The sequence below is a fragment of the Aquarana catesbeiana genome, linkage group LG09 (genome assembly GCF_042186555.1).
Source record: "Aquarana catesbeiana isolate 2022-GZ linkage group LG09, ASM4218655v1, whole genome shotgun sequence".
NCBI lineage: Eukaryota > Metazoa > Chordata > Amphibia > Anura > Ranidae > Aquarana > Aquarana catesbeiana.
This window is the reverse complement of record NC_133332.1, coordinates 222,706,782-222,822,626: the sequence shown is the minus strand read 5'-3', so window position 1 is coordinate 222,822,626 and position 115,845 is coordinate 222,706,782. Positions and strand designations below refer to the sequence as shown.

General features: G+C 43.1%; 2 protein-coding genes across 3 annotated transcripts; both read left to right on the top strand.

The window, feature by feature from the left end:
• The first annotated feature begins 29,865 nt into the window (after positions 1–29,865).
• ARL13B (ARF like GTPase 13B) lies at positions 29,866–57,220 on the top strand. Of its 2 annotated transcripts, XM_073599801.1 has the most exons (12): positions 29,866–30,041; positions 31,078–31,199; positions 32,466–32,649; positions 38,306–38,376; positions 40,164–40,413; positions 41,624–41,729; positions 43,727–43,929; positions 46,256–46,367; positions 47,570–47,792; positions 49,117–49,233; positions 49,889–49,957; positions 55,190–57,220. In XM_073599801.1, exons 3-12 carry the CDS (start codon positions 32,588–32,590, stop codon positions 55,264–55,266), a joined length of 1,290 nt encoding a protein of 429 aa, XP_073455902.1. In that variant the 5' UTR covers positions 29,866–30,041; positions 31,078–31,199; positions 32,466–32,587; the 3' UTR covers positions 55,267–57,220. The 2 variants fall into 2 exon arrangements, with proteins under 2 accessions (XP_073455902.1, XP_073455903.1); XM_073599802.1 differs by lacking the exon at positions 31,078–31,199.
• A 1,465-nt stretch (positions 57,221–58,685) lies between these two features.
• Positions 58,686–90,242, top strand: FAM50A (family with sequence similarity 50 member A). The gene is made up of 13 exons (XM_073599803.1): positions 58,686–58,930; positions 62,916–63,000; positions 64,559–64,658; positions 64,748–64,905; positions 66,648–66,724; positions 73,560–73,626; positions 73,718–73,779; positions 75,260–75,336; positions 78,727–78,781; positions 81,612–81,660; positions 84,230–84,300; positions 84,662–84,772; positions 90,082–90,242. Exons 1-13 carry the CDS (start codon positions 58,820–58,822, stop codon positions 90,088–90,090), a joined length of 1,032 nt encoding a protein of 343 aa, XP_073455904.1. The 5' UTR covers positions 58,686–58,819; the 3' UTR covers positions 90,091–90,242.
• Positions 90,243–115,845: the final 25,603 nt, after the last annotated feature.

The window sequence follows — 115,845 nt, the reverse complement described above, 5'->3', positions numbered from 1 at the left end:
GCAGATCCCAATCAGGAACCTTTTCTATTGAATTCAGCACAGAGATCCAAAGTAATAAGGCCCTTGTTTGCAGGAGGTTCAGAGACAAAAGAGGATGAGGCATCCATGCATGGAGATTTATACAGGATTCAGCTGCTTGCTCCATATGGGATGTGCTTCATTACTGGTCAGTTAGGTCAACAGAGCCATAGGGAGAAAATAAAAAATATTTGTACCTGTAAAATCCTTTTTTGTGGAGTACAGTACTGGACGCGGGTCTTCAAATCATAACAGAGGGGTTATATGCCGCAACTTCAGATGATTAGATACTGGCAAAGCCCCTCAAAGCTTCAGACATTCCCTTATATAATCCCTTCCATCATGCAAGCCTCAGGTCTGTGGCAAGCAATGTTAGGACCATAGTCAAAGAGGTGCAAGTCCTGTGTCCTGTACTCCAAAAAAAAGATTTTAGAGGTACATAAAAAAAAATCTAATTTTCTTTAACCACTTCCATACCGCAAGCAGTCATATGACGTCCTGGGCTTTCAGTGGCGATATCTGAATGATACCTGCAGCTTCAGGCATCATTCAGATATCTTCTTTTACAGACGGCGATTCTCTACACCACAAGAACAATCATATTGGCTGTTCAGCCGCTGGATCATTCTTACAGGCGTGGGAGTAGACATCCCCCTCCCGCTGCCCTCTGGTTCTTCTCCCGGCTTGCTCATGCAACCAGCGAGCCGGAGAAGGAATCTGTCGCCAGAAGAAAGTCAATAGGTGGAGCTTGGAGCGTATTTACGTCACTTCTAGTTTTTGTCATCTCGGTCTGTGGAACACACGCTGTCCCAGATCTACGGCTGCAATACTGTTACTGTTTCATTAGCACTATAGATAGTGCATGTTTTCAAAGATATTACCGTATATACTCGAGTATAAGTCGAGGCCCTAATTTACCACAAATAAATGGGAAAAACTTATGACCCGAGTATAAGACGAGGGTGAGAAATGCACAGCTACTGTAAGTGGAAAAGAGGGTCAACAATGCCCATTTGCAGCCTCACTGTGCCCATTTGCAGCCATAGGTCCCCCGAACTTCAAACTCGGTAGTTAAGGGTTCCTAGATGCCCCCTAGCTGCAGCCAAAATTTGGGGTCTCTGAACCCAAAGGGTCCCAAAATGACATTGCTGCAGATGGACACAGTTGACCGAATTCGGGGCCCCGTATCTTGGGGCCACTTAGTGCTAAGAACCCCAAATTTGGTGTGCAAACCCAGTGGAACTAGCACCATAAAATATCCAAAGCTGGGGTTCCTAGCACTGGGTTTGCACACCAAATTTGGGGTTCCCAGCACTAAGTGGCCCTGAGATACGGGGCCCCAAAGTCGGTTCAGAAAATGTCAAGCACTTTTCTGCAGCAGAGAATGACATTTTCCGAACCGATTTTGGGGCCCCCTATCTCAGGGCCACTTGGTGGTAGGAACTTCATTTTTGGATATGTTGTGGTACCAGTTCCACTGGGTTTGCAAATTTGGGGTTCCTAGCACCAAGTGGCCCTGAGATACGGGGCCCCAAAGTCGGTTCGGAAAATGAAATTTTTTGCTGCAGAAAAGTGCTTGACTCGAGTATAAGTCGAGGGGGGCACTTTCAGCACAAAAAAATGTGCTGAAAAACTCGACTTATACTCGAGTATATACGGTACTTTGAATTGATTGAATAAAGCAAATTTTTACTGATTCACGCTAGAGCTGCGCGATTAATCGTTAGGAATTGTTATCGCAATTTTTTTCCCCCCTTGCGATCTTGACAAAGTATTTCCGGATTCTTTCTATGCAGAAAATTCTCTCTGTTCTGCTGCAGCCATCAAAAGAAAGGGAAAAAAAAAAACAGGCAGTCTGCCAAGAATTACAACATTCTTTAGCAGTGAAATTCTTTAACCACTTAAACACTAAACCTTTTTCTGACATTTGTTGGTTTCAAGTTAAAATCTTTTTTTTTTTTTTGCTAGAAAATTACTTAGAACCCACAAACATTATATATATATATTAGTAGGGACCCTAGAGCAGTGATAGTGAACCTTGGCACCCCAGATGTCTTGGAACTACATTTCCCATGATGCTCATGCACTCTGCAGTTTAGGCGAGCATCATGAGAAATGTAGTTCCAAAACATCTGGAGTGCCAAGGTTCCCCATCACTGCCCTAGAGAATAAAATGGTGGTTGTTGCAATATTTTATGTCACTGTATTTGCGCAGCAGTCGTTCAAATGCAATTTTTGGGAAAAAATTACACTTTAATGAATTAAAAAAAACTAACCAGTAAAGTTAGCCCAATTTTTTTTGTATAATGTGAAAGATTTTACGCCGTGAGAATCGTGATCTTTTTATTCTAAGCAAAAAAATTGTGATTCTCATTTTGGCCAGAATCGTGCAGCTCTAATTCATGAGAACTATGAGTATCAATCTTTCCAATCCATCCATATGTGAATGCACTGCATGATCCTACACCCAGAGAAAGAGGTTATTCTATTGGCACCAAGATCAGAGGCAACTCTGCTTAAATACAGTTTACCCCTGCAAGGGTACAGCTTTCCAGTGAGTGTGGAACTGAGAGGGGAGAACGAGTGGAACTGTGAATCATTTGCACCAGTACAATATATATACAATGCTGTGAAAAAGAATTTGCCCCCTTTATAATTTTTTTTGCATATGTGTCACACTTAACTGAGATTAAATAAATTTTATTATTACACAAAGATAACCCGAGTAAATACAAAATGCAGTTTTTGTTTTGTTTTTTAAGTCAAACATTTGAAGGTTCTTTATTGTTGCCAAACCAGACAAGTACACAGGAACAGGGTTGTTGCGTTTCACACAAATCATTCGTGCTTACTTATAACAAGTTAATTCCAGCAGCTATCACCCCTCCACTTTGCAGTGAAGAGCAGAGCGGCGGAGGCTGGGGGAAGGACTCTGTTCCCGATCTACCCCTTGCTGACCCCCAATTTAGGGGTTAATTATTTTCTGTTTCAGTCGTTTTTATTGTTTTTTTAAGAAAATGCAGATTAATTGAACACTGTGCAGAGCAGCAAACAATCCTTGCATGCTCTGAATCATACAAGAACTGGTACAAAACAAATGAGGGGAGGCGAGTATGGAATCGTCAGGGGAAGAGCTTGGTAAACCGGTTAGGTCTTTAGTAAGGCCTTAGTGAAACATGTAGGCATAACAGAAGTAGACAAGAAAAGTAATCTTTGGGTTATGAACATAGTGCATTACAGAGACATTATTATCCCTGAGAGGTGGCTGTCAGGATTATTGCCCTGTATATCAATATGAAGATCAATGAGGGTAGGAAGATCCTGAGATTGAGACCTTACTGAAACATAGTCACTGTGAGTAGGCCCTCAAAAACGATATAGAGGGTTCTAGTCCAGTGACTATTTTTCTCCAAATATCTTCCCCCTGTCTCCCCGATGGGGCTCCAAACCCTCAATTATAGCAGTAAAATTTGAGTAGGGAAGGAGGAGATAAAAAAGGAAGGGGGAAAAACAGATAGAACATGATTCCTAGATCAGTTAGAATCAGAGGAACAATAGAAATGGTAAAGAAAGAAATAGGGAACAAGTGAGTCCGTCCGGGGATGCTCCAGTCATTATCGGCCTCAGTGTCCTGGGACCTGCAAATAGTTTAGCCAAGGGGAAGAAACTTTTTCAAAGGTTGGTTGCTTATCTCGTAAGATGCTCACTATCTTTTCATTCAGCATGATCCACCTAAGTTTCCGTTTAATCAGGGCCATATCTATGACAGGGCTTTTCCATGCTGTGGCTATAGCGATTTGACGAAGGAAACATTTTCAACAGGCTATACTCGCTTCTTTAGGGATATTGACCATCGTGACCAAGAAAATAAGCGAGTGTACCCTTATCCAAAACCGGCGGACCTTAGGGCACGCCCACCACATATGATATGGTGTTTCAATTTGACCACAACCTCTGAAGCACCCGGCTGAGGCACCTGGATAAATTTTTGACAAACGCTCTGGAACCAGGTACCATCTGGCGTGGACTTTATAGCCCGCTTCTATCAAGGCTACATTTAGAATGCCTTTATGAATTTTCGTGCTGCATTTACCCCAGTCTTCCACCACCAGGGGTTATGGACAGATCCCTCTCCCAGGCCACCTGGTAGGGTAATCTATCATTATTGGCGATAAACAGTTTATATAATAGCAAGATGCTCCCCCGCAGAGCAGCATCCTGCATGCATCTGTTTTTGAACATAGTACGGGCAGCCACATCAGAGCTGTCTTTCTGTAGGGATTGGAGAAAGTGATAAATTTGTTGCAAGTGGAAGCTCTCAGTGGGGGGGGGCATCTCTAGGCTTCCCGTGAAATATGAGGAGGGACGTATGCCTCTATGGTCAAAATAGTCGCCTATACGGTACATTCCCCTATTCAGCCACCAGCCGTACCTGTCAGGTTGCAAACCCGGTGGAAACGGGGTTGCCAAAAAGGGGGGCTGCTGGGATATGTGAAGAGCGCAGAGGCCATCTCCTGCAGCTTGTATCCCACACCTGTAGTGAATGGGAGAGCGTTGGGCAAAGTATAGCCCTGCGATGTTTCGCGGGCACCCAAAGGACGGGATCCATTGCAAGTGGAAAACTTGCCTGTGTCTTTATGGCAACCCAATCTGGTTGGTAATGTTTGCTATGAAGTTGGCCTAATTGAGCGAGCTGTGCTGCCACATAGTATTTCCCAAAGTCTGGTACTCCCAGTCTGGCAGTATCTTTAGGAGCGTACATTGTGGCCCTTGCTATTCTGGGTCCTTTGTCGTATAGGGATTGGTAGATTGATGTTCATCTCTTCTGATTTGTCATGGTTAACTATGAGCCCAGAAACTCTCCCAAAGCGGCCCAGAAGGTAAAGTAAGTTTGGCAGAGTAGTGTGGGGTAAGGTGATAAACAACAACAAATTATCAGCGAATAGAGCACACTTATGGCTCCTCCCCCCACTCTCTTATCTCCAAAATGTCTGGGTTCTGCCGTATCGCTATTGAGAAAGTTTAGATGGCTATGACGAACAATATAGGAGATAGTGGGCATCCCTGTCGAGTCCCTGACGAGATGGGTATCGGATCCAATCTATGGCCCCTAAGAACTATCTGAGCTGTGGGTGAGCTATATAATGAGTGCAGTGAGGCCAAGAACTTGGGACCGAACTTCCACCTTGACAGCACCCGGAAAAGCAAAGGCCAAGAGAGGGAGTCGAAGGCTTTACGGATGTCAAGGGACAGCAGCATCCTGGACCTATTCACTCCACCATCCCAAGAGGAGTGTAGTATGGAAATCAGGTCCGCAGAGCAATCAACCTTCTTGGCAGCCTGTCTGTGTGGCAGAAAACCTACCTGGTCAGAGTTTATATAGCTAGCTAAAAATGACGACAGCCTATTCACCAAAATTTTTGTAAATATTTTCAAGTCAGTATTAATTAAGGTTATTGGGCGATAGTTAGTCACTTTGCTGTGGTCTTTGTGGGGCTTAGGAATGAGGGTAACGAATGCTCTATTAGAGTCCATGTCTATTGGGTCGCCCTTTTGGATGGCTTTAAAGAATAACGCTAAGGAAGGGGCCAAAAGGGGAGAAAATTTTTTATAGTGTAAGGTTGTGAACCCATCTGGTCCCGGCGCTTTGCCTAATGGGGCTTGTTTAATGGATGCCAATACCTCCGACCACTGTAATGTCCTTATCTAAAAGGTCTCTATGTTCATCTGTTAGGGTTGGGATAGGGAGTCGTCGACTAAGTCATCAAACTATGGTTGGCCAGTATCGTCCCGCTGTTGTATAAGGTCTTATAAAAGGTTTGGAATTCCTGTAAGACCAAATTGGGGATTTGGGTAAAGGTGCCATCAAGTTTCCTAATCTTGGGGAAGTGAGGGGAGGTGTCTAGGGGCTAGTTTTGTCGCCAAGAGTTTTCCCGGTTTATTCACTTTGGAGTAGAACCTGGCCTGTGTCCAGCGTAATTGTTTCTCTGCTTTAGTCGTAAGACAAACGTTTAATTCTAATCGGGCGGCCTCAATCCAACTTCGTAAGTCTAGTTGGGGGGTGCATTTATGTTCTTTAAGTATGGCTACTATGTTGTCCTCTTTTCACTTCAGCAAAGCACCATAGCATCTCTTGTATCTAGCGGCCGTCTGAATCAGAATACCCCTGATCATGGCCTTGTGAGCGGCCCAGGTGCACAATGGGGAGGCACAGTATGTGAGGGGTCATTTAGGGAAAAATACTCCTTCAGAGCCATTTCAATATCGAGACAAGTATCCGGATTGCTAAGGTGCGATTCATTCAAACGCCAGCTACGGGAGGTCATATTGCTTCGCAGTGAGGAGAGGAGGACCATTACTGGGAAGTGATCTGACCAGAAGGTCTCTAGGATCTTAGAAGACCTGCAGGAGGGCAGTGATGTGGCTCGCGCGAAGATGTGGTCTATCTGCGAATACGTCAAGTGCACGTGGGAATAAAAAGTGTGGTCACATGTTGTAGCGTTAAATTCCCTCCAAATGTTCACCAAGTCATTTTCGTGCAGTAGTTTCACAAATGTGGTGCTCATCTGCGAGGGCTTCAAAATTTGGGATCCTGGGGGGCGAGTCTTATCTAAAGAGGAGTCTAAGGGGATATTAGAGTCGCCCCCCCCCCCCATCAAAAGCATGCCTTCACAGAGGTGGGACAGTTGTTGGAAAAGGTTTTGAAAAAAAGGCAACTGATTCTTGTTTGGAGCATAGTAGGCAAGGAATGTTACTAGGGAGCCTTCCAGATCCCCTTTAACCAGGAGAAAACGGCCATCTGGGTCACTGATTATCTACGAGGGAGAGAAAGCTAAGCTTCTCGCAACACAGCTAGCCACTCCCATTTTTTGTTTGGTGCCTTTGCAAGGAAAAAGGTTGGGTAGTGCTTATGAATGTAATTGGGTTTATAGGAGGATGGAAAGTGGGTTTCCTGGAGAAACACTATCTCAGCGCCCACCGAGTGAAAGTAATTAAAGGCTTTACGCCATTTAACTGGGGAATTAGGGTCTTGAACATTGTGGGATAGGAGTTTGATGGGTCTCTGCGTTTGTGAGCTAGCCATGGTTCATGTTGAGGTGAAGAACTCTTACCTTTTCATCTATGACTGAGTCGAATGTTCGATCTTGTAGAGGCAGACCTTTGAGGATGCCCGGACAGAGCTCAGAAAGTGGGGTAAGAAAGCAGGAGAGAAAAAAGAGATTAGATACCCGGAGGAGGGCAAGGACCTGAGAGAAGGGCTAAGAGAAGAAATCTTTATTGCGTCTCATAGGTAACATTAGAAAATACATTACACATAAAGTGACGATTGACTTGTCTAAAATATCAAGTAGGCAACAAATGGTTGCAGGCCTCGGGTTGGGGCCTAGGATTTCCAAAACCACTGCCTCCCAAATTAATATACGGGGGGGTCGGAGTGGGGGTGAGGTACATGGCTCACTGACCCGATTCGAGCTGCGCATTGATCATATTATTTTGTTGAACAAATACTTGAGATGTGGAACAGTTCAAGATTGTGATCATAGAAAATAAAGACTGTGGGAGCTGCAGTAGATAGACTAGAGCCATCTAGTGACAGGCACACCAAATCGCAGCTTCCATTAAATTGAAACAACAGGCAAACAATTCCTGAACCAGTACCATAACGTACACTCCTATAGTAACTGTAAATGTGTTTAACAAGTCTGTTCGAGGAACCCAGGAACAAGGGTGACTAAGACCTCTCTGTAGAGGGGAATAAAAGGTACAATTTTTTATCAATTTTTATGGTGGTCTGGACTGATGACGTGTCCGGCTTCTGGTGGACTTGGTGGATTGCCACAATGGTGAAACTGGATGGTCTCCGTTGCTGCCACCCCTTCCAGGGGCAGAGGTTGTGTGGGAGCCTGGTGATGTTGGTGGTGAGGTGAATATAAAGCTCAGGCGTTTAAGCAATGCTTCTCCATCCGAGAAGGTGGAAAATGTGTATGACTTGCCCTTGTATGGAAATGTAAGGTGAAAGGGAAACGACCAGCGGTATCTGATGCCTTTTTGCTGTAATGGATAGAGCAATGGTTTGAAAGATCTGCGTTTTTGCACAGTAGCTGGGGAGATTTCTGCAAATATTTGCACTTCATGGCCGAGTAATTTGATAGATGGTGATTCATGAGCCTTTTGCATGACCTGCTCTTTTACCATGTAAAAGTGGGGTTTCACGATGATGTCCCTAGAGGGACCCTCGGGGCGTTGAGCTGTGAGGGTTCTATGAGCTCAGTCCAGTTCCAATTGTTGGGCAGGTATATCAGGGAGCAGTGAGGTCAGCAGCGCAGTGTTGGTCTCCTGGGCGTCAGTTATTAACTCTGGTAGTCCGCGAATACAGAAGTTGTATCTGCGAGACTTCGAAGTCATCAATTTTCATCAATGCCTCTTCCAGCTTTGCTTCCAGGTCGCAGATGCGATCCGTATTTTGATTTGATCTACCTACTGTCACATCAAGCTTGTTTTCAATAGCGTTAATTCTGGAGCCCAGATCTTGTAATCACTGCTTTAAATTGCCTGTAATTCTCTTGCTGGCTTTTTCCAGTCCCTGTTCTAATAAAGCTGAAAATCTAGCCAAGATAATGGGGTCACCCGAATAGGAAGGTTGGTGAGCTATGGACTGGGAATTTGGCAGATCAAGGGAGGCCTGCAGACTATTCTGACTAGAGATAATGTCTCCCATGGCCCGGTATAAAGAGGATCCTGAAGAAAATAGGGACTCACCACCTGAGAAGTCGCAGTCCTGCACAGTGAAGTCCTCCATATCAGCGGGTTGCTGGGATGACTGGTTCCTTTCTGGATTGCCTGCCTGAGTGATGGCTCCATGTGCAAGCGGTGCCACCATCTTGCAAGTACAGGCCTGCTGACTTTGTGAGACCCGCGGCTGTCCTGTCTTGATTTTTGGCTTCTTGCCCATTAAAGTGTGGCTGGGTGTAGGATGAAGGGCTCTGGGCACTATATGGGATGCTGGTGTCCTCAGAGTAGGAGGATGTTGCCGAATCTGAATCAAGCCTCCATCTTGTCAGGCCCGGCCCAGGCGGCTGAGAGCCAAAGTCCTGCGGCGGCTCCAGGTGAAGTTTCGGCTCCTTTAGGCAGTAGAGTGTGGCCAGGTAGTGGATGAAGGGCTCTAGGCACTTTGTGGGATGCTGGTGCCCTCAGAGAGGGAGGATGCCTCCGGATGGTGTCGGAGCTGTTTCAAGCAGCCCTCTTGCCAGATCTGGATGGCCGAGAAGCAGAGTCCTACGGAGACCTCAGGTGTAGCATCTGCTCCACTTTAGGCAGCGGAGAGTGGATGAAGGGCCCTGGGTGGGTTTCGGTGTTCCTGAGTCCTTGGCTCAGCAGGATGCAGCTTGATTAGATCGGGCCGCGGTGGAGCTGATTCAGGCCACGTCTGCCATGTACAGCTGCGTGCATGCGCCTTTTTAAAATGCAGTTTTTAAATTATAGTTTCATTTATTAAGGCAAAAAAGCTGTCCAAACCTGCCTGGCTTTATGTGAAAAAGTAGCTGCCCCCTAAACCTAATAACTGGTTGTGCCACCCAACAACTGCAATCAAGCGTTTGCGATAACTGCCATTGAGTCTTTCACATTGCTGTGGAGCAATTTTGGCCCACTTTTCTTTGCAGAATTGTTTTAATTCAGCCACATTGAAGGGTTTTCCAGCATGAACGGCCTGTGTAAGGTCATGATACAGCATCTCAATATGATTTAAGTCCGGGCTTTGACTAAGCCACTTCAAAACCTAAATTTTGCTTTGTTTGAACCATTTGGAGGTGGACTTGCTGTTGTGTTTCGGATCATTGTCCTGCTGTATAACCCAAGTGCACTTGAGCTTGAGGTCAGGAACTGATGGCCGGACATTCTCCTTTAGGATTTTCTGGTAGACCTCAGAATTCATGGTTCCATTAATTATGTTAAGTCGTCCAGGTCCTGAAGTTGCAAAGCAGCCCCAGACCATCACGCTACCACCACCATGTCTGACTGTTGGTATGACGTTCTCATTCTGAAATGCTGTATTAGTTTTATGCCAGATGTAACGGGACGCACACCTTCCAAAAAGTTACGTTTTTGTCTCATCAGTCCACAGAATATTTGCCTAAAAGTCTTGGGGATAATCAAGATGTTTTTTTGTAAATGTGAAATGAGCCTTTGTGTTCTTTTTGGTCAGCAGTTGCTTTGGCCTTGGAACTCTCCCATGGATGCCATTTTTGCCTAGTGTCTTTTGTATTGTTGAATCGTAAACACTGATCTTTCCTGAGGCAGGTGAGGCCGGCAGTTCTTTAGATGTCATTCTGAGTTCTTTTATGACCTGGATGAGTTGTCGTTGTGCTCTTGGAGTCATTTTGGTTGTCCAGCCATTCCTGGTAAGGATCACCACTGTTCCAAATTTTCTCCATTTGTAGATAATGGCTCTCGCCGTGGTTCGCTGGTGTCCCAAAACCTTAGAAATGGCTTTGTAATCCTTTCCAGACTGATACATGTCAATGACTTTGTTTCTTATCTGTTCTTGAATTTCTTTAGATCACGGCATGATGTGTTGCTCTTTGAGATCTTTTAGCGTGCTTCACTTTGTCAGACAGCTTCTCTTTACGTGATTTTTTTTATTCAACAGGTCTGGCAGTATTCAGGCCTGGGTGTGGCAAGTGAAATTTACCTCAGCTTTCCAAAAAATTGTGGTTAATCACAGTTCATTTATGATTCAGCATGGGAGGGGGCAATTACTTATTCACATAGGGCCCGGCAGGTTTGAACAGATTTTTTTCCCTTATTAAATGAAATAATAATAATTTAAAAACTGCATCTTGGATTTATTCAGGTTATCTTTGTGTAATATTAAAATTTGTTTGATGATCAGAATCATTTAAGTGTGAGAAACATGCAAAAAAAAAAAAAATCAGGAAGGGGGCAAATACTTTTTCACAGCACTGTATATATGTTTTACCTAGCACTGTATATATGTTTTACCTTATGAATTAATTGATGGTCACTTTTGTTTCTTTGAACTATCAAGCACATTGCACCCTTTATGAATCACACTGATGATTTTGCATGAATATTATAAGGAGTAGACATAAGAATCTTCATTTGAGTCACTACACACATTTTTTTCATTGCTGGCAGCGCCATTTACCCCCTCCCCTATCTTTTCATAACCATTACTTCACTTAGTGGAGCTTTTGGGGTGGGCCGCAGCCATTTTTTACCTTTATATACCACCTAAGCGTGGAATCAGCGTTTTTTATACTATCTATTACAAGGGATGTTTACATTCCTTGTAATAGGAATAAAAGTGATAAAAAAAAAGTTTTAAAAAGGGAAAGTGTAAAAATAAACAAAATTAAAATAAATAAAAAATAAAATAAATTAAAGCGCCCCCAAGTGCTCGCATGCAGAAGCGAACGCATATGTAGGTCGCACCCCCATATGCAAACGACATTCAAACCCCACGTGAGGTATCACCGCCAGCGTTAGAGCGAGAGCAATAATTCTAGCCCAAGACCTCCTCTGTAACTCTAAACATGTAACCTGTAAAAAAGTTTAAAGTGTCGCCTATGGAGATTTTTAAAGTAGAAGTATGGGTTTGGGTTTTTTCCCCCTATTATACTTACCTAGGTGGATGCAGCATTGGTCCGATGCTGCATCTGTCCCCCGGTGTCTCTGCACTGAGAACCAAGCCATCAAACACTGCCGATGGCTCGGTTCTCCCAGCTTCCCGAGCAGAGAGCTGCTGACTGTCAATCAGCAGCTCTGCTCTTCCACGCTCACTAGAGCGCTGAGCTGTGCAGGGGCGGGGAGTGACTGTTTCAGCCTCTCAGTGCATCCCCGAGAGGCTGAGACAGCCATCAGTCCAGGCACCTGGCGGATCCAGACTTCCAGTCCGGATGATGCGGTGCCTGGACTGATTCCAGTGATGTCAGCAGAGAGTGGACTTCAGACTGTTGAAAATGGGTCAAAGAAGTGCAAAACTAATTGCACTCCTGTGACCCATAGGAGAAGCCCGGCCAAATCAGCTCAGGCTGGACTTCTGCTTTAAGTACTGAAGTTTGGTGCCGTACCACGTGTGCGCAATTTTAAAGCGTGACATGTGAGGTATCTATTTACTCTGCGTAACATCATCTTTCACACAAAAAAATTGGCCTAACTTTACAGTTTTCTTTTATTCAGTAAAATGTTTTTTTTTGGGGGGGTTCCGAGTCATTTTCTAGCAAAAAGTTCTGATTTCTACATGTAGGAGAGGAGTGCTGGAATTCTTGCGGTGTGGAAGTGGTAATATACAGTACAGGACACAGGTCTTCGAATCATATCAAATGGGATGTCCATGAGCATAAAAACGAGGGTAACGTAACATGACAATTAACAACTTGATAACAGACTCCCAATTCAAAGGCCAAGACTGACCTTAAACAAATGGCCTGAAACTATTTGTGACCAAAACTGGTATCAGTAGAGGCCTGAACATCAATCCAGTAGAACTTGGTAAACATGTGAACTGAAGTCCAGGTAGCAGCCTTACAAACCCGTGCAACAGAAGCCTGATGCTGAAATGCCCAATATGTGCCAACCGATCTAGCAGAATGAGCCTCAACCAGAAAAAGAGGCTCCTTACTTTTCTTTAGGCATGAGAAATGAGCTGGCAATAGTAAACTGTGAGGCAGAAAGATCCTTCTAAAGGCCCATACACACAATCAGAAAATTGAAAGTTAAATTTCATCCGATGAATGATCTGCCGATTTTCTGTTCTTTAGTATGGTGCTTTTGACAGCCGATTACGAATTTTCAGACGGGAAAAACTGGATGTGAAGGCTCCAAAATTTTTGTCTGATGTGAACACAAAAATATGAATGCAATCTATACACTGGGGGGAGAACCTCTGGGGGAATCTAGGATGGAAAAGGACCTGGGGGTCCTAGTAGATGATAGGCTCAGCAATGGCATGCAATGCCAAGCTGCTGCTAACAAAGCAAACAGAATATTGGCATGCATTAAAAGGGGGATCAACGCCAAGATAAAACGATAATTCTCCCACCCTACAAGGCTCTGGTCCAGCCGCACCTGGAGTATGCTGTCCAGTTCTGGGCACCAGTCCTCAGGAAGGATGTACTGGAAATGGAGCGAGTACAAAGAAGGGCAACAAAGCTAATAAAGGGTCTGGAAAATCTTAGTTATGAGGAAAGGTTGTAAGCATTGAACTTATTCTCTCTGGAGAAGAGACGCTTGAGAGGGGATATGATTTCAATTTACAAATACTGTACTGGTGACCCCCACAATAGGGATAAAACTTTTTTGCAGAAGAGAGTTTAATAAGACTCGTGGCCACTCATTACAATTAGAAGAAAAGAGGTTTAACCTTAAACTACGTAGAGGGTTCTTTACTGTAAGAGCGGCAAGGATGTGGAATTCCCTTCCACAGGCATTGGTCTCAGCAGGGAGCATTGATAGCTTCAAGAAACTATTAGATAATCACCTGAATGACCACAGCATACAGGGATATACAATGTAATACTGACACATAATCACACACATAGGTTGGACTTGATGGACTTGTGTCTTTTTTCAACCTCACCTACTATGTAACTATGTAACTATGAACACAACGTCCGATTTTTGTTTAATTAGTACGGTTTTCGGCCGAAAAAAAATCGTAAGAGCAACACTACTCATGCTCAGAAACAAAAGAACACAAAACAATTCAACACCTTACGTCACTTCTGATGTTGAAATCTGTCATACGAAAATTTTCATATGGTGAGAAACCTCTTCACTTTCGATATGAGACTAGCCTGCAACAAAAAATTGACGAAGATTCGTCCAATAATCTGATCGTGTGTACAAGGCTTTAGAGCCCCTGGGCAAGATGGAAAGTGTGATGGACCGTCCAGCACACAGGTTGGGTGCCTCCGTCAAGATACAGCTTCCTCCAGTTTTGAACCAGGTATTATAGCTGAGTACCCAAGAACTAGACAACACTAGCTTAGGTGCAAACTGGAACTGGAACTCATTGTAAATTCACACAATATATACTATGCAAGATCAGGTAAGAGCATGAGCACATTATCCTACCTAGACAATTAGCACATCTAAGGAAAACAGCCAACATAAACATAACAAAAAGCCTTGATTGGTCAGGGGGTGCCCAGACAATCCTGCAACAAGCCCACAACCCTGGATACTGAAACTACATTACACATTATCATAAGCATAAACACATAAACATCCCACATTGGTTTGATAAGGTACAGTGGACACTATATTAATCACATATCCAAAGGATGAGCAGACAGACAAACAATAGGCGACTCAATTGCCACTGCGAATTCACACCTAGGAGGCACAAAATGGGGCAGAAGACACTTAACACATAACATCTTAACCACTTCAGATCTGGAAAGTTTTACCCCCTTCCTGACCATGCCATTTTTTGCGATACAGCGCTGTGTTGTTTAACTGATAATTGCGTGGTCGTACGACACTGTACCCAAATAAAATTGATGTCTTTTTTCCCCACAAATGGAGCTTTCTTTTGGTGGTATTTGATCACCTCTGCGGTTTTTATTTTTTGCACTATAAACAAAAAAAGACAGACAATTTTGAAATAAAAACAATATTTTTTACTTTCTGCTATAAAACATTCCCAATAATTTTTTGTTTTAAATCAAATTTCTTCATCAATTTAGGCCAATATGTATTCTGCTACGAAAAGGAGGGAAATGAGAGTGGGAAGATAGAACAGTTGCTGAGGCTGTCCAAAAATCTGAACGCAAACTCAATAAATTGTGATGGACTGTCTTGGTACTAATAACAAACAAAATGAATAATATAAAAAACTATTTATTACATAAAAATGACATACAAAATACATTAAAAAAACAATTTAGGAAAAGATTGTATTGCAAAGAGCAAATACTCAGGTTACTCCCAACATGTATCTGCTATTGAAGCAATTCTCAAAATTGATTTGGTTCTCTACTAGTTTTGCAGGCGACCGCTTCTTCAGGAGAACTAATCTATAAGATAAATAATGAAATAAGACAAAGATCAAATATAAAATACTCAAAGTTACAAACAATAAGGTTCAGCAGGTTATACAAGGTAATTGGAGAATAATCGTCAAATTGCTCACCAAGCTGTAGAGATGGCCTACATATGAAACCACTAGCCTGAACTAGAGGCTCCCCCCCCACGGCCGACAAGGGGGATGTGTGAGGGTATGAGTCTAAATGAAAAAACAGATAGTAATAATAATAATAATAATAATACACAAAAATAGTATAGGAGGTCACAATCCGCTCAGCACAAGGAAAAAGAGGGAATGAGAGATTGGGGGGGGGGGGGGTTAAAAGGGGTGAAGGGAATAAAAAGGAGGGAGAAGGGGATATGAGGAAGGGATGGAAGGGGGGGGGAAGGTATGAGGAAAAGGGAAGGGAGGAGAGGGACAAAGGGGGAGGGGAAGGGAGGAAACAGGGTACAAAAAGAGGGAAGGAAGGAAGGGGAAGGAAGATGGAGGGGATGTGGGAAGGGGGGAAGGGGAAAGGAGGGGGAGGAAAGAGAAAGTAGAAGGAATGAGTGGAAATGTGGTATGAATTAACAAAGGAGCAGTGGATAAAGAACTCACCTGTGGGTAAATATAGCCATATATGATGATTTTTATTAAGCCTCCAGGGGATGTAAGGGGACCATTCAGGTATTGGCACAGCTGGTTAAGCAGACAGCAATATTAAGCAAGCTAGCTCAAGGCTAAACGAGCTTAAAAGGTGCTAAAAAAAACTATCGGTAGTACAAGAATGTTCAATGAAATCCTGATATCTGGGCTCCTAGACATTATTCCAGATTTTGGATCAGCATTGGAAAGGGGACGGTCTGTAAAAATGGAGGAGTATATAAAAGTAAGTAAGTAGATGACCAACAAAGCTGATAAAGGACTAATACTATAGGAATGGGAGCAATGAACAGCAAGGGATTAACACAGAGTCTGCATACAAAGTTGCCAGATAACTTACCAAAATGAAGAGTACCGAACACATGTCCCCTGGAGAGGAATCCGCGATGCTCATTCATGGGCCGAGGCCCATTAAATGAGCTCCCCGACCCGGAGACGCACAGCGTACCGCCGAAGGGCGGTGTCTGATGTCACGGGATCAGACTTCCCACACTGCGCATGTGCGTCAATAGATACCACTGCGCAAGTGCGTACCATCCGAGCCAGTAGGCGGAGAGCCCAGAGTTTGGACGGAACAGGGGAGGGGCGGACTCAAATAAGTATACCCCTGCCTAGGGAAGTCACAGGTCCGCCAATAGGGGAAAAAAACATCTGAGTCAAGAGGAGACACCGAGGCCTTATAACTGGATGAGCAATTTGTGTACAAAACAGAGTATTAAAGGCAAAATCAGGACATTTAAACAAAATGAAGAAATAATCATAAAAATTTAAATAAAATATGTAAACAATGCAAATATCTTAGTTACAATGTCCAATGGGCCAGACAAAGACCAACAGACATGTAGGGCAATTTACAATATTCCAATTAGATCAATAATCGATTACATTCGATACCCAACCATTTAAATGTGTGTACCAACTGGTGGAAGAGGGAAGGCCTTAGAGAGAGAAAGGGGAGTGAGGGAAGGGGGGAGGAAGAGAAAAGGGGAACATATAACCCTCAAAAAAATACTAAATCACAAAAAGGGTTTATAAGTTTTTTTATCTTATAAACCCTTTTTGTGATTAAAGGGTGATTAAAGGATTAAAGGGTCACGTCCATTCCTGGTTAAGTTTCTCAACTTTCAGGATAGAGATCGCATTCTGAGTGAAGACAGGAAACATCCTACTCTCAAATATCAAAATACAGCTGTGCACTTTTATCCCGATTTTTCCACAGACCTACATAAAAAAAAAAGGAAAAAATTCCAAGATGTACGCAGACGTCTTCATGAAAAAGGTTTGCCATATGGTATGCTGTATCCAAGTCGCCTGAGGGTGGTTCACTCTGGTGGGGCTAAATTCTTCGAGTCTCCGGAAGATGCCAAGTCTTGGCTCTCCACACTGCAGTGATCCCTGCAATGTAGTCGCTTGAGGCAACCAAGTTGCAAAGTCATGGAGGTTGCCGATTTGTTTTGGTTTATCCATAATTTTTTTCTGCCTACGGTTCCTGATTATCAACCTGTTTCGCTCCCTGACTAGAATATCGGGCTTGAACCTTGTTATACAACCACATTGTGGGGCTTACATGTCTATCATGGGCTCATCACCCAGCCTTGATCCGGCATTGGCCTAGATGGAACAACATCCTCTTTATGTGCATCATCCAAAACTTCAATTTTCATCCACACTTTTTCCTCTGAAAGAGGAGCTAAGACCAGAACAAGCCCTTTTAGCTCTTTCTTCTTTCTTTTCCATGGTTTAGAGGAACCCCGTGAGTCTGTATTCGAGTGAAGGAACTGTGACTGTACCGATCAAAACACTTTATGCCAAAAAATATAGAAGTATAGGCTCAAAGTTTTTTTCTTATTTTAGGGATAAACTGACCAGCATCAGTTCCCCTAGCTGGTCAGTAGGGTATGGTTATCTTGTTGCTTATGTTTTCCTATTATCAATATGCTCAGGATATGATTCTGCATTTACTCATGTCTTTTTGGGATGCTCGGTATCTTTCACTGGTGTGTTACACCTTCCGGTTGTTGGAGTGTGTGGCACAGCTAGCCTGCTCTCCATCTCCCATCCTAGTCAAAGATCTAAATTCATGTGGATATGGAGCTCAAAATGATATCATGGAATGTGCGGGGGCTGAACATTAGATTCAAACAAGCCTTAATGTTCAAATCCCTTCAGGCCCATAAACCTCACATTCTTTTCATTCAAGAGACCCATTAAAATGCAGCAAATCATTGTCTCTACAGGGACACTGGGTTAAGCAATCTTTTCATGCCACCTACTCCAACTACGCCAGGGGAGTCTCTATTTTACTGCACAAATCCTTACAGTGTCAGGTTGAGCATGTAATAACTGACCCCAAGGGCCAATATGTCAACCTCATTTTGGTAATTGAAGCTTAATTTTGTGAATATGTATGTACCCCCCCCCCTTTCTTCACATCCCTACTATACCACATTTATGACAAAATGTTCTGCCTCCAGAGTCATCATAGAAGGGGATTTCAATGCCATATTAGATGGGGGGCTGCACACCTCCAATCCCACTAGGCCACCAGACTCTGACCTTGTAAAATGGGCCCAGGCCCTTCAGCTAACAGAGGTTTGGAGGTGGAAGAACCCTCATCTTAAGCGTTTTTCGGACCTCTCTGCTCGGGCTCCAGGATTGACCTTGCCTTTTGCTCGTCCACTACATTACCTCTCATTGTGGTGGCTTCATATCTGCCAGTGGGGATTTCTGACCATTCTCCGCTTGAGGTCGTCCTGCAGCTCGGGAGAGGTTGCTGGAGGCTAACCCCATGCTGGATTAACAATGAACAGGTTACAGAAAACATGGAGGGAAAGATTGTCCAATACTGGGAGTTTAATGAGAGTGGAACAGACCCACTGATTACCTGGGATGCCTTTAAAGCAAATATCCGGGGGAATATATAGTATATATATATATATATAGTCAGCCATCAAATCCGCCAGGGTGGAGTATGACCTGCAACTGGCAGGTTTGGAGAGGGGTGCTGCCGAAGTTTTTGCGGCTACCCCATCCTCTGGGACATATTCCACTCTGGAACAATCCCGGAGGTCGCTTTCTTTGCATATTACAAGTGCAACCACTGCGGAAACTAACCTGTTGAGGGCGAGGCTGTTTGAGTCTCGGGATAAAAACGGGAAACTTCTTGCCAATCTGGTGATGGAACCCAAATACCAAACTGTTGTTCCGCTCATCCATACTGCTGCGGGTAGAACCATAGCTGATCCACCTGCCATTTTAGATGAATTCAGAGAATATTATGCCTCGCTGTATCAGTCACCTGTCCCTCTTGTGTCTCTAGACATAGGCGACACCCTATGAAGATTGTCTCTGCCAGTTTTGGCAGAAGAGGATGTCAAATCCCTTGATGCACTGATTTCGGTGGAGGAAATTGAGAACGCAATTCGCACTCTCCCCGCTCAAAAAACTCCGGGCCCGTATGGCCTTCCAGGAGACTGGTACAAAATGTATATAGCCGACTTAGCTCCAAGACTCCAACGATTGTATGGCACTTGCCTGAAAGAAAAGCAACTCCCTGATTCTCTATCTCAGGCCCATATAGTTTTAATTCCAAAACCTGGGAAGAACACCACTTACTTTTCGGCATACCGCCCCATATTCCTTTTAAATTACAACTTGAAAATCTTGACGAAAATCCTTGCTATCAGACTGATGAAAATTCTTCTGTTTTTAGCGAATATTGACCAAACAGGGTTCATGCAGGGTAAATCTACGGAGATCAATATTCAAGTCTTTACTCACTTACAGCTTCCCTTTGACAATCAGGGTACTAGGTGATAGTAGCAATAAATTTGGAACAAGCAGTTGACTCAGTTGCCTGGACTTATATGGAAGAGGTTCTTACGGTCTATGGGTTCGGTCCCAACTTCCGCATGTGGATTAAAATGTTATATCATAGTCCGACAGCCCAGATAAAAATTGGAGGTGCTCTCTCCTCTTCCTTCCCTATTGAATGGGGTACCAGGCAGGGTTGCCCCTTGTCCCCTGGACTTTTCTCCCTCATGGTAGAACCCATGGCATCGGCCTTTAGATCCTCCGCAGCGGTTCGGGGAGTGTGGGGCAGATCCCTAGAAGAAAAACAGGCATTGTATGCCGACAACATTCTTTTTCTTTGGGATCCTGGACCTTCCCTCCGGGTGGCTCTGGACCTGTTGTCTCACTTTGCCTCAATGTCCGGATTGAAGGTGAACTGGGATAAATCCCTAATCCTTCCAATCGAACCTGGAGCTCTGAAGGGGGCAGATCCGTCTCTCCCCTTGCGATGGGCAGAACAGATTAAGTACCTTGGGGTGTATATTTCACCCAGAATCCAAGAATTTAGCACAATCAATCTTCTTCCCCTCCTTCAGAGCTTTAAAAACAGATTGAAAGCCTGGGCAAACCTTCCCTTACCGTTAATTGGGAAAATCAATCTCGTCAAAATGAAATTGCTATCTCCATTACTATATGTTTTGCGCCACTCCGCCATATGGATCCCTAAATCAATCTTCAAACAACTTAATTCTCATGTCAATAGTTTTCTGTGGGGGTCTCACCCTTCTAGATTTCAGCTTACCATACTACAGAGGCCTTGGAACCAAGGAGGCCTTGCCTGTCCTGATTTCTTTTTATATTTCCTAGCTGCAATGTTGTCACACTCCCATAATTGGCTTATATCCGATACCTCTAATGCTGTAGTCGCTCTAGAAGCGTCTCTAAAAGTTGTTCCCTATGCTAGGAATAACTTGGGACATTACTCTCAAAACACTCCTTTATGGATAAACCCATCTCTATGGGAATTCCAGTCCATTCCAGATCCTGCTCTGTGGGCTGGTCATGGCGTCCACAATCTATCCAATATTTGCAAGGGTTGAGCACTACAAACATTTGACCAAATTAAAAATACATTTGATCTACTTATAACTCCTGTTTCTTTCGGTTTCTCCAGCTCTGGCATGCTTTCGCTACACAATTTGGGACATCTCCTTTGCTTTTGTACCAGTCTGATATGGAATTAGTCCTTCGGATGATTCCCTTAAAAAACCTTTATCGTCTATTTACAGGGCATTACAGCCGACTGTACATTATGGATTGGAAGGCCTCTATTCCTTCTGGGTGGCGGAGCTGTCGGAGCTGGACACGGAAGACTGGGAGGATGTGTGGGAGATTCCCTTCTCTCACCTCATATCCTCTAGAGACTGTCTAATCCATTTTAAAATCATTCACAAGTTTCATCATACACCATCCCGACTACATAAAATCTACTCAGATTGCCCACCGTGCTGTTGGCGTTGCCAAACTGACATGGCCAATTACTTACACTAGTTTGGTCCTGCCCCTTATTGTAGGTCTTTTGGACCAACGTTCTCACTTTTATCACCAGCTTAACTACTGTCCCTATACCTCAGATGGCAGATGTCTGTATTTTAGGGCTGGTAGATGCCCTGGCCCAATCTAGAGCTGTTCGCACGTTGCTCAGTTTGCTTCCGTTTTACGCTCGGAAGAGCATTGTACTCAGGTGGAGAGCCTCTTTTGCACCTACTCTCAATATGTGGAAGTCACTGGTCAATTCGACCATCCCGCTGTATAAAGAAACCTACACATACAGGGGCTGCCCGAAAAAATTTAACAAGGTGTGGGATATATGGTTAGAATCTGATACCACTGTGACTCAACAGCAAGACCCTGACACTAATCTACCCTAATAAGTCCTATGCAGGTGGAAGTAAGAGTCCATGTGGCCACAGAGTACATGCCCTATGCACCTAGGGGGATTGACACAGCGGACATGAGTAAATGCTTAGGGGGTTGTTGACAAGGGATTTCCCACCTCTACATCCATACTGTTAAGCATCTTCCATCCTTATTATTTAAGCAGCAAGTTTTGGGATGTTCAGATTTATGTTGTTGCTGTTATGCAAGTTCTAGTTAGTTTTCCTTGTTATGCCTTGTTTTTTGTTTTTGTTTTGTTTTTTTTGAGCCGGGGTATTCCCAGAGGCTCTGTATCTGTACTGTTTTTTCTTTTTCACTACACCCAGATAATGGAGGGCTGCTTTCTTTGGACCCTTAGGAGAGGGGAACACAGTGTCCTCATTAAGTGGAATCCAGATACCATCTAAGGCATAAAAGAAGTGTTCGGGCCGACACCCAACTTACTACACCCTGGGCAGGATCACCAAGACAAATGATATGTAATTTTGCCCACTACAGTCGGGGACTTCTCCCAAAATGAAAAGGGGATCGTCAAGGACTGGGTTCCCCTGCAGATAGGCCACTACCTTGGACCTGTAGGGCACCTGGAAGCAATGCACACACTGCTTTATTGACCTGAGTATGCCTCTTGTTACATAGTTACATAGTTACATAGTAGGTGAGGTTGAAAAAAGACACAAGTCCATCAAGTCCAACCTATGTGTGTGATTATGTGTCAGTATTACATTGTATATCCCTGTAAGTTGCAGTCATTCAGGTGATTATCTAATAGTTTCTTGAAGCTATCAATGCTCCCCGCTGAGACCACCGCCTGTGGAAGGGAATTCCCTCTACGTAGTTTAAGGTTAAACCTCTTTTCTTCTAATTGTAATGAGTGGCCACGAGTCTTATTAAACTCTCTTCTGCGAAAAAGTTTTCTCCCTATTGTGGGGTCACCAGTACAGTATTTGTAAATTGAAATCATATCCCCTCTCAAGCGTCTCTTCTCCAGAGAGAATAAGTTCAGTGCTCGCAACCTTTCCTCATAACTAATATCCTCCAGACCCTTTATTAGCTTTGTTGCCCTTCTTTGTACTCGCTCCATTTCCAGTACATCCTTCCTTGTACTCCGAGTCCACTGTTCTTTTAAGCTTACAGGTCTGCCCTGCTCCTATCTTCACCTGGGGTCCAGGTACAGTCTCTGGAGAATGAAACTGGGGCGCACTGATCCAGAAAGCTGATACCTTCTGCTGCAGATAGCCTGCTGCAGCCTGAAAGTTTACACGATAGAAGATTTAACTACCAAGAGTCTCTTACACACAATGAATGTTGGTGGTGAGTCACACAGCCATTCGCAATCGAACATGTACTGACATGTTCTAACTTGCACTTGTCTGGGTCGCAGACCAGTTGACTCAGTCTTTACGGAGTAGTACAAGAGATAACAAGCGTGTGTTGCACTGTTGGCGGAAAATGAGTGACAGGAATCTGGAGCAGCAAATTAGCAACAAATTTTGCGTGAAAATTGGCAAAAGTGTGAGTGAACTTGTCTGTTACAACAAGCTCATGGTGAACATTCTATAAAAAAAGTGTTTTTGAGAGGCATAGGCAGTTTAAGGAGGGGCGGGAAAATGTCCACGATGATGCAAGAGGTGAGCCGCCAAAAATGCAAAGGACAGATACAAATGTGGACAGAGTGCAAAACCTCATAGGCTCATGCTGAAAGACAGTAAACTGGTCCTGCTATAAGACATGGGTTATTGTGACAAACCTTTTCAGATCTTCCTGCATTCCATTACATGACATCTCATAGCCACAAAGGAAGACGTTCCTCTGCCAGATGTCATCACCAGTATGGCCAGGAAGCAGGCAGCTATATAATGATGAACACGTCACTTAGCCCTGGTTCACACCAGCCCTATCAGTGCGATTTTGATGTGCCATTTCATTGCAGCTTGCGGCTTCATTTAACAGAAGTCAATGCAATGAAATCACAAAAAAGTAGTGCAGGAACCTTTTTTCAAAGTTGCTGCGACTTGAGTGGCAACAATTTGAACTGTTCCATTGACGACACATGACAAATCGCACTGGTGTGAACCAGGGCTTACTGCAGGTCCACTTCTGAATGATGTCTGTAAGGTGAAGTATCTCCACATAGGGCCACCACTCCATCTATCTTACCATCTCCATCTTATCAATCTGGTCCACAAGGGCAGATGCCCCCCATTCTGGTCCTCTCCTGCCATGCATTATATTGAAAATCTATAAATGCATTATATTAGGCATTAATATATTACAAGAAAACATCATGTATTACAGCAGGCATCTATACATTATACAGCACCCCATGCACTTTATTGGGCCCAAATAAATGACACACTGCCCCATGCACTATGCTGAGCATCTATACATAATATAGCACCAAATGTATTATAATGAGCATCAATACATTATATAAAAACTTGTGTATTACATCAGACATTTAACACCAAACAACATGCATTAAAGTTAGCAGATTTCATACAGTCCCCCATCCATCATAGCATGTATACATCACAAAGCCCCCCATGCATTAAAATGAGCATCAATACATTGTACAGTCTCCCATGCATTATGCTGAATATCTATAAATCATATACCTGTAGCTTCCCATGTATTACAATAAGCATCTATGCATTGTACAGCTCCCCATTATAATGGTTATCTATACATTATATAGCCCCCTGTGTACAACGTAATACACTAAACACCTACAGTTGTGCTAAGTTTACATACCCTGGCAGAATTTATGATTTCTTGGTCATTTTTCAGAGAATATGAATGATAACACAAAAACTTTTCTTTCACTCATGGTTGGTGTTTGGCTGAAGCCATTTATTATCAATCAACTGTGTCTTTTTAAATCATAATGAAAACTGAAACTACCCATATGACCCTGATCAAAAGTTTACATACCCCAGTTCTTAATACCATATATTTCCCCCTTAACATCAATGATGGCTTGAAGTCTTTTGTGGTATTTGTGGATGAGGCTCTTTTAGGGCTGGGAGATTCCCCCCCCCCCCAAAAAAAATGCAATTTTTTTATAAAAAACTCGATTCACGATTCGAATCCGATTTTTTTTTTAATTATATTAATTAAACTGCATCAACAAACAAAATTGCAAAGGCAAACCCTCTCTCTAACCGAAAAGTCAGTGTGAGGTTATCAGAAACTGCGGATATACTGTATGAGGTTATCAGAGACTGCGGATATACTGTATGAGGTTATCAGAGACTGCAGATATACTGCATGAGGATATCAGAGACTGCGGATATACTGCATGAGGTTATCAGAGACTGCAGATGCCGGATATACTGTATGAGGTTATCAGAGACCGCAGATATACTGCATGAGGTTATCAGAGACTGCGGATATACTGCATGAGGTTATCAGAGACTGCGGATATACTGCATGAGGTTATCAGAGACCGCGGATATACTGCATGAGGTTATCAGAGACCGCAGATATACTGCATGAGGTTATCAGAGACTGCGGATATACTGCATGAGGTTATCAGAGACTGCGGATATACTGCATGAGGTTATCAGAGACCGCGGATATACTGCATGAGGTTATCAGAGACCGCAGATATACTGCATGAGGTTATCAGAGACCGCAGATATACTGTATGAGGTTATCAGAGACCGCAGATATACTGCATGAGGTTATCAGAGACTGCGGATATACTGCATGAGGTTATCAGAGACCGCGGATATACTGCATGAGGTTATCAGAGACCGCAGATATACTGCATGAGGTTATCAGAGACCGCAGATATACTGTATGAGGTTATCAGAGACCGCAGATATACTGCATGACGGTTATCAGAGACTGCGGATATACTGCATGAGATTATCAGAGACTGTGGATATACTGCATGAGATTATCAGAGACTGCGGATATACTGCATGAGATTATCAGAGACTGCGGATATACTGCATGAGATTATCAGAGACTGCGGATATACTGCATGAGGTTATCAGAGACTGTGGATACACTGCATGAGATTACCTGTGAATTGGGGCCCCGATGACAGCTTTGCAGAGTGCACTGTACAGAAGACACATGAGGCACTCGGAACAAAGAGGCTCTACTGTAGTAAGCAGTGATTTGAGTGGGCGCGTCAGTGGAGCTTCTGGCCCACTGGTATAGAGGGGGCAGGGCGGGGACGGGAGCTCCACCGACGCGCCCACTCCGATCACTGCTCTAACTACAGCCGTTCTTTTCTGAGCATACGGGCTACATGGGGCGGAGTCAGTGTGTCAGTGGAGCTCCCGGCCCCGCCCCCTCACTGTTGGCTACATCGGGAATACAGCCTCCTGTGTCCTCTGTGCTCTCGGCAAATCTAAAAAATCGATTTTCTTCAAATCTGGATCAATTTGAGCTCACAACTCGATTCAGGATTAAAATCGATTTTTTCCCCAGCCCTAGGCCAGTGATGGCGAACCTATGGCACACGTGCCACATCTGGCACGCAGAACCATCTCTGTGGGCACGCGAGAGGGTCCAGGTTCGTGGCAGGGAGAGAGCCGGCAGCAAGCAGTGGCCGGGTACATGAAACTGCACGAGTAAGTGGGTGGCCCCACAGCCTCCGCACGGAAGGCTAGAGGCCTGACAGCACGGGAGGGAGAGAAGAGCTTCACCGCTTACTTGACGGCCGAAGAGGGGTGCAGCATCCCTGGAGCCTTCCGGAGCCTGGACTTGTCAAACCTCATCAACAGTGAGGCCTGTAGAACAGGCTGACTGTGGGCCCGGAAGACGAGGACAGGAGGGAAGCGCAGGCTGTGAGGGAGCCACTGGATGGAACAGAGCAGAGAGCTCTCCTGCATCAAGGACGGAGACAGGTACCAGGCACAATTATACACTGACTACCTGCAGACAAAGACTGGGGCAGGGAGGCAGAGCAGGGACTGCAGAATAGGACAGAGCTAGAGGTATCTCTTTCCTCTCAGCCCCCCTCTTTTTCAGTCCCCCGCTCTGTGTCCCCTTCCCTCTCCCTCACACCCCTTTCTCTCAGTTCCCCCTCTCTCTCAGCTCACCTCTCTCTCAGCATCTCTCTCGCACCCCTCTCTCTCTGTACCCCTTCTCTCTCTCTGTTCCCCCTCTCAGCATCTCTCTCACACCCCTCTCTCTCTGTACCCCCCCTCTCTCTCTCTGCCCCCTCCCTCTCTCTGTTCCCCCTCTTTCTCAGCTCACCTCCATCTCAGCATATCTCTCACACCCCTCTCTCTCTGACCCCCTCTCTCTCTCTCTGTTCCCCCTCTCTCAGCATCTCTCTCACACCCCTCTCTCTCTCTGCCCCCCTTTCTCTCTCAGCCCCCTTCCTCTCAGCATCTCTCTCACACCCCTCACTCTCTCTGTCCCCTATCTCTCACACACCCCCCTCTCTCTCTCACATCGCTCTCTCTCACAAACACCCCATCTCTCTCTCTCACAAAACCCCTCTATTTCGCTCAGCCCCCCTCTCTTGCGAATTGCCGTGTTGGCACTTTGCAACACAAAACCAACTTATTTATTTTAGTTTGGGCACTCGGACTCAAAAAGGTTCGCCATCACTTCCCTAGGCTTTTTATCTTCTCAGATGGTAAAGCTGCCCATTCCTCTTCATCAGAAAGCCTCCAGTTCCTGTAAATTTTTGGGCTGTCTTGCATGAACTGCACATTTGAGATCTGCCCAGAGTGGCTCAATGATATTAAGGTCAGGAGACTGAGATGGCCAATCCAGAACCTTCACTTTATTCTAGCCAATGACAGGTGGACTTGGCCTTGTGTTTTGGATCATCGTCATGCTGGAATGTCCAAGTATGTCCCATGCGCAGCTTCCACCAGTATTTTTTGATAACATATTGCATTCAACTTGCCATGAATTTTGACCAAATTTCCTGTGCCTTTGTAGCTCACACATCCCCAAAATATCAGCGATTCACCTCCGTGTTGCACAGTAGGAATGGTGTACTTTTCATCATAAGCCTTGTTGACTCCTCTCCAAATGAAGCATTTATGGTTGTGGCCAAAAAGCTAAACTTTTGTCTCATCAATCCAAATGACTTTGTGCCAGAAGGTTTGAGGCTTGTCTCTGTGCTGTTTGGCGTATTGTAAGCGGGATACTTTGTGGCCTTTGTGTAGTAATGGCTTTCTTCTGGCGACTCGACCATGCAGCCCATCTTTCTTCAAGTGCCTCCTTATTGTTCATCTTGAAACAGCCACACCACATGTTTCAGAGAGTCCTGTATTTCACCTGAAGTTATTTGTGGGTTTTTCTTTGCATCCCGAACAATTTTGAACAATAGTGATACATGAGGAGACTGATGGAGTGAGCGAAGGGGTAGAGAGATAGATTTGGGTGTCGTTAGCATAGAAATGGTATTGGAAGCCGTGGGAGGCTATCAAATGACCCAGAGAGGAGGTGTAGATTGTGAATAAGAGAAGTCTAAGAAAAACCTTGGGCGACCGCAAACGGAGGTATAAAAGAGGAGAAAAAAATGTAAGTGACACTGAAGGTGTGGTGCGATAGGTAGGATGATAACCAGTGAAGAGTACAGTCACGGGTACCTAAGGAGTGGAGTTTTTTGAGAAGGAGAGGGTGGTCCAGTATGTCAAAGCGCCTCTCCTGTCACTCTAGTGTGAAAGCCTGAGTGCTTTCACAACTTGGAGCAATGCGCTTGCTGGACATTCAAAAAAGTCCTGCAAGCAGCATCTTTGGGGCAGTTTAGGAGTGGTGTATACACCGCTCCTAAAATGCCCCTGCCCATTGAAATGAATGGGCACCGCTACTGCAGAGCCTGCAAAGCGTTTGGGCAGCGGCGCTTTGCGGGCGCTATTGACCCCTTCTTTGGCCCCTAGCAGCCAAAAAGCACCACTGAAACAAATGTAAAGTGCCGCTCCCACCGCCCCAGTGTGAAAGTGCCCTAAAAGGTAAAGAGGAGTTGATGGGAACTGGATGAGAAGTTGTTAATGAGAGTGATACAATAGGTCTACTTAACAGTGTGGAGTCCCTCCACCTATTATATTGGGCATCTATACATCAACCTGTCCACCTTTAGGAGATCCCTGAAAACTCACTTATTCAGGAAAGCCTATCCCACACCCACCTAACAACCCCATCAAATCATTCCCGCATCTATTACCTTTTGTACCACCACCCCCTCCCTGTAGAATGTAAACTCTACGAGCAAGGCCCTCCTGTCCCTTCTGTATTGTACTGTAATTGTGTTGTCCCCCCCTCTACATTGTAAAGCGCTGCGTAAACTGTTGGTACTATATAAATCATGAATAATAATAATAATCATAAAGCCCCCAAATGTCTTATAATGATCACCTAGATATTTTACAGCCCCCCCATGTAATATATTGATCACCCATACATTGTACAGCCCCCCTCTGTGTATTATATTGATCACCTATATATTATACAGCCCCCATGTATTATATTACCCATATATTATACAGCCCCCCCATGCATAATATATTGACCACTCATACATTGTACAGCCCCCCTCTGTGTATTATATTGATCACTTATACATTATACAGCCCCCTGTGTATTATATTGATTACTTATATATTATACAGCCTCCCCCTGTGTATTATATTGAATCAATAATGTATAGGTGATCAATATAATACATAGGGGTAGGCTGTATAATGTATAGGTGATCAATATTATTGATCACCTATACATTATACAGCCTACCCCCATGCATTATATTGATCACCTATACAATATACAGCCCTCCATTCATTATATTGATCACTTATACATTACACAGCACTCCTCGTGTATTATATTGATTACCTATATATTATACAGCCCCCCAATGCATTATATTGATCACCTATACATTATCCAGCCCCCCATGTATTATATTGATTACCTATATATTATACACCCCCCCTTGCATTATATTGATCACCTATACATTATACAGCCCCCCGTGTATTATATTGATTACCTATATATTATACAGCCTCCCCCTGTGTATTATATTGAATCAATAATGTATAGGTGATCAATATCATACATGGGGGTAGGCTGTATAATGTATAAGTGATCAATATTATTGATCAACTATACATTATACAGCTTACCCCTCATGCATTATTTTGATCACCTATACATTATACAGCCCCCCATTCATTATATTGATCAACTATACATTATACAGCCCTCTTCGTGTATTATATTGATTACCTATATATTATACAGCCCCCGTGTATATTGATCACCTATACATTATCCAGCCCCCCATGTATTATATTGATTACCTATATATTATACAGCCCCCCATGTATTATATTGATTACCTATACATTATACAGCCCTCTCCTATCACACAGCAGCCTCATCATTGCATCTATACTCGCTAACATTGCCCACCTCCTCCGCCTCACTCTCTAAGCCCCGCCTCTGACCCGGTCACATGGCCCTGACGTCACGCCTCCTGTAAACCCCCCTACCTTGTTGTCCCCGCTGGTCTCGCCGTCCCCCCTGTACTCTCCAGGCTCCGCCCCCTCCAGGGCCCCCTGTATGCGGGGAGATCAGTCCCAGGGGCCCCGTCCTTGTGGATCCGGCAAGGCAGGTAAGACGGAGAACGGCCTGATGTGTTTGTGTGTTGCCTGGTTACACGCTCTGACACGGGTTTATATAGCGGGGAGCAGACATTGCACTGCAGCTGGGGGGAGAACTACAAATCTCAGCATGACCTGATGGAGGCCAGCAAAGTATTATGAGGGTCTGTATATCTCTCACATGTCTGAGAGAGTGTACCCCATCTGTCCTGTCAGCTCTGAGGTCAGTGACTGCCTTCTGTGCCCACTTACCTCCCCTCATTGATCTCCCTGTGCTGTGTGCCCACTTACCTCCCCTCATTGATCTCCCTGTGCTGTGTGCCCACTTACCTCCCCTCATTGATCTCCCTGTGCTGTATGCCCACTTACCTCCCCTCATTGATCTCCCTGTGCTGTGTGCCCATTTACCTCCCCTCATTGATCTCCCTGTGCTGTGTGCCCACTTACCTCCCCTCCCTCATTGATCTCCCTGTGCTGTGTGCCCACTTACCTCCCCTCATTGATCTCCCTGTGCTGTGTGCCCACTTACCTCCCCTCATTGATCTCCCTGTGCTGTGTGCCCACTTACCTCCCCTCCCTCATTGATCTCCCTGTGCTGTGTGCCCACTTACCTCCCCTCCCTCATTGATCTCCCTGTGCTGTGTGCCCACTTACCCCCCCCCCCCGACCTCCCTGTGCTGTGTGCCCACTTACCTCCCCTCCCTCATTGATCTCCTTGTGCTGTGTGCCCACTTACCTCCCCTCCCTCATTGATCTGCTTGTGCTGTGTGCCCACTTACCTCCCCATATAGATCTTCATGTGTCACCCTAAAGACGGAAGATCATGTCTGGTAAATCAATGTCCAATCCTCTGTCCCTGTAAGCCAGAGACATCAGGGCCAGTCAGTAGCCAAGGGTGGTTAGGAGCTGTGCACAGGGGGCACCCCAGGATGGTAGATGATTGGTCCCTGAGGTCTCCCTATGTGTCCATCTCTCCAGACAGCCTAGCAGAATCTTAAATAGAAAAGCATCCAACCAATTACAAACCCTCTTTGTTTTTACATGCAGGTTAGATGCTGCTGGCTAGTGCAAGGAATTAAGTGATTGGTGCGCTAGACATCTGCTGAGGCCACACAGCCAGAACGTGCATGGCGGGGTGACAACACCACTACAGCATTGTACGGCAGACCGTGAGTGTTGTCACTTTTCAAATGGAGACGTCAGGGCTTGTGGGATAAATAATAAATGTTTTATAAATGGTAGAGTGTAATGAGTGCATGTACAGCACCATAGAAAACATTAGTCATTAACTTTACATACACTTCATCAGCTACAAAAAAACAAATGTGTGTGTGTGTGTGTGTGTATATATATATATATATATATATATATATATATATATATATATATATATATATATATATATATATATATAATCCGCAGGGTGTTGCAGTGTTCTGACAGAACATCTCTTCCGTTACCGAATGTGACGGGTTGCCAATTCTGACGGAACGGGTCTGTCTTGCTAGCAGAATTGAATTATTTAAATTTAAGTTGTCTCATTATGCCAGCCAATTGCCAATCAGTGCTGCCTTTCAGTGCCCACTTATCATTGCCCATCAGTTCCCATCATTGCCGCCTAGCAGTGCTCATCAGCTGCATATTATCGCCACCAGTGCTGCATATTAGTGCCACCTATCAGTACCCATTGGTGCTGCATATTCATGCCACTGTCACATGACATTAAAAAGAAAAAAGTATCGGTACTTGTACTCGGTCTTAAAAAAGTGGTATCGGTGTAACCCTACCCCGAAGCAGCCACGGGCACCCAAAGTGCCAAGAAGTCCTGAGACGTTCTCTCTTCAGCCTATGACATCATAGTTGATACTACAGTGTAATGTTTACACAACAAGCTCACCATGGGTGACGGTCACACTACAGACATACGTAGGGATTTCCTTCATTCAGAACAATGCCATTGATGGTGATAATACCTGTTCAAGGGGCTGTACTGAAAAATGCTTAACCTCCTTTTTTATTTTTACACCACACTCATTTTAAATTTCACCTAGTGTCATAATAGTGATGAATTGTTACAAATATTTGGCATTTCAGGGAAATATTGGGATTGTCCATTAGCTTGGGAGGATTTTGGCTTCTTGTGGATCTCTGGAGCTGATTTATGTTTTATTCTTTATTTTTTATGGTTTATTTCTTTATTTTTATGTATTTTCCACATTTGATTTATGTGTTTTGGGGATGATGCTGTCATGATTGTCCTCATCTGATGTCACCCAGGGCCACCTTAGTGTGAAGTGAAATGTAAGGGTTCTAAAGGAGAGCACCCCCATTGTAATATTCCTGATTTGAAGTGTGTATCTGTTCCTTTTATTTCAAGTGAAATGGCCCTTCCATTCCATTGACTGTGTGATTTGTCTCCCATCCTCTGTCTTCAGGATAATAAAACCTCTGAATTCGAGGGACCTGGAAGGTGTTGCAGAGGATTCAGGATGTTGGAGCCTTCCTAAAAAACCAAAAGACCATTTTTATTATAGTTGGCTCATATTCCGGAGTTCCTATGTTTAGCCTCATGGCCAATTGCTGTCGGGATTTGTTCAAACGATGGCGTCAACCAGTAAGGTAAGTGCTGATCGGCTGGCAAACCATTTTATGTGGATTTGGGTGATGGTAGAGGTGACCCTATTGAACAGGTGTCCCTTGATTTCTTGTAAGGACAGGATGTGGTGGGTAATCTCACTAAGCCCACGTTCACATTGGGCCACTTTGCCATGCGATGCCAAATCGGAGGCTATTGCCGGCAGTAGCACCATCCGAATCAGTGTGGCGTTGCATTGGTTCCCAAAAGTAGTTCCTGTACTATTTTTGGAGACTTTAGGGGTGATTTGAATAGACGTCTGTGCAGCAACCCACACAGATGTCTGTCAAATCACCCCCGAGGTCGGACTGCATTGCCGGTTTGAAATCCTGCGAGTTCAGTGTGAACCTGGGCTAAGGCCTCATTCCCAAGGGCTCAAACACCTCTGAAGAGTAATATGTGGTGGATCGCTTTTCAGAGGCGGTTTAGACCTGGTTCACAGGAGGTCAGGTGGCAGTACTGCCGCTTTTTGAAGTGCCTAGTTTTTTTTAAACCTAAGGGGTATTTTACATTGAAATACAGGAAAATACAGGGCACATTTGGCAAGTGGAACCACCTACCAAACACAACATGCTGTAAAAAAAAAAAATTCAGATGGGAGGTTGCAGGTGGTAAAAACGCAGATCAGCCTCCTGTTTGTACTTCCCCTTTGATGCCAGTGATGAGGAGTGCTAACAAGGATACAGCCTACTATATAGCCACAGCTCATAAGCTAAAGCTTGCCTAATCTGTATGATCCGGAGTATTCGTTATCTTATGTGTCATGTAGGCTGCAGCTCAGGTATCTAATATCATATGACTCGGGAGGCAGAAATAAGACAGATCTACTTTGGTGTGTTTGTAAAAAGAAGGGTGATCTCAGCAAAGCATATCTCGGTTGTGTACTAAAATCTTCCATAGGATGACCATACACTATACAATCTGATTGTACAGTCTTCTTTAGATCTGTAATTAGCTTGTGGTGCAAGGGCCTGTCTGATTTGATACACACTGAATGGAATGTTTAGGTCTTTTCTCATATTACATTTTAGTAGATCTAAAAGAATATTGTATATTTGGATTGTATAGTGTATGGCCAGCTTTAAGGCTGACCTCACACTATACCGTCTGATTCTCCTTTTGGATCGACCATCAACTAGCAGTAGGTAGTACAAGAGCCTGCTTGATTTGATACTATTTGAATAGATTGATTAGGTTTGTCCTCATTTTACTTTTGGTAACTCTAATAAAATATTACAGAAATTGTAAATCAGATTGGATAGTGTATGGCCATCTTTAGTAAGGAGCTGTTCCGGCTTCCATGCTGTGCTAGAAATACCGTATCATCATTACTAAAAAAATAAAGTTTAGGCACATTTTGTTATTAGGCGCACCCTAGTTGGCTCAGCCTCAGCCAACAGCCGGGTTAAAGTGGCAGTAAACTCAAGAATGGCAAAATCCACTGACATGTTTTTTTTTTTATAACAAAAGAGACCTTAGAGGTACCTGTACGTTATTTCATGCTATAGATAGCAGGGGGGGCAGCGGCGCTGATTGACTCCCCCTCTGGCCAATCAGCAGGTCCGTTTGTTTCCCAGAGAGGCAGAATGGTGATCTGCCTATGTAAACAAGGCAGATCGCCGTTCTGACAAGGTAGAACACAGTGATCTTGTGTTCCTGCTAAGAAAGCTCCATTTGCGGGGGAAAAAAGGACATACGTTTTATTTTGGGTACAGCATCGCACGACCGCGCAATTTTCAGTTAAAGTAACGCAGTACCGTATTGCAAAACATGGCCTGGTCATGAAAGGGGGTAGTACCTTCAGGGGCTGAAGTGGTTAATTTACTCCAATCGGCCTTAATTAACTCCTTATTTTCCTCCATTTAAATTATTATTGTCCTACTGATATTTTTTTTTATAAACTATTAATAATTAAAACTTTTTTTTTTTTTTTTCTTTGCTTTGTTCATATTCACACGTTTCACACGCGCAAAAAAAAAAAGCGCAAAATGTAAAAACAAATTTTGTTTTTAGTCCATTTGTAAGTAACTTTTCAGTGTTTTGTACTATTGCTGACAGCTGAAGTATAAACAAAACAGTTGTGGTAGGTATTAGTAATTAGTATCGGGAGTACTAAAAAAAAAATGTTTTCTGTGCTTTTCTTGTTGCTAACAGGAGATTTAGCAGATAGCATTGCACATGTGTTATTGCTTATTTGATATCCTCACTTAGGCAATCACACGTTCTTTAGAAACAAGCGTTATTCCTGTCATCCACGCTTCCCTTGATATTTTGCCTATTGAACCGGACAGGGTTATTGACACCATTGTGACCCTGATCTTTCGTTCTCTGTCTAAGGCTCGATTCACACCTATGCATGTTGCTTTTGAGCGTTTTTGGAGGTTTTTTTTTCATGCTTGCCACGTTTTTGAGCAGCGTTTTTGCCGCGTTTTGCGTTTTTTTTTTTTTTTTACAGTTTTTTTTTACAGTTTAAAAAAAAAAAAAAAAACCGGCAAAAACGCATCAAAAACGCTGCAAAAACGGTGCACTTGCGATTTGATGCTTGTCCATTGAAATCCATTACATGCAAAACGCTGCTTTTTGCATGAAAAAAAGTCCCCGACCCTTTCCAAAAATGCAGAGAAACAAAAAGGCATTGATGTGAACATGTTCCATAGGAACCCATGTTAAAAAATTCCCGTGCATTTCTGCAAAATGCAAAATGCATCAAAAAACGCGCTAGTGTGAATGGAGCCTTAGGCCTCTTTCACACGGGGCAGATCAGTCATGATCCGCCCCGTGAACACACGCTGGCTCAGCGGGGATCGCTCCGCCGATCCCCGCTGAGCAGGAAGATGACAGGTGCATCGCTGCACGCTGTGCAGCGACGGACCTGTCAGAGCGCCGCTCTCCCCTATGGGGGATCGGATGATGACGGTCCGTAGTGTCCGTCGTCATCCGATCCGATCCGAAAACGGAGGGAAAAGTAGGTTTTTCCTCCGTTACACTTTTCGGATCGGAGCGGGGTCGGATGTCAGCGGACATGTCACCGCTGACATCCGACGCTCCATAGGGATGACTGTATGTCCGTTTTTCATCCGAAAACGGATGGATGAAAAACGGACATACGGATCATCCGTGTGAAAGAGGCCTTAGTCATATTAGTCTGTATTAAAAGACTGATTTCTCCTATTGTTTTAAGCTTATTTTTTTTTGGTAGGACAATGTGCCCTGGTAATTTGGTTTGATACATGTGTCATTTTGAACATTTTCCCAGATTTATATCGGGGGGGGGTAAAAAAAAACAAAAAAAGATTCCTCTTTCCACACAAACGATTAGGATAGAGGAGTCTCATCCCCTGCATGGACATATGCGGCTGCACCCTCCACTGTCAGAATATACTTCTCAGATTAGCGGATGCAGCTGGTGATCAAGAAAACATTTCCAGCATGTCCCTTCAATCAAAGCCAACCAAAGGTTTGACTTCTGTCCAGCTACCTCTGTCCACACACAGTGTATGGACTGCTTACATATTCTAAAGCTATAAAGTTCTAAACCGACTTATCTCAAGTCTGTGAAAGATCAGACCAGTAGGCATCAGAAACAAGGAATGGCCACTCTCTATGCTGTGCTGACAGCTTTGCAGAAGAGAGCTTTAAAAAGCCAAGAACTAGAGCTGCACGATTAATCGTTAAAAAATTGCAATCTCAATTCAACCCCCCCACACGATCTTAATCCAGCATTTCCACGATTTCTATGTAACAAGTGCAGAGCCATTTTCTGCTCTTGTTACATAAACATTTGCTGGCAATGAGATAACTATAAACATTGTATTATTTGATTCTTTTAGATCAAAAGGATGAGCTTCGGTCTGTAAATGAGGTTTAACCACGTAAAGACCTTTTTCCTGACACTTTTATTGCTTACAATTTAAAATCAGTATTTTTTGCTAGAATATTACTAGAAACCCCATACATAAAATGTATATATATGTATATAATTTTTTTGCAGAGACCCTAGAGAATAAAATGGCGTTTGTTGCAATATTTTATGTCACACGGTATTTGCGCAGCGGTCTTCCAAACGCAATTTTTTGGGAACAAAATACACTTCATTGAATTTCAAAAAAACAAAACAGTAAAGTTAGCTCAATTTTTTTGTATAATGTGAAAGATGATGTAACACTGCGAGAATCGTGAGAGAATCGTGATCCTTATTCTAAGCAAAAAAATTGTGATTCTCATTTTAGCCAGAATCGTGCAGCTCTACCAAGAACTACCATTGTGTAACTACTTGCCAACCGCCTAATTGTAAATATAAGTCATTATCTTGACGTTAAATACTGAGGTTATGGTAGCAGCTAGCTGCCACAACCCTGGTGTCTTTATTTACAGTAAGCAGCCGGCTTTCTAAAAAAAGTGGTCCCAGCAGCAGATTCGCCGCAGGATCACTTTTATAGGCGGCGGGAGAGGTGCCCCCTCCCACCATTTCCCAGTGTCTTCCGGGATTACCAAAGCCATCGGTAAACCCAGAAGCGATCAGTGGCTGGGCAGGAAGTCAAGTGAGAGCAAGATGCTTTTAAAGGTAAATTAGAGATTTGGCGTCTTTTTGACCCCAGATCTCTCAATAAAGAGAACCTTTCATGCTTATTTCTATTACAAGGGATGTTTACAAATGAAAGAAAAAAAAAATTTATGAAAAAAAAAAAAAAAATTTAAAGCGCCTCATCCCTCCGAGCTCGCGTGCAGAAGCAAACGCATACGTAAGTCGCGCCTGCACATGTAAATGGTGTTCAAACCACACATGTGAGGTATCGCTGAGATCGTTAGAGCGAGAGCAATAATTCTCGTGCAAGACCTCCTCTGTGACTCTAAACGGGTAACCTGTAAAAATGTTTAAAGCGTCGCCTGTGGAGATTTTTAAGTACCGTAGTTTGTCGCCATTCCACGAGCGTGAGCAATTTTAAGGCATGACATGTTTGGTATCTATTTACTTGGCATAACATCATCTTTCCCATTATACAAACAAGTAGGCTAACGTAACTTTTTTTTTTTTTTTTTCATTAACGTGTATTTTTTCAAAAGAAAATTGCGTTTGAAAGACTGCTGCGCAAATACAGTGTGACACAAAATATTGCAACGACCGCCATTTTATTCTCTATGGTCTCTGCTAAAAAAAATGTATATAATTTTTGGGGGTTCTAAGTAATTTTCTAGCAAAAAATACAGATTGTTACTTGTAAACAACAAATGTCAGAAAAAAAAGCCTGGTCTTGAAGTAACGGTAAGGTAGGAAGTCCACTTAGTACTTTGATGTGGGGAAATAATAAATTGCTATGTATAGCTTCAGTCGCTCCCAGCTTTCATGAGAAATGTTCAGGGTTAAATCCACAGGCTTATCTCCTGTATATGAAAGGTCTTAGTAAGAACTGTTACGTTAAACCTCATATGACCTTTCATAGCCAATCGGTTTTTAGGAACTCTTTATACACTGCAGCTTGGCCAACTTGGCCAGTAACTTTTCATAACCCGAGATACCTTTACAAGATGTAAAGATGCACAGAAATACTGGTTCTTCCTTTTTTTTTTTTTTTTTTTTTTTTTTTTTTTTAATCAATTCTGCTGTTCGCTGATTCTTCTAAACCGTTTTGTGACTTGCAGGAAGGTGACCCTGGTCATGGTGGGGCTAGACAACGCCGGCAAGACCGCCACTGTGAAAGGCATCCAGGGAGGTGAGTGACAGTCCTGGTCCAAGCCTAATCAGGGGGACATTTGTCCTACTCTGTCCCACTGTATCACTGAGCACTGGAGGAGTTCACAAGTACAGAAGAGTAAACCATAAGCACTGCTAACCAAGAGCAGAGTATGTAACAAACAATTGTTGTAGAGAAATTCATACCATTGTCTTGTGGAATGGAAATATAATCCAAGTTTATTTAACAAATATACATGGCAATTCAACAGCAAAGAGGGAAATGCTAAATTGTTTACATTTCGGGATAAATTTATAGCTCCTAGACTGTAAAGATTGTAAGCTCTAACGAGCAGGGCAGTCTGATTCCTCCTTTGTTGAACTGTATTGTAACTGTACTGTCTGACCTCATGGTGTAAAGCGCTGCGCAAACTGTTGGCGCTATAAAAATAAATAAAACAATGTGAGATTGGCTAATGTCCGCTTCACCAATGTAGGCAGAGGATCCTCTACCAGACCCAGCAGGCATACAGACATCAAGGGTTGCAAGGGGGTGGAAATAATGGAGTTCACCAAGGTCACTACTTCTTCCCAGAATCCAACAATGAGTGGACAGGTCCAGAAAATGTATGAGAAGTCCCCTGGGGCCACACTGCCAGCACTCAGAGGGACATGCGGGATTCATCTTGTGAAGTCTGTACATGGTGAACTAGGCTTGGTGCACCAATTAAAATTGAATCAAGCGGTCTCTCAGGGAGACCAAAGATCAGAAAGGGTAGTCCCACACATCGTCTCGGTCATCATTGTCTAAATCAGGTACATCTCGCAGCCATCTAGCCCTAAGGCCCTCCGATACCTGGAGAAAAACGGAGATAAAATGGGAGTACAATCTAGAGGTGAGTTTCTCTGAACAGTCAGAGCGAAGTACCGTTTCCAGGGTGGATTGTTCAATAATTGGGTTCGCTTGTAAGAACTGAACGCGGAAGGCATGGGAAAGCTGGTAATATCAGGGAGATTCACCTTTACTGTTGGTTCTGGTAACTGTTGTTTCCAGTACGGAAAGGGCTGAGACATCCATACTTTGAGTTGTAATGAGAGAAGAGGAGGCAAGGGGAAATGTTCCAATGAGAATCCTGTTCTAGTGACAACTAAGGGTGACCATACAAGTTAGAATCTGTCTGTACAATCAACTTTAGATTAACCAATGTACCAATATAATATGAGCATCTACCTAATCTAACCAATCAAATCGAAGTAGCAGGCCTTGTACTACATCGTTTTTGATAGATCTAAAGGAAATTGTGTCAGATTATGTGATGAGCAAGAGTGGATATCTTACTTTGAAGAGAGTGCCTCTTACTGCTAAACCAAAATATCACTTTAGGGCAGGGGTCTTCAAACTACGGGCCTCCAGTTGTTCAGGAACTACAATTCCCATCATGCCTTGTCATGTCCATGAATGTCAGAGTTTTACAATGCCACAACAATTCCACAACAGTTGGAGGGCCGTAGTTTGAAGATCCCTGCTTTAGGGGGTGGACTAGCTGTTTAAGCTAATTAGAATTAAAATTTTTCCAAAAAAAAAAAATACAAATTCAAAGAACAGATTTCCATTATAACTAATAATCTCACGTTGCATTGACGGTGACTATGATTGAATTTGATTGCATGTACAGTATTAGGGTCATGGTTTGTGGGATGTTTGGGGCCAATGTGGGTCTTTTGTTTAGACTTTAGAAATCATTCTCACACCCTCAGCTCAGTCGTCATTTTCTGTTCTCCAGTTGTAACGAATGACCCCCAATCCTTTTGGCTCTTTTGTAACAGAGTCTCCAGAAGACGTGGCTCCGACAGTAGGATTCTCCAAAGCAGATATTAAGCAGGGGAGGTTTGACATCACGATATTTGACCTGGGCGGTGGGAAGCAGATCCGAGGTATCTGGAAGAACTACTATGCCGAGTCCTATGGAGTGGTGTTTGTTATCGATTCCAGTGATGTGGACAGAATGGAGGAAACTAAGGAGACAGTCGCTGAAGTTCTGCGCCATCCCAGGATCGCTGGGAAACCAGTGTTGGTGTAAGTAAGGCCACCAATTAAAGTAGCTGTTGTTAACACCTATTGGCTCCCAGTGAGGGGATCTGATCGTTTCTGACTTTGCCCCACTCCTTGCTTGCAGGTTTGGGTGTTCACACCGACTGTACCTATGGGTGTTCAATCTATTTGTGTTGCATTATTCATGAAACTGCATATTAAAGAAAAAAATCCAGCAACATTGATGGGATTCTCTCATAGTGACTACAGCAGTTGTGCATACCCGAGAACCCAGCACAGGGATCTCACCAACAAGGTCCCAGAGAGATGATATTGTCACATGGTTTTAATATCCAGTATCTAGCAAATGTTGAGATGTCAGTTTTGGAAGGAATGAATCCTTAAATGAGAAGTTCGGGAATCAAAAATTAAAAACAAACAGTCATACTCACCTAGATGGCTGCAGCACTGATCCCAGCTGCAGCTGTCCCCTGCCGCCTCTAGACTGAGAACTGAGTGATCAAACACAGCAGATCACTCAGTTCTCCCCTCCGTTCTGAGCAGAGAGTGATGACGGCCAGTCTCTGGCTCTCTGCTGTGCCCCTCCAGGATTCACTGGAGCACTGGGCTTTGGAGGGGGTGGGCTGGCTAAGTTTCCCAGTGGCTCGCTGAGAGGTTGAACCAGCTGCTGTTCCAGCCTTCTGGGTGGTTCCCGACATTAAAGTCAGGCTCCCTCCAGAGTCTTTATCAGCTGAGTGACTTTAGCATGCTGTCAGCTGAAAATGGGTTACAGAAGTGCAGACCAAAGTGCACTTCTGTGACCCACAGGAGAAGTAGAGACAAAAGAGCTTTGGCCCTGCTACTCCTTTTAAAGAGCTCACTATGCTCAAACTATGATTGAAAGTTTCCACAACTGGAGTCACCACCACTCCCTTCACTTATTCCTCTACATTCTCTGCCACTTTATATACATATAGTGCTCAGATTTCATTGGCTAAAGGATTACTTTTAGTATTTAAAAATGCTGGAGCCAGTTGTATACTCCTTGTTTTGTTTGTTTTCTGCAAAAAGAAAGAATGAGATAGAGAATTGAATGGGGGAAACCATTGGTTCTTTAAACATTATCATTACTGTGAGCCAAAATATGCTACTTATACAAAAAAGTATTTCCAGCAGACAAACACAGCAGACCATTGCTAAAGTGGATGAAGACCCATAACTTTGTACACACATTTATTTCCTTTTGACAATACAGCTTGGCAAATAAACAGGACCGTGAGGGGGCCATGGCAGAAGCTGATATCATTGAATATCTTTCACTGGAGAAGCTGGTCAACGAGCACAAGTGTCTGTGTCAAATTGTGAGTAACTTTCATCTCCTATGTGTATATCTGTGGCGCTCTCTGCCTGATGATGATCTGCATGTAATGTATTTTTAAGCTAAATTATTTTCCGTGTGAAAATCCAGCCATGTATGCCAGAAGGCGGTTGGATATGAAAGCACCATCCAGCAGTCCAAGGTGTCTCTCAGTCCAGCTACAGGAATAAATAAGGATGAGCTCAGGCGTGTTCGCAAACCGCATGTGAAGAGCCTGCCTGGAAGTCGGCACTTCAGAGCGCTAATCACAAGCAGTAAGACATTTTCCCGATCCGCGGCTGCAGAGATCAGGTAATTTCTCACTGCCTGTGATTAACGTTGTGCAGTGCCGACTTCCTGGTGGGCTTTGCACGTGCGGTTTGCGAACACGCCTGAGCTCATCCTTAGGAATAAACATGAGCAGATGGATTGCTGAGAGTTCATGTTTATCTTTGGAGAAAGGACTAGGGAGGTGCTTTTAGACACAAGGAATGAAAATGTTATCGTTTTGGGTCAATTTCACTTTAATGTCTCTTTTCAGTTTTAAACGTTTTTAAACTTTTATCATCTGTTTTACAAATAAATGCATGGTGCACCCCTGGCACATGATTCCCAGAGCACTGGGGGTTCTATAAAACAAGAGTACAGCAGCAGTTTTCCTCTTTCAGTCTCTTCCTGTGTCTGAATTTGAAATTCTATTTACATTCCCCAGTATACAGATGATCACTACAGGGAGCACTTACAAATGCTTATGTAAAAAAAAAAATGATAATACAAATATGGAATATTTGGGGTACATTTTAATTATTGATTAAAATACACAGCAGGTTGCCTTTGATTGTTTTATTGAAGTGATATTAAATTCCCCCCCCCCCCCTCTTTTTTTTTTTTTTTTTTAATCGAATCCCAATCTTGAAGATTACATTTACTTAGTACCTCTCTTCCTGTCTGTAACATTGCCCTTCAGCTAGTTTCAGTGGCATCCTTTGACCGACCACTGCCGTGCTTTCTCTCATAGTGCCCTATAAAGCTACCCTATTGTACATGTTCCCAGGGTGGGACTACATCTTGGCATGAGCACGCACAGGCAGCCTGAGATGTAAATGTTCAGAAGACACATCTCTGTTCCTCTCCTGGAAGTGATTGATAGCTGTCAATCACTTTCTGGAAAGACAGAGCAGAGGGAAGTGGTCTCTGTCATCTTCTCAAGCTGATTGTGCATGTCTACATTCTACTTTGAAAAAAAAAGGGGGCTATGCAAGTGTGATAGCACAAGGGCTGATGGGACATTTGGTGGTTTGTCAGAGGATTGGGGAGGATTGTCCCTAGCTAGAAGTCATTGTAAGCTGCATGGAGTAGAACAGAGGATGAAGCTGTAAATGGTTACTAGTATGTATAGTTCTGAGGAAGGGGGCTTGTCAACACGTCAGCTTTTCAACCGCGGCATTTTTGGACATCGCCTATGCTGGGATTGTGATTTGACAAGCTTGTATCGTGTGAGTATGAATTTGGCGATTTTATTAATGTAATATGCACTTTGCTCCCTCCTGTGTCTTCTTGCAGGGTACTAGTATGTGACTTTTAAATTGTTTGGACAATAGTTCTTTTTTCACTAAGTGCTGCATGTGTCTCTTGTTTTTAGTAAAATGTACAAGGATTTAGTGCCACTTTAACAAAAATCAGTTCTAAGAGAAATATTAAGGGTGGTACTGCTGACTTGTCATTCTGTAAAAACTAGTTCTCTGGCTGTCTGCCATCAAGCTAGGGAACTAGTAAACCAATGTCTGGAAAAATTGTGAACAACCAATCACTACAATGATTATTGCTTATTCCAAAATTGGGCTGGCATCAGGACTACTGTATATCCTCAATCTACGCTCAGTCTGTACACAACTCTGATCTGTTTTAAAAGCTTTAGTATAATCTTCAGTTGGAACGTTTTTTTGCTTTCATTGCATTTTCTAATTCACATACACATATCGCCTTTTTATCCCTTTTTAGGAGCCGTGTTCTGCAGCCCTCGGCTATGGGAAGAAAATCGATACTCACATTAGGAAAGGGCTGAACTGGTTATTAGGAGTCATAGCAAAGGACTTTGAAGCATTACATGAGCGCATTCAGAGAGAAACAGCAGAGCAGAAGGCCCAGGAGGAGCAAGATAAACAGAAGATCGCTGAGAGGGTGAAAAGACTGAGGGAGGAACGGTAATCGCGGAGTGCAGCTATAATCACTTTCCATGGAGAAACCTAGCTACAACCTAAACACACACAGCACCCTGACAAGCCTCTGAAAAAGGCCAGCCAGTATCAACCTATTCAGATACACTTTCAAAAAACCTGCAGCCAATCATCACACATTCTTCCATTCAAACACACCTCTGCATACTAAAGCTAAATACACACGATCAGAAAATCAGACGAATAATACCGCTTTCAAAGCAATCATACGATAATCTGATCGTTAGTACACAGCTTATGAGAGCTAATTGCGACAGTTAAAGGGGTTGTAAAGGTTCACGTTTTTTCACCTTAATGCATCCTATGCATTAAGGTGAAAAAACATCCGACAATGCTGGCCCCCCCAGCCCCCCCCGTTTTACTTACCTGACCCCTCGAAAGTCCCACGCTCGCTCCCGACATCCTCTTCGCCACTCAGCCTGGCCGTTGATTGGCTAGAGTGGATGGATTGAAAGCAGCGCAGCCATTGGCTCGCACTGCTGTCAATCACATTCAATGATGCGGCGCGCCTGGGGTGGGGCCGAGTGATACAGTCTGCGGCTATAGCCGCCGGCTGTATCACAGAAGCGCGCCCGCAAGAACTAAACACCATGCAAGAGAGCTCATATGAAGGTGTTTAGTTCTTGCGGGGAGGAGCTGAGACAGCCGCCGAGGGACCCCAGAAGACTAGGTTCGGGGCCACTCTGTGCAAAACGAGCTGCACAGTGGAGGTAAGTATAACATGCTTGTCATTTAAAAAAAAAAAAAAAAATACCTTTACAACCCCTTTAATGCAAAATTATCCTAAGGGACAAACACGAAAAATTTTCTTGTACAATACCAGAACAAATTTTTGTTTAATCAGTAGAGTATTTGTCCAAAAAAAAAAATTGAAAGATCAAGACCACGCATGTTCGAAAACAAAAGAATAAATTACAATACAATACATTACATCACTTCCGAAGATGTATTCTGTCTTGCGAGAATTTTCATGACTTTAGTAAGCTCTTCATTTTCGATATGAGACTAGCATACAAAAACAAACAGATGATCATTCGTCCAATATTCTCATTGTGTGTACGAGGCTTTACATGTCCAGCTAAGCCCATGAGCATTTAATGACAGTCTCCCAGTGTGATTTTGTGGGCCAGATTGGGTGACAATAGATTGTCTGTAGGGCTGTGCAAGACTGCCCTGATTAAGCCTTGGGGAATGCCTAGTTATAAAAAAAATAAATGTGTGTCCTTTGGAGAGAAGCAAGGAACTTTTCCTTAGGGGGATCATTCAACATCACAAGTTTCATTTTCAAACTGCTATAAATTGGGTACAAAAATTGGGTACTAAAGAGCAATTATTTTTCTAGTCTTTATAAATAAGCCCCCGGGTCAAGCACTGGTTGTCCTCTGTGACTGAACATGCAGCATGTCACCTTCTAATTGTATTCTTGTTCCTCCAGCATGTTAGAATAATTACATAGTTAAAGGAGAAGTCCTGCCTGAGATTGTTTGGCTGGGCTTCTCCTATGGGTCACAGGAGTGCAATGTTTGCACTCCTATGACCCGTTTTCAGCGGAGAGCAGTCTGAAGTCTGCTTTCCGCTGACGTCAATGGAATCGGACCAGGCACCGCGTCATCCCGACTCAGGAAGTCGGGATCCACCAGCTGCCTGGACTGATGGCTGTCTCAGCCTCTCAGCAAAACGCTGAGATGGCCGATCCCCGCCCCTCCACAGCTCAGTGCTCCGGTGAGTGTGGAGGAGCAGAGCAGGAGAGCTGCTGATTGACAGGCAGCAGCTCTCCTCTCGGGGAGCTGAGAGAACCGAGCCATCGGCGATGTTCGGTGGCTTGGTTATAAGTGAAGAGGCAGCAGGGGACAGATGCAGCATTGGTCTGATACTGCATCCACTTAGGTAAGTATGAATCTACAAAAAAATAAAACCAAAAAAACATCTCTTTTAATCTTGTTGGGGAAAAAAAGACACAAGTCCATCCAGGTAAACCCACAGAAAAAAAATACACACACACACAAATGGAAACTTCATTATACACAATCCTATACCTACAGTTGATCCAGAGAAAGGCATACAAACCCCCCCAATAAGGCATGATCCAATTTGCTCCAGTGGGGGGGGGGGGCTGGGGAATCCTTCCCGATCCCCCAACAGGCAATCGGATATTCCCTGTATCAACTTTCCCTTTTAAATATTAGAATCCAGTTATATTTTGTATATTCATAGTTAATAGAGGGCTTAGGCAGAAACCTAATTATTTCTACAATTGATTAATACAAGATGTATTTAATGCTCCTATTTATAGAGAAGAGAGGGAGCGAGAAGAAGCAGAGCGGGAGGGACGAAAACTTGTGGAAGAAGACGCATCTGTTCCTATGGTCAACCCATTCCAACCCATAACTGCCGTTATTAAGGAGGTATTGTCATTAAATCATTTTAAAATAATACGCTGTAAGGTTACCCACAGACATGGCATAGTGGTCTTATGTCAGTGTCTCTTTCTTGAAAAAAAAAAAAAAAAAAAAACAGCAGAAGCTTTTTGCCTTCGGGTCTTTTTTTCTCCAATTGAAGCCCTTGATGGGAAAGACACATCTCTGACTAATTCAGCTGTATGTGTTAATTTCAGCTTGAGCTGGTGATCTCTGTAATCAGCTGGCTTTTGCGATCCTCAAAACATAGCAATATTGAAATAAATTCAATCAAATGTTTTTTCCTTTTAATCATCAAAGGCACTCTTTTAACCAGACAGTGTTAAAGAAAACGTATGTGAGAAACATGAAAGCTGTCATTGCTGACCTCTCCTTCTAGAATTGCTAGCTGCCTGGCTGTACTGCTTACCCTGCAGTTTTAATTTCAACTTCTTAACCCAGAAGAAGTATGTCAATATGGACTGGACCTGGTCTGCATACTATTCTGATAGAGCTTTTTTTTTTTTCACAGAAAGAGGTGATCTCAAGCAGCCTTTCTATCCCCCCCCCCCTGAAAGATTATAAAAAAGCAGACCATGCTCCACAAATGTAACGTCTACTTTTATTTTCACTGCTATTCCCCTCCTCACTGCTATTTCCCCTATGCCAAAACAGTGGAGCAAAGGGTGACCTTGCCATCCTTTCTGTAAGATCCCGGACATTGCTAAGCAACCGGAATCTAGCTACAAGACGTGACTGTCTTCACAAGAGGCTTTGGGTACTGCTGAGGATCTTTCTGAAAGGATGATAATGTCACCCCCTGTAGTACGGAAACAGTGGGTAAAGTAACTATATTTACTAACCACCTTTCCCCAACAAGCATTTTTTTTCTACAATATTTTGTCCTGAAGGGTAAAAATGAAAAAATAAAGTAGAACTTTCCAAGAAATATAAGGCCTGCGGTAAGTCCCATCATATACATTACCAATTGGATTTTTGAATTCACAACTGATCTACTATTATCAAACCAGTGAGAATTGATGGATGATTGTTACTATAGTGCATTTAGCTTCTTTGTCTCTGCTGAACTTCATAATGGACAATATTTATAATAAATTACTTTTCCTTATCTGACCTTCCAAGTCCAGACATTCTCTAGTGCTAGAACACTCCCCACTGGTTCACTCTCCTTTTTTCTCTTGCTTTGTTAGAATGAAGAAAAAATCAAGAAAGAAAAGGAAAAAAAGAAACAAAAAACTCAGAATGGAAAAGTTGGCGCTGAAATCCCCCTAGAGTCAAAGGTTGATCAAGAGGAGGCAGAGTCGGACAACGAGGACGCTGACAGCAGCCCAACATCGCAGGATGAATGTTTAATGGACTCGTACAAAGATGCTTTAAGCCAGAAGCTGGAGCAGGATGAGAAGAGAGAGACAGGTACTCTCTTGGAAACCAGCTGCTTTTGTATGCAGAAATATTGTTCATTTGTGTATCTTCTTCACTTGTCTCTGTCTGGAGATCAGTACATGGCCTGCTGTTTTGCCATCGGAAGCTGTGGTTACAATCCGGTGTCTGGAACTCAAGTACAGATTCTTAGCTATTGATCACTGCCAGTGGGCAGCGTTCAGCTGGCAAAGCAACATCTGCGTATTACTGTCTTATCTCTGTGCTTGTTCTTGTGATGCAGTCAGGCGGAGTCTGCAGACACTAAAATAAATATTTTGCATAAAGCTACTATAACTGAATGACATTTACTATTAGATAAATGTTGCATATTCAACTGAACTTCACAAATCATGTTTACAGTTGGGGGGCCATGTGTGTTTAAAATCAACTGTTTTGCTAGAAATTTGTAACACTCTCTGGTCTTTGCATCTCTTAGAGCAGGGGTAATGAATTCAAATTCAAGGGAGGTCTAGTCGCTATAATTTTTTTCCAGCTGAGGTCTGAATCTCAAGTTTGTGCTATTATTAAGATTATAGTCATTGTATGTTTATCAAAAATATATCGGGTGTGCCCATCAGAGTGCCCCCCTTACATCGGGTGTGCCCATCAGAGTGCCCCCCTTACATCGGGTGTGCCCATCAGAGTGCCCCCCTTACATCGGGTGTGCCCATCAGAGTGCCCCCCTTACATCGGGTGTGCCCATCAGAGAGCCCTTTTAAACCTATAGAATAGTAGAGCTCATAAAAGTGAACAGTGTACTTGTACCTGATGAACATTTGTCTTTAGTCAGGCAGGCAGGGGTTGGGATCTTGAGAAGGAGCGAGTTGCAGGGGCAGGAGCTGGGTGGAGAAGCTTGCTGCAGGGGGCGGGCACACACCTGATTGCAAACCAATGACTGCTCAGCAGTGGAGATCCAGTACTGTAGACTGGAGGGGTGACAGTCTGGACAGGCGCGTCCACCATTTCTTAGACACTCCTTTCACAAGATCCACTTTCTGTACTCCCTGGCTGTGTTCCTATTTGTCTTAAATATTTTGGTCATTTCCACCTTATGTGTTTCTTTTCTTCCTGTTTTTCTCGGTAATATGAAGTAAAATGGGGGAAAAAAAGCCATTTTGTGTGTCCAGGACCCCTACTTATTGGCCTTAGCAGCTGTGCAGGGAACTCAGAGGAGGGATCCCAACATTAAAATTCCCAAGTGATATTAGAAGCCATGGGATGGTATTAATCCTCAGCATCAACCAAAAACAGAAATATCAGGTTTAAGTGAACTAACCTTTTTAATATGAATTTATCTATATTTTTTTTTTTTTAGATAATGCAAAAAAGAAGCTGAAGAAACTAAAGTTAAAAAGAAATAACAGAATAGAACCTCTTGGCCCCCAAGAGGCAGAGACAAAGAGCCCAGCTACTCCTCCCCCACAGTTACCTGGTAAGTAGAGGCTTGAGTTGCTCAGAAGATGTTTTAAACTGAGAACAATGCGTTTTTATATACTGGACAGCACCCGGCAGGAAGAATTTGTTACAAGTCCCGAATCTCATTCACCATCCATTACAGAACACCTGAGGCAAAACCTCTGAACGTGCTTTGAGCCCTACCATGGCAAAAAATGTAGTTATTAAAATCGATTGAATTAATTGATTTACTCGTGAAAGGAGTACTTTCAGCAATAAAAATTGCTGTAATGTTGACGTCTTCCCTTTTCTGTAGTACAGAGATCTCTTGAAATTGTATCTATTTTTACACTGTCATTAGTTTGTGTGTAAATTATGTAATATTGTACCACACTCCAGTATTTATGTCTGTAAATAGTTTTTAAATGGTGAGATGAAGTTTTGAAGCATAAAAAGATTGCTATCGCTTATAATTGTTAATGTGTTGTAGATTGCATGTGGTATGATTTTAAAGGTAAAGGGCTTTTTTACTTTCATCCAAAAGCAGACTGCTGTATCAGACCAGTAGAGCCGGGGTCTGCTTTTGTGCTAACTGTGAAAAACCCCTTCAAAGTGTTCACTTTCCACAAGGATCATCTTTTGGTGCCTTGATTTGTTATATTGTGAGAAATTGTGTTTTGTTTTCCCTGTAGTTGGCTGGGGAACCCCAAAAGTTACTAGACTTCCAAAACTTGAGCCTCTGGGAGACAACCATCATAATGGTAATTGTACAAAGCCTTCGCCTTCAGCTTCTTCGCATGCAAATCCATTTTCCCTGGTATTAACAGCACTCACCGTCTCATTATTAACCCCCGTCTCATGCATGGCTCTTTTCATATGGAAATTGGGTCTAACAAGTGGAGTGTTAATCATGTATAATTAGTGGCAAACATAAGTTTAAGAGTTTTTTCTCAATCCAGCCCAAACTATTTATTCAGTTTTGAGTTGTGTAGGGAAGTTAGAACCCTTGTTAGGCTTTTATTGATAATCAGAAAGGAAAGTCAGCATGCTAGACTTGAACAATCCGGAAAATGTTTATTGAAATCCCATAGTAGAAGAAAAGAAATTCTTGATGAACATTCTGCACGCTGCTATACACCCATTCTGGCAAACTTTGCAATGAAAAACAGGTTTTTAGTTCACACATATTGCAATACATGTTTAAGTCATATTCTCTGAAAAATGGCTAAGAAATCATCAATTCTGGCAGGGTAAGTAAACAGGAGCACAACTGTATATAATCTATCTGGTGCTAAAGGAGTGTGACCACAAATTCTGGAGGAACCCTCTGTACACTACTATATCCTTTCTGCCAAACTTTGCAATGAAAAACAGGGATTTTTAGTTCACATGCATTGTAATACATGTTTAAACTGGCCAATGGCATCAAAGTAATCTGCCTTATGGCCAGTCCTACTCTGCTCTGCCAATGCAAAGGCTATGGTTAAACATGTATGGCAATATGTGTGAACTCAAAATCTCTGTTTTTCATGGCAAAAATTGCCAGAAAGGGTGTATAGCAGTATGCAGAGGGTTCATTAAGAATTTCTAGTGTTAACATGTGGTCACACCCCTTTAGCACCTGATAGATATATACATGTACAGGCTATTGTGATTTGAGCACAGACATATCTTGTTTCTGTATCAGAAGAAAACACAAAGTAACACCGCTCTGAACTTCGATATCCGGATAGCAGATAATTGGTAACTTCGGCACACCCAAAATCCAGGTGCTCTGAGGCTCAGGATGTCCTCCTTACATCCAAACAGGCAAACTTGAAATTAACTGAAGAAAAGCCGGCACTCTGGATATATCATCTGTGGTCTTTATTGTATCATGACAAGTATAAAGAAGGACAAGCAGACGTGTTTCGGCACAAGCCTTGTTCACAGCTCTTAACAGCTGTGAACAAGGCTTGTGCGAAACGCGTCTGCTTGTCCTTTATACTTGTCATCATACAATAAAGACCACAGATGATATATCCAGATTGCTGGCTTTTCTTCCGTTATCTTCAAGTATATCAGAAGAAAAGACACCAATGTTTGAAGAGCACGGCGGCTCATTTTATTAGGTTTACAGAAATAGATGACCATGACCATCTCTGTTTGCGACCAAAGAGGGCCTCCTGTGCCCTGGAAATGTCAGCGTTCTTTCTTCTTCTGATATGGGGCTTCAGTAAAGTCTGGTGTGCTGGCTTTTTTTTCTGATTGGATTTACACAGCATCACTGTTTAGCTGTGCACCCACCCTTGTTGAAGGATTTTGAAGATGTTTGTGTGGTATGGTATGATGAACTTATTTTTACTCGAAAGGCAAAGACAGCAATTGCCCAACACAGGCTCTATAGTTTTCCCACTTTATTAATCAAAAATGTGTTTGCTGCAGGCTGTGTCCCCATTGGAGAGATTAAGCATGACTTCCAACCTCTCTGATGGACTTGTCACTGGGACAGGAAGTGATGGTAAATCCTACAGTGGGGGCACAGCAGTAAAAACCTAGTTCTAACCTCTGCCTGCAATAAAACAAAAATAGCTTGCGCTGGGGTTGGGATACGGTCTATGTAGACATATATGGAGTGATGCTGATGGTATGTATAGGCCTTGTTGCCATGAAAGTTTCATCTGGGAATTCACAGAGCACCTCCAGCATAACTACCCATGTCACATTGTTCACTGCATTTGTGCCTGCACTGATATCACCCCAACATTTCTAGTGTCCCTTCCTGTCAGATCACCATGCTACCTTCTTTAAAAGGGTAACTCCACTGGCGTTGGGGGGGAATCAAATAAAAAAATTATATAGTATACACAAACCCTATTGCAAATGAATGTTCTTAAAAACTACCTTTCATTTTTTAATCTGCAGTGATGTAATTTTCTGTAAAATTGAATGCAATATGGCAGACAGTTGGTATACATAACACCCCCAGAAATGTAATTTCCTGCTTGTGTGATTAGCTTACTAATTTTTCCAGAAGTCTGCACTAAGATACAAGTCAGATTTTAGGCATCCTCTGCAACAAACATTTCATGGGTTTGCCATGTCTACAGGGACACAGACCCTGCAACTTTCCTCATTAGAATAATGCAAGTGCATCAGCTGAATAATAATGAAACAGTCACTCCCATTCAGATCCACATTTAAACAAACAGCTTTTTCCTCAGAGCAGAAATGGATAGGGATCTGCAACAAAGTTTATTGAAATCTCAGCCATGTATGTAGATCACTCAGAGGGTTTTTTTTTTTTTTTTTCCACAGAGGTAGAGGTACTCCTTAAAGTAGCTCTGTCACTTAAAAAATTAAAACGAGCTGCTAAAGCTGAATATTGGCTGCTCTTAAAGGCAGTCTCAGAGCTTACTTGCTTTGTCTTGCTGCCATATTCTTATTGCCTCACCACTGTTATGTTTTGCCGCCTTGGCCAATAAGAATGTGTATAAGGCAGGAAAGGATGGGCAAGCTCCATTACTACAGAAAACCCTGACATTGGGCTGCAGCATGAGAGCTGCTGTACATACAGTGGCTTGCGAAAGTATTCGGCCCCCTTGAACTTTTCAACCTTTTGCCACATTTCAGGCTTCAAACATAAAGATATAAAATTTTAATTTTTTGTGAAGTGGAACAAAATCTATTGGATATTTTAAACTTTTTTAGCAATTAAAAAACTGAAAAGTGGTGCGTGCAAAATTATTCGGCCCCTTTACTTTCAGTGCAGCAAACTCACTCCAGAAGTTCAGCGAGGATCTCTGAATGATCCAATGTTGTCCTAAATGACTGATGGTGATAAATAGAATCCACCTGTGTGTAATCAAGTCTCTGTATAAATGCACCTGCTCTGTGATATTCTCAGGGTTCTGTTGAAAGCGCAGAGAGCATCATGAAGACCAAGGAACACACCAGGCAGGTCCGTAATACTGTTGTGGAGAAGTTTAAAGCTGGATTTGGATACAAAAAGATTTCCCAAGCTTTAAACATCCCAAGGAGCACTGTGCAAGCGATCATTTTGAAATGGAAGGAGTATCAGACCACTGCAAATCTACCAAGACCTGGCTGTCCCTCTAAACTTTCAGCTCAGACAAGAAGAAGACTGATCAGAGATGCAGCCAAGAGGCCCATGATCACTCTGGATGAACTGCAGAGAACTACAGCTGAGGTGGGAGAGTCTGTCCATAGGACAACAATCAGTCGTACACTGCACAAATCTGGCCTTTATGGAAGAGTGGCAAGAAGAAAGCCATTTCTCAAAGATATCCATAAAAAGTCTCATCTAAAGTTTGCCACAAGCCACCTGGGAGACACACCAAACATGTGGAAGAAGGTGCTCTGGTCCGATGAAACCAAAATCGAACTTTTTGGCCACAATGCAAAACGATATGTTTGGCGTAAAAGCAACACAGCTCATCACACTCAACACACCATCCCCACTGTCAAACATGGTGGTGGCAGCATCATGGTTTGGGCCTGCTTTTCTTCAGCAGGGACAGGGAAGATGGTTAAAATTGAGGGGAAGATGGATGCAGCCAAATACAGGACCATTCTGGATGAAAACCTGTTGGAGTCTGCAAAAGACCTGAAACTGGGACGGAGATTTATCTTCCAACAAGACGATCCCAAACATACAGCAAAATCTACAAAGGAATGGTGCACAAATAAACGTATCCAGGTGTTAGAATGGCCAAGTCAAAGTCCAGACCTGAATCCAATCGAGAATCTGTGAAAAGAGCTGAAAACTGCTGTTCACAAACGCTCTCCATCCAACCTCACTGAGCTCGAGCTGTTTTGCAAGGAAGAATGGGCAAGAATTTCAGTCTCTCGATGTGCAAAACTGATAGAGACATACCCCAAGCGACTTGCAGCTGTAATCGCAGCAAAAGGTGGCTCTACAAAGTATTAACGCAAGGGGGCCAAATAATTTTGCACGCCCCACTTTTAATTTTTTTATTAGTTAAAAAAGTTTCAAAAATCCAAAAGATTTTGTTCCACTTCACAATTGTGTCCCACTTGTTGGTGATTCTTCACAAAAAATAAAAATTTTATATCTTTATGTTTGAAGCCTGACATGTGGCAAAAGGTTGAAAAGTTCAAGGGGGACAAATACTTTCGCAAGCCACTGTATGTACACCTCTAGTACATTCACTTCATACCTGCTAGCAGCTTTGTTTTTTGTATATGCAAGTAAACTTAGGGGTCCGTGTTAACAGACTTTTGATGGGCAAATGCATTATACTTTGATATCAGTTTAAAGCTTCTAACATCATTCAAAATTTATTGCAGGTGTATTTGACCTGAAGCTATCCTGCATTTGACCTGTTTCAGTAACTTTTACATTCTGTTAGACCTGCACAGGGAGAACAACAGATTTGAAAGAAATGAAAGCCTGTCAAAGCCTTTGGATTAGCATGACAACCAGGCAGTTGTTTTTTTTTTTTTTTTTTTCAAAGGGAGTGGTAGCCAATGGATATTTCACAGCTGATTTTCTGCAAAGTAAGCCATTCAGGGAGATACCTCCCATATAGCAACAATGGGCAGTTACAAACTGAAAGATGGCACGTGCATACAACATGTGCTTCAAGCTTTTATATCCGCTTTCATAAGTCGTCCCCATGAGATCTGGAAAGAGCAATGATTGTGCAATGCTTGTCTGTGTTGCCCATAGTTACTGTTCAGATTTCCCTTTTATTTTTTTATTTTTTTTGATCTGAGCTAGATACATGAATCTGGTTTTTATGGCAACAAGACCTTGCATTTTTGCGCAATATTTTAATAAAATGTAGCTACTACTTAACTAACTTCTAGTGCACGTATCAACTAACATCTCTTCATCATCTAGAGCCGGCATCTGGCCTAATGAGCATTCCCTTCCATCTTCGCTCACATTTTTACCTGTCTTTTTTTCCCATCAGCTGTACTAATCAGTCAATTTTATTTGTGTGTTTGATATTTTTATTTTGAAATAGATTTTTATGGAAAGCCACTTCCGCCACTGACGATACGGCAAAGACCCAACAGCGACGCTCATGATGTCATTTCTTGAGATGCACAGTCTACTTCCCCCCCCACCCCCTCTGTGTCCTTGCACTGATGATGGTTAGTTGGGAACACTAATTTAGAAAAAAAAAACACAACAGGCAAGTATTGTGAGCTACAGGCATAGGAATCACTTTTACCAGCCTTTGGGGTTAAGTGATCAGTTTAGAGCTACCAGGTATCGAATACAGATTAAAAAGCAACTGTACCCTCGAAGTAGTGGCTTTAAAAGAGAATGTGTGTGTTTTTTTTTTTTTTTTTTTTTTTTTTTAATAATCATACTTGCCTGGGTGGATGCAGCATCTGTCCCCCGCTGGCTCTAAGACTGGTGGGGGACATTGCTGATCGCTTGGTTCTCAGAGCTCCATAAGCAGAGATCTGGTGACTTGGCTCTCTGCTCTGCCCCCCTGTGCTCACTGGAGCGCTGGGCTGTGAAGGGGGCGGGATTGACCGACTCAAGCTCTGAGGCTTATAGGCTTGCTGGGAGGCTGAGCCTGGTGCCGGTCTAGGCACGTGGGCAGTTCTTGTCCGTGTGGACATGATCTTTCCCGAGCCTGGACTGGCTCCATGACATCAGCCGACAGCAGGATTCAGCCCACTGTCTGTTGAATATGGGTCACAGGAGTGCAGAACGAACTGCACTCATGTGATCCACAGGAGAAGTACAGCCAAACGAGCTTTGGCGGTACTTCTCCTTTTAAGGCAGGGAAATCTTCCATTGGTTCTTCAGTGCTGTCTGGAACTCTTGCAGGAAGCGCTCCTCCCACCCTTGGCCTGGCTGTGAGTTCCCCATCTATTCTTAGATCTGGAGTTTAGGTAATGCAGTAGTTCAATGTACTGAGCCCGCTAGTGGAGTCACTGTAGCAATGGCAAACTCACTAAGGCCAATGACCGGATAAGCTCACTTGAAAAGCAAGCTTGGCCTGTCCTAGCCCTTTCAGGGTATGAAGAGATCTTTTTGCCTACACCGATTGCAGTGAAGGTGATTACTCCACTCCACCCAAAACGGAGAGATCTGTATCTCTTTAAACAATGACCATTTTGTCACTACTTTCCTGCTCCTTTCTTTTTTTTATAAATCTGACTTCTTGCCTACAAAAGAGGATGATTGAATGGCAAGTTAAGAAAACAAAGAATGGATGGCCTGTAGCTTTTTTTTTTTTTTTTTTTTTTTTTTTTTTTTTTTTTAATTCTAAATAACAGGAAATCGAACACACAGATTTTGGCTCAGTATTAAACATTTATATCAATTTTAAACTTCATAATATATGTGTACAGATTTTAAAATGTTTTTTTATAATGTCATTCTGGGAAGCAAAATGTTTGCAGACTATTTTAACGCTGTAAAAATATCACTGTTTAAAGTATTTTACTGACTTTTAAATTGTATTCCTTTTTCATGTTCATAAACTTTGGCCCATTCATGTATCCTCTGTTGGGTCATGGACAAATTAAATACAGTTTATCCAGGTGAAAGGGCCCAGAAGAAGTTGCATTTATTGTGATCTGACCAATAGGAAGCCTAAGTTGTGAATATAGCTGATCTCTACAGTGACCACAGCTGTCAAGCTGATTGCTTTACAAGGGATGAACACCGTTTAGAATTTGCATTATTTATTCATAACTCCTGTTCCTGATCAATGTAACCACTCTCACTTTCTCTAAAGATCCAACCCTGCAGAACCCTGAACCTATCCCTGGAGAGACCTCTATATGCCCAAATTTTGGAAGAGCCTCAGCCAGTGCTGACCCCTGTGCTCCTGGTGGAGATCAATGTTCTCTACAGTTATTAGTGCACCCTACAGTCACTGAGCTTTGAATGCAGCCTCTTGTTGGCATCCAACACCATTTTAATTTACTGTTTAATATAACCTTCCATAATACCATGTAGTTCATTGTATATAATTTATCACAGTCTTGGTACCTTTTGAACACAAAATAAATTTATGTATATACAACAACTTCTATATGTGTATTTTTAATTCTAGTCAGGTATAAAAGACACACGTTATTGCAGCTCTGTAGTCAATAAATACCAGTGATTAAATGTATTTTTGGATGCATGCAGTGTAATTACTTGACTTTTGTATGGTATCAGCCTCTTGCGGCCCCTGTATAGCAGGGCTCTAGTGTGAATCAATTCATGTGCTGACAAGAAGCATGCTGATAGGAGGAGAAAGCAGTGTAACAGAGAAATGAGCTCACTGGGATGCTCCTTCTCCTTTCATTCACCAGTAACTGGCTAGGTGGGTCCAGGATGGCCTGGGCTCAGAGGAAGTGGGTTGAATGATGCTGGCCATCAGATCTAACATCAGAAAAACATTACTGCAGGAGGGATTTCTTGATTGACGCTGAATATTTCAGCAAAATATATTCGGGTATTTTTGTTTTTTTTTGTCTGGAGTTCTGCTTTAAACATGCAATGAAAAGGAACCCTCATGAGTGGGAATTTAATGGCAACAGGGTTATGTGCAAAAATATAGGACTTTAAAATGGTGTCATGTATTATTAAAGTAACAAAAGCTTTTATTATTGACAACAAATATTAAATAACATTGATACAAAAGCTATTCATAGTTTTTTAGATATACAATATTCCTATCAAATGTGGGTCACAACTTGAGATCCTAAAATGTATATACCCAACACGTTTCGAGAATGGTATATCACTGCTCTTCTTCAGGGTTTACACCACAGAAAGGAACTATACTTTATTACATTATGGTACAGTATACTGTAAGAATAGATCCCAGAGGTGGTTCTTTCCTAAATGTACATAATATAATTGGGTACTAACATTTATAGGTAAGGTTAATCCAGGGAAAATCCGATTACCCCTCGGGGGTCAGGAAGGTATTTTTTCCCTTGTTGGAGCAAATAGGATCATGCTTTGATGGGGTTTTTCGCCTTCCTCTGGATCAACTGTGGGTGAAGGATTGTGTATATGAAATGACAAGACAGCAGTAAAAATCTGACCCCTCGCCACTTTATCCAAGTGAAAAGAAAGTTTCTCTTTAGTTATACGTGAAAACAAACATTCCATGAGAGTCCTATGGGACCCGAGCCCTTCCTGGAAATGGTGGGTGTCTGGTGATCCTCTGACCCTGAACTTCTATGCAGATAAAGCCTCGTAGCTTTGCTTCTACATACTTATCCTGGGTCAGCAACCGTACTGACACCAAGTAATCTGAATGACAGCCAAGCTATTAGCATTTTCAGAAGGGCCCTCATGCTTTCTATAATCCTGTCTTAGTTATAATACACGGAGCCAACCAATCATCTTCTAGCCATGGGGGCCACAAACAATAGATAGACTATTCTACTATACTATACTGGTTCCTAGGAGCGACGCTTCCTGTTCTATATGTACACAGATAGGTCTCCCAGCAACGCCAGACTTCCGGCTCCCAGAAGGCTTCGCTTCCGGATGTGGCTGGAGGAAGGAAGACAGGCCAATCAGCGCTCAGAGAGGGCGCAGGCGCGCGGGCTGTGTTGTTCCATCTGAGAGCGGAGAGAGTGAGGAGAGTGCGGGCTGTGTGTGTGAAGAGATCCCGGCAGACATGGCGCAGTACAAGGGAGCGGCCAGCGAGGCCGGGAGAGCCATGCAGCTGATGAAGAAGAGAGAGAAGCAGAGGGAACAACTCGAACAGTTGAAGCAGAAGATCGCCGAGGTGACCGCTCATACCATGTAGCGCCACTCTATGGTTCTGCACCGTACTGGCCTGCTCCAGCTGTGTGCTGCACTGTACATGTCTGTATTACACAGCTGGAGCAGAAATACCCCCCTGGGGTGACCATAGTGTGCAATTCTACTCAGTACTTTACATCCCTGTGATATACAGGAGAGCAGACACATACTACTACTATAGACCAGAGGTAGGCAACCTTTCAAAGGTTGAGATCTACTTGAACAACACGGAGGAAAGCAAAGATTCCTGGGGGGGTGTTGTCGCCCTTTAAAAAAAGAAAAAAAAGCCTCCAATAAATGCCCCACTTCAAATCCCCCCCCGTTCACATCCCCCCCTCCAGTATTATACTATGCCCCTTCCCCCTACACACACACCTCTGACGCCTCTCCACCCAGTAGTGTCCTGTACCCCCCCATAGCAGTGTCTTTTGCCATCCCCCTCCACTGTAGTGCCCTCTGCCCCCCCCCCCCCATAGCAGTGTCCTCTGCCACCTCCCCTCCCCACACACACCTCTGACTCCCCCCCCCCCTCCCTCCTCCAACACCTGGTAGTGTCCTGTGCTCCCAACCCTCCAAAGCAGTGCCTTCTGCCACCCCCCTCCACTGGAGTGCCCTCTGCCATCCCCCCATAGCAGTGTCTTCTGCCATCCCCTCTGCTATGGGGGGGGGGGGGGCAGAGGGCACTACAGTAGAGGGGATGGCAGAAGACACAGCTATGGGGGGGGGGGCAGAGGGCACTACAGTGGAGGGGGATGGCAGAGGCCACTGCTATGGGGAGGCAGCGGGCACTACAGTGGAGGGGGATGGCAGAAGACACTGCTATGGGGGGGGGCAGAGGGCACTACAGTAGTGTCCTCTGCCATCCCCTTCCACCGTAGTGCCCTCTGCCCCCCCCCCCCCCCAGCAGTGTCTTCTGCCACCCTCCTCCACTGTAGTGCCCTCTCCCATCCCCCATAGCAGTGTCCTCTGCTGTCCCCCTTCACTGTAGGACCCTCTGCCATCCCCCTCCACTGTAGTGCCCTATCCCATCCCCCATAGCAGTGTCCTCTGCCATCCCCCTCCACTGTAGTAATGAAATATGTCTATATACAATGGTGTATCATGCTATAGTTTAACAAAGATCTCCATATAATGGGATGTCGTGGTGCAGTGTAACAGTTCCATAAACAATGATGTGCCATCGTACAGTGTAATATTTTGTATCATAACATCCTGTGAAATATGGATCTCTATTACATTGTACTATGACACCCCACTAATACACATATATCTATTACACTGTACTTTAGCACCCCATTATTTGTGGATCTTTGTTAGACTGTACCATGACACCTTATGTATGGATCTCTAACATAGTGTCATAGTACAGTGTAATAGATATCCGTGTATAATGAAGTGTTGTGGTACAGTGTACAAGAGATCCACATAAAATTGGGTGTTGTGGTACATTGTAATAGTAGATATGTGCATATAATAGGGTGTCATAGTACACTGTAACAGAGATCTGTATATAGTTGGGTGTCATAGTACAGTGTAACAGAAATCCATGCACAGTGATACGTCATAGAACTGTAATAAAGATCCATATGTAATAGGCTGTCACGGCACAATGTAATAGATATTTGTTCATGTCATGGTATGGTGTAATAGAGGTTAGAGATCCACATATAATGGGGTGTTATGGTACAGTTTAATTGATATCTGTGTACAATGGTGTGTGTGATGCTATAGTGTAACAGAGGTCGGTATATAATGGGGTGCCATAGTACAGTGTAATAGAGATCTGTATATAATGGGGTTCCAGATTACAGGGTACCAGATGTCCATGCACAATGGTGGGTCATGGTGAAGCGCAACAGAAATCATCATGTAATGGGGGTGCTGTGATGCAGTGTAATAGATATCTGTGTACAATGGTGTGTCATGCTATAGTGTAACAGAGATCTTTATATAATAGGGTGCCATAGTACAGTGTAACATAGATCCATATATACTGAGGTGTCATGGTACAGTGTAGGAGAGATCCGGGTATAACGGGGTCTTGTGGTACAGGATAACGGCTCCCCATATAATGGGGTGATATGGTATAGGATAACAAAGATCTCTATAGAGTGGGGAAAATCATTTTTTGATCCCCTGCAGATTTTGTAAGTTTGCCCACTTACAAAGAAATGAAGGGTCTATAATTTTTCTCATAGGTGTATTTTAAATGATAGAGATAGAATATCAACCAAAAATCCAGAAAAAACACATGACACAAATGTTATAAATTGAGTTGCAGTTCAGTGAGTAAAATAAGTATTTGATCTCCTACCAACCAACAATAATTCTTGCTCCCACAGACTGGCTACAGTTTGTGCTCATGTGGTACACAGATTAGTCCTGTCAATTTAACAACTTGTTATGTGTATAAAAGACACCTGTCCACGGATACTTTCTTCCATTCAAACCCCCCCGTCATGGGCAAGACCAAAGAGCTGTCAAAGGATGTTAGGGACAAGATTGTAGACCTGCACAAGGCTGGAATAGGCTAAAAGACCATCAGCAAGAAGCTTGGTGAGAAGGAGACAACTGTTGGAATGATTATTTGCAAATGGAAGAAATACAATATAACCATCAATCACCCTTGGCCTCAAGCTCCATGCAAGATTTCACCTCATCGGGTAAGGATGATCATGAGAAAAGTGAGGGATCAGCCCAGAACCACACGAGAAGAGCTTGTGAATGATCTCAATGCAATTGGGACCACAGTCACCAAACAAACCATTGGTAACGCAATACGCCGCCTTGGATTGAAATCCTGCAGCGCCCACAAAGTCTCCATCTGAAGTTTGCCAATGTACATCTAAATGATTCAGAGAAGGATTGGGAGAAAGTGCTGTGGTCAGATGAGATCATATTTGAGCTCTGTGGTATCAACTCGCCTCACTGTGTTTGGAGGAAAACAAAATGATGACTATGACCCTAAGAACACCATCCCTACAGTCAAGCACAGAGGTGGAAACATTATGCTTTGGGGCTGTTTTTCTGCTAAAGGTACAGGCCGACTTTGCCACATTGAGGGGCCAATGTACGAGGCCATTTATTGTAAAATCTTGGATGAGAACCTTCCTCCCTCAGCCAGAACACTGAGGATGGGTCGTGGATGGGTCTTCCAGCACGACAATGACCCAAAACATACCGCCAAGACAACAAAGGAGTGGCTCAAGAAAAAGCACAATAAGGTCATAGAGTGGCCTAGTCAGTCTCCAGACCTTAATCCTATAGAAAATTTATGGAGGGAGCTGAAACTTCGAGTTGCCAAGTGACAGCCAAGCAACCTTAAGGATTTAGAGCAGATCTGTAAAGAAGAGTGGACCAAAATCCCTCCTGAGATGTGTGCAAATCTGATAACCAGCTACAAGAAACGTCTTACCTCTGTGATTGTCAACAAGGGTTTCTCCACCAAGTACTAAGTCATGTTTTGCTTGGGGATCAAATACATATTTTACTTACTGACCGGCAACTCCATTTGTATCGTGTTTTTTCTGGATTTTGGTTGATATTCTGCCTCTATTATTTAAAATACACATATGAGAAAAATATAGACCCTTCATTTCTTTGTAAGTGGGCAAACTTACAAATCCTGCAGAGATCAAATAATTATTTTCCCCACTGTATAATAGTGTGTCATGGTGCAATGTAACGGTCTTCTTTATATTTTGGGGGGTGCCATGGTACAATGTGACACAAATCTCCATATAATGTGGAGCTGTGGTACAGTATAGCAGAGATCTGTATATCATGTGATTCCATAGCACAGTGTAACAATGATTGGTATATGATGGGATGCTGTGATACCATGTAATAGAGATGTGTATATCGAGGTGAAGTGCCTTTTATATAGATAGCAGGTAGAGTGACTTTTTGCTGAGCTGGCCATATCGCAGTTGGATTGGCTTCATGTTAATTCTCGGTTTCTGTTACAGGAGAATGTGGTTAAAGCAAACATTAACAAGAAGTTTTCGGCACATTATGACGCAGTGGAGGCCGAGCTAAAATCCAGCACTGTGGGTGAGTCTAAATCATTATGGTCATATTTTTTTTTATTTTGCTAGAGACTTTGTTGAACCTTTTAGCTTCTCTTAGTAAAGTGTTGTGTTGCTGTGGCAGCCATATTGTCAGCTGAGCTGGCATTTCTGGGGCCACTACCCATTGGCTTGTAACTCATTCCATGCTATGCAATGCCGCTAGTTCCTATTGAACCGAGAGTCTGAACATTGCTATAATTCATAGGTCACTTTCCTTTGTATTAGGTGACAAGTGCCCTGTAATGCTATATTATAATTTTAACCACTTCAGCCCCGGAAGGTTTACCCCCCCCCCACCCCCCCCCCCCCCCCCCCTTATGACCAGGCTATTTTTTGCGATATGGCACTGCGCTACTTTAACTGACAATTGCGCTTTCATGTAACACTGTACCCAAATAAAATTTATGTCTTTTTTTCCCACAAATAGAGCTTTCTTTTGGTGGTATTTGATCACCTCTGCGGTTTTTATTTTTTGCACTAGAAAAAAAATAAAACAACAATTTTTTGAAAAAAATATATATATATTTTTTACTTTATGCTATAAAACATACCCAATAAAAAAATGTGAAAAATCAAATTTCTTCATCAATTTAAGCCAATATGTATTCTGCTACATATTTTTGGTAAAAAACAATAAGCGTATATTGATTGGTTTGCGCAAAAGTTATAGCGTTTACAAACTATGCAATATATTTGTTGAATTTTTATTTATTTATTTTTTACTAGTAATGGTGGCAATCAGTGATTTTTAGCGGGACTGTGACATTGCGGTGGACAAATCTGACACTAAGAAATATTTTTGGGTACCAGTGACACTAATACAGTGATCAGCGCTAAAACAAAGGGCACCATCACTGTACTAATGACACTGGTAGGGAAGGGGTTAACTGTGTTCCTAGGGAGTGCTTTCTAATTGGGGGTGGGGGGGGAGTGCTTTGACTGGGGGAAGAAAGAGATCCGTCTCTCTGCTTAGCAGGAACACAAGATCTCCATCTTCCCCTCTCACAGAACAGCGGTCTGCTTTGTTTGCATAGGCAGACCACCTTTCTGACTCTCCTGAGAACTATCGCCGTGTCCCAGCGGACATCCCTTTTGGGAAAGCTGGGTAGAATTTAAGAATGCAAAGAAATATGCTGAAATATGGGAGGTATAGAAGGAAGAGCAGAGAGAGGAGAGGAATGGAGACAAAAGGGGGGAAGATAATGGAACTAAAGAGAGAGGGGGGGGGGGGGGGGATAGGAGGTGGGTGGGAGGTAGGAAAGCAATAGCGAGTAGAGTGTTGTAAAACTGTATTATGTGTGTATGTGTGTGTGTGTGTGTGTATATATATATATATATATATATATATATAATTTGTAAATGTATTATCCTGGAAAATTAAGCAGAGTTGCTTTACATAGTAGGTGTGGTTGAAAAAAGACACAAGTCCATCAAGTCCAACCTATGAAACCTGTAAAAAAAATTGTAACTGTTTTATTACATTGTCAGTATACAAATTGTGCCCTGCAGTGTTCTTTAAATACTTTGTAACTCCCTATCAGGTCTGGTGACCCTAAATGACATGAAAGCCAAGCAGGAGGCTCTTGTGAAGGAGAGGGAGAAGCAGCTGGCTAAGAAGGAACAGTTTAAAGATCTACAGCTGTAAGTAGAATTTGGACCTACTACTGAGTATATAGTGCTGGCTCCCAGCTCCAGAGTGGGATTCCTCACTCTCTGTCCCATGTACACAGGAAGTTGGAGAAACAGAGGGAGAAAGAGCGGAAGAAAGAGGAGAAGAGGAAGATCGCCAGTTTGTCCTTTACCCTGGATGAGGATGAGGATGAAGAGGAAGATGATGAGGAGGAGGAGGAGGAAGAGGAAGAAGAAGAAGAAGAAATAGAGAGGGAAGGTGAGGTCTGGTTTTTCTCCATGAGGATCATATACAGTACACAGATCATTGCTCAGGCTGGATGTTTATTGGATGAGATGAATCTGACCATTTGCTAAACAGCCTTTATATGTATATAGCTCAAACAGCTCTGCAGAAGATGTAAGCATTGCATACCTAAACCATATGTAACATGCTCTCATTTAAAGCTTTGGAAAGTCCAATAGTTGTTCTTTATTTTAAACTTAAAATATTACAAACAAAACTTCTTTTTACAGTTGGATGGAGTGGTGGGGGGGTTAGAACTATTTGCAGTTTGATTGTTTTTTTTTTTTTAGTTTTTTTGCTCTGTATCACCTCTGGGAAAATTCACACACACTATTTGTCCAATCACCAGTTTCACTGGGAATAAAAGTAAGGGTAACTCCAAAATCGTAAAGTGCCAATAAATGATATCCTATTCTCCAAAAATAATCCATACACATCCATAGCCTAAAGCTATATTAAAGGCAGAATTAAAAAACAAACATGTTATACTTACCAGCTCTGTGTAATTGTGTTGCAAAGTGCGGACCCGATTCCCCCCCTCTTCTCGTGTCTCCCACCGGTGCTCCTGGCCCCTCCCTCCTGTCATGGTTTCCCCCCCCCCCTCCATAGCAAGCAGCTTGCTCCCAAGCTACTTCTCCATGTGTCAATTCTCACACAAAGCCATGACTCCCCCCACCCCACCCCACCCTCGCTTCATTCTCTCAGTGGCTGACAGCAGCAGGAGTCAATGTAACCCACTGCTCTCTCAGCCAATGAAGGCGAGTCCCCAGTGAGCCGTTGCTCTCGTGCACGTCGCTGGATAGGGCTGGGGCTCGGGTAAGTATTGAGGGGGCTGCTGCACACTGTAGATTTTTTACTTTCATGCATAGAATGCATGAAGGTAAAAAACCGTGAGCGTTTTAGAGCCACTTTTTATGGCCCTGTGATCTGTTTTTTGTTTTTTATTAAATCGTTTCTGATTGTGTTTTTCTGACTCCCTGTAACATTCTCTGTGAGCTCTGAAACCTCTCCTTTTTCCCCCCCTCACTTCCATTCATTTGGAACGAACAGTGCACATTAATTTGCTATTGCTATACACACTACAAATCCCATAGTCCCTAGTCCATTTTGGAAGCAGGCAAGAGAGGGTGTCTGAGTTCCTACATGCACTGGGACCATGACGAATTAAAGGAGAAGTATGGGAATGCAAAAATTGTTGGTACATGCTACCCCCATACCTACATTGCATTTCTTTCTTTCCTCAACCCTTTAGTTTTTGCAGAATAGTCCTTTGAAATGTCCAGAATCAGCCTCTAACGGTTCTTTCTCAGTTCAAAAGTTTGCATGGGGTGGACACAGCTCCTCAATCCAGCCACGGCTTCACTCCCTCCCCTTAGAGGACATGTGGGTGTGATTGGTGAAGAGGTGCACACCCAGGCTGCTATCTAGAACAAGCACGTTCTTCATGTGCCTCTGTTTCCATGGCAGCATGTCCCCAGCTATAACCCGGAAGCAGAGACAGTGTGATACAAGTGAAGTCTCCTTACCTTTCCCTGGCTGTTATCTGCAAGCTCTCCTCTGCAAGATTCCAACACCTCTCCCCTGGGATTTGATGTTCCTTCCTGTGTCCTCTGAATTCCCTCCCCCCTCCCCCTCTTTACATTAATATGTTCCTGTTCACTTAGTCTTAGGTTTAATTTCTGTCTGTCTGATTCTCCTCTCATCCTTTATTGTAGAGCTACCAAAAAAAAAGAAGAAATTGGGGAAGAATCCAGATGTGGACACCAGTTTCCTGCCAGATCGAGACCGAGAGGTATGGTGTGTGTTATTTTATACGGCATTTAAGGCATTAACCACTTAAGCCCCGGACCTTTGCTGGCCAAAGACCAGAGCACTTTTTGCGATTCGGCACTGCATCGCTTTAACTGACAATTGCGCGGTCGTGCGACGTGGCTCCCAAACAAAATTGAAGTCCTTTTTTCCCCACAAATAGAGCTTTCTTTTGGTGGTATTTTATCACCTCTGCGGTTTTTATTTTTTGCGCTATAAACAAAATAAGAGCAACAATTTAAAAAAAAAAAAACGCATTATTTTTTCATTTTTGCTATAATAAATATCCCCCCAAAAAATATAAAAAAACATTTTTTTTACCTCAGTTTAGGCCGACGCGTATTCTTCGACATATTGTTATAAAAAAAAAATAGCAATAAGCGTTTATTGATTGGTTTGCACAAAAGTTATAGTGTCTACAAAATAGGGGATAGTTTTATGGCATTTTTATTAATTTTTTTTTTTTTTTAATTAGTAATGGTGGCGATCAGCGATTTATTTATTTTTTTTTTTTTTGCGACATTATGGCGGGCACGTCGGACAATTTAGACACATTTTGGGACCATTGCCATTAATACAGCGATTTAATGCTATAAAATTGCATCGATTACTGTAAAAATGTCACTGGCAGTGAAGGGGTTAATCACTAGGGGGCGGGGTTACGTTTGTTCTAGGAAGTGATTCTAACTGTCTGGGGGATGGGCTAGCAGTGACATGACACTGATTGCTGCTCCTGATGAGAGGGAGCAGACGATCAGTGTCCTGTCACTAGGCAGAACAGGGAGATGCTGTGTTTACATCAGCATCTCCCCGTTCTTCAGCTCCGTGACACGATCGCGGGCACCCGGCGAACATCGAGTCCGCGGGCACGGTCACGGAGCTCGCGGCAGGCACGCGCACGCACGGCGGGAAATTCAAAGTAACATACAGGTACGTTACTTTGCCCAGCCGTGCCATTCTGCCGACGTAAGTGTACAGGAGGCAGTTGGCAAGTGGTTAAAGGAGTTGTAAAGGCAAAAGTTTTTTATCCTAATGAATTCTATGCATTACGATAAAAACCTTCTGTGTGTAGCAGCCCCAACACTTACCCTGAGCCCCTACTCTGTCCAACGATGTCCACGATTCCCTCGGCCGTCCGAAACTCTCCTCCCGATTGGCTGGGGCACAGCTGTCAATCAAAGTCAGTTAGCCAATCGGGAGAAAGAGGGGGCAGGGCCGAACTGCAGCTGCGTGTCTGAATGGACGCTCGGCTCGGGTGCCCCCATAGCAAGCTGCTGGTCTATGGGGGCACTCGACAGGAGGGAGGGCCACGAGCAGCAAAGAGGCACCTGAGAAGAGGAGGATCCAGGCTGCTCTGTGCAAAACTAACTGCACAGAGGAGGTAAGTATAACATGTGTTTTTTTTTTTTTTAAAGCAAGACTTTACAATCGCTTTAATATTACAGAATAGAGTCCTATGAAACATAACCTGCAGATGTATTATCTTTCCACACAGGGGAAACAGGACATACTGATGCATGACAATAGGTGCTGTTACAGTAGCTATGGCCTTCTTGTTATCACCCAAACTTGGCAGTTTATAAAGTTGGAGCAATACTCGTGGCCTATTAAATTATATGTAAACGATCACTTTGTAAAACAACCCATTCATCTTAAAATCAAAATGAAAGGCAAAACATTTGTGTAGACATATAAAGAAACAAATCCTTTTTCTCCCCTGTTTTAAATTTGAACACATACCCTCTGTTTTCTGTTGCATAAGGAGCTCCAAGAGCAAGGGAAGGAGAAACAGCAGCACACAGAACTTCCCAGTGAATGGCTCTGCAGGGGGGTATGCCAGCACAAGTCTGATCATTGGAGGAGAGTAGGCAGAGTTCCCAGCACAGCTTGAAAATGGAGCATTCTGTACTCTTTTATGCTTAGTGTGGTCAGTTTGTAATAGGAAACAAAGGGACTGGCAGGAACACCAGGGATTTCACACAAAGGAAGCAATACAAAGAGAAGAGGTTACTTTTTCATACAAGTACATGGTACAGCAGGTGCATATCGGGAATGTGAAATGTTGGGTTAACATATTCGTTAATATGTTCTATGGAACCTGCTCTTTGGTGGTTTATAAGTAAGAGGTAGGTTAAAAAAAAAAAAAAAAAAGAAGAAATCCGGCTGTGATCAGATGGAAAATAAGGGAAAGCGAAGGAGATGTATATCCAATTGGCACATGAGGGCAGAAGTGAAAGGAGGAATAAAGAGAGGGTAAGCAATAATTGGGAAACTGTATTAATATGTAACATAACAAGATTTTAGGAAAAAAAGGGAATGAGTCTAAATCCCAGTACGCATTTAGTAGGGAAAGAAAGTTGTAAAAGTCGCACATCACAGCAAAATCCTGTAAGGAGGTGTATGACCACTTCAGCCCAGGCTCCAACCAGGCCCCCTGATCACGCTCGTAGTCCATTCAAACTACAAATAAGGAATAAAGTGTGGCGCTAAAACAGACTTGTTCCTTATTTGGGCTGGGCCCACCAGAATTGTAATCTGAGGGCTGAATATAGCCCAATAAGGTATTTAGTGAAAAGGGACTTTTTCAAATCCTGTTTATAAAAATTAATGGGAAGAAAGTAAATCAGCAAGCTGGTCACCCTTATAATCCCACATATCAGATACCTACTAAATAAGATCCAATAGGGAACAACCAGATGGGAAGTTGGTTGCATTACCCCCAAAGGAATATCTCTGTGAGGTTCAGAAAATGTGATATTCAAACATACAAAGAAAAAATAGGAAAAAAAACATGGTGCTTAAACTACATCAGGTATATAAAACCCTGAAATTTGTGGATCTATATCTATTGTGCTGATGAGCAAATCTGCATGCCTGCTCCCAACAGGCAACATACAGGTGCATGAATATTAAATCAATATGTGCAAAAAAAAACAAAAAAACTTATCTCAATGTAAGTGCAACTATGTGTGTAAATGATGTCCATGCACAAACTCAAATGAAAATCGGGTATGAGTCCAAATACTAGTCCTATGGAAATACAACTAGAAACTTGGCAATTGGGGCTTCCCTTGGACCGCCAGGATGGTTCCCGTATATTCGGATGGTCAGACTGTAACTGTAGATATGGGTAGGTAAAAAATACTCTTACCGGAGGTGGTGGACTCACCAGCCAGCGGCTTCGGAGTCAGAGCAAGCTTATGGTAAAACGAACAGCAGTGGTTGGAATGCTGCTTCAACCGCTAGTAGAGACACCAGAAGATGGAGATCCTCACAGAACGGCCTCCCACGCTCAATGCTCGGTACACCAAACAAATCCTCGGGTGGAGAAATCAGAGAAAGAACTCCACATAGCGTAAAACTGCTTCCAAAAACTTTAATAGAAGTTTTGCGATAAATTACACTGGCTCATGAACTATAACAGAAACCAGGTAAATAAAGATGCAATCACCCATAGACAGCAACAGAGGCCGAGGTACAAAAATGTATAAAATCAAATAAAAAAGCGCTTATTCCATCGTGGCAAAACAGGCATATCAGACCGGGTCTGATATGCCTGTTTTGCCACGATGGAATAAGCGCTTTTTTATTTGATTTTATACATTTTTGTACCTCGGCCTCTGTTGCTGTCTATGGGTCATTGCATCTTTATTTACCTGGTTTCTGTTATAGTTCATGAGCCAGTGTAATTTTTTATCGCAAAACTTCTATTAAAAGTTTTTGGAAGCAGTTTTACGCTATGTGGAGTTCTTTCTCTGATTTCTCCACCCGAGGATTTGTTTGGTGTACCGAGCATTGAGCGTGGGAGGCCGTTCTGTGAGGATCTCCATCTTCTGGTGTCTCTACTAGCGGTTGAAGCAGCATTCCAACCACTGCTGTTCGTTTTACCATAAGCTTGCTCTGACTCCGAAGCCGCTGGCTGGTGAGTCTACCACCTCCGGTAAGAGTATTTTTTTTACCTACCCATATCTACAGTTACAGTCTGACCATCCGAATATACGGGAACCATCCTGGCGGTCCAAGGGAAGCCCCAATTGCCAAGTTTCTAGTTGTACTTCCATAGGACTAGTATTTGGACTCATACCCGATTTTCATTTGAGTTTGTGCATGGACATCATTTACACACATAGTTGCACTTACATTGAGATAAGTTTTTTTTTTTTTTTTTTTTTTTTGCACATATTGATTTAATATTCACGCACCTGTATGTTGCCTGTTGGGAGCAGGCAAACACGTTTGCAGATTTGCTCATCAGCACAATAGATATAGATCCACAAATTTCAGGGTTTTATATGCCTGATGTAGTTTAAGCACCATGTTTTTTTTCCTATTTTTTCTTTGTACGTTTTGAATATCACATTTTCTGAACCTCACAGAGATATTCCTTTGGGGGTAACGCAACCAACTTCCCATCTGGTTGTTCCCTATTGGATCTTATTTAGTAGATATCTGATATGTGGGATTATAAAGGTGACCACCTTCCTGATTTACTTTCTTCCCATTAATTTTTATATACAGGATTTGAAAAAGGCCCTTTTCACTAAATACCTTATTGGGCTATATTCGGCCCTCAGATTACAATTCTGGTGGGCCCAGCCCAAATAAGGAACAAGTCCGTTTTAGCGCCACACTTTATTCCTTATTTTTATTTACAATTTGTCTGATTGTTGTGTTGGCAGCTCTCCATATAATTTTTTGGGACTGGCGCAGTATTATTTTTTATTTTTTTATTAATTCAAACTACAAGTCTGTCTGCCACTGTGACCAATTCCTGTGAATGAATAATGTGACCGCCCGCACAGCCATGCTGTTGTCAAAATGTGACAGCGGAGAGTGGACTCCCCATTACATAGAAGAGAATTGATCAGGAATACAGGGGGAGGTTGCTGAACAAGCTACATGTTACACCCTAACTACAGGAGTAACACATAACACAGGGGTATTGAATTAAAATTCAAGGAGGTTGGGTCACTAAAATGTTGTTCCAGCCAAGGTCTGAATATCATGTCTGTGCTTTGAAATATTGTATACGTCTACTTTCCTTTTTTTGGCGCAAGCCACACTCTTTGTCTTTTTGTTACTGTTTCCTGCACACACTCCTGGTAATACTCTGTAAATGTCCCCATTAGCATTCCCCCTTACATCAGGTGTCCCTACCAGAGTAATTCATTACATTGGGTGCCCCTATCGGACTACCCCCATATATCAGTTGCCACCGTCAGAGTACCCCTTTATATCAGGTGTCCCCATCAGAGCGCCCCCTTAAGTAATGTGTTTCCATCAGACTGCCACCTTACATCAGGTATTTCCATCAGAGTGCCCACTTACATCTGGTCTCAGCATCGGAAGGCCCCTTTACATCTGGTGTCTCCCATCAGTGTATCCCCTTATGTAGGGTGTCCTCATCAGACTGCCTCCTTACATCAGGTGCCCCCATCAGAGTGCTTCTTTACATCAGGTGCCCCTATCAGAGTGCTTCTTTACATAAAATGTGCCCCATCAGCGTGCCCCTTAACATAAAATGTGCCCATCAGTGTGCCCTTTAACATAAAATAAGGGGCACACTGATGGGCACATTTTTTTGGGAGCTGCGCTGGAAATCTTGATGAATGGGGCAGGGCACACATATGACTTCACACCATACCTCGCTGCTTGAAAGGAGTGGGAGCCATGAGATAGCAAGCAGCAGGGGACGGGGCGTACACGTGATGTTCCGCCTTGCCTTGTGGTCCAGCAGGGAGTGAGAGCCAGGAACTGCAAGATAGTCAGCAGCAGGGGGTGGGGCACACACACAACGTCATTAGTTGCTGGGACGCCCGCAGTCCCAGCAACCAATGACTACTGAGAGGCAGAGATGTGGTACTTCACACTGACTTATATAACATTTCAGGAAGGTGAACTTCTCCTTGCTGAGAACCTACTGATGGAAACTGCTTTTTCACTCACCCACAGACTGAATTAGTAGTGGAGTAGTGACATCAATTCAAATAAATATATATAAACTTATGATAACTTGGAGGACTGCTTACTCCCATTTCTAAAGACTGATTTCTTCAATGAATGTTCCTCCAATGGGTCTATTACACTCCTCAGCGTTTGTCTGCCATATACCCAGGAACTCTGGATAGATGTTTTTGATGTGGCACAGACACTGGCACCTACCCTCATGTTTTTTGATTGTGTCCTAAACTATCCCGCCCCCCTGATCTCTCCCCTTTCTGATCCCTTCTCTTTGATGCCTCTTCCCACCCCTCTTGCCTATGCCTTCCTCAACTGCCCCCTTCCCTATCTCTTCCCCACCATGCCCGTGCTGGATGCTTATACTGCTGATGTTAGAAGATGGATCCACATGTTCTAATGGGCAATTTTGTGCTATAAATTGTGTAATGCCCTTGCCTTACTCTGTATTTATTACCATTGTCACTTCAAATGCCAAGATACTGATTTGCTGTTTGCATGTTACTTTTTGTACTTGTTTTGTATATTTTTCAAACTTGTATAAAAACTTACTGGTAAAAACTATATACGGTATATGTAGGCTTAGCTTTACTGCCTTCAACTAGTATACAGTCTGTAAATTGGACAATGGCTACTTCAGTTAAAGGTATCTGAGATGGAGGTCTTGCTTCATTGCAGGCTTTCCTTAAAGAGAAGGAAGGCACAGCCTGCAGTCCTTGGACTTTTGAAAACCTACTAGTCCTATCACTAGCTGCCAAAGCATGGTTGAGTTGGCGCTTATATTGGTCTCCATATACCTGGTAAATGTCTATTGTTTCCATTATGCTGTATGTGACTTGGATTGTCCTTGTTCCCTTCAGGAGGAAGAAAACCGACTTCGAGAAGAGCTGAGACAGGAGTGGGAGCGGAAGCAGGAGAAGATTAAAAGTAAGGGAAAATGTCCAGCTTGGGGAGGGGATTGTGGTGCCTTTCACTTCTGAGCTTTCCTGTGGTTTACACCGCCTCATTCTCTGCTCAGGTGAAGAGATCGAGATTACCTTCAGTTACTGGGACGGTTCAGGACACCGCAGAACAGTGAAGGTAATTGTCCCCTTTGGCCTCATTAAGTGGGAGCATGTTTGTATACAGACACATATAGTAATACCAGAATAGGAAGGTTTCTACATTCATTAAATTAAAGATAATCTGTAACACACTTGTGTGAAAAGTCTGAAATGAAAGATGCGATGATAGCCATGCATTAGCATCAGAGCTGTGACATCATTTGTGTTGAAACCCCTGAACCTGGGCACACTGATAATGCATCTATAGACTTAAAGAAGAACTTAACCTGGGTTTGGGAAAATTTTAAAGCCAGCAGCAAGTACTGGCTGGGGGGGCACTAGCTTGTCATCAGGGGGTTGAACTGCCTGAACTTGAAAGAGGCAGCTGGCTGAAAAGGACCAAGATAGTGGCACAGGATATAGGCAAAGACAAACAAACAGCATATAGCTGCAGAACAGTTCTGGATACGCTGAAAAGATGAGTGTGTGTTTTTGAATTTAACCCAGCATTCAAGGTAAAAAGGCGGGGTGGGGGGATGTAAAGTGTTACTAAACCCACAACAGTAAAATCGGTCTGTATATGCAGTAAAGCATGCTCGTTATACTCACTGGAACCTAAGGGGTTAATCCTCCGCATTGTTTAAAAAGGCTGTTTGATCCTGTCTTCTCTGATCCTCCCCTTCTTCCACTGACTCCAATATGTTTCCTGGTAATACAGGGCCAGTGGATGGGCTGCACATGCTCAGTTTGGTGTTTATTGCTAGAGAGTTTTTTTTTTTAATCTTTGGCCCTGTGCTGATCACATGCTTCCATCAGCAATGTCCAGATAGAGGGTCAGGGGCCCTGCATCCTGATAGGACAGTCAGTGCAGAATGAAAACTCTTCCCACAAGCTTTAACCAGTGCTTGGCCAGACACTGACAGAATTCACAAAACTGCTGTATACTGCAGATGAGAAAAGGTATTTAGCCATTTTATATTAAAAATAATTGCATTTCCATGTTCCGTGGGAGACCAGATATAGTGAATCCAGGGTCCTGGGTTTAGTAACACTTTAAATTCTGCTTTAACTTCCCAGTTGCAAGCTGCAGGTGGGGAAACGACTGTATTGTTTTAACTGCAGTAGAGAAGTCATGTCATCAGAGTGGAGTTGCTGTTTCCTGGGATTGTGTATTTTAAATATGCATATGGCTTTTTTGGCTGTAATTCAGGTTTAGGTTAAAGTTTACATTTTAAGTGCAACTGGCATTTTATGGGTTCCAAGGAACACAGCAGAAGCTTTGTTTAGAACAAAAGGTGTGAGCAGCCTGGTTCTGGTGCTTGTTTCCAGAGATTTTAGGTTTGTGTTATGTTTTTGACAGGGTTCATTTGATTAGCTTTTGGGCGCAGCCCTGTTTAAACTTTGGTTTAATAATGACCGGTCTGCCTTTAGTAACCTCTGATGCTCATACAGGGGGAGATGGGGCTGAGCTACTTCCAATAGCTCTCACCATTTTAACTTGCTGCTTTTCTCTCCAGATGAAGAAAGGAAATACCATCCAGCAATTCCTCCAGAAAGCCCTTGAGATCCTGCGGAAAGACTTCAGTGAACTCCGGTGAGGAGCATTGTGCAGATTATTTCTAGACTTGAGAATGAAGTGGTAATAAGATGCAGTTTTATCCAAAGAGAAGGGAAACCTCATGCATTTACAGCACACAGTCCTAATTTCAGCATAAGTCTATTCTCAGTGGAGAGATGTTGGAAGAGGAATTTAGAAGCAGACTGCAGCAGTCATAGCTGAAGAAAAGACAATTAAGAACAATGTACTTCCCTCATCCTTGTCTTCATATGCTCCTACATATGATTAATGTTTTCAGGCCTCCTTTCATATGGCCTAGGGATTAAACCTTCTTTATCAAAGTAAAGGACAGTCAGGTTATATTGTTAGTATGAACCAGTTAGATTGTTTTGCTTAAACTGCCTTTAACCACTTTCCAACCGAACTATAGTACAATGACGTCCTCGGTTGGAAGTCGAATACCAGGGTTATGGCTGCAGCAATATGGCATAACCCTGGTATTGTTTTCTTTTTCAGCCGGCGATTTTTTTACTGCTAAATAAAATTGATTAGCCACTAGATCACTTTAAGAAGTGGCAGCGTGAAGGGGTTCCCGCCTCCACCCGCTGACTCTCGGGCTTACCTGGATGATCAGTAGTCCCAGAAACCAATCCAGTGGTTGCGGCAGCTGACCACAGAGATTAGCTGAGGAAAGATGGCCTCAGCTAAACTCCATGGTCTAGGAGGACCGGAGCGATGTCCCGTTCCAGTTCGATGTAAGCACTACTCCTCCTCCTCCCTCCTCCCTCGCCATGATTGGCTGTCCTGTAATCCAAAAACTCCTGATCGCAAGGAGCGATCAGAAGCTTTCTGTAAAGAGACAGTAACTGCCGCACGTGCACTCAGTGCAGGTGTATTTTAATGCAAATATACAGCCCCTCTGCACTAAGGAACAGGCATCGAGAGGCCGCATATTTGCGTATGGCCAAGGGGTTAAAAAAAAAATCTAAAAATTAAAGTGAATAAAATTAGTGTAAAAAAATAAACATTTTTTGCAAATTTAAAGCACCCCCATCCCCCCCCCCGCCCGCTTGCTTGCAGTGGCAAATGCATACGTAGGTCACGCCCATATATGTTAACGGTGTTCACACCACACGTGATGTATTGCTGGGCACGTTATAGTGCGAGCAATAATTATAGCACTAGACCTCCTTTTGTAACTTTTTAACTTTGTAACTTTTTTATTTTTAAGTACCATAATTTGGCCCCGCTCCATGAGTGTGCGCAATTTTAAAGCATGACATGTTTAGTATCTATTTACTCAGCGTAACCTCTTTCATATTTTACAAAAAAATGTGTTATATATCTTTTTTGGTTTCTTTAATTCGTTAAAGTGTATATATATATTTAAAAAAAATTGCATTTGAAAAATCGCTGCACAAATATCATGTCACATAAAAAAAGACTGCCTTTTTTTTATTCTCTAGGGCCTCTGCTAACAAATCTATATATTGTTTTGGAGGTTCTAGATAGTTTTCTAGCAAAAAACCACAGATTTTTACATATATGAGAGAAGTGCCAGCCAACACTTTTTTTTTTTTTCTTTATAGTTTTTGATAGAATGTGGAAGAGCTACAACCTTAGTCAGGTTTATTCTGTTAAAAATTTTTTGCAATGTGGAAAGTAATGGAAGATCAAAACTGAGTTGTTACAGTATCAAGAGGTGAAGGTAAATCTTCCAAATGAGAAGTCTGTTCTGCCTACATCTGTCTAGAAGGGGATACAGTATCTTCCCTTTTTTGTAAAGACTTTCTCTGCCAGCCATGTCTCTAGAGCAGGATGTAAAGGGAAATCTCCCCGGGACACAGAAAATACAATACCTAATATATAAAAAAAAAATGTGTGTGTGTATATATATATATATTATATATAAACATTTTGGCATTTTTTTTAAATCCTGCATTTTTTTATTTAAAGAATACCTGGTGATCTTGCCAGTTGTGCCCTTGTGTTGTCACCCTGTCATACACGTGCCTGATGGAGACAAGTGGCTTTTCCAACACATAGGCATGGGCCACTGTTGTCACTATCAAGGATTGGAGATCCAGCAGAGGAGGAAATAAAAAGAAAATGCAATTGTTTGATGCAGAGTAGCCTTTTTCAACCAGGGTGTCTCGGCAAAATGCCTAAAAATTTCCCAAAAATGTAATACAAACCAGTGGCCGGATGAAGCCAACCTTTTAGTTGCACAAAGCCACAGGATTTCATAGTGCACCATTACAACCTTCCAGCCACCAGTGTCCTAACAACCAATAAAGTAATCGGTTAATAAGGGGGGCATCCGCTGCCTGCACAGCATCGGTATTTACCCCTTTCCATCAGTGCTGGGGTCACATTGGCTGATGAGAAAGGGAGTGAGGGAGAAGAGAAACATTAGCTTACTACTCAGTATCAGTGTGCAAAAGTATATTTGGTTTGGATGAATAAATCACCTCTAACGTTGGGTGTCCAACGTTTGTGGATGTTGCTGAGTTATGTAAAACTATTTGTGTCGATTTTTACATTTTAGAATGGGGTGCTTCAAGATTGCAGAATTTAAAGGGTGCCATGACTGAAATAAGGTTGAGAAACACTGTTTTAGCAGACTAAGGCTGGCCATAGATGATGCAGGGAGAACATTGTGATTATTGGTAGCAGCTATAGCCGCCGATGGTTCAACTTGGGTACAATCAGCCTGCTCATAGATGATTCGAATCTCGGACAGTTCCTGCTGAACCAGCAGAGATACGAACCATCTATGGCTGGCTTACCATGCTGGAAAAGATATGTTTGTCATAAAACATTTGTGATGCACACAGAGAAATGGCAAGGCATGCATGATTTGAACCATCTATGGCCAGCTTACATTTACTTTAAAATATCTTTACAAAATCCTAGAAATTTTCACATGCCAATGACTTGCAGCCCTTGGGTTCTTCTGTGAAATGGTGTCACTGGTGGGTTTTGAGCCCATGACCCAGTCATACAAGGTGTCGGTCACTAATCTAACAGCACATTTGCATTTCATTTAATGCTGAGTAATGATACCAACTCAAATTTGTTTTCTTAATTCAGGGAAAGTGTACAGCTATTTTTGGTCAATTTAATAATTTTTTTTAAGTTTGTGCACTGATGTTTTTATATGATTTTTAAATGATTATAAAATATATTTTACAAATCACCAAATATAGGGTGCATCCTGGACTCCCATTATAACTGCATGCTTTCAAGCTGTCTGTGTTAACTAAGCCATTGGCTCTTAGTATGAACTCAGCTATTGGCTTCAAAAATATAAACAAATTTTTACAGTATTTCATATTTATCTGGTGAAAAAATAGTTTTTAGTTCCTGAACATGACTAAATAAATATAACACCTTTTATTGTTTTATGCTTTGAAATTCCTACAGGTCAGCTGGAGTAGAGCAACTCATGTACATCAAGGAAGATCTCATCATTCCGCATGTAAGTTTTTACATAGCAAGTTATAAACTGTGGTCAGACCAGTAAAAAAAAATATTATAAAGCAAGGGTATACATGTACAGTGTTTTTTTTTTTTTTTTTTTTTTCGTTTTAACCAGCGGGTTGAACGGGGAATAAAAAGTCAGATCCCTGCATTAACACAAGCGATATTAATGCAGGGATCTCTCCTGCTGAGTTATTGTATTTTGGCAGGGGGGACTTCCTGCTGAACTGGTTGATTTTTGGTCTATGCTTAACTACCTCATGTCCACCGTATTGTCAAATGATGGGTGGGCGGCGGCTCCCTCTTTCTGGGACGACATCATATGAGGTCTTCCCACACTCGCCACGCTTGTGCACCCCGGGGGGGCTTGACGATCTGTGGTGTGCTCATTCAGGGCCGCTGATAGAAATCATGGGGCCCCCTTCAGCCCCACCCCTGGCTCCTCCCCAGTGAGTCAGAACACACAGGGGTCTCTCAATATAAGGAGTTACATCTCCCCATCCACATGACATGACAGGGGGTCGCTTATTATGATTACACTGTCCCTGCTCAGGACACACAGGCCCCCCCCCCCATTATATGAAGTACAGTACACATGTTCCATCACTGTACACCTCTGCACACATGTTCCATCACTGTACACCTCTGCACACATGTTCCATCACTGTACACCTCTGCACACATGTTCCATCACTGTACACCTCTGCACACATGTTCCATCACTGTACACCTCTGCACACATGTTCCATCACTGTACACCTCTGCACACATGTTCCATCACTGTACACCTCTGCACACATGTTCCATTACTGTACACCTCTGCACACATGTTCCATCACTGTACACCTCTGCACACATGTTCCATCACTGTACACCTCTGCACACATGTTCCATCACTGTACACCTCTGCACACATGTTCCATCACTGTACACCTCTGCACACATGTTCCATCACTGTACACCTCTGCACACATGTTCCATCACTGTACACCTCTGCACACATGTTCCATCACTGTACACCTCTGCACACATGTTCCATCACTGTACACCTCTGCACACATGTTCCATCACTGTACACCTCTGCACACATGTTCCATCACTGTACACCTCTGCACACATGTTCCATCACTGTACACCTCTGCACACATGTTCCATCACTGTACACCTCTGCACACATGTTCCATCACTGTACACCTCTGCACACATGTTCCATCACTGTACACCTCTGCACACATGTTCCATCACTGTACACCTCTGCACACATGTTCCATCACTGTACACCTCTGCACACATGTTCCATCACTGTACACCTCTGCACACATGTTCTATCACTGTACACCTCTGCACACATGTTCCATCGCTTTACCCCCATGTACATATGTGTCATCACTGCACACATGTTCCCTCACTGCACCCCTCTGCACACATGTTCACCATTGATGGTAAACAGGGTTCAGTGTACAACTATAACAAGAGAGACCACTGGCTCTTACCACTCTCTCCTGCAGACATTTAAATCTCCAGGCTGCACATTGTATTTCCCACACAGCCTGGACGTCAGGAGGAGGCAGGTGCAGCTCTGAGTGACAGAGCAGAAAACCAATCGGCTTCCAGCTACATTCAGGAGAATTAGCCATCAGACATCCTGCTGGGAGGCAAAAATATGTAGATAGCAGTGTAGGAGAGGCTTCCGCGTTGCTGTTCTCCTCACTGACACAAGGTACATGAGTAGAGATGTGAGTGTATAGTGAGGAAGTCACACATGCAGGCTACTTGCCGTCGGTGCTGCTGAACTGAAGCCAACCCCTGCCCTGAGTTCTCTTACCATCCAGAAAGTGTTCTCCTCCTCCTCCTCCTCTCCAGCCTCTGGGTGCCGCTGCTGCGCCTGCCGCTCCTCACCTCTCTGGTGGTCAGATGGGGGTGCTGGCTGGAGAAATACTTTTTTTTTTTTTCATCCTCTGCCAGTTGTACTGGCTTATAAGTGGCCCTGAGCTCATTCCCTGGGACACAGTGCATCAATGATCCCAGTAAAGAGCCGATGACAAGGCTCTTTACCCATGTGATCAGCTGTGTCCAATCACAGCTGATCACACGTAAACAAGGAAATGCTGATGATGATGGCATGTGAGGAGAGCCGATCAGCGACATTCCCTCACAGGGGAGATCTGCACATAATCAGGGTACCAATTATCAGTGCAACCCCATCAGTGATGCCAATCAGTCCTGCATATTAGCCCCACCTCATCAGTGTCCTTCGGTGTAGCCTAATTTTTTTAACTAAAAAAAAAGAAAAAACCCAGTGGTGATTAAATACCACCAAATGAAAGCTCTAACATTTTTGTTTGGGTACAGCATTGCATGAACGCACAATTGTCATTCAAAGTGCGACAGCACTGAAAGCTGAAAAATGGCCTGGGCAGAAAGGGGTTAAAAGTGCCCGGTAGCCAAGTGGTTAAGAGGTGGTTGTGTTGCTGCCCTGCAGGGTTGGTCCAGCCAGAACACACATAAGTTCACTGTACTATTAAATCACCTGCTTTCTTATTTGTCCTCTGCTGAGATCTCTGTGCGGCGTTCCTGGGTCTGCATATATGCTTTGACCAGCATGAGGGGCTTGAACTCTCTCTGACTTTTGAATGTGTTTTACATTATGACCAATGCAGCAGGAGTAATGAGAACACCCCAGAATGGGCAGACACATAACTGGGAATGTAAGCATTCAGTAGGTGACGGAACCGGAATTGTAATACAACCTTTAGAATGATGGAGTGTCTAATAAATTACCCTATTTATTTTCACTCATTCTAATTCACATCCCTTCTACCCTGCAGCATCATAGCTTTTATGATTTCATTGTGACAAAAGCCAGAGGCAAAAGTGGTGAGTGAATGACACTTGATTTAGATTTATTTTTATGTACTGTGTAAGAATTGCAGCAAGCAGATTTGTTAACACATTCTCTGCTGGAGAATTACTCAGTAGTTATTATTGTTGTTATTATACAGGACTTATATAGCGCCAACAGTTTGTGCAGCGCTTAACAATGAAGGCAGACATTAGTTACATTACAATTTCGTACAAGAGGAATCAGAGGGCCCTACTCATTGGAGCTTGCAATCTAAAAAGGGAGGGTCAATTGATACAAAAGGTAATAGCTGTGGGGGGATGAGCTGATGGAGGAAGTAAAACAGTGTATTAGTTAGAAGCATGCTTCTTAAAGAGTAGGGTTTTCAGGGATCGTCTAAAGATGGATAGATTGGGGGACAGTCGGACAGATTGGGGTAGGGAGTTCCAAAGGATGGGAGAAGCTCTGGAGAAATCCTGGAGGCGATCATGGGAGGAGGTGGCAAGGGAGCTAGAGAGCAGGTCTGGGGGGACCGAAGAGAGCGGCTTGGTTGGTATATTGGGACTAGGTTAGTGTTGTAGCTGGGGGCAGAGTTATGCATGGCTTTGTAAATTATTGTTAATACTTTGAATTTTATTCGTTGAGTGAGTGGAAGCCAGTGGAGGGTTTGGCAGAGAGGGGTGGAGGACACTGAATGGTTGGTAGGGTGGATAAATCTTGCAGCGGCTTTCATTATGGACTGAATGGGGGATAGTGTATGTAAAGGTAATCCAATGAGGAGGGAGTTGCAGTAGTCGAGGTAAGAGATAACCAGGGAGTGAATTAGAAGTTTTTTGGTGTCATTAGTTAAAAGGGACGTATTCTGGAAATGTTGGAGGATAAGGCGGCATGATTTGGACAGGGATTGGATGTGGGCCTGAAAGGACAGTTCAGAGTCTAAGTTTACCCCTAGCACCCTGGCATGTGGTGACAGACTGATAGATGTGCAATTGATCTTGACAGAGAAGTCAGGGGAAAGGGCACATGGGGGAGGAAATATTAAGAGCTCGGTTTTGGATGGATTCAGTTTGAGGAAGTGGTTTGACAACCAGGCTGATATGTCTGTTAGTAAATCAGTGATGCGTGAGGAGACTGATGGGGTTAGCTGAGGGACAGAGAGATAGACTCGGGTGTCATCGGCATATAAATGGTAGTGGAAACCATGGGAGGCTATCAGCTGACTCAGGAAGGATGTGTAGATCAAGAATAGTAGAGGTCCAGGGACAGAACCTTGGGGCCCCCAACGGTGAGAGGAGGAAGTGGAGTTGTAAGTGACACTGTAGGTGCGGTGAGATGGGTAAGATTCGAACCAACGGAGAGTGCAGCCATGGAGACCAAGCAAATTGAGTTTTTTGAGGAGGAGTGGGTTGGTCAACTGTATCAAAGGCAGCGGAAAGGTCCAAGAGTAAGAGTACGGAATAATGACCGGTTTTGGCTGTTAGTAAATCGTTTGTGAGTTTTAGGAGGGCAGTTTCTGTGGAGTGCTGTGGGCAAAATCCAGATGGAAGGGGATCAAGAAGGTTATTCTCAATGAGAGGTGGTCACTCAGTCGGTTGTAGACTAAAACGTTCAAGGAGTTTGGAGGAAAAAGGGAGTAAAGAGATGGGTCTTAGGTTGTTAAGATTGGTGAATGCAGGGATCTCTCCTGCTGAGTTATTGTATTCTGGCAGGGGGGACTTCCTGCTGAACCGGTAGATTTTTTTTTTTTTTTGGTCTGCGCTTAACTACCTCACGCCCGCCACATTGTCAAATAATGGATGGGCAGCGGCCCCCTCATTCTGGGATGGTATCATATGAGGTCTTCCTACTCTCGCCGTGCTTGGGCTCCCCTGGGGGCGCACGACGATCGGTGGTGTCCTCTTTAAACTCAAACGACTTGCTAACAGCCAAATCCAACGGTCATTATTCCGTACGCTTACTCTTGGACCTTTCCACTGCCTTTGATACAGTTGACCACCCACTCCTCCTCAAAAGACTCAATTTGCTTGGTCTCCATGGCTGCGCTCTCTGTTGGTTAGACTCTTAGCGCACCTTCAGTAGTTTTGTGAACATGCAGGTTAAGTAGATCTCTTCACAAAACAAAAATCCACACTGGTATGCAGCATATGTTGGCTACATTTTGCTATCCATGCGTGAAAAAGTCAGCAGATTTTATTCTCTTATTTATTGAGGATACAGATATGTGGGGGAATAAATGGAGCTATTTAGCAGCAAGAAGTGAGTTTTAAAGGATAAGTGCATTTTCTAATGTTCAACAAAATTATGCAGATTTGTGCCTAGAAATGTTTTCCTTTTTCTTCATTTGAACGCTGTCATCAAGTCTGTAATCCAATTTAAATCTCAGGTTATATCCTAAACTGTGAGGATGACGTAGTCCTTATGTAGGATGTTACACCAAAGCATCTCTTTAGATGTGAACAGAGGAAACCTAGGGTTGCCTACTTTCTACAACTCCTTTCTACCTATAGATACAACAGATACTCACTGAAGAAGCATGTGCAGATATCATTCTATAACAGAAATATACCCGCTGCCTAACTGACCGTAACTCTCCCCCTTTCACAGGTCCTTTGTTTAACTTTGATGTACATGAAGATGTCCGTCTGCTGAGTGACGCCACTGTGGAAAAAGATGAGGTGAAAATTAAGTAGAAAAACCTTTTCTAAGATTTAGGATGGCCATACATTATACAATTGCCTTATTTCATTTCCTTTAGATTTACCTTCAACTATGTAGTGCAAGGGCCGGCCTTGCATACATATTGAAGGGGTTTAGGTTTGGCCTCATTTTATATGGTTTTATATGGTTTAGATAATTTGTCCATTTTATATTGGTATTTCCCTCACTTCCTGCTCTGGGGGTACACAGCCACATCCTGGCAATGGGACAGAAGTAAGGAGACAAATCCATAATGTGGACCATAGAAACCTGACCTGACCTCCTACTCTCTGTTACTGGATCTTGCACAGTTGTGGAATCCGTTCTTTTGTCTTTCAGTCTCATGCTGGAAAGGTGGTTCTACGGAGTTGGTACGAGAAAAACAAACACATATTTCCGGCTAGCCGGTGGGAGCCGTATGACCCCGAGAAGAAGTGGGACAAATACACAGTAAGTGTGCTGACAGTTTGAGGATCAATGCATCAAAATACCAAAAAAAACGTTTTTTTATGCCCAGACATCAGCTAGATTCAATATGTCATAGTTCAGTGGTCAGCTGGAATCAGGTGATTGTGGGGCCGTAATTTATGTCTTTAAAAAGTGAAGCAGTCCTGAATTATTTCTATGGTAATGTAAGGTAAAGTGCTGACCTGGAGAAACTAGCCACAGGCATGCGAGAATACACAAATTGTTTATTCTCTTAAAGTGGTATTAAAGCCTACCTTGTTTACTTGTTTACTACAGATAAGCGTAAAATAAGGCTTACCTGTAGGTACAGTAAATCTCTCCTAAACGTGCACTGTTTAGGAGATATTTACTATAGTAGCAGCCGGTAACGTCACTGGCGCATGTGCACTGCGCTTTCAATGGACAGCGTACCGTTCATTGAGAGAGCCATGCCGCAGCCATGACTCCTGCACACAGACAAGAGAATGACGTCATTGCGGCTCGGCCAGTTAAACTGAAGCCTGCAAGATGGAAGCCCTGTCAGTGGTGAGGGCGCGCCTGTGGAGGGCTTCGTTCTAAGATACAGTGCCTTGAAAAAGTATATACAAGTAGAAGGCGCAAGAAACGAAGACAATTTATATCCCTTAAATGTTTGATCGATGTGCTGGGTGAGCATAGTAATATATGCACGCAATAAAAACCCCAAGTCCACAATCTATGATTGTATTAGAGGAAGTCCATAAGTCAAACAGAATAGTAATAAAAGTAGGAGGGGGGGGGGGGAATCATCCACGCTCACGGCAGCCATCCAGGCGGAACAGAAACCATATTCCCAGTACACTAAAAAAACAAGGGAAGAAGAGGCACCTCTGGGTGCAGATTTTGTGCAGGTTTAATATAAAGTAAAAGAATAGTGAAATGGCAACTCATATTTTAGGAGTTAAAAACAGGCATTGTATAGTCCCAACAATGGGGGTGTCTTCAGTGTAGTCAATCCCTTATTCTCCTGTGGATGTGCATTGTGACGGCCGATTTGAAGAAGGAGCAGGGCCGTCACGTCATTCACGGCCTATACGCTCAGGAAACACGGTGCATCCCAGTGACGTCATCCCCCTTCGCCTGGATACCATCTTGCGCTTCAAGCCTTGTGTTGATGCATACTCCACCGCGGCCGGCAGAGAACCATATAGCAGTGTACGAGAAGACTACACAGCCCACATCCACAGGAGAATAAGGGATTGACTACACTGAAGACATCCCTGTTGTTGGGACTATACAGTGCCTGTTTTTAACTCCTAAAATGTGAGTTGCCATTTCACTATTTTTTACTTTATATTAAACTTGTACAAAATCTGCACCTAGAGGTGCCTCTTCTCCCCTTCTCGCCTTGAAAAAGTATTCATACCCTTGCAATTTTCCCCATTTCGTTGGGATTTTATGTGCTAAACCAAAACAAAGTTGCACACAATTGTGAAGTGGAAGGAGAATGATAAATGTTTTTCAATTTTATTGAAGAATATCTGAAAAGAGTGGTGTGCGTTTGTATTTAGTCCTCTTTACCCCTAACTAAAATGTAGTGGAACCAATTGCCTTCAGAAGTCACCTAATTGGTAAAAATAGTCCACCTGTGTGTAATTTTAATCTCAGTATAAATACAGCTATTCTGTGAAGCCCTCAGAGGTCTGTTAGAGAACCTTAGTGAACAAACAGCATCATTAAGGCCAAGGAATACACCAGACAGGTCAGGGACCCTATGTGTGGTGGAAAACTAACACTGCACATCACCCTGAACACTCCATCCCCACTGTGAAACATGGTGGTGGTAGCATCATGTTGTGGGGTTGCTTTTCTTCAGCAGGGACAGGGTAGCTGGTCAGAGTTGATGAGAAGATGGATGGAGCCAAATACAGGGTAATGTTATAAGAAAACCTGTTCGCGTCTGCAAAAGACTTGAGACTGGGGCAGAGGTTCACCTTCCAATAGGACAACGACCCTGAACATACAGCCAGAGCTACAGTGGAATGGTTTAGATCAAAGCATATTCATGTTTGAATGGCCCAGTCAAAGTCCAGACCTAAATCCAATTGAGAATCTGTGGCAAGAGTTGAAAATTGCTGTTCACAGATGCTCTCTATCCAATCTGACAGAGCTTGAGCTATTTTGCAAAGAGGAATGGGCAAAAATGTCACTCTCTAGATGTGCAAAGCTGGTAGAGAAATCCCCAAAAAGACTTGCAGCTGTAATTGCAGCAAAAGATGGTTCTACAAAGTATTGACTCGGGAGGGCTGAATACAAACGTCACACTTTTCACATATTTATTTGTAAAAAAAAATTTGAAAAACATTTATCATTTTCCTTCCACTTCACAATTATGTGCCACTTTGTGTTGGTCTATCACACAAAATCCCAATAAAATAATTTTTCATTTTTGGTTGTAATATGACAAAATGTGAAAAATTTCAAGGGGTATGAATACTTTTTAAAGGCACTGTAAGTCTTTCATAATGTGCTAGTATGTAATGTATACTCACACATTATGCTATTATTTTGTATGGGACATTTTTCTCTATTTTATTTATTCTGCAGTTTACTACTGCTTTAAGGCAGATAATAAAAAAAAAGATAATCTGTATTTCCTTGCCAAGCAACTCCATACTTTAATGGCTTCAAATCTAAAGGAACAGTGCTTTTACAGCTTATTGTTTTATAGAAATAACACAAGTAATGTATACCAAATGGTGCCCATCCTCCCGTGAGCATCACAAATGAACTAAGGGCCTCTCCTTTCTTTATTAAAGCGGTTGTATACCCGCAAAATTTTTTTTTTTTTTTTTTAACCCTGTAAAGCAAAAGGCATAATGAGCTAGTATGCACCGCATACTAGCTCATTATGAAATACTTACCTTAGAACGAGGCGTCAGTATCTTACCTGGTCCACGCCGAGGGAGCTGTCATGTTGCCTCGGCGTGTCTTCCGGGTATCGCGGTTCCAGCGCTGTGAGTGGCTGGAGCCGCGATGTCATCACTCCCGCGCATGCGCGCGGGAGATTTCTTACTCGGCAAGGTCCGGCAGCTGCCGGGCTTCAGCCGAGAATCCCCTGTGCGCATACATGGTTTCCTATGGGTCACATTCACATGTGTGCTTTTTCCACAGGTTCGTTTTATGGAAAGGGTCAGGGACTGAGTTTTTGGTTCCATAGACTTCAATGGAAACACATCAAAAACGTAGTGCTTTCGTTTTTGCTGTTTTTCTGCAAGACAACAGACCCCTCCCAAAACGCATTAAAACTTGTCAACCACAACCTTCATTGGTGTGAACCAGGCCTTAAGCTGCAGCGAACGGCGATGTTTACATGCTGTGGGTGTGATGCTCTGATTCGCTTCCATGACAAAGTTGATTCAACAAGTAGCAATCAGCAGGCGGCAAGCCCGCTAAACGCTACACATTCAAGCCCATAGGGAAGACCTGCAAACGCCTCGCAACCACATGTTGGTTGGTAAAAATGGGGTTAAAACAGGTGCTGAGGAGGGGTCACATCACTTCCTCACTGCCTGTCGGTAGCCTCTAGAACGTGATCCGAATGCAGATCGGGCTTCAGAGGCAAAAGGATATTTAGACGCATGTCTAAATCTACCCAGAGTGTGAACAAAGACATAAAAACACGATAGAAGTGTTAACCCTTCCCCATGCTAAAAAAAAGCCCAGAATCCTATAAAAAATATGAGGGAACCTTTTTATTTCCTATGAATGGATTTACTTCACACTTAAGTGAATCACGCCTGTGTCAGCTGTACCACCTCAGTAATGAGCAAAATCTAAACATACTGTATACCCCACAGGACATTTCACAAAACAGCCCAGGTATAACAGAAGAACATGGGTAATGCCCCACCTTACAGTATAAGATCTGTCATACTTAGCACAGGCTTACATGAGCTTTGCACTCCTACAAATGTTTAAAAATAGAAAATGTGTGAAAAATCCTTCACCACTTTTGCTCTTACATCTGTACACCCCTTATGGGCCAGAGCTATTTCTACACTAACTATTGGCCTGTTTATTCACTGGTAACTTTATTATTTCATATAACAAATGAATACAATTTGTTTCCTATGCAATCTATAGACAAATATAAAAAAAATCACTTTTTTTTTTTTTTCTTCACACTTCAGTGTTTTAAAGGGCCCATTCCCACCACATGCAGTGCAGTGCTTTTTTCTGCATCAAACACACATGGAAAGTAGGTTATATGGGTTCCAGTGGCTTTGTTCACAACAGTGCAGTGCATTTTATTTCCCCCAAAAAGTAAAATGTGGTAAAGTGCATCAAAAACACATCGGACCCCAGTACAGTGGGGAAATAAAACAGAAAAACGCAACAAAAACACGCATGCAGAAACGCATCCACAATGGATCGGGAGGACGTTTTGTGGTGTGAACGGGCACTTATTCTAGAATTTTGTCCTGTCTGTAGTCACACTACAATTATGATTCTAGTATAAAGTTATTTACAGATGAAATGGGAACACAATTTTTTTTTTTTTTTTTATATATGACTTGTAAGGTTGCTTTACCTGATGTAATATGTAGATGAAGGTCATCCCATTGATCTGCCTATGAATGAAATGGTTCATACAAAGTACCAATAACGTTACAATATATTCATCTATTGAGCCCCTGAACAGCATTTCAAACAGTCATAATCTCCACGTTACCTTGGCAATGGCTTCTGTGGTAAAAAGCATGTTGCCAGTAAAAGCAGTGGAGAGTGGAGAATGGCAGAAGTAGAGAGGGACAAGGGGTGCCACATACAGTATGTACTGTGTACTTCAGTGAAACTTTTTTTTTTTTTTGGTCATATATAAACATGCCTAAAGCCTAGTATACACGGGCCGAATTTCAGGCGGCATCAGCCGGTTCAATAGAAACCGGACAACATTCAGCCTGTGTGTGGCTTCTGTTGATGATCATGATCGAAAAAAGTATGCCCATTGGCTGTGAGCGCTGATTGGAGTGTTCTGGCGGGGGAGCCATCTCCCTGTCAGAACACAATAGCACAGCAGGGGAGATCGCTGCACTAATGTCAGATAGTACAGCGACTCCTCCTAAGCTGTCAGTTTTTTGTTTTTTCATTCAGCCCTCAGCTAGCAACCAATTGGACAACATTTTCTGTGTCAAACTAATATGAAAGTGTAAGGAAGATGCTCCAACAGAACAGTAGATATAGAAAGCACTTGTGTCCCTTGGCTTAGAGGCTCTGTAATAAATGTATTATGAACAGCGTTCTTATTGTACTATTTCTTCACTCCGCAGATTCGGTGATCAGATACGGGACAGTTTATCCTCAGTCGCATCCAGGGAGTGGCCTGTGGGGAGAGAAGAGCATTTCTGTATTCTAGGATTATGTATATAATAATGTTGTGGTTTCTTTTATATGTCTGTTAAACACACAATAAATGTATTACTGTGTTCTATTACTGGAAGTCATATCTTATTGATTGGGATTTGTGTAAACTGTTTGCCAGTAAAGTGTTAACGGACCAACTGCTCACTAAACTGAGTAGGACAGCCATAATTTGCCTTAATGTTTACATTTTCCAGCTCAGGGGCAGCACCAGGTGGGTTCTTGGGGTTGCTGAAGCACCCCTAAAATGTATCAGTCTTTGCATAATGCCACAAAAAAAATTTTAATCTGATTTTACCTGAAAACGCTGTGCATTTGATGCAAGGCAATGGACTATTTTCTTTCTTGTGGATACAGCAGCTCTGGCCGCACATGCCGATGATATTTACTTCGGTCCAGCAAGGCATGGGTGGTGAAAGGGCTTTCTGTGCAGGCGGCAGATTTGAATATGAAGTGTACAGCAGCTCTAGATTCCATCTGCCTAAGCCTGGGGGAGACCAGCCTGGGACCATTTTGTGCTCATTCTCTCTCAACCCCCCCCCCCTCCCCCTCCTGCTCTGACCCCCTTCTTCCTCTCTACCCTCATCTGTCTGTCTGTCTCCCCCCTTCTGTTTCTCACCTTCTACCCCCTCCTTCTCATCCCCTCTTTCATCCTGACTTCTGCATTCTATACGCTGTGTTGTGTGTTACTTAAGCTGGTCATAGATACATGGAAATCCAGCAGGGACCAGCTAAATTTTGATACAGCTCTGGCCATTTGCCCTTGACAGAAGGTGATCTAATCAAAACCATGCATGGCAGTTTTGCTTACATGTTATCGCTATGATTGGTCATAGCAATCACATTATACCTTGGCCACTCACAGCAACCGGGTACCGAGAACTGTGATGCACCGTATCCACCTGACATAACAGTCACAGGATCACACCGCTGCACACCAGGGCGCATTTGCTTCGCAATCTACCAATACTTCGCTTAACCTGGAGCTGCCCGCCCCTCCACAGTAAATGTTAGATTAGCACAGTAAGGGTAATTGTGGGCACAAGGACTATGGCATATGTACAGTGCATATAGCACGTAAATTCTAATTCTATTTAACAAATTCCTCTTGCACCACTCCCACTCTTGGGTGCCCATAGCATGCTAAGCACTTTTTTTTTTTTTTAAATAAGTGTGCCTCTGGGTGCCCTAGGCCTGAGTAATCCCGACATCCTCCCAACATTTAGTCTATAGTACTCGAAGACTGCTGGGACTCAAGTCTACCAGTACTGCCATTGTTGGCAGATTGGAAGAAGAGCTGTTGCTTGTGGTGCAAGGGGGAAGTGGTCTGGAAGAGCTTGTGGCATTGGACAGAGTGGCTGACTGTTGTGAGTGTGTGGCTGAGTCTTTAGATGGTTTCCTGTCTTCTTTGTGGTCATTGAAGTACTATACTTAAAGTACCCCACTAACATATGCTGGAAGTTATTACTGGCCCCAACCCTTGCTGGGGGCTCTCATTGCTAGCCCCAGTGGAGGTTATTTTACTTCCACAATCTCTTCAGTGTACAGTACTTCCAGGCCCTATTTAGTCTACACAAAGGGGGAAAGGTGGCACACTACAAGCTATAGACCAGGAAGAAATGCTCACTTTCGGCCACATCTAGTACCTGCACAGCACCTCCAAAAAAAAAATTCTCTGGAGCTGCCCTGCTCCAGCTGAAATGGTCCGGACTGCTGGCTGTACCTGCACAGTGACTTCCCACACTTCTCAGGGACTCTGTCCCAAGAATTGGCAAACTCTGTAGATGAACCTTTTATACAGACGAAATGGATTTTACCTATTTTTGTGCCATTCTTCAAAAACTGTAATCCTTTACTGACTGTGAATGGATGTTGGAAGCAGTAATATACTGTATATGGTAAAGCTGAGCCACTTTCCCAAAACACAGTACCAGGGATTATCTATACAAGTCTGACTGCAACCTCCCTTATTCTTGTGAATAGATTTAGACCAAAGGCTTGATTTGTCCACTGCCATGGATAGGCATCAGAAAAAGAAAACTATGGCAGATATTGAAACAATTTTCAATTTTTCTGGTGCCTTCATGGCAATATACACATGGTAAAAAAAAAAAAAACTAGCAAGAAGAGAGGAAGAGAGGGTATGTTCAACAACTCTTTCGTTTTCTCTGTATCATATAATAGGGATGGAGGTCTGCCATTAGTGGTTGTGCCAGGTCACATTCTCTTTTCTTATGTTCAACAACAGTTTAGCTATGCTAGAAACAAAATGGAGTAGCCAGAGTTTTTTCTTTTACTGCTGGGTGCTTTTGCAACTTGTTTGCACAAGAACACCCCACGTGTTTGCATATGTACTGTAGGTTTCTGCCATATCCTATAGGCCTGTGGTAGATCTCCACATGTGTAAAATCTTGTGGTGCCCTTGGACCCCTCAGCAAATATGTAGTAAACCTTTTTTGTTTGAAAGGGGACAAAACTAGAGATGTTTTTATGGGTGAAGTCAAATATGGTGGATTTAAACTACAGAGTGAATTGAAGTTGCTATAGCAACTACCGTACAATTTGTTTACAGAGCCACCATGGCAGAGCTGACCATGAGGAAATGGCCTTGGTAGAATGGGCCATAATCACACTTGGAAAAATGTTTTACATTAGCCCTATATGAACTCTGTATGTCCTAAAGCATATCTAAACCCCAAAACGAAATTGGAAATGTATTGCAACTCATCAGTCCTTTAGATGTGGTGGCTGCATTAGTTTTTCTTTTTCAGGCTTTTTTTTTTTCACCTCGTGATCATGCTAAAAGCACACGCCCATCACTATGAAGTGAACCAAGGTTGTCACACAGGCTGGACTTTAAACATCTATACCTTGGTTAGGCCCCTTTCACACTGATCCGTTTTTTTCTGCTGAAGTTTCCCTTTATCCTGTGGGACTTTTCACACTACTGCACTAGGGGTGTGGTGTGTTTTGTTTTGAAAAGTCCTGCATGCTGCAGCTTTGGTGCGGATTTGAAAACCGCACCAAAAATGCAGCTTCCTATTGAAACGAATGGAAACTGTCAGAAACACACCGCGATTGGCGTCTTTGAGTCACTTGTCCATTTTTCACAGGTGCATGCAACCCAGAAATGCACAGAAAAAGCATCCGAAACAGAGCAAAATATTGCTACAGAGCAGTATGAAAGAGCCCTTAATCTCCATTTCATGATGAGACAAGTAGTTTACACTAGTAAAGGGGGATTAAGAGATTAGGAGGTTAATGCTTCTACAATTTACTGCAGGTTAGGTCTTGCAAAAGAATAATTGCTCTCGCTTTAACTATCCCAGCGATACCTCACATGTTTGGTTTGAACACAGTTTACATTTGTGGGCGGGACTTACGTATGCGTTCGCTTGTGCGTGCGAGCTCGGAGGGATCGGGCGCTTAAATTTTTTTATTTATTTATTTTTACACTGTCCCTTTTTTAAATGTTATTTTTGATCACCAGACATGCCGGCTGGTCGCTCGGGCCTCCTGATGGGATGGGAGAGCCCAGGCGAGCCGCATCGTTGTTATTACAAGAAAGCCGACCGTCAGAACAGGTGGATATTTCCAGTTTATGGCTACTTTAACAGCAAGAATAAATGGCACCACAAGTGTACAGGAACTCATCGGGCAACAGCTCATTCTCCTGCTAATAGTGGGAGTCTGCCCCTTGGGATGTGAAATTAGTGCCTTGCGACTCTTTATTAATTCTGTAATAGCCATAAACTTAGAAAGAGAAAAAAAAAAAAGGAATAAGCAATGTGTACACAGTAAAATGGCTCTCATTTTGCTAGTTTGTGGCGTATGCTCCTGTATTCATATATCAATGATTTAGTATAGAGTGCATACAATAGTTTGTATCCCAACCTGCTAACAAGGTAATGCAGTCTCATGTCCTTGGCTCACTTATATAGTTTGGAGGAAATCCAGCTGAAGTGCATCTGAAGCCAAAACTTTTTAACTTTTATTGGGGGAGGGGGGTGGAGGAGGACATAGCATAGGGAAGGGTAGAACCTCTCTTGGGGTTTTTTTTTTTTTCTGTCAGCATGAGCAAATCACAGGTTTCTAAGATTCCCTCTCTATTTGTACTGAGGGCCATTGTGACTGGGAAAAAAAAAAATTGATGGGGGTCCAAAACTTTTACAGCTGACACCACAACTGGAGATCAAATGAAATCTTACAATAGGGACCTTGGCTGTGGTGACAGCTGTGTAATAAGGGATTTCCCTTCACTTTCAGTGATTTTTGTCTCGCTTCCTTTTTTTGGGGAAAATTTCCCAGGATGACGCAGCCAAAAAAAAAAACAAACATTGTAGGGTTTCTACATTTTCCACTCATTCCAAAATAGAAACAAAAATGGCTTTAGATGGACTTTACCCTACCAGGGTGTTTTTGAATAAATAAGCAGAACTTGTGCAATTCAAGGAAACATAGAAATTGCACACTCATAGTGTGTCTAGTGGAGTTGAAACCGGGAACCAAAAGGGACCACTTTGTGCTCCCCTCCCCTCCCTGCTTATTATTTAAACACAGAATAGTAGAAAAGCCCCAACAATACCAGGCTTTCACAGCAGATAGACCCCATGCAGTACCAAGCATGACCAGCTGATGGCATGCATACTTTTCATTCAAAGTGGAAATTCACCCTAGAAGTACTCAAAGAAAATTAAACAGCCATATAACACATGACATGTACCTTGAGAAATGCATATCACCATGTTTAACGCCTGTCCATGCTCCAGTTGTCCAGCAATCAACATCGGAAAACTGCTGGCTATTACTTTGGACACCATACAACTCATGGGGGGTTTTTTTTACTAAGAAGAAGGCACTGCACCAGTTCATACATTAATTGGTGCGCCGGAAAAGTCATTAATCGAACGCGCGAACCGACGCACGTTGAAGCGCAAATAACGATAATAAATACCCACATATGTAAACTGCAACTGGCGCTAGGGTAACTGCGGTTTTCTCATTGATAACGCATGCCCAATACAATTGGTTAATTTAATCTCATTGGATGTGTTTTGTTAGGCAATTAGTAGGTGTACTCAGTTAATTAACCCTTTTGATGCTAATCTCATTCCTATCACTTCTAATATATCTTTGAAATGTGTTTTTTTTTTTTTTTTCTTTTTTTACCCAAATCTTTCAATACATTACAAAGAACAGAGAAGTGTTTCTAAATTCAATAAATTAATATTTTCAGATCTTGATCTTTAAAGGTGACCATACACTGCAATTAGTTATATCTTAAATAAATTAGATTTAGTGCAAGAGGCTGTTTGATTTCCTATATTTTGAATCAATTGTTCAAATGCATCTTCCGATTACCTATTTTGACTAAATATAGAGTTGTACAGAAATTGGCCAATCAGATTGCAAAGTGCATGACCATCTTACGTGCCAAATTTGTAATGTAGATGTGCCATGACCCACTTATATTTTCCTAACAATATTTCTTGGGCATTATACAAGGCACATGAGAACACACCTTTTTTCAAGACATGCTATGCTAGAGAGTGATCAGGAATCTTCAAACTACGGCTCTCCAGCTGTTGCAGAACTACACATCCCATGAGGCATTGTAAAACTCTGACATTCACAGACATGACTAGGCATGACGGGAATTATAGTTCCTGAACAACTGGAGGGCCGTAGTTTGACGATCCCTGTGCTAGACCATTATTATGCCTCCAAAATTGGGAGTGTGGCATCTACCCAACTCATAGTATACCAACATTGTAAAAAAATTTATAGGGACACTTTTTTTGGCTGTAGGGGGAGTCTTCTTATAATCAGGGGCGGGGCATGCGTTTGTAGGCGTGACATAGCAAAAAATGCGGCGTGCTCCATGCCGAAAAATGGGCATAGTTTATGTGAAATAGTGGGTGTGACTTATATGGGCGTGGTTCAAATGGGGGTGTGGTTAGGGTCTGAGATGAATGAGAGATAGAAAAAGAAAGGGGAAAAGAGGGAGGGAGAGAGAAAGAAGGAGGGAAGGAGAGGGATGCAGGGGACACAGATCTGTAAGAAAGGCCTCTGCTTCTAGGGGCACCTGATGTAAGGACGGACTCTGCTGGGGGCACCTGATGTAAAGGACAGACTCTGCTGGGGGCACCTGATGTAAAGGACAGACTCTGCTGGGGGCACCTGATGTAAAGTACAGACTCTGCTGGGGGCACCTGATGTAAGGACAGACTCTGCTGGGGGGCACCTGATGTAAGGACAGACTCTGCTGGGGGCACCTGATGTAAAGTACAGACTCTGCTAGGGGCACCTGATGGCATCTGGTGGCAGACGACATGCTCAGGGGTCTCACTGATTCTGGATTATGGTGAGTTGAATGATTTCATTATATATTACAATGTAATAATAGTAATAATGCGCTTCAATCATCCTGACACCACAACAACCATGGTGCTGTGATGATTGAAGTGCTAACACCAGGTGTTTGGAGTATCTTTATCTGCTGATTTGTTATGGAATACACATTTCTAGTGTGGTGTAGGATCTGGGCCTGCTATCCCTCCATCCCTCTTTCCTTCCCTTCTTTCTATCTCCCTCCCTCTTTTCCCCTTTCTTTCTCCATCTCTCATTCATCTCAGACTCTAACCATACCCCCATTTGAACCATGCCCATATAAGCCACGCCCACTATTTCATGTAAACGCCCATTTTTCAGCGCTGAGCGCACTGCATTTTTCTCTTTTTGCTATGTCAGGCCTACAAACGCATGCCCCGATCCCTGCCTTGTATCAACAGTTCAGGCTGGTGGTGGTGTAATGGTGTGGAGGATATTTTCTTGGCACACCTTGGGCCCCTTAGTACCAGTTGAGCATCATTTAAACGCCACGGCCTACCTGAGTATTGTTGCTGATCATGTCCATCCCTTTATGACTCTTCTGATGGCTACTTCCAGCAGGATAATGCACCATGTCACAAAGCTCAAATCATCTCACCACTGGTTTCTTGAACATGACAATGAGGTCACTGTACTCCAATGGCCTCCACACTCACCAGATCTCAATCCAATAGAGCACCTTTGGGATGTGGTGGAACGGGAGATTCACATCATGGATGTGCAGTCAACAAATCTGCAGCAACTGCGTGATGCTATCATGTCCATATGGACCTAAATCTCAGGAATGTTTTCAACATATTGTTTAGTCTGTGCCACGAAGAATTAAGGCCGTTCTAAAGGCAAAAGGGGGTCCAACCTGGTACTAGCAAGGTGTACCTAATAAAGTGGCCGGTGAGTGTTTCTTGTACGGCTGTTCAATAATTCTAGGGAGAACTTCCACTTTATTTTTAAAAGAGAGATGATTAAAAAAAAAAAACTCTTACTCTTCTCCAGCAGAGGGCGAACACGTTCCCCTCTTCCATCTGTTGGATCTCATTGTCAGGGGAAGCTGGAGACTCACTAAATCAGAATCCTGCTGGGCCCTATTTTGCTCTTGTAGAATTATTGATGAGTAATGAACATATTGTGTATTCACAATGAGGGCCCAACATGTCTCAGTATGCGCTGCCATTTCTAACCAAGACAATCTTCTCTGCCTGGCACTTCCACTCAGGCACACCCGTTTCCTTCTGTTCCTATTACACAGTGCGGTGTCAAATCACATTCACAAATACGTCTGTATAGTATTCACAAATACGTCTGTATAGTATTCACAAATACGTCTGTATAGTATTCACAAATACGTCTGTATAGTATTCACAGCTTACCAATGTTCTGCACACAGTATGAGAGATTGTGCCATGCCTAGCCTTGCCTGCGATACCTACATTAAAATGTCCCAGAACGCAGCATCATTTCTTTCCTTTAGATTTCAAATCACTGCAAAAAAAAAAAATCTTAGTGGCAACAGAGTCAAGATCTCACTGCTGAAGTCACAATGACAAACAAGAAGCCAACAGGTGACTAAACTTACCAGACTCCATTCGTAAGGGCTAGTATATTCTAGCGTTAGCCCTCTGATGAGCTATCCTTGGTGGATCACTCTTCAGGAGATGTTTAACGGGGGTGAGGAGGCATTGTAAAACTATATAAAAAAATATTTTTTTCCTCAGTTTAGGCCGATATGTAATCTTCTACATATTTTTGGTAAAAAAAAAAAAAAAAATCGCAGTAAGCGTATATTGATTGGTTTGCGCAAAAGTTATAGCGTCTACAAAATAGGGGATAGGTTTATTGCATTTTCATTATACATTTTTTTTTTTTTACTAGTAATGACGGCGATCTGCATTTTTTTATCGGGACTGCGACATTACGGCGGACACGTCAGACAATTTTGACACATTTTTGGGACCGTTGGCATTCTTACAGTGATTAGTGCTATAAAAATGCATTGATTACTGTAAAAATGGCACTGGCACTGAAGGGGTTAACCACTAAGGGGCGATCAAGGGGTTAATGTGTTCCCTATTGTGTGTTCTAACTGAAGGGGGGGATGGGACTGTGTAGGGGAGATGACAGATCGCTATTCATACTCTGTATGAACAGACAATCTGTCTGTTCTCCCCTCAGAGGACCGGGATCTGTGTGTTTACACACACAGATCCCGGTTCTTCGCGTGACTCGAGCGATCGCGGGAGCCCGGAGGTGATCGCGACCGCCGGGGCACTCGCATCGGCTCCGTGGGCGAGCAGGGGGCACGCGCGCCCCCCTAGTGGCCAAATGTAGAAGCGACTTAACATGACGGTGATTCGCGGAGACGAGCCATGTTGCCGCACTACAACGGCAGTGGCTGGTCGACAAGCGGTTAAAATAAACTGGTTTGCCATGCATGAGTTAACTGCCGGTTTACTTAAAGCCTTACTCAACTAAAATGGCAGCTAACAATGACATCAGCCTGTACAGTAACGGTTCATAAACTGTCCAGGTATAGGGAATCCAACATATTGAAAGCTATTATTATCGTTTTTTTACATAAAGGATCATCTTGCTTTCGGCTCCCCTGCTCTTTGAACACTCATGTGCTGTCTATGTTACATAACTACCCTCAGTGATTCTACAGCCTGGGGCACTAATAATGACTGATAACACAGCTTAGTCAGCCTGGAGGCGGTCTGAACACATGACCCGGCCGAGCGCTGCAGTGAGGGGCGATGTGAGCACTCTATTGTTCCGAATTCCTTATACTGCCTGGAGTAGTGTATGTGACCCCACTGGACTGGGGAAGGGGGGCAGCTGTACAAGACACAGAGGGCCCATTCTCCACTGTGATTACCATTTCACCCGCACTCTCACTCTAACCTAGAAAAGGGATTCCATGGAAAGGTCACTGTAGAGTTGCTGAGATCACAGAGAAGTGAAAGGAACCACCTTATTATTATACTGTACAGTCAGGGCAGTATTTGCAGATCACGCCGCCCCATGCCATAGCTTATAGTCGCCCATCTGTCCCTCTTTTTGCCACAACTGTCCCTTTTTTTTTTGTAGAACATACAGGTCTCAATGTGTCTTTTCACTACCATAAGTGTCTATATTGCTCTGAAAGCAGATCTAAGTCATAGCTCACAACTAGGGTTGCCACCTCATCCCTTTAAAATCGAACACATATTTATTACACAGTTTCTGTGACTGATTAAGGTGGTAATTAAACTCACTTGGATGATTTATCTGCATTAAATTAGCCTCAGAACCTGTGTAATTCATATGTGTTCGGGTTTAAAGGGATGAGCTGGCAACCCTACTCTCAACTGTCCCCGATTTTGAAAACAGTCCCTCTGTCCCTCATCTTGGTCTGATCTACATAGCTGTATATAGAATGCACTTTTTATCTTTCAAAAAGTGTTTCCCAGTATTAGGCAACCTTTCATCCAATTTCAAAATTGCTGTATTTGTATATTTCAAAAGCCAGTATAAAGGAATAGTAGTGGTAGAAATAAAGCACCTGTGGGTTTAACCAATCAATTTTTTGTATAATTCTCCTTAAAGGGGCATGGCTGGGGGGGGGGGGGCGTCCTATGCCCACATACTTTTGCAAATAGGTGTCCCTCGTTCCCATGATGCTGCCACCACCATGCTTCACGGTGGGTATGGTGTTCTTTTGGTGATGTGCAGTGTTGTTTTGCGCCAAACATATCTTTTGGAATCATGGCCAAAAAGTGCAACCTTGGTATCATCAGATCATAACACATTTTCCCACATGCTTTTGGGAGACTTCAGATTTGTTTTTGCAAATTTAGCTGGGCTTGGTTGTTTTTCTTCGTAAGAAAAGGCTTCCATCTTGCCACTCTACCCCATAGTCCAGACATATGAGGAATATGGGAGATTGTTGTCACATATACCACACAGCCAGTACTTGCCAGATATTCCTGCAGCTCTTTTACTGTTGCTGTAGGCATCTTGGCAGCCTCCCTGACCAGTTTTCTTCTTGTCTTATTATCAATTTTGGATGGAGGGATGTCCAGTTCTTGGTAAGATCACTGTTGTGCCATATGTTCTCCACTTTATGACTGTCTTCACTGTGTTCCATGGTATATCTAATGTATTGGAAATTCTTTTGTACTCTGTGACCTATAAACTGTACAACTCAATTGAAAAACAAACTGAAACCTTTTTTTTTTTGGGGGGGGGGGGTGTAAAAATAAAGTGGTTGCATAAGTGTGTACACCCTCTTATAACTGGGGATGTAGCTGTGTTCAGAATTAAGCAATCACATTTAAACTCATGTTAAATAGGAGTCAGTACACACCTGCCAATATTTAAAGTGCCTCTGATTAACTCCAAATAAAGTTCAGCTGTTCTAGTATGTCTTTCCTAACATTTTCTTATTCACTTCCTACAGAAAAAGCCATGGTCCGCAGAGGGCTTCTAAAGCATCAGAGGGATCTCATTGTTAAAAGGCATCAGTCAGGAGAAGGGTACAAAGGAATTTCCAAGGCATTAGATATACCATGGAACATAGTGAAGACTGTCATCAAGTGGAGAAAATATGGCACAACGGTGACATTACCAAGAACTGGACGTCCTTCCAAAATTGATGAAAAGACGAGAAGAACACTGGTCAGGGAGGCTGCCAAGAGGTCTACTGCAACATTAAAATAGCTGCAGGAATATCTGGCAAGTACTGGCTGTGTGGTACATGTGACAACAATCTTCTGTATTCTTTATATGTCTGGACTATGGGGTAGAGTGGCAAGATGGAAGCCTTTTCTTACGAAGAATATCATCCAAGCCCGGCTAAATTTTGTAAAAAAACAATCTGAAGTCTCCCAAAAGCATGTGGGAAAATGTGTTATGATCCGATGATACCAAGGTTGCACTTTTTGGCCATGATTCCAAAAGATATGTTTGGTGCAAAACAACACTGCACATCACCAAAAGAACACCATACCCACCGTGAAGCATGTGGTGGCAGCATCATGCTTTGGGGCTGTTTTTCTTCAGCTGGAACAGGGACCTTAGTCAAGGTAGAGGGAATTATGAGCAGTTCCAAATACCAGTCACCACAAAACCTTCAGGCTTCTGCTAGAAAACTGAACATCAAGAGGAACTTCATCTTTCAGCATGACAACGACCCAAAGCATACATCCAAACCAACAAAGGAATGGCTTCACCAGAAGAAGATTAAAGTTTTGGAATGGCCCAGCCAGAGCCCAGACCTGAATCCGATTGAAAATCTGTGGGATGATCTGAGGAGGGCTGTGCACAGGAGATACCCTTGCAATCTCACAGATTTGGAGTGTTTTTGCAAAGAAGAGTGGGCAAATATTGCCAAGTCAAGATGTGCCATGCTGATAGACTCATACCCAAAAAGACTGAGTGCTGTAATAAAATCAAAAAGGTGCTTCAACAAAGTATAGTTTAAGGGTGTGCACACTTATGCAACCATAGTATTTTATTTTTTTATTATTACTTCCCTCCACCTAAAAGATTTCAGTTTGTTGTTCAATTAAGTTGTACAGTTTATAGGTCACATTAAAGGTGGAAAAAGTTCTGAAATGATTTATCTTTGTCTCATTTTTTTATATCACAGAAGACATTTTAACAGGGGTGTGTAGACTTTTTATATCCACTGTATTTGTAATAAATGCCGCGTTCAGAAATCTGCATACAGACGTCCTGAACCTGGTTGTTTGGCGGGGAGGGTGGAGAAGGTGTATTATATGACCGACTTCCAATGCAGCGTAAACACTTGTGCAATGTATATACTCCCGCAATGCAAAACAACAATAGTCAGCGAGCTGGGGGGAAGCGATAGTGTAAATAAATGTCTTTTCATATGAATGAAACATTGATTTACTTGTTCTGCTTAATGATAATAATTGCATTGTTTCATTTACTTCGCAGACTGGGAAAGGAAATTAAGATTAAGTTACGTTTTATCAAGACTGTTATTTTTAGACCCTGCCATTTCCTCTCAAACTGTTTGTGTATGAAATGAAAAGTCGACATCGGTGTTGTACTACTCAGCAGGACTGTGAAGATCGCAGTGTGGGGTAAAGAGAGAGGAAAATCAACGTAGAGAAAGGAGAGAAAAGTGACAACATGAAAAAAAAGAAATAAAGAAAAAAGGCTAAAATAGAGTATGAAAGAGAGAAGGAAGGAGAGCCTGCAAAAAAGAGAGAGAGAGAGTTTGAAAGAAGCGGTACAAACAAGAGAAAGAAAAAGAGCAAAAAAAAGTGAGAAAGTTTGAAAGAAAGGGAGCGAGCCAAAAAGTGAAAACAAACACGAAGAAAGAAAGTGAGCGAGTGTGAAAAAAAATGAAAGAGAGAGAACACGAAAAAGAGTAAGAAGGTGCTTGCATAAAAGAGAGAAAAGAAAAAAGGGAAAGTTGGAGAGAAAGTGCTCAGCAAAAAAGCATGTAAAAAAGAAAAGGGTAAAAAAAAAAAAAAAAACAGAGCAGGAAGGAAATAAAGGAAAAAAGCAAAAAAAATAAATAAATAAAGGGAAAGGAAATGAAGGGGAGAAATCAAAACAAAGGAGTAGGGAAAGACCGAGAGAAAAGGAAAGTAGAGGAAAAAAAAGAGATGAAAAAAAAACCAGAATAAGAAAACAAAAAAAACAAAAAAAATTTTAAAAAAAAGGAGAGAGAGAGGGTGAGAGCGAGCTGCACTTAGTCACAATCCTCTTCCCCGGTGAAATCACTCTGACAGAAGCCTCTGTAAATTCAGTAATTTAATTAGCTCTCCTCCCCCAGCTCTGCCGTGTCACCTTCCCTCATCTTCAAACCATTCCGGCTTTTTTATGCTGCATAGTCTACATTTACAGGAAAAATTCTATCAGCCCTGGCAAATCTCTGTGAGTCTGCGAGTACAGACTGTCTGTCTCTCATACTCTCCAATAATACAGAGTTTTGTACAGGAGCCTTTTCTTACATACTTTTGCACAATGAAAGGATCCATCCAGGTTAATTATTCCACTTTTTTTCTTTCATTACAAATGTTTCATGCCAGAATATTCTGGATGTTGGAAGGTTTTTTTTTTCTTCTGCCCTTTATATCAGCTAAGCCTACAATGGTTTGCAAACCCACCTGAGGATAAAGATAATGAAGAATCAGATGTCATCACATCTGTGATCAGTATAGATGTGGATAAATATGATTCTATCCTATAAAAATTTAGGAAGACCCTCACCAAAGGATCAGCTGTTGTTGCTGGCCATTCAAGTACTGCAGTGCTCTCAGAGCACCAATGCATTTGAATGGAAATTACAGCAATACCACATTTTACCTGCAGAGGGTGACACAGCTAGGATTTTTAAAGACCATTTCCAAATGATACACAGTGGGGAAAATTATTTGATCCCCTGCAAATTTTGAAAATTTGTCCACTTACAAAGAAATGAAGGGTCTATAATTTCTATCATAGGTTTATTTTAAATGATAAAGACAGAATATCAACCAAAAATCCAGAAAAAAAAACACATAAAACAAATGCTATAAATTAAGTTGCAGTTCACTGAGTAAAATAAGTATTTGATCCCAACCAGATGTTTCTTACTGTTGGTTACCAGGTTTGCACACATCTCAGGAGGTATTCTGGTCCACTCTTCTTTACAGATCTTCTCCCTCCATACATTTTCTATAGGATTAAGGTCTGGAGACTGGCTAGGCCACTCCATGACCTTAATGTGCTTCTTCTTGAGCCACTCTTTTATTGCCTTGGCGGTATGTTATGGGTCATTGTCATGTTTAGACCCATCCATGACCCATCTCCATTGTTCTGGCTGAGGGAAGAAGGTTCTTATCCAAGATTTTACAATACATGGCCCCATCCATTGGCCCCTCAATGTGGCAAAGTTGGCCTATACCTTTAGCAGAGAAACAGCCCCCAAAGCATAATGTTTCCACCTCCGTGCTTGACTGCAGGGATGGTGCTCTTAGGGTCATAGTCAGCACTTTTCTTCTTCCAAACGTGGCGAGTCCCTCAAGAAGGCACATGTACAGTCATGCCAATGAACATCTAAATGATTCAGAGAAGAAGGATTGGGAGAAAGTCCTGTGGTCAGATGAGAACAAAATTGAGCTCTTTGGCATTAACTTGCCTCGCCGTGTTTGGAGGAAGAAAAATTCTGACTATGACCCTAAGAACACCATCCCTACAGTCAAGCATAGAGGTGGAAACATGATGCATTTGGGGCTGCTTCTCTGCTAAAGCTACAGGCCAACTTTGTTGCATGCAGGGGCCATGTATTGTAAAATCTTGGATGAGAACCTTCTTCCCTTAGCCGGAAAATTGATGATGGGTTCATGAATGGGTCTTCCAGCAGGACGATGATGCAAAACATACCACCAAGGCAACAAAGGAGTGGGTCAAGAAGAAGCACATTAAGGTCATAGAGTGGCCTAGTCAGTCTCCAGTCCTTAATCCTTAATCATCTAAAAGCTGCTTTACAGGCAGTTAGAAAAAAATGTGGTCCTGTCACCAACTCTGCCAGGAGGCCTTGGCCCCAGAACTGCGCAGACACAATCACATGGGAGGTCAATCAGATACAACTCAGGGAACCCCTAACAATCTCTGAAGGAACCCTGGGTGAGAATGGCTGTACTAACAGAAGTAGAAAGCAGAGGCATGAGCTCATCATCATGCTGCTACTCCTTCAATGTCTAAACGCTAAGCTATGGGTAAGGTCTGATCTCACATTACTGCAGTGGAGGCAGCCTGACATTTGAATCTAAAAACTGACCAGATAACATGAGAAATAATTTTGCTGGGTAAATCTGTGATATTAGGACAGCGCCAGAAAGGAGGTGAATATTGCAGTGAAAGCTTCTTTCATGTTTGAGCACATTGGGCACAGCAGAAAACGATAAAAAAAATCTCCCCAAAGTAAGGGAAGTCCCAACCTCGAATATTTGCCTATTTGAACTATTTGATGAACTGCCCTCATATTTTGCTTTGGTGACAACTCAAGACACATACAGGGGCAAATCTCCCAAGTAAGGATAAAGATGGCAATAAAATAATGATCGAAGAGTCAGGTCTAACCCTTCCCCACTTTATACTAAAAAAAAAAGTTTGGCTTTTATGTACACTTTAAATTGTATTCGATTGCTTCATTTTTAGACTTATTCAGGTCCATTTTTCCACTATAAGATGCAGTGTTTGCAGATTGTATTACCAGATGTATTGCCAAAAAAAATGGTGTGCAGCTCCTTTAAGCCCACAATTTCCTTACCATGAAACAATGTGCCCCGAGAATGCAGTCAGCCAATTTAACCACAACAAGCCGTGGAGCCGTCTCTCCCAGCCATCCCAACCCTGCCCAGAGAATTAGGTTACTGAGAGGTGACCTAAACCTGGGCCCGACCCACAGAGAGATCATTTCATATTGTTCACACAAGGGAAAAAAGAAGAGGAGGGAGGAAAGGGGGCTGCTGGGTTCTCGTGCCTCCGCTAGAAAATGTTCTTCCAAAATTAGCCCGCAAAATGCAGGTCTCTTTCCCAAAATCTTTCAGGCCAAGGAGCAGGAAATGAGCCAAGAAAAATATCAGCTGGCTGGAAATTTAGCCCAATATGGTCATGGCAGGTTACTGTATGATCCTGGAAGCACAGATCTGTTCTGAGGGCTGGAGCTCAGTGCTGTGGGACAACATCCACTGTCCAGAGAGGCGAGGACTGGAGGCAAGCGACGCAGACACAACAAGAAAGTTACACCATTATTACAACACAGTACCTTTGGCCAGAATTGCTGCAATTTCTTACCATGCCTTATGGTGGCCATACATGCTTCCATAAATGATAGATTTATTTTCCTATCGATCTCTTCTGATCGTAATAATACATTTATATTTGACAACCCCATTCGATTGATATGCCACATACAGGATAGTGGACTTCAATCAACAGTTAAGATCTGATCGTAACTTGTGATCGTAACTCATTGAATGCATCTGTTTCCACCATGTAATCTCATATTCTGATTGATCGAAATACAATCGTATTCATGAACAAAATATCTCAGTGCAGCTGATCAATGCAAAACGATCGATCATTTTCTGCCCTGGCTGATCGACTCAGTTTGATTGACTCCAATCGAAAATTGCGTCGAAATCTATCAAAAGAGCAGTTATGGCCATTTGTTTTTTTTTTCAGAAATTATCACTTTGATTGTAGTTTAATTGGATTAAAAAAAAAATTGAAGCTTGTATGGCCGCAATTACTGTCCGTTCCTGAAGCCAATCAGAAGGAATGCTACAGAGGCGTGGTGGCTCGATGCTTTAATGCAGGGGTGTCAAACGCAGTTTCATTGCAGGCCACATTAGCATTATGGTTGCCCTCAAAGGGCTGGTTGTACCTGTAAGACTAGATGTCCAGAGCACCCCACCCCCCAACATCAGATGCCAAGAGTCCACCCACCAACATAAGTCAAGAATCCCCCACCCTCCCTTACATCACAGTGCACCCACCTTACCTTGTGCTGCTGCCGAGAAGAAGCTGGGGGTGGAGTAGGGAAGCAGAAAGTGCAGGGTCTGGAGGAGGACCAGAGGAGGGCTCGAGCCAGCTGCCGGAGGCTGCTGAATGCGAAGACCAGGGAAGGCGGAGAAAAGGGGATGCTGCGGCTGCACAGAGTGGAGCAGGATCTGTTGAAGGAGTTCTGTCCTCCCCTCAGCTGCTGACTGCTGATACAGGGGAAGGAGGAAGAGACGTGCATCTCCATGTCTGCACAGAGAAGCGCAGGAGCAAATCTCCCATTCAAAGATAGAGTACATAGGCTTTCCCTTAGAATGGGAAGCTGGTACAGAGAATAATTATCTTAAAGGGGAACTCCAGGTGAAACAGATAATCTATCTAGCATGGATGCTGACACTTGAGTCACATACTGGCTTGGACCTTTTGTCTTTACCAACATCTCCAGTGCAGACCACTCACCAGATGATATCACACACAGTAAATACGAATACAGTGGAAGGGTAACACCTTTCTTTGTTCTCTTGTGGGCGTAGAAAATGGAAACAATTGAGAGGAGATTTACCCACTGATGTCCACTAAAAACAGAAAATATTCGTTTTAGGTAAAGCTGCCCTTTAACTGCTGTACATTTTAATGACATCTTTAATCATCTCTCAAGGATTTTGGATTTAAAGGTGTGGCCATACTTGAACATTTTTAAAAGTCCATTTTATAAGTGTACTACTAGAAAATAAAAAATTAGAATTATCAGTCTCCAGTATTTAACACCTTCATAAACTATGAGCTTTGTTTATTATAGTGTCTACAGGCGGAGTGGCCCGTGCAGTAACCTCATCCCTCAGTGATGTCCTCAGTCGCTAACAGAACAATGTGCTGCATTTTACAGAATGTTAGCCCTGTGTTTAGTGTAACTTAAACTTAATGGTTACTGTGTCTTTAAAAGAGTGCGCAGTGATCTCACACACAGAGCTGAGCTCAGGCAGGGAAGGGTCAGGAATTCCAGCAACCCGTCTGGCTTATGTTGCTGCTGCGAGAACTGGAAATAATAGTATTTCCCTGACCAGAAAAAATAGCACAGTGCTGCAAATAGATCATTCTTGGTCAGGGCATTTTCTAGCTCTGATAAATTATTTTAGCGTGTATGTATTCCACGAAAAAAAAAAACCACTGGGATTCACATACATATACAAATTCCCAAGCCAATAATAGATTTTCAGATAGGCTTTTTCTACAGGACGGGTAAGAGTCAGAAGCTGTATATACACTAGTAGAATTTCGTTTGACATTTTTCGTTGTAAGAATGTTCATTCATTTTTCTATTCATTAGCGGCTTAAGTCAAGTTTTTATTGCAGTATGTGACCCCATTGGGGAGACATGGAATACACTATACAGTATTGTCAAAAGTATTGGGGTGCCTTCCTTTACACTCACATGAACTTTAATGGCATCCCAGTCTTAGTCCATAGTGTTCAAAATTGAGTTGGCCCTCCCTTTGCAGATATAACAGCTTCAACTCTTCTGGGAAAGCTGGCCACAAGGTTTAGGAGTGTGTCTATGGGAATGTTTGACCATTCTTCCAGAATAGCATATGTTAGGCAAGGCACTGATGTTGGATAAAAAGGCCTGACTCATAGTCTCTGCTCTAATTCATCCCAAAGGTGTTCTATCAGGTGCAGGCCAGTCAAGTTCCTCCACCCCAAACTCGCTCATCCAGGCCTTTATGGACATTGCTTTGTGCACTGTTGGAACAGGAAGGGGCCTTTCCCAAACTGTCCCCACAAAGTTGGGAGCATGAAATTGTCCAAAATGTCTTGGTATGCTGATGCCTTAAGAGTTCTCTTCACTGGAACTAAGGGGCCAATCCCAACCCCTAAAAAACAACCCCACACCATAATCCCCCCTCCACCAAATGATCTGGACCAGTGCACTAAGCAAAGTCCATAAAGACATGGATGAGCGAGTTTGGGGTGGAGGAACGTCACTGGCCTGCACAGAGTCATGACCTCAACCTGATAGAACACCTGATAGCCAGGCCTTCTCATCCAACATTAGTGCCTGACCTCACAAATGCGCTTCTGGTCAAACATTCCCATAGACACACTCCTAAACCTTGTGGACAGACTTCCCAAAAGAGTTGAAGCTGTTATAGATGCAAAGGGTGGGCCAACTCAATATTGAACCCTGCAAACTAAGACTGGGATGCTATTAAAGTTCATGTGCATGTAAAGGCAGGCGTCCCAACACTTTTGACAATATAGTGTATAATACTTTTGTAAACCATACTAGAATCAACCAGATGGTTAAAGCTGGTCTTCACGATTTAGTGAAGGTTAAATATTTTTTTAACCTTTCAGCTTAGTCCAAATTAACTATTTACTAATATATATGCCCACTGTGTGTGCTGTATATAAAACTGTATGGAGCATACTGTACAGTATAAAGCTCTGTGTTCCGGAAGTGGGATGGGAACTTCCTTTCCAGCTCCCATAACAAAATTTCATCAGGCTGAGCGACACTCAGCTGTTCACAGGGAGCTTTGTATATTCTGAATGAATACAAAGGTCCTTCTGATTGGTCAAGTCAGAGATTGTGGCATCATCAACCCACCTCTCCGCTTTAGCCAATCAGAGGGAGCTTTATATTCTATCACAGAATACAAAGCTCCCTGCAAATGTCTCAGTGCTTCTCAGCTGACTCAATTTTGTTCGGGGAGCAGGACTTGAAATTCCCATCCCACTGCCAGAACACAGCACTATATACTGAATGTAGCGGAGGCTACATACAGTTTATACATTGGACAAAGCGTGTAAGCAGGTGTTTCCAGAATGTTCCCTGTGATAAATAAGTTTCAGGTTTTATTCTTATGAGTCCTGGTTACTTACTCTGCATGTTTCTGAGAAAACTGTATATGCTAATATGAGTTCATTATACTGTTAATTGTTGTTGCTCTGCTGAGCAGGTATGCCTGGAGAAGCAAGGGTTAACACTGTTGGCCAGGTTTTTCCACAGTTTTCAGGGAGTACAGCCCCCTGCAGGTCAAACATATAAAAAGGGGGTCATTTGGTCCCTAGAGGGCGCTGTTCCTGTGAAGGATGTAGCTGCCATTCCAAGGGGTATGGACCTATGCATATTTATACAACCTCAGCCAATCCCTGGGAGGAAGAATGACCAATAGGGGGCTGAGGTGTGTATAAATAGGCTGGGACCTAGAATAGCAGGGTCCTTTTCCTGGTGGAGAAGACCGAGCCTGAAGGGCTCTGGCCCTCTGGGTCACTGAGCTGAAGTTTGCAGGAGGCCATTGGAGTCCCAGCTCCAGGAGAGCTGAGGGCCCCATGTCTGAAGTTGCTGGTAGCAGTTTGGAGGAAGTCTACAGTGGATCTGACTTGGAGGCTCACAGCACAGAAGCTGCCTGATATTGGAGGAAAGCATTCAAGTACACAGGGCACAGTGAGTACAGACCTCAGAGAGATCCATGTTAACCCCTGGAGAGACTGTTCCAGATTTGCTGGTTCAGGTTTGCTCTTGCATTGGTGACCATTGAGCTGTGGATCACTTAATAATAATCTCGAGAGGGGGGCGTGGCCTGGACAGCGATGTGAGAGGACGTGAAAGACCGGAGCTCCGCTTGTGGTAATCCTTATTCCCCCATCCTGCACCAAATACGGGCTAGATTTCTGCCGATACTGTGGGAACCAGCAGCGTAGGCAAGCCGAACCATGTCTTCTCCAAAAAGAGGCACCGCTGCCTCCTCGTCCCTAGAAAAATATCGGAGGACGGAGCGGGACACGGAGGAGCAAGATGGCACCGCGCCAACAGCACATGCGGCCCCTCACACAGACCCAGCAGCAGACGGCACAGCCAAAGTACTTGAGGCTATATCGCTCTGCCAGTCCACCCTGACGACTAAAATAGAAGAAGTAAAGGTGGACATATCTTTAATCAGGCACAACATGACTAAGCTGAGGGAGCGAGTTACTGAAGCCGAGACCAGGATAGGGCGTGCGGAGGACACACTGTACCCTCTGCAGCATTCCCATGAGGATCTGCAGAGGCAGCTGCAGCAACTTGCACAGAAACATGATGACCTCGAGAACCGTTCCCGTAGGTCCAATCTGCGCTTTATTGGGCTACCTGAGGGCTCGGAGGGCACAGACCCTGCCACCTTCCTTGAGCAGCTTCTGATCACTACGTATGGTAGAGACGCCTTCTCTACCACTTTTGTGGTGGAACGGGCCCACCGCATGCCTGCACACCGCCTGCCCGAAGGAGCACCACCCCGCACCTTTATAGCGAAGCTGCTAAACTTCAGAGACCGCGACGCGGTGCTTCGATTGGCAAGGATTAAAGGTAACATCCCTTTCCAGGCCGGATTCATTTCAGCATTTCCAGATTTCTCTGCTGAGGTGCAGAAACAACGAGCACGGTTCACAGAAATCAAACGCCGCCTAAGAGCTCATCACATCAAATACGCAATGCTCTTCCCAGCTCGACTCCGCGTGGTCGGTGAGGACAGGGTGCACTTCTTCGAGGACCCTGCCCTGGCTGCGGACTGGCTAGATCAACGAGATGCCGCAAGAAATCACTCAGCCTGACCATCTCCTCGCCCTACTAACATTGTAAGTGCCTAATCTTAACCTACTAAGTCAACTTTCTACCTGAATCCACTATCTCTGATCCTCCTTTACTATACATGGCCTATCGTTTGTGCTTAGCCATTCGCGCTCTGTGTCTACAACGCCTTTGGCCCTAGGCCCACACACCATTTGTCCCCCTCCTCTCTTTATTCAACTCTGCCGGGACTCGGAGCCTACCACTATGTTCCTCCAAAGTACTGAGTGCTTGAAAACCCGCATACCTGCTCACATGGCGCGTTTAACGGATTGGTCTCACAGAGGCCCCCTTACTATCAGGGACACTACATTGCCAAGTACAAGGAACTATCTGATTCCTATTACACCCCCCAAATACCGGAGCCAGACGCACCCCTCTATTACCATCACAGCACCATGGACTCCAACCTTCTTGGTGCCAATATGATAAGATTCTATGCCACAGAGGAGCATAGGACCAGGCTTATGCGATATACCTCCGCTTAAATTGCAGAGGTCACACGTTCTCCATTGCTGATTTTACCTCCAGAACTTACTCGCACCCAAAGGGTTTTGGTTACTCCGCCACCGGCGCTGCCAAATAGGCTTCCGTCGGCGGTGATATGTTTAAAAGTGCAGCAGTTTATGTTTGATTGCTGAATGCTGTTAATGCACTGTAGCTGCACTAGTTTTGGGTTATATGCCCCAGTCAAGTTTGGGAGACTGAGGGCAGGGAGGGGGGTTGAGGGAAATGTTCGGTTTAGGAACATGTTTGATGATATCTCATGCCTTCATACGTTAGTACATAATTGTTGTCCTTCGGGAAAGGTGACAGAATTTAAAATTAATTTGTTTCTTCTTTTTGCCCATGCGGAGTGTGGTGGTATGGGAGTCCACGCAATGATCCACGTTTATCCTTCCATTATCTGTACTAAATTACTATGGCTAACATAAAATTCCTCTCCTGGAATATCCGGGGGATCCGGGATAAAATTAAACGCACTGCGATATTGAATAATCTTAAATTATACAGAGCTGACATTATAGTTCTTGTGGAAACCCACGCCACAGGTCAACTCCAACTCGCACTGAAGCGTCCCTGGATTGGTTGGGCGTTTCATGCCACCCACACTCCGTATTCTTGTGGAATTTCGATCCTAATAGCAAAAACAACCCCATTTGCAATCATTTCAGTATGTACCGACCCTCAGGGGAGATATATTTTCTTGCATTGCACACTAAATGGTATACAATACTTAATAATGGCATTTTACATTCCCCCTCCATATAAGTCCACTTTAATTAACGAGGGATTGCTATATATGGCACAACACCCCAATATCCAATGCATTTGGCTAGGGGATTTTAATATGGTTCTTAACCCCCATAAGGATAGATTACAAATACAGCAAAACACTCACTATCCCGATACCACTAGACTGGCGCGCACGCTAGCAGAATTTTCGTTAACTGATACATGGAGATACAAACACCCAGACACCAAGGCTTACTCCTGCTTTTCAGCGACACACTCCACCATGTCCCGAATTGATCTCATCTTAATATCAAACACTCTAATTCCAACACTAACTGACTCAGGTTACCACACGAGATCTCTTTCAGATCACGCTCCATGTTGGGCCACATTACAACTAGTCCCAAACACAGGTCCCCGAACCTGGCGTCTACACCCTTTTTGGCTAGCAACACTAAAAGACCAAGAGGATATCCACAGGGAGTGGCAGTATTTTTTCAACACTAATAAGAACACGGCCCCGATGGGCACGATATGGGAAACATTCAAACTCCACGCACGCGCCATTTTATCTTCCCGAATAAACAGAGTCAAGACCTCCTCCAAAGCCCTTATGCTTCAGGCCTCTGACAAACTAGACTTGATTACTAGGGAATTCCAGAACGACCCTACACAGGAAAAGGCATCTGCAATCAGGTTGCAGACCCGCCTTGTAGACCAGTTACAGTTTGAAAAAGCTAAGCAAAAACTTTTCTTTGTGCGGCAACGGGTTTTTGAGCAGGGGGAACGTGCGGGGAAATTACTGGCATAGCTTGCCCATCAAGATACAAACCCACCGATAGTAGTCACACTCTCGGGCCCCAACAATGTCACATACCCAGACCCCCCAGCGGTTGCGAAAGCTTTTCAAACATACTTTGCTGATCTATACTCATCTAAGGTACAGACTACCGCACAAGAAACCCAGGTCTTTCTCCAAGATATTCCTTTCCCCCAACTATCAGAATCCCAACTTACAGACTTAGAGGCCCCTCTAACGACGGATGAAATAGCCCTCGCCATAGCATCCCTCGCACCAGCTAAAGCACCAGGTGGGGACGGTTTACCACTTGACTTTTATGCAGCCTACTCAGAAATACTTATCCCCGAACTACTGGCACTTTAGAACTATATATTCGAGTCTGGGTCTCTTCCTGAATCCCTACGTCAGGCAGTTATTATAGTGATTCCCAAGCCAGGCAAGGACCCCCACCACATAGAATCCTATCGCCCCATCTCGCTCCTACAAGCGGATATTAAAATCCTAGCCAAAATATTGGCCACGCGTCTCAATCACAGCATTCTCTCCTTAATCCACCCGGATCAGACGGGGTTCATGCCCGGCAAAAACACGGCCATGAACCTACGGCGCTTATATATGAATATCGAAGCGGAGCACGAGAATGTGGGAGAGAGGGCGGTGGTGGCGTTGGACGCCGCAAAAGCTTTCGATTCGGTGGAATGGGGGTACATCTGGGAATGCCTCAGGGGATTCGGGTTTGGACCCAATTTCATAAAATGGGTAAAATTGTTATACTTCTCCCCCTCAGCCAGAGTGGTGGTGAACGGGTACACATCCGACTCATTTCCTTTAGGTCGGGGAACTCGACAGGGATGCCCGTTGTCTCCCCTGCTGTATGCCCTTGCGGTGGAACCTCTTGCCATCTCCCTTAGGCTAAACCCCAATGTACGAGGGCTGAACAAGGGCTCTGTGTCAGAAAAACTAAGCTTATATGCAGATGACATGTTGCTATACCTTGAAGACACCGGTCCTTCCCTCCAAAAAGTCCTCGAGATCATTGGCGAGTTTGGGAAACATTCGGGATTGAGCATGAATTGGTCCAAGTCACAGACTCTCCCCCTTGACCTCTCGCCCCCATCATCTGGTGCAGCGTCCCTCCCGTTACAAAGAGTCGCCTCTATTAAGTATCTGGGTGTAACAATTACAAGTGACCCTTCTGAATACATAGCTAATAACATTGAACCACTCTTCCCCTATCTGAAATCCCGCACACAATCCTGGGCGAGACTTCCCCTAGGGGTAATGGGGAGAATTAACTTATTTAAAATGATACTTCTACCAAAATTTCTTTATATGTTTTGGAACTCCCCAGTACTAATCCCGCTAACGTTCTTCAAAAAAATGGATCAAATTATCAACTCTTTCATATGGGGGTCTAGTAGACACAAATTGGCTTGGAATACGATTAAAAACCCTACCTCGTCGGGTGGAGCGGCCACACCAGACCTATACACCTACTATATAGCTGCACAGCTTTCACATTTTTACCATATTCATAAGACTGACGAAACTAGATACCAAGCACTAGTATGCAAAAGGCCAAATAACAACATGCACTCTCCACTACAAGTCTTATTTAGAAAAGGGAACAAGAAACAGACAAAAGCAGACCAACACTCACTGCTACTTCAACACCGTCACATATGGGAAAAGGCGATTAAAATGTTGGGCGTTGATTTTTTTCATTCACATACACCCCTCTGGCACAATCCCCTTTTAGGGGAACTGAGGTCCTTACCTGGGGCCGCCAGATGGGCAGCTAAGGGGATAGTGTTCCTTTTTCAGGTTGACACTTTATTTGGTGTGAGACACTTTCAAACACTCTGCGAAGAATTTGACCTCCCCCTTAACATGCAATTCAGCTACTTGCAACTGAAACACGTGCTTCAGACGCAATTCGCGAGTGGCTTTCCTAATTCCCAAATGATCCCAGTAGTAGATGTAATCACAGGATCCAATCCAGAAAAACTCATATCTACCCTGTACACCACGCTAAGAAATAGAGAAACTGCCAGAATAGTAAACACAGCAAGATTCAAATGGGAGGCAGACCTGGGCCAAATAGACGTCAACGACTGGGAAGATATACTA

What these genes read in the sequence shown, in the direction of transcription:
- ARL13B (XM_073599802.1), top strand. Translation starts at nt 32,588, where the DNA reads ATGTTTAGCCTCATGGCCAATTGCTGTCGGGATTTGTTCAAACGATGG. An exon ending in ACAAGTGTCTGTGTCAAATT is followed by an intron (nt 41,730 to 43,726) that starts GTGAGTAACTTT and finishes ATCCCTTTTTAG; the next exon opens with GAGCCGTGTTCTGCAGCCCT. An exon ending in AAAAGACTGAGGGAGGAACG is followed by an intron (nt 43,930 to 46,255) that starts GTAATCGCGGAG and finishes TCCTATTTATAG; the next exon opens with AGAAGAGAGGGAGCGAGAAG.
- FAM50A (XM_073599803.1), top strand. Translation starts at nt 58,820, where the DNA reads ATGGCGCAGTACAAGGGAGCGGCCAGCGAGGCCGGGAGAGCCATGCAG. An exon ending in GCTAAAATCCAGCACTGTGG is followed by an intron (nt 63,001 to 64,558) that starts GTGAGTCTAAAT and finishes ACTCCCTATCAG; the next exon opens with GTCTGGTGACCCTAAATGAC. An exon ending in TGCCAGATCGAGACCGAGAG is followed by an intron (nt 66,725 to 73,559) that starts GTATGGTGTGTG and finishes TGTTCCCTTCAG; the next exon opens with GAGGAAGAAAACCGACTTCG.